The sequence below is a fragment of the Phoenix dactylifera genome, chromosome 12 (assembly GCF_051530095.1).
Source record: "Phoenix dactylifera cultivar Ajwa chromosome 12, Ajwa_hap1_PhDact_Kaust_v1.1, whole genome shotgun sequence".
NCBI classification, from domain to species: Eukaryota; Viridiplantae; Streptophyta; class Magnoliopsida; order Arecales; family Arecaceae; genus Phoenix; species Phoenix dactylifera.
Window position 1 is genome coordinate 16,745,294 of NC_143201.1, and position 134,662 is coordinate 16,879,955.

The 134,662-nt window shown below is 38.0% G+C and overlaps 4 protein-coding genes, 1 long non-coding RNA gene and 2 other non-coding genes across 11 annotated transcripts; 5 read left to right on the forward strand and 2 right to left on the reverse strand.

Moving 5' to 3' along the window:
* The first annotated feature begins 25,867 nt into the window (after window positions 1-25,867).
* On the forward strand, window positions 25,868-70,384 carry LOC103695695 (Zn-dependent exopeptidases superfamily protein). The gene is made up of 21 exons (XM_039118412.3): window positions 25,868-26,260; window positions 26,334-26,419; window positions 32,268-32,369; window positions 37,221-37,327; window positions 37,423-37,523; window positions 42,083-42,170; window positions 43,778-43,866; window positions 48,875-49,014; window positions 49,117-49,279; window positions 49,459-49,594; window positions 51,889-51,985; window positions 57,806-57,935; window positions 59,557-59,616; window positions 62,707-62,825; window positions 64,346-64,470; window positions 65,096-65,320; window positions 66,258-66,418; window positions 69,233-69,396; window positions 69,501-69,583; window positions 69,666-69,751; window positions 70,031-70,384. The coding sequence occupies exons 1-21, from the start codon at window positions 26,048-26,050 to the stop codon at window positions 70,172-70,174; spliced, it is 2,619 nt and encodes an 872-aa protein (XP_038974340.2). The 5' UTR covers window positions 25,868-26,047; the 3' UTR covers window positions 70,175-70,384.
* A 5,120-nt stretch (window positions 70,385-75,504) lies between these two features.
* Window positions 75,505-81,435, forward strand: LOC103695693 (Ribosomal protein L22p/L17e family protein). The gene is made up of 7 exons (XM_008777084.4): window positions 75,505-77,141; window positions 77,226-77,262; window positions 77,627-77,667; window positions 80,270-80,500; window positions 80,585-80,687; window positions 80,759-80,826; window positions 81,212-81,435. Exons 1-7 carry the CDS (start codon window positions 77,139-77,141, stop codon window positions 81,263-81,265), a joined length of 537 nt encoding a protein of 178 aa, XP_008775306.1. The 5' UTR covers window positions 75,505-77,138; the 3' UTR covers window positions 81,266-81,435.
* On the forward strand, window positions 78,467-78,596 carry LOC113461127 (small nucleolar RNA snoR74). The gene has a single exon (XR_003383198.1). It is a non-coding gene; the product is annotated as a small nucleolar RNA snoR74 (small nucleolar RNA).
* LOC113461126 (small nucleolar RNA snoR74) lies at window positions 79,268-79,398 on the forward strand. Its single transcript, XR_003383197.1, has one exon. It is a non-coding gene; the product is annotated as a small nucleolar RNA snoR74 (small nucleolar RNA).
* A 7,205-nt stretch (window positions 81,436-88,640) lies between the features above and the next one.
* Window positions 88,641-98,722, reverse strand: LOC103695692 (UPF0235 protein At5g63440-like). 5 transcript variants are annotated; one of them, XM_008777081.6, is made up of 8 exons: window positions 98,477-98,722; window positions 96,429-96,543; window positions 95,496-95,649; window positions 94,112-94,205; window positions 89,828-89,916; window positions 89,621-89,689; window positions 89,113-89,220; window positions 88,641-89,010 (listed from the first exon to the last, which is right to left on the reverse strand). In XM_008777081.6, exons 1-7 carry the CDS (start codon window positions 98,589-98,591, stop codon window positions 89,161-89,163), a joined length of 696 nt encoding a protein of 231 aa, XP_008775303.1. In that variant the 5' UTR covers window positions 98,592-98,722; the 3' UTR covers window positions 88,641-89,010; window positions 89,113-89,160. The 5 variants fall into 5 exon arrangements, 4 of the variants coding, with proteins under 4 accessions (XP_008775303.1, XP_088564791.1, XP_089782969.1 ...); XM_088708665.2 differs by having other exon boundaries at window positions 96,429-96,529; window positions 98,477-98,697; XM_089926843.1 differs by having other exon boundaries at window positions 96,429-96,573; window positions 98,477-98,617.
* Window positions 98,723-114,657: 15,935 nt separating this feature from the next.
* Window positions 114,658-117,923, forward strand: LOC103708143 (uncharacterized). Its single transcript, XR_016398150.1, has 5 exons — window positions 114,658-116,429; window positions 116,520-116,612; window positions 116,842-116,950; window positions 117,040-117,461; window positions 117,606-117,923. It is a non-coding gene; the product is annotated as an uncharacterized LOC103708143 (long non-coding RNA).
* A 7,096-nt stretch (window positions 117,924-125,019) lies between these two features.
* LOC103698588 (uncharacterized protein At4g15970-like) lies at window positions 125,020-126,506 on the reverse strand. Its single transcript, XM_039118392.3, has 2 exons — window positions 126,150-126,506; window positions 125,020-125,724 (listed from the first exon to the last, which is right to left on the reverse strand). The coding sequence occupies exons 1-2, from the start codon at window positions 126,468-126,470 to the stop codon at window positions 125,209-125,211; spliced, it is 837 nt and encodes a 278-aa protein (XP_038974320.3). The 5' UTR covers window positions 126,471-126,506; the 3' UTR covers window positions 125,020-125,208.
* Window positions 126,507-134,662: the final 8,156 nt, after the last annotated feature.

Below are 134,662 nucleotides of genomic sequence, written 5' to 3' on the forward strand. Positions count from 1 at the left end.
TCAGAACATGGGTGATTTTGCAAGATTTTTACAGCGAAGTGGGATAGTCCCTCAATACACAATGCCAGGAATATCTGAGCAAAATGGTGTTTCTGAAAGGTGTAATCGAATTCTAAAGGATATGGTCAGGAGTATGATGAGTAGAACAAATTTGCCAGAATTCTTATGGGGTGAAGCATTGAAATTTGCCATGTACATTCTGAACAGGGTTCCTAGTAAAGCTGTTGAGAAAACTCCTTTTGAATTGTGGACAGGTCATAAACTCAATTTAGCCCATTTTAGAGTTTGGGGCTGCCCAGCTGAGATTAGGATTTATAATCCTTCTAAAAAGAAATTAGACCCCAAATCCACACCTGGTTTTTTCATTAGGTATCCAGATAGATCAAAAGGCTATAAGTTCTATTGTCCTAATCGTGGCACCAGAATTGTTGAGTCCATTACGGCGAAATTTTTAGAAAATGATGTTGATAATAGTGAGAGCTCTGTGTTAAATAAAATTTTTGCTGAATCGGATCAAGTTGTGGTTCCGATTCCTATTGTACAAGAAAAAGTTATTTCTCAGCCAATTGCAACAGTTAATGAAAAACCTGAGCATCAAGAAAAACTTCACATTCCTCCTCCAACACCAGTAATCATTTTCTGAACCACAAGTTAGGAGATCACAAAGGAAAAGAAGGTCTACCTTGCCTAATGACTATATTGTCTATTTACTGGAGAGTGATTTTAATATTAGGCATAATATTGATCCTATTTCTTTTAATGAAGCATTAACTAGATCTGACTTAGATAAATGGCTGAATGCCATGGAAGATGAAATACTTTCTATGAAGAGAAATAGAGTTTGGAAACTTGTTGAACTTTCACCACATGTTAAGGCCATAGATTGCAAATGGGTTTACAAATCCAAGTTAGACTCAAAAGGAGATGTTGAACGACAAAAGACTAGACTGGTTGCCAAAGGGTTCACTCAGCGAGAGGGCATTGACTATAATGAGACTTTTTCACCGGTTTCATCCAAGGATTCCTTTAGAATTATCATGGCACTTGTAGCACATTATAATTTGGAGCTTCATCAAATGGATGTTAAGATAGCGTTTTAAATGGAGATCTCTATGAAGAAGTTTACATGAGGCAACTTGAAGGTTTTGTCGTAGAGGAAAAGAAAAATTTGGTGTGTAAGTTGAACAAATCCATATATGGGCTCAAGCAAGCATTTCGACAATGGTATTTGAAATTTCATGAAGTTGCGACTTCTCTTGGTTTTGTTTATAATACGGTGCACTATTCCATTTATCTCAAGATCAGTGGGAGAAAATTCATTTTTCTTGTTTTGTATGTGGATGATATTTTACTTGCCAGCAGTGACCTAGGGTTACTTCATGAGACAAAGAAAATGTTATCTGCAAATTTTGAAATGAAAGATCTTGGGGAAGCTTCTTTTGTACTTGGAATTAAGATACAGCATTATAGAGATCATGGCTTATTGGGACTTTCACAGAAGACATACATACGATGCATCCTAGAGAGGTTTAATATGCAAAATTGTGCACCCGGTGATGTACCTATAGTAAAAGGGGATAAGTTTAGCAAAGCCCAGTGTCCAAGAAATGAATTTGAAAGAGAATCTTTGAAGAATATACCCTATGCAAGTGCTGTAGGGAGCCTGATGTAAGCTCAAGTTTTCACTAGACCTCACATAGCCTATGCAGTAAGCGTCCTTAGTAGATTTCAATCGAATTCAGGACAAGAGCATTGGAAAACAGCTAAGAAAGTTATAAGATATTTGAAAAAGACTGAAGGTTATATGCTTACCTTTCAGCGTACAGATCATCTTGAGGTGGTAGGCTACTCAGATTCTAATTTTGCAGAATGTCAAGATGATCTGAAGTTAACTTTAGGTTATGTTTTTATGATGGCTGGTGGTGTTATTTCTTGGAAAAGCATTAAGCAAACTCTAGTGGCTTTCTCCACTATGCAAGGTGAATTTGCGGCATATTGTGGAGCTACGATCCAAACCATTTGGTTAAAGAATTTTATTTCGGGACTGAAAGTTGTTGATTCCATCTTGAGACCAATTACTATCTACTGTGATAATAGTGCAGCGGTGTCCTTTTCAAAGAATAACAAGAGTTCTGGTGGCTCTAAGCATATAGACATCAAGTACTTGGTGGTCAGAGATAAAGTTAAAGAAGGACAGACAAAAAATAGAGCATATAAATACAGAGGCAATGATTGCAGATCCATTGACTAAAGGACTCGTACCGAAAGTCTTTAAGACACATATTGCCAATATGGGCATTGTAGAAACCTTTGATATTTTTGATTAGTGGGAGTTACTATTTATGTAAAAGAACTATGTTTTGGCTTGATCCCTTTTACAGGGTACGTAGGCAACCCATATGCTTCGGGTACAGCCTCTTTCAATAATAATAACATTTATCTTCCTATTTATAATTCTGTATGTTGTGCACAGAAATTATAATTATTTTTGAGCATGCATTTCACATATGTCTTTTATTATGATATCATTTTGATCTCGAGATATCATGCATAAAGACATGATGTGAGTCTCTTTCGAGACATGTGGCTTCTTTTGAAGCATTTATGAGGACTGATATGAATTAGCATACCTTTGATCACATTTTGGTGCTAAGTTTATACTACATAACTACATACTACTACGTTGGTTGGAGGATAGGGATCCATGTCGATAAGGATGTTAGCATTTGTAGCTATGGAGTGGTCTTACATCGATTAAATGGTGTAACGACCTTCATGTTCAATGTTGATGTTCTTATTGGACCGGATCATGTATCCAAGGTGATTATCATTTGAGCTATATATGTGGCCACTTTTGTAGTCTAACCCGAGAGTTGTTTTCAAAACAAAGTTTTTTAAATTAATATGACAATCCGTGTTCGTCCAAGTGGGAGAATGTTAGAATAATTTCAAAATATGGGCTTACACTGATTGCGTATTTTTGTTTTATAAAACGGGTTAGACGTATGGCTCAGAATGGTACTATTGTTTAAGCCCAATATGATGTGTGATCATTTTGTTTATGGGCTTTGTGCACCTTGGATGTATAGGATTGAGTCCTATTTATTGTGGTAATTTTGGTACGTAGGCCAGAAAACCCAATTAGGGTTTTGGAGCCTTTAATGGGAAGGCTCCCTTATATTTCCTATATAAAGGCTAGGTCCCCCTCTCCTCTCCATATGGTTGATAGCTGATATAGAACCAGAGCTCGCGGAAGGATCCGAAATCTCTTAAAACGCGTGATAATCCCAGAAATGCGTAAGGATATGGCTGAAATATGTTTTGATTTGTTTCCTGTTTTGTCATGTTTTAGTTGTTTTGTCCTGTTGTAGTTTGTTTACCAGGTCCTGTTTTAGTCTGGTTACTTAGTTTGTTTATGGTTGCTTCTTTTGTTTTCTTCACCGAGTTGTAGTTCGTTTAGGATGCTGGGAAAGGAGGGTCTATTTAGAGAGGAGAACGTCATGTTGGGAGGAGTTATCTTTGAATCAATAAACCTTGTTTTCGTTTCTGAGTTCTGGGTTGGATTCCAGACCTCTGTTTCCAGCGTTGGCTGAAACAGTTCATTGAACTTTATTCGATCCAGCGTTGGTTGAATCCTTTCTCATTGCTTCCTCTGTGTCAAGTGGTATCAGAGCAAGGAATTGCCTGGTTCGATGCCCAACGGTGGCGAAGGAAGTAATCCCAGTGACGTAGCTCGTGGGCAAGAGGCCATATGGGCAGCGATTGAAGAACAGAGGTGGTTCATGGTGGAGCAACGTTAGCAGATGGCAGAACTCCGTGAGATGTAGAACTCAACAGCAACCACAACTGGAACACCCATGGATTTGGAGTCGGAGGTTTCGCCCGAGGCCACCAGGGAGACAGACATGAGAGGCGAGGTGAGGAGCGGTATGGCCGTTTCCAGCATCGACCTCAATATGAGAACAACAATTCCGAAGAAGAAGAGCTTGGTGAACGGGGCATCAACGGACGACCCAGGAGGTATGATGATTATCGGTTGAAGGCAGACGTTCCAACCTTCAATGGAAACATGCATATTGAGGACTTCCTCGACTGGGTCTTTGAAGTTGAGCGATTCTTTGAGATGATGGACGTACCAAAGGAAAGAATGGTGAAACTGGTAGCCTTCCGACTCAAAAGCGGGGCTGCCGTTTGGTGGGATGCCTTGCAGCGAAATCGACAACGCCAAGGAAAAACGCCGGTTCGTACATGGCGAAAGATGAAGCAGTTGTTGATGGAAAGGTTTTTACCTCCGGACTATGAGCAGTACCTCTTCCAAATATATCAAAATTGCTTCCAAGGAGGAAGATCAGTGGCTGACTACACGGCTGAGTTCTTCCGGTTATCAACACGAAACAACTTGAACGAAACAGAGCCGCAGAAGGTGGCGCGGTACTTGAATGGCTTGAAGCCAAAAATCCGTGAGAAGATAGGCCTGCAGGTCGTTTGGTCGGTAGATGAAGCCCACAACATGGCGTTGAAGGTTGAGATCATGGAACGAACGGGAGGCAAACCGGAGTTCCCACCTAGGAACAGTGCAGAAGGCAGCAGTTCCACCAGGAGGGGCAAAGCACCGTAGTTCATGGCAGACCAACCAGCCGCTCCAGAGGGCGCACGGAACCAGAACATTGGAGGCAGAAAAGAAATGGAAGAAAGGCACCCTGCCGGAGCCAACAGCAAAGAACCGCTCCAGCCATCAAACCCCTACGCCAAGGCTGCTTCGATGAAATGCTATCGGTGTGGCAAGCCCGGTCACCGCTCCAACCAATGCCCGGCGAGGAGGTCAGTGAATCTGGTGGAACCAGAAGAAGAGCCCGTTGGGGAGGATGAAGGAGATGGGCAACTCATCTACGATGGCAGTGCGTACGAGGTGGGAGAAGAGACTCTGGTAGAGCGGATCAACCTGGTGCTGCAGAGGGTTTTGTGCTCCGCCAAACAAGAAGACAGGTCACAACGCCACAACATATTCCAATCTCTCTATACGATCAACAACAAGATTTGCGATCTCATCATCGACAATGGCAGCTGCAACAACTTTGTTGCCAGGAAGCTGGTCGATCACCTGCAACTTCCCACCGAGACCCATCCTGCCCCTTACTCTATAGGGTGGGTCAAGAAGGGCCCTACAGCGAGGGTCACGGAGATCTGCAGAATTCCTCTCTCTATTGGAAAGCATTACAAAGAGGAAATCTCATGCGACGTGATAGACATGGATGCGAGTCATGTCTTACTAGGGAGGCCATGGCAATACGACGTGGATGCAACCTATAAAGCCCGAGATAATGTGTACCTATTTAGTTGGAAGGGGCACAACATTGCAATAGTTCCCACTGCCAGGTCTGATAGAAGCCTCAAACCCGCCAAGTCTGATGGGCAGTCGTTTCTAATGTTGTCCAGAAGTGAGCAAAGTTTTGAAGCCGAAGCCAGGGAATCTCAAGAAATTCATGTCATGGTGGTAAAGGGGCTGATAAGTATCACAGAAAATTCAGAAGACGAGGTTGTACCTAAGAAGGCTCTAAGGCTGCTTGATAAGTATAAGGAGTTAATGGCAGAAGACTTGCCCAATCAGTTGCCACCCCTAAGAGACATACAGCACCAAATAGACTTGATACCGGGGGCGAGCTTGCCTAATCTTCCTCACTACCGTATGAGTCCAAAAGAGGGTGACATTTTGAAACAGAAGGTAGAGGATCTGCTGAGAAAAGGTTTTATTCAGGAAAGTCTAAGTCCTTGTGCTGTTCCAGCATTGCTAACACCGAAGAAGGATGGGAGATGGCGAATGTGTATAGATAGTCGAGCAGTAAACAAGATTACAGTGAGGTACAGGTTTCCCATTCCACGCTTAGATGATATGCTGGACATGTTGTCAGGGGCCAAGGTGTTCTCCAAGATCGACTTAAGGAGCGGATATCATCAAATTAGGATTCGGCCAGGGGACGAGTGGAAAACTGCCTTTAAAACCAAGGAGGGGCTATATGCATGGCTAGTTATGCCTTTTGGGTTGTCCAACGCACCAAGCACCTTCATGCGATTAATGAATCAGGTACTGAAACCCTTCATCGGCCGATTTGTTGTCGTTTATTTCGATGATATTTTGATTTATAGCAAGGATGAATCTGAGCATTTGGGCCACTTGAAGGAAGTCTTGGCAGTTTTGAAGGATAATGTATTGTTCATTAATCTAAAGAAGTGCAGCTTTCTAACCTCTAAATTGTTGTTTTTGGGTTATGTGGTGAGCTCTGATGGTATTCATGTTGACGAAGAAAAGGTGAAGGCCATCCACGAATGGCCTACTCCCAAAACAGTAACAGAAGTACGTAGTTTCCACGGGTTGGCAACTTTCTATAGGAGATTTATTAGAAATTTCAGCACTATTATGGCACCCATTACAGAATGCCTGAAGAAAGGAAAATTTAACTGGGGGGAAGAAGCAGAAAAGAGTTTTTCCTTGATTAAAGAGAAATTATGCAGTGCACCCGTGTTGGCTTTGCCAAGTTTTGATAAGCTCTTTGAGGTAGAGTGTGATGCTTGTGGAGTAGGGGTTGGAGCTGTTATGTCCCAGGATGGAAGGCCCATAGCATTTTTCAGCGAAAAACTAAGTGAAGCCAGGCGGAAGTGGTCCACATATGATCAAGAGTTTTATGCAGTTATGAGAGCCTTGAAACACTGGGAGCATTACTTGGTACAAAGAGAATTATCCTGTATACCGATCACCAAGCATTGAAGTTTTTGACTAGTCAGAAGCATCTGAGCAAAATGCATGTTCGGCGGTCTACATATTTACAGAAATTTTCTTTCATCATTCGGCATAAATCCGGGGCTTCAAATCGAGTGGCAAATGCATTGAGCCGCAGGGCAGCACTGTTGGTGACCATGAGACAAGAGGTGGTTAGATTCGAATGTCTGAAAGAACTATATGAAGAAGATGAAGACTTTAAAGACATATGGGCGACGTGCACAGCGAAGCAGCCTACAGGTGATTTTTATATTCATGAAGGATATTTATTCAAAGGAAATCGCCTATGTATCCCCAGAGTTTCCTTGAGGGAGAAACTTATTGGGACTTGCATGGAGGTGGTCTCAGCGGACATTTAGGAAGAGATAAAACAGTGGCACTTCTGGAAGAACGATACTATTGGCCTCAATTGAAGAGGGACGTGGGAAATTTGGTAAGGAAGTGCTACGTTTGTCAAACAGCAAAGGGGCAAGCACAAAATACAGGTCTTTACACTCCTCTGCCTATCCCTAATGATATTTGGGAGTATTTTTTATGGATTTTGTGTTAGGACTACCGCGAACACAACAAGGGGTCGACTCTGTGTTTGTAGTGGTTGACAGGTTCTCGAAGATGGCACATTTCATTCCCTGCAAGAAGACCTCTGATGCATCCCACATCGCAAGACTATTCTTTCGAGAAGTTGTCCGATTACATGGAGTTCCATTATCTATTACTTCTGATAGAGATTCGAAATTTTTGAGTCATTTTTGGATTACACTCTGGAAAATGTTCGACACCTCTTTAAAATTCAGCAGCACTGCACATCCCCAAACGGACGGCCAGACGGAAGTAGTTAACAGGACACTTGGAAATTTGATTCGCAGCATATATGGTGATAAGCCAAAACAGTGGGATTATGCTTTACCTCAAGCCGAATTTGCATACAATAACACCGTACATAGTGCTACTGGAAGGTCCCCTTTTTCGGTGGTGTATTCGAAACAACCCAGGCATGCTGTTGATTTAGCCTGCTTACCCAGAGATTTGAAACAAAATGTAGCAGCGGAAAACATGGCAAATCAGGTACAATCGGTCCAATCAGAGGTTCGACAACGGTTGGAGGAGACAAACGCAAAATACAAGGCTGCGGCAGACCAACATCGTTGGCATAAGGAGTTCTTCGAAGGGGATATGGTAATGGTGTTTCTGCGTAAAGAGAGGTTCCCCACTAGCACATACAACAAGCTCAAACCAAAGAAATATGGTCCTTACAAAGTGGTGAAGAAAATCAACAACAATGCCTACGTTATTGACCTACCTGATGACATGGGAATCTCAAAAACTTTTAATGTTTCAGATTTATATCCGTACTACTGCCAGGAAGCACCGTTGTATCCGAATATTAACTCGAGGGCGAGTTCCTTACAGGTGGGGAAGACTGATATAGAACCAGAGCTCGCGGAAGGATCCGAAATCTCTTAAAACGCGTGATAATCCCAGAAATGCGTAAGGATATGGCTGAAATCTGTTTTGATTTGTTTCCTGTTTTGTCCTGTTTTAGTTGTTTTATCCTGTTTTAGTTTGTTGACCAGATCCTGTTTTAGTCTGGTTACTTAGTTTGTTTATGGTTGCTTCTTTTGTTTTCTTCACCGAGTTGTAGTTCGTTTAGGATGCTAGGAAAGGAGGGTCTATTTAGAGAGGAGAACGTCATGTTGGGAGGAGTTATCTTTGAATCAATAAACCTTGTTTTCGTTTCTGAGTTCTGGGTTGGATTCCAGACCTCTATTTCCAGCGTTTGCTGAAACAGTTCATTGAACTTTATTCGATCTAGCATTGGCTGAATCCTTGCTCATTGCTTCCTCTGTGTCAATAGTTTGCCCCATTGACAGCTATTTTTTGTGAGGAGCAAGGAAGGAAAGATCCAGCCGTTATTATTTCAGGTGATTGAAGAACGTATTCAATATGTCTTCCGCAGGTATATCTCTCAAACTTGAATACGGTATTATTGTGATTCTAAATCTTAGCATGTTATTATTTTTATAATTAACAGAAAATGCCTTGGTCATCTTAAAAACAACTCGAAAACTGGATGTTCACTGATTTTGCGGACTATAATCACATATATATTTTAATCTTCTTCTTCTTCTTCTGACTATAATCAGATTTACCTCTGCCTATTTGTTTGTTTCCTCATCAAGAACGGAGCAATAAAGGAAGAAGAACAAGGAGAAAACATCAAATCAATCCTTTTCAAGCCCTAATTCTTTCAAGAAAAGAAAGATTCGAGGGCTAACTGTAGAACTATAAACCCTAATCCTTTAGAAAAGCACGAGAATGGAATTGCTCAAAGAACCAAATGTATTCTTCGAAAGAAAAGAAAAGAAAACAAAGGAAAGAAAATTAAAGGAGAAGAATTGATACCTTTTTCCGAAGAAATCACAAACAATCTTGAAACCGGAATGACGAGCTTTTCTTCTTGCTCTTCTTTTATAGGAGAGAGAGCGATGGCGAGAGGTGAGACACGGTAGCCATTTGAAGGGAAGGAGTGCGAAGAAGAGTGGCTAGCGAGAAATGGCACAGCTTGTCAAATGGGCCTCTGTGTGGGCTTGGGCCTTTGAGTTGTATGCAAGACTCATAGCTGGACTTGGTCTTGTAGGCCCATTGATGGAGGGTTTAGTATGTGGAGTGGACCCTGAGGCACAAGTCCATTGGGTGTAGTAGTTCTTAGCAGTTGGAGTCAAAACCCGGTTTAGTTTAGATTTTAGAAGCACGTCTGTCTATATAAACAACACTAAATTAGTGCAACATTTGTTTCTTACTAATTGCTTGCCTCTTTGGTCTATTGGTTTCACAAAGGAAGTGTGCAAGGATAAACAAGGTGCATGTTGAGATATTCTACTAAAGGCATGTTGAGATAAATAGGGTGCATTTATAGATACATAGAATTTTGATCCAACTCTAATCATGTGCATCTCAAAGGCATGATGCATCATAGATGGCTAATGCTTAAACAGAATCAAATGATTTTGACGACTATTAGATGCACAGGAGTTGCATTCAGTCCAACTGGGGAAATAATAAATGGTTGATATTGCTCCAAACAACATCAAGATGACAAACCCTTGAATAAGTGCTTAGGGCTGCAAGAACTAAGTTGAGTCGAGCTTTAAGCTGTTGAGACTATGATTATCGAATCCTAACCCATACTATGATTCAAAGGCCGACTCTGCTGGATCCACAAGAACAAATTTAATGTCAGACGTGAGTTGTACAATAAACTTGTCTGGTATATTATATGAAACAAGTATTTAAGTTCGATCCAAGCTCGCTACGATTTTTTCAAATCTGGCCTCTTTTTTTTTTCCTTGATCGAATGAGCCCGAACAAGCCTTCTACTCAAGCCTAGCTCAGATTCGAATATTTTTTGCAAGTGTACAAATATTTGGGCTCTTAACATAAGGCTCGAGATTGGTTCGTTTTCTTGTACCTGAGCTTGACTAAGCCTATTAGCGAAATGTCCCGAGCAAGTATTGTGAGGTTGAACTCGTGCTGTCCATGCGCAATTCTATGCCTACGTTCACAAAAGGGTCTCAAAGAAAAGATGTATTCTTCAAAGTTCAGGAAAAAAGAATAAATAAGATCACAATCTTAAAATATGTTTGACCAGATAACCATGCATCACCTCGTCAATCCATTTCAATAATGATTACATTCAATTCGCTTCCTAAAGTCAGAGGTCTGTGAGAGCCAGGCATGGATCTCATTCAGACGGAATCATCTTGACAAGAACCAAGTTTTGTTTTCTTCTTAAAACACATTGTTTTATCTTTCCAAGAAGGCTACGTGTGAGGGATAATAAAGAGCCGGTGCACCTTTCTGAACTCCTGGACCAGGCCTTCCTGCCCTTTTTGACAAGATCCTTTGACATATTGAAATGGCTGCAACAAGCATAACGACCTCATCTGAAAAGAGGACCAAATGGGGCAAGAAAAACCCATGCCTCGTTGAGTACTTTTCTCAAATATCAGTTCACTCACAATTGTGTGAAGAAGATTAAAACAAGGAATGAAATGTGACTCCTAACAATCTTTTGGACTTTTTCGATAAGATAAGGAACTGATTTCAAGGCCATCATGCAGCCGATATAGGTGACTCGTGAGTGTGGTGGACTCCTTGTTATAGATAAGATTAAGACAAGGATAGAGAGACAAACAACCGAGTCTTCATAGACATGGCTCCAATCAGTTCTCTCTAAGACTTTATGGACATCTTAGATCACTATAGATTAAGTGATGAATCAAGCAAGCGAAGGAATTTTGTCAACTCCTCTAGAAGTGTCATTGCCTTTGACGGCAGGGAATTGTTGAAATCAAAGTGTTGTTCCCAAGGCTCTAACGACAATGAAGTAGGGTTGATATGAAAATATGGACCTTTTGAATACATTTGCTAGCCAACAAAGAAGATACTTGAATTTTGATGCTAGAACATGTGACTTCTTCTTAAAACATGGCTCCATGAAAATACTGTGGTCTTGGTTGATAAGGCTGTCGATTTAGTCAATATATATTTCTTTGATATGTAAGAAAGTCAGAAGGCATTAATGCAGAACCAAAGCAATCTATGTATTATACGATGGAAATATCAGGCAGCAGCTGCATTAGAAAACTGATATGCAATATGAGTTTTTAGATTCATATTTGTCTCCTCGAACCAAAACATAAACATATACCACTGGCATTCATCACTATAAGAAAATATAAAATATATAAATAAATCTATCTCATCCTATAAGCCTAAGCTTTTAGGACAAGTGATAATTTTAACAATCACCCAATGGCCAATACTCATCTCTAGCTTGAATTTTGCTCACTTTGATCAATTGGTGTAATTGGTGAAGTAAATCGTCCTTAGCTAATAAACAAAGTTTATAAAACTCAAATACAAAATTTTGGTCATTAATTCATTCACTGAATGTAAGTTCGGACATGTAGCATATCTCTCTTGTATGTAATCCGAAGATCAAATCGTAGCATGTATCACGAAATGCTCCGTTACAAACTCATTAGAACCAGGTTAATCTTGTGGACAATGCATTGATTGGATAGTTCTTAGATGATTTGAATATTTTCCACCATTGGTTTGGCCGCTGTTAATTTTTAATTGTTGGCTAGGACATAGAATATAATTAAAATGATACCAGCCGGCAGATTTAGCTTATTCATTTCTTATGTGTGACTAGACATAGTCAGCTAATGTTCATCCAAGCAGTCAAAACTGGAGAACTTTAGATTATTAGGGAAGTGATCAACATCTTTAAAATTGTATACCCTGATAAAGAGGTTACTTAGAGAATGGAATGACCTGGATGGAACTGTCTTACTGTTTTTTCTAGACTCTGTCCAATAACATTCCATGGGATATTGGCAACAATGAATGCAATCCTAGTTGATATATACCTTCTCTATTATAAAAGGACATCATCCATAAATACAGATACAAGAAAATAAAAGCCATGGTCAACATTAGTTAAGTCTATAACCTATGACTATTGAATGGATATACTTGGTTTTGCCTGACTATTGATTCCCACCCATACCAAGGCATGAGTCAATTTCTGAAGGAGCAATGTTTGAACATCAGATTGACTGGACTGTTTGTTCCATTGTTTGGTGTCATCCATTCAGATGGCAGCCATTTTATTGTACCCAGGTTATTTAACTGTGATGGCGTCTACTATTGTTTAGAACGGGTACCGGAGAATAATGGAATTTCTAGCTATACTAGCATAAAAATACTACGTTGTGAGAGAAAATTGAAATTATAAATTGATAGAAAAGCAAGGATTTGGTACTATGTGTTAAGGGGGAAAATGACATTTTTGTTACTCAAGCGCGCGTGCGGACTGTTAATTTGGTGATTTAAGAGGTGAATCATCATAGTATACTGCTACCATCTCTCTCATTGGGATCAACATGCCGGACTTCATTAATATTAACATTTACTTTTGCTACTACTACTTGTCTTCGTAAGTTGAACAATACTTGTTATCTAATTTGAAAGTCTATTGCCAAGTCTTATTTGATGGGACAAGATTTACGAGATATCTTACCAGAGATAGAGATGATGCCAACCAACTGATACTCTTAATGATGAGATAGTCTTCAGGATGAAAGTGGATAGGATAAGGATCGGCATATGCTAGAACAAAATGGCATGGCCGAGCATAAGGATCGGCATATTGTTGAGGCAAGCCTCTCTCTTTTAGTTCACTCTTATGTATCTAACAAGTTATAGGTTGATGCCTTTGCTACGTTTAGTTTTCTCGTAAATAGAATGCCAACTCAAATACTTGATAATGTATCACCTTATGAAATTTTATTATGCAAGCCTGACTATAATATCCTTCATAGCTTTAGCTGTGTATGTTATCCATATCTTCATCCTTTTGCTTCTCACAACCTCTCCTTTTGGATAACTTTATATGTCTTTCTAGGTTATAGTCTGAATCATAAAGATTATAGGGTGTCTTGATCTAAGTACTGGCATATTTTATCTATCTAGATATGTGGTGTTTGGTGAGAGCAGATTTTCATTTGCTACAATGCAAGTTGAGCCATCGGTTGTCAATCCCACATGCCTCTTAGTCTCTTTCTCCTTCCTCCTCCACTGAAACCGAATGTGTTGTACCATCAAAGCTTCATCAGAATGCTTCATGTCTACCTCTCTTATTACTATTGCAAATAATATTTCATTATTCATTCTTCGCATAAACTGTTATACTCTCATTCTTCTTCTTTATGTTGACACTATCATCATCACTGACACCCATGAATTTGCTGTACTTTGTTGTATGTAGGATCTTTATCATCTTTTTGCTATGAAAGACCTTGGTCTGCTCAATTATTTTCTTGATATTGAAGCTGTCCGATCTTGTACAGGCCATTATTTGAGCCAATCTAAATAACTTACTGATCTTCTTCTCACGACAAAAATGGTGGAGCTAAACCATTGAGTTCCCCAGTAACTCTAGGCTCTGAGCTCTCTATTCATGAAGATGATCCCTTGTATAATCCTACTGAATATAAAACTACTGTCGGGGTTTCTCAGTACTTAATTTTCAGAAGACTTGGTATTATATTTATGGTCAACTAAGCTAGCGAATATATACATATATGCCTCAAGTGCAACTCATAGGGGGGCGTTACGCATGGGTTATACTTTTGTTGTGGTTCCACTCAATTAAGAGCCTACTCCTATGACTGGGTTGGTGATCTGGATAATCATTGAGCCCCTAGTTGTTATTATGTGATCTTGGTCTCAACTTAATCTCTTAGAGTGCTATGAAATAGGCTACTATTGTAATGTCCGGGCCCAGAACCTACTAGGCCCAATAAGAAATGGGCCCAGTTAAGGGTTGGGCCCAAATTTCACTGTGGGCAGTGCTGTATAAGGATTGAAAAAAAAAATAAAAATAAAAACGAAGGGATAAGACCGACAGGGAGGGGTGACCCTCACCCCTGCTGACAGCCGCTGCCGGCGCGCCGGAGACAAGGGGGGCGGCGGCCAGTCCCGAGGTATGGAGGAATGGAGAGGGAAGGGACCTCTCAGAGGGGGTCTCATCCTTAAACAGTCCTTTAAGCCTATGCCGGCAACCCCAAAATGACAGACCCCCTAAACACCGAACGAGAGAAAGAGAGAGAGCCCGGAAGCTCCAAGAGGAAGGAGGAACCCCTAAATCGGCAGAGGTGTTGGAGAGGAGGCACCGCAGGTCATCCCCGGAAATGGTAAGCTCCTGTTACCAAAATAAAAATAGAGGAGGGACTCCATGGACCTCAGTTGCAGTCACTGCCGGCTCTCGGTAGGGGGCTGCAGTCGGCCGGAGTCCATTCCCCTTCTTCTTCTTCAGTGGGATAGGGGGTCTCAGTGAAGAAGAAGAAGGGAGGAAAGAAAAGAAAATGAAAGAAAGAAGAAAAAGGAGAGAGGGAAGAGGGGACTCACCCGTGTGTGGCCGCGGGCATCGGCCGCAGGCGCGGCCGTGGGCTCAGCCGCAGGCGCGGCTGTGGACGCCGCGAGCTCGGCCGTGGCACTGCCGACTGTGGCTCGGCCCTCCCAAAACCCCCTTCTTCCTTCACAGGGGAAGAATGGAGAGAGGAAGAGAGAGGGTTTGGGAGTAAGAGAGAGAGAGAATATGGGGTGGTGCCGGAGGGGAAGGACCAAAGAAAAGAAAGAAAGAAAGAAAGAGAGAGGAGGAAGAGGCCGTAGATCCGGCCGGAGGAGAAGAAGAAGACCGGGGAAGCCGAGAGCTCGGCCGCGGGCTCGGCCGGGGATGCCGTGGGGCTTGGCCGCGGACGCCGCCGGTCGTGGCCCGTCCCCCTCCGCTCGCCATCCTCCCCTCCGCTCGCCGTCCTGCCTTCGTCGGAGAAGAGAGGAGGAGATCGGGATGAAAGAAGAAGGGAGGAAGGAAGCTTCGGGAAGGAGAAGAAAAGAAAAAGGAGAAGAGAAGAAAAGGAAAGAAAAAGGAAAAGAAAAAGAAAAAGAAAAAGAAAGAAAAAGAGAAGAAAAAAAAAAGAAAAGAAAAAGAGGGAGAAAGAAAAAGAAAAAAAAAAGAAAGAAAAAAAAAAAAAGAGAGAAGAGCCCCTTAACGGGTCCGGCCTAACGGGACGGATCGGGGTTCGGGTCCGAAACCCGTTAAGCCTAAAAAATTGAAATGGGTTAAGTAAACCCAATTAAACCGGACCCAATCTAGTTGGGTGAACCCGGATGAGGGATTGAGTGAGATCTGAACCCAATTGAACCTGAACCGAGCCCAATTGAATGAAATGGGTTAAATTAAACCCAATTAAGCTGGGAATTAAGCTTAGTGGCCAATCGGAAGGCCAATTAAGACTTAGGAGCCCAGCCAAGACCCCAATACAGAGGAATTAGGCTTGGGCTAAATTTCAGGTAGAAAAGGAAATAATATATTGTTATTATAACATGATTGTAGGTGACTTAGGACTCGTCACCAGGACGCAGGAGACCTAAGAGAAAGGCGAATCACAGTAAGTAATCTGTCTTAATCCTATCGTAGATCTTGTAATACGTTTTATAAGATGAACCAGTGTTTTTTATACAATTTGAATTGTATGCATGATTAGTGAAGAATGTAAGTAACCTGTCCTAATCCTGTTGTGGATCATGTTATGTTATTAATGTTTCCTAAGCATTTATTTTAAGTATATATGTTTCATACATGATATGTTACAATGCATAAGTAACTTTAATGATCCCAGAAGCTATGGCTATGTATGCAACATGATGATACTGATATTATAATCATGCATGTAAGTTTATAAAGTCTTAGCTAGCCCAGAGGCACTATAATGGGCTCAAAGATGCTACTGAGAATGACTGAGCCGCCAGTGGCTGAATAGTAACTGAGCTGCCCCGCCAGTGGCTGAATAGTAACTGAGCTGCCCCGCCAGTGGCTGAATAGTAACTGAGCCTGCCCCGCCAGTGGCTGAATTGGAATTGGGCCTGCCCCGCCAGTGGCTGAATAGTAACTGAGCTGCCCCGCCAGTGGCTGAATAGTAACTGAGCCTGCCCCGCCAGTGGCTGAATTGGAATTGGGCCTGCCCCGCCAGTGGCTGAATAGTAACTGAGCTTGCCCCGCCAGTGGCTGAATAGTAACTGAGCTGGCCCCGCCAGTGGCCGAGTCTGACTTCGCAGTAGCATCCGAGAGTAAAAGGACCACGGCATGCCGGGGGGGCACGGTTTCATATGCATATATTATGAAAATTGTTGTGATTTGCACTACTGCTTTGTTTAAATCGCATACTTATTATGCCATGATGATTATTAGATAAACATGCATGTCAGCTTCTCAAAACCCTGATTTACATGTTTAGTCTACTGGTTGATCCGGTAGGATTATGCAGGATTACTTACTGAGCCGTGTAGCTCATATCCGTTTATTTACTTTTTTCTTTCAGATCCTCACCACTGATAGCTGCCAGAGACACGTTAATTTGGTATTAGCGCTTCTTTCTTTTGGGGTAAAGCAAGTATATACTTTTGTGTATATAAACTACGTAGAAGCTCTGTATTTGGGTACTGACCAGCATGTTGTACTAGATGAATACACATGAAAAGATTTGGTTGGTTTGACTACTCTATTTCCCAGGTATGAGGCTGCGTGCTATTGTGGGCGGTAGTCGGCAATAGCACGGCCGTGTCACGGATCCGGATCCGGGGCGTGACATTCTAGTGGTATCAGAGCAATAGGTTAATCATGAGTAAAAAATTTTCAAATTTTAATAAGGGCAGAGGTAGTTAAATCTCATTTAGTGAAATTCCGTATAATTGGAAAGAAAGAAAAGATTTTATTGGTTGCATCATCGGTCAGTCACGAAAATTGCTTGACATAAATATTTTGATAGACGACAATGAGCAACAAAAAGAAAGAAGTTAAGGCTAATACAAAATCATTCTCGGGGCATGATTGTGACAGGTATGATATCAGAGTTTAAGATTTAAGACTACTAAGGATTTTGGTGTTTTGAATCAGAATGCTAACGAGCCATGCCAAAATAAAAATAAGCTAGTTTGGAGATTTCTCGATGGAGTAATTTGTATTTTGGATTATGATTAAAGTATATTTTGACTGATATTAAGTGGAGTACTAGCTATGGAATATTAAAGTACATGGTGATTATTTGTGTATTAGTATATAGGTGATTTTGGAAGTTTAACTTGATACCGGGTACTGTGGATAATACTTCTAGTTTGAAGTTAATTATTTTGATGGCAAGATAGGGTTCATTCATAAGTTGTTTAAGGCTTGGACAAGGAAAGCTTTTATATTCTTCGAGGTTAAAATCTGTATGACAATTATGCATGAAACTATTGTATAGAAAGAAAATATATCTGAGAATGACATTTAAGAGTTTCTCCTTTGTTTACTTGGAATGTGACATATTAGATCTTTTCAAATTACAATGCAAGATTGGTATTTTGATTGGAAGTCATTTAGTAAATTCTGGGATAATTTCCAATCTTGAAGAATATTTTTGACTCATTTTATATGAATGAAGTTGCTGAAAATGTAAAAATTTATTTAAAGCATTGTTATTTATTTAAGGGGATCTTATGTTGGGATACCCTTTCTTTACTCGTTCATGAAAAGGTAAAAGGAAGTTCTAGCTAAGTAACATACGATCTAGATGGAGGAAAGATTTGAAGTGCAAATACACATGAAGGATTAAATAGTTCTGTTGGTAGGCAAATAGTATGTTGATCAAAAGTTAATTGTGAATTCAAAGGAATTTGATCAGAATGCGCAGCGAAAACATAGTGATCTGAATTATTTATCTAAGTTGGCCAGAAGTATTATTCTTTTGATTCGAAAAGTTTTTGATCTGTTTTCTTGTAATGTAAGATTTTTTTTGGATAAATAAAAGGAGAATGTTCTGATTTCTGGATAGCACTGTGCTATCCTAGATTCTCCAGTTTTATGTCATGCTAAGAAACTTCTTAGCATCTTTTGACATGAATTAATAGATCATCGATTTTGATCTCAGATCTGGAATATGCTGATATAAACCTCCGTCCTCCTAAACTTGAAGCTTGAGTTTCTTTAATTAATATCAACCCTCCATCTGATTGAAAGAAATTGAGGTTGTCAGTAGACTACGAGGAATTTCTATCCAGAGTGGATTAGAGTCGTTTATGATCTAATCTTGTGATAGATCGGTTAATCAAGAGAAGTTGATATTTTGACAAAGAAACTTGATCTTCTTATTCAGAATTAAGATGTTGATTCTCTGAATAATCTGGAGACAGCTATATAATTTCACCAGTGAGTTTTTTCTACTGTGGCAATTCCTGGAAGATTTTGAGCATCTTAAATTTAGTATTAACGGATGGATGGTGCCTTGGTTGGGCTTAGACCTGAAATGTTCCCTACTCCTAGCTATGACATCTTCGATCTACCTATCTAAAAGGGGTTTGAAGTTTTGCTAGGATAAAAGTTGATCATAAAATTGTAGGCAAGGTTAAGAGAAGAAAGAAGATTATAGATTATGAAAAGTATGTGATGCTAATGCTCTCACCTATTTCTATTAACCCGATTACGACCGTTGTGTGGACTTAATCGAGAGCAATTAATTTCTTGGGCCAAGAATCATAGCATTTAAAATCTAAGGCAGGAAGATTAGTCCTCTTTTGAAAGAGATCAAAGAACTCCTACGTGTCATAGATGGAAAGGTTCAAGTTTTGAGGTGCCATGATTTTGCCAAAATCTTATCAGCAAGCATTTTAAGAGGGAGACTAACCGAGAACTAGAGGATGACTCAATGGTTGACTACTTTTGAAAACCAGAACCTAAGGTATGTTTAATTTCGAGGATGAAATTTATTTTAAGGGGGGTAGGATGTAATGTCCGGGCCCAGAACCTACTAGGCCCAATAAGAAATGGGCCCAGTTAAGGGTTGGGCCCAAATTTCACTGTGGGCAGTGCTGTATAAGGATTGAAAAAAAAAAAAATAAAAATGAAGGGATAAGACCGACAGGGAGGGGTGACCCTCACCCCTGCTGACAGCCGCTGCCGGCGCGCCGGAGACAAGGGGGGCGGCGGCCAGTCCCGAGGTATGGAGGAATGGAGAGGGAAGGGACCTCTCAGAGGGGGTCTCATCCTTAAACAGTCCTTTAAGCCTATGCCGGCAACCCCAAAATGACAGACCCCCTAAACACCGAACGAGAGAAAGAGAGAGAGCCCGGAAGCTCCAAGAGGAAGGAGGAACCCCTAAATCGGCAGAGGTGTTGGAGAGGAGGCACCGCAGGTCATCCCCGGAAATGGTAAGCTCCTGTTACCAAAATAAAAATAGAGGAAGGACTCCATGGACCTCAGTTGCAGTCACTGCCGGCTCTCGGTAGGGGGCTGCAGTCGGCCGGAGTCCATTCCCCTTCTTCTTCTTCAGTGGGATAGGGGGTCTCAGTGAAGAAGAAGAAGGGAGGAAAGAAAAGAAAATGAAAGAAAGAAGAAAAAGGAGAGAGGGAAGAGGGGACTCACCCGTGTGTGGCCGCGGGCATCGGCCGCAGGCGCGGCCGTGGGCTCAGCCGCAGGCGCGGCTGTGGACGCCGCGAGCTCGGCCGTGGCACTGCCGACTGTGGCTCGGCCCTCCCAAAACCCCCTTCTTCCTTCACAGGGGAAGAATGGAGAGAGGAAGAGAGAGGGTTTGGGAGTAAGAGAGAGAGAGAATATGGGGTGGTGCCGGAGGGGAAGGACCAAAGAAAAGAAAGAAAGAAAGAAAGAGAGAGGAGGAAGAGGCCGTAGATCCGGCCGGAGGAGAAGAAGAAGACCGGGGAAGCCGAGAGCTCGGCCGCGGGCTCGGCCGGGGATGCCGTGGGGCTTGGCCGCGGACGCCGCCGGTCGTGGCCCGTCCCCCTCCGCTCGCCATCCTCCCCTCCGCTCGCCGTCCTGCCTTCGTCGGAGAAGAGAGGAGGAGATCGGGATGAAAGAAGAAGGGAGGAAGGAAGCTTCGGGAAGGAGAAGAAAAGAAAAAGGAGAAGAGAAGAAAAGGAAAGAAAAAGGAAAAGAAAAAGAAAAAGAAAAAGAAAGAAAAAGAGAAGAAAAAAAAAAGAAAAGAAAAAGAGGGAGAAAGAAAAAGAAAAAAAAAGAAAGAAAAAAAAAAAAAAAGAGAGAAGAGCCCCTTAACGGGTCCGGCCTAACGGGACGGATCGGGGTTCGGGTCCGAAACCCGTTAAGCCTAAAAAATTGAAATGGGTTAAGTAAACCCAATTAAACCGGACCCAATCTAGTTGGGTGAACCCGGATGAGGGATTGAGTGGGATCTGAACCCAATTGAACCTGAACCGAGCCCAATTGAATGAAATGGGTTAAATTAAACCCAATTAAGCTGGGAATTAAGCTTAGTGGCCAATCGGAAGGCCAATTAAGACTTAGGAGCCCAGCCAAGACCCCAATACAGAGGAATTAGGCTTGGGCTAAATTTCAGGTAGAAAAGGAAATAATATATTGTTATTATAACATGATTGTAGGTGACTTAGGACTCGTCACCAGGACGCAGGAGACCTAGGAGAAAGGCGAATCACAGTAAGTAATCTGTCTTAATCCTATCGTAGATCTTGTAATACGTTTTATAAGATGAACCAGTATTTTTTATACAATTTGAATTGTATGCATGATTAGTGAAGAATGTAAGTAACCTGTCCTAATCCTGTTGTGGATCATGTTATGTTATTAATGTTTCCTAAGCATTTATTTTAAGTATATATGTTTCATACATGATATGTTACAATGCATAAGTAACTTTAATGATCCCAGAAGCTATGGCTATGTATGCAACATGATGATACTGATATTATAATCATGCATGTAAGTTTATAAAGTCTTAGCTAGCCCAGAGGCACTATAATGGGCTCAAAGATGCTACTGAGAATGACTGAGCCGCCAGTGGCTGAATAGTAACTGAGCTGCCCCGCCAGTGGCTGAATAGTAACTGAGCTGCCCCGCCAGTGGCTGAATAGTAACTGAGCCTGCCCCGCCAGTGGCTGAATTGGAATTGGGCCTGCCCCGCCAGTGGCTGAATAGTAACTGAGCTGCCCCGCCAGTGGCTGAATAGTAACTGAGCCTGCCCCGCCAGTGGCTGAATTGGAATTGGGCCTGCCCCGCCAGTGGCTGAATAGTAACTGAGCTTGCCCCGCCAGTGGCTGAATAGTAACTGAGCTGGCCCCGCCAGTGGCCGAGTCTGACTTCGCAGTAGCATCCGAGAGTAAAAGGACCACGGCATGCCGGGGGGGCACGGTTTCATATGCATATATTATGAAAATTGTTGTGATTTGCACTACTGCTTTGTTTAAATCGCATACTTATTATGCCATGATGATTATTAGATAAACATGCATGTCAGCTTCTCAAAACCCTGATTTACATGTTTAGTCTACTGGTTGATCCGGTAGGATTATGCAGGATTACTTACTGAGCCGTGTAGCTCATATCCGTTTATTTACTTTTTTCTTTCAGATCCTCACCACTGATAGCTGCTAGAGACACGTTAATTTGGTATTAGCGCTTCTTTCTTTTGGGGTAAAGCAAGTATATACTTTTGTGTATATAAACTACGTAGAAGCTCTGTATTTGGGTACTGACCAGCATGTTGTACTAGATGAATACACATGAAAAGATTTGGTTGGTTTGACTACCCTATTTCCCAGGTATGAGGCTGCGTGCTATTGTGGGCGGTAGTCGGCAATAGCACGGCCGTGTCACGGATCCGGATCCGGGGCGTGACAACTATCGCTTGGTCTAGTACTGAATTTGAATATTGCTCCTTGGCTAGCTTAATTGTCACAAACTTCTGTTGTTGAAGGATCTTGATATCTTCCTCTTTTCATGACCGACTCTTTATTGTGACAATCTTAGTGTTATATCTCTTGCTTCTAAGTTGAAGTGGACTATGACTTTGCCTGTGAGCGAGTTATATGTGGTAATATCCAGATTCGCTTGGTTTGTATAGTTGATCAATTGGCCGATATATTTACCAAAAGTCTCACCACAACACAGTTCATTCAACTTCGATCTAAGCTCAATATTACTTATGTGCTATTTTGCTCGAGGGAGTGTGATAGCATATTACACTTTAACACCACCAAATCTACTTCACCAACCACATATGCTAATCCCATTGAGATTTACACCTATTTTAAATGAAATAAATAATGATATATTTTTTTTATATATGAGGAAGGAAATAAATAATAGCGTACAAGGAAACAAATCATGACATTTATTTTCTTATGATGAAGGAAACAAATAATGATATACAAGAAAATAAATGATGGCATATACTTCTTTATGATGTTGTATATTTGACCAATCTCTATAGTTATTGCATATCATTGTCATATCATTGTAACTGTGCCTATAATTGTGTAACCAATCTCTTGTAAAACTTTCATATAATGTACATGTCTCATTTTGTTTAGTGTGGTGCCTTTGACATATCACATTATTTTCATTCTCTTTTATTAAATTCTTTAATTGGTTTTCAATTATTATATATTTAATTTTTATTAATTATAAATTTTATATCCACTTCTTATTTGATGGTTATTTTATATTTAATTCCAAACAAATATATTCCAGTTGCACTCAAACAAAAATCAAAGTTTTAAAGTGCCCTTGCTTGGGATGGTGTCTTGGCTCTCCTTATTTGGTAAAGGGCAAATCTAATATATATATATTAAAATAAAGACTCTGTCTTGGTAGAGTTCTCCAGTCACCACGTATATAGATGCTATTTAGCTCTTCATCCACCACATATATAAATGATGGGGATTGATAACCTACTTTCTGTTATGGAAGATTATCAATCTACCCATTTTTTTATTGGACAAAAATACCCTTACTTTTTATAACTTTTAAAGGTATTTTATGTCTTTTTACAATCCCACTTTAACTCACCCTCTCAACCCCCCAATTAATACTCTATCTCTTATATATATATATATATATATATATACATATATATATATATATATAAACATACATACAAACATACATACATGCATGCATGCATGCATACATACATACATATATATGTATGTATATATATATACATGTATATATATAGATGTATGTATATATATAGATAGATATATGTATGTATATATACATTTGTGTGTGTATGTGTGTGTGTATATATATATGCATACATATTCATACCTACATATATATATATATATATATATACATATATATATATATGTATATATAGACACACACACACACATACATACATACATACATACATACATACATACATATACATACCTATATATATATGCATATACATATATACATATATATATATATGCATGCATACATACATACATATACACACACACACACACACACACACATATATATGTATGTATATATATATACACACATACATATACGTGTGTCTATATATATATGTATGTATATACATACATATATATATACACATACATATACGTGTGTGGATATATATGTATGTATATACATACATACATACATACATATACATATATATATATCCCGGAGAGAGAGAGAGAGAGTATTACTTAAGGGGTTTAAAGGATGAGTTAATGTGGGATTATAAAAAGACATAAAATACTTTTAAGAGTTATAAAAAGTAAGGATATTTTTTGTCTCCAGAAAAATGGGTAGATTGATAACTTACCATAACAGAGAGTAAGTTATCAATCCCCATAAATGATATCTAATTCTACATGCAAACGTTTCTCGAGTAGAGAGCAGTTTTATAGACTAAGTTATTTCGAAGCATAAGAGACGTGAGACACTATGGATCGGTTTCGTGATTGTTGTTGTAATTTATCAAACTGATCTAGAAAACATAGCCTTCACGAGACGATAAGAGATAGAGATGTGTCGCGGGTGAGTGATTGGGTTAAGTGGTGCCCTACTCAAATCTAAAGCTCATCAAAATCAGATAAAGGGGTTCACACTCAAAAAACCAAACATAGTGTTCTAGATCAGTTTGGCGGAGTGCGCCCGGGCGCAAGTGGTGGAGATCAGTTATGCTACCTCATCACATGGATTTTTGACAGCTCAGAATATTTGAAGTTCTCATTTTGTTTAGGTAGCACCCCGCACGGTGTTCTTCACCTAGGAGCCTCCAATCCCGAGCTTCCTTAAGGTCAATTTTGATAGGTTTGTTTCGGACGGAGGCACGAGGGGAGATACGAGTTTTGTCATCAGAGATCTGAACTTCAGGGTGGTAGCAGCTGACGGTTGTTAGTTATTCGATATTTCGGTCTCTGGTATAGAGCTGAGGGCTGCCTAGGCGGGCCTTCGTCATGCGCGACGAATGTTACAGGCTAGCTCAATCATACTGGAGGGTAACTTGGCCACAGTGATCCGTTGGATCCAGAGAGTCTGAGGGGTGGTGGCATGGATCACCTCTTGCGTCGAGACATCTGGATGATGGTGAGAGATGAAGTGACTTTCCAGGCCAAGCATACATTTAGAGAGGTTAATGGGGTTGCAGATTGGATGGTTGCGCCAGCCATTTCGAGAGAACCATATAGGCCGGAGAGGGAGAGTTGCATCGGGCACTCTGTGATTTTTTGTTTCTGATTTTATTGGATATATTTGTACTCATAATATATGACATATCTATTTTAACCCGAAAAAAAAAAAAACCAAACACCCACCAACGCTCGTCTGTTCTCTCCTCCCACTCCCACCCATGTTTCTCGTTTTCTTCCCTTGAACTTGAGACAGTTGCATAGCCAAAATATAACGGTAAGCTCTCTGGGCCTTTCCTTTCCCGATCTTCCTTAATGCCCTAATTTTTTTTGCTAGGACCTCTTCCTTTCCTTTCCCGATCTTTCTTAATGCCCTCTCTCTAGCAATTTGCGGATAGGTAGTTGATATCTGGGCATCGTACGGGTGGAGGCTCTGCTTGCACATAGGGGAGCAGCGGTTACTACAATTAACCAAAAACCTATGTAAAAGAAATCTTGGAGGGATACTTTAGGAATAGAGATAGCTTCTGCTTTTTTCTATACTACAGTCAAATAGACTTACAATCATAGTTCCGTGACCGTAGCAAAACTTCATAAAACTAATATTAGCTTATAATCTACGCCACATATAAAATATTTTTTACTATTTAAATTTATAGAGAGAATATATATATATATATATATATATATATATATATTATATAGGTAAATAAAATAAAATATTTTTTTAAAAAAAAAGTATGGAATCCGCCTCTGACTTGTCGGATGGTGGTGGCGGCGTAGGTCACGTCGTCCGCCGCGTTTGACCCTAAAAACCAATCTAAAGAATCTCCACTTACAAACCACCGGTTCCTACGCGCAAATGGCGCAATCGCACTCCCCCCATCCTTCCGACCGACCACGTCGCACGTAGAAACTCCAATGCGCTCAAAAACACTCTTCCCACATCCCCCAGTTTGATTAGACTTACCCAGGTAATTAACAAAGCCCGATAAAGCGACGCCCATTTTACTTGAATGCACGCTACTTTTGTCCTATGCTCCTAAAAGTTAACATAAATCGACAAAATTCCAAAGAGACCCGTTAGTCCCACCGACCTAGAGAGTAAAGACCCCAGGAGGGCAAGGGAGACGGAAAGAGAGAAGCAAAGGAAGGAAGCCCCCTCCCGGTTCTCTTTTCTCCCCGTCGTGCCTCTCTCGTTATTTCCTAGGTTTCTTTCTTCCCCTCTCAGAGATCTTGGTCGTGAGAGAGAAGGGGATGGCGTCGTGGCTGAGCTCTGGAGACGCGAAGGCGTTCAAGTGCCTTCTCGCCCTCGCCCTTGTGTACGGTGCCATGTCCTACCTCGCCTACACCGTCCTTCACACACGGCACGTCCGCCCTCTCGGATCCGACGCGCCGCCCGACCGTTTCTCCGAAGCTAGAGCCATAGAACACATCCGCCACCTCACCGTCGACATCGACGGCCGCCAGGTGATTCTCGCGTGCCGTTGTTTTTCGATCATTGGTGCGGGGATTTGGGGTTACGATGTGTTTTCGATCTCAGGAAGGACGGCCGGGACTGGAAGAGGCGGCGAAGTATATAAGAGGGCAGCTGGAGGCGTTGGCGGATCGGGCGGGGCCGAATTATCGGTAAGCAGGACTGGATTTGGTGTGGTTAGAGTTGGATTGGATTGTCTTGATATGAAAGTTTGCCAATTTTCGTGTTTTTGATCCTGTTTTGACTGTTTTGATGATCTGGTTAGTGCTTGGTAAATAAACCTTTTGCTACATTGATTGCTATTTTAGTTTAAGCAATCAAAAAAGGCCCAACCTTGAATCAACATCCATTTCCTTTTTTAATGATAATGATTTGTCACGCCCGACCCACCAGCACGAGCCAGAAATATGGCGAACAGCCACACCTCCATAGGGTTTGACCCCACTCCACAGGATGTGCCAGGCCTGCCTTCTGATTTCCATTAATGTATTTTACACAACAAAGGATTAGGCAGTGGCAATATTAGAGCATCTACACCTTCAACATAATAATTCAAAAATAAAATAGCATCCATTTAAAATGGTTCAATAATACTATTACAAAAATCTTGAAGATTCGTACATCATGTCTTTCTCAGAACATTTATTTAAATGAAAAATAGAAAATGGCTCAACCCTAATCCAATGTTGCTCAGCCCACAAACCCCGTCCGATTTATTCCTCAGCATCTGAAGAAAATATGAAGCGAAAAGTAAGCTATGGCTTGGTAAGTAAGCTTTACCTCTTGGATCATGCATATAATGTACAAGAAATGCTAATTTACATACAATATGATTAACAATTAAAATTGAAAGCAATCTTACTAAATTCAGGTTGAACTTTCAGAAAAAAACATGCTTATTAACATAATAACTTAATTTTCAAAATATTTAATGCATCTGAGCAAGAAAATCTCCTTTTATGAATTTTCAGTTAAAGGTATTTGAAAATCTGTCATCTCTTAGTCTTTGTAACTATGCCTACAATCAGCCTTGTGATAAGATCCAAAAGAGACTAACTCCTGAATATAAAACATGTGATCAGCATGCGCTAGTGATTAGCTACTGGCTAGGCCCAAAAAAAAAATAGCTTGAGTCACACAAAACATGCCAACGATCAATTTTAACTGGCTAGATCTGAAAGAAATTAGTTTCTGAACATATATAACCAACAATCAGTCCCATTGGCTAGGCTCGAATTGTAGTCAGATTAAAGAGTAAACGTAATATCCATTCCAAACTAATTTTTTAATCATATAAAAGTCCATGAATTTTACAAATATGATTTGACAACTTATTTCATATAATTTAATCATATCCAATCAAATCAAGACGTATTTTGATCCATCATAATTCAGTTTCATGCCCAACCAAAGTCTTTCATGCTTGATCCATAATTTTAAAATTTGTTTTTATGCAAACATAAGATTTATTTTAGATATAAATATAAATATGTATAAATAATTTTTCATATTTTCAATTTCAAATATTTAGGCTAATTTTCAAAATGTGGGTATAAAACTAAGCAATATAAATTTTAAATTAGACCATATGGCATGCATGATAAAATTACTAGGGGTAGAGGTACTTACCGATCTAAGTTAGCAAAACTTGAAAACTACTCTCAATACACACACACACACACGACCAAAAAGGAATATATCAAAAACGTTAGGCTTTCCTTCACAATTGTAAATCCATCTCTATAATTCAAAAATCCCACTAGGGTTGTGAGACCTTCTTAGGGCTTAACAACTTAAGATCCCTTGCCGTAAGAGGGTTGGTAGCTCTAGATCTTCCCAATTACAACTTTAGAACTGGAATTTAGGCACCCCAGCCTAGCCTAGCATCCAGAGACTCATCTATCCATAGGGCCAAAACTTAAACTAGGGATTATAATTTAATATAAATATGAGAAAATTCATTAGTGGTTACCTTGGATGTGTGGCTTGGCCCCTAAGCTGGATGCTCTACTGAAATCGAAGACCTCGATCAGAGAACAGACACTATGAACCTTCAATCAAGAGCGAGAAGATAGAAATAGAAGAGAGAGAAGCAGAATGAGGTGCCTATATCCCACTGGATTAGAGAGAAATTTTTATGAGGAAGAGAAAATTTTTTCTATTTGAGGGGAGAGAGAGGAAGAGAGAGAAAGTGAGCAAGCGAGTGAGATTGAGAGAGAGTGGGGAGTCTAGGTGCTCTGAGAGGTTAGTGAGAGATGGAGGAGAATCGGGGAGAGAGACAGAGTGAAGAGTCAAGAGAGAGGAAGAGAAGGAGAGAGGAGTGACCTCTGTGCTGTCCTCTATGGGGAAACAATGGATGAAGGGGGTGAGGGTTTTGGCCCTTCGCAGAGTAGGGAGAGGGAGAGAGAGTTCTCACCAGGGTCCTTGGTCTAATGGGATGGTAGCCAGTCTCCGTGAGGTGGTGGAGGTGATGAGTACGGCCACAAGGAGAAAAACAGAGTAGAGAGAAGAGAACAGGAGATTAGGCATAAAAACAGGGGAAGGCAAAGGACTTTGGGGTGCCAGTTGGACAGCGGTGCTCGGTGATGAAGGCTTAGCAGCCATGGAAAAGAAGGAAGGGAGGGGTTGATGTGGTAGGGGTCCAATGGCAATGGCAAAGGTTTGGCGACAAGCAGCGGTGGCGGCAGTTGGAAGATAAGAAGTGAAAAGGAGAGAACGGGGTTGAACAGGGGATTCATTGGATGGGCTCGATGTTGGGTCGAGCCTCAGCTCACTCATCGGCTGCTAAGCTCCAACGTTGACTTAGAGGGATGAAGAAAGAGCAAGGTCTAGCCAAAGGAGATTGGTGGTTTCCAGCTTTAAGGTTGGGGATGAGCTTGGTGACAGGAGAAAGTGGTATAATCTAGTGATAAGGAGAGCAGGGGACCACTCACCACATTCATAGTCGCGAGCGCTATTGCGGCGACACTCGGGGAGAGAGAGAGAAAGATAGGATCAGGGTTGGGAGGGGTGATGGTGGCAAAGTAGGGGAAGAGAATAATAAAAAGAGGCTCAGATGTCGTTTTTTGCATGTTTCCACTGTTTCTATGATCACTTGCAATCCTGGTGATAGGTTTGAGCTGCCCAACACCTGGGTGGCAGTTCTGCATCAGCAGCCTTAGCCATTCTGCACCAACCTCAATCCTGGCAGAGGATCAAGATCACAATCCTTTCATTCCTTTGTGTTCAACTCAAAATCATCGACACCAAGTTGGTCTAGTTGGATTGGCTCGCACATGATCATTTTCTCTTTGGCTCTCCGCTGATTGTTTGAGGCTGTAAGATTTTGTGCACACAAGTATAGATGATAGTGAATTTATAAATTATTCAATTAACAAGAGAAAGTTGAACAGTTGGAATGAAGTCAAAGATAGACTAATGATGGCTATTGTAGATGTCGGCACTGCTTATACAAAATCTAGACTTCTAACTTCTAGTTCTACTATTTTATACATGTTACACCATAACTTACAAATTATAATAATGGCTGGTTTACAATTAATGACATCAAGACTAACCCCAATTCAGTAGCTGATGAAGAATTGATGTTCAGATATAACGCTGTGCTACCTATAACAATTCTAAACCCTCATAAGTAGTAAGTTCGAAAGATTGACTGATTTCAGCAACATTGTTTGTGAAATCTATATAACACAAGTGCCTGTGACCTGTGGACATAATGCTACTCTTAATGGCTTCAACCCCTTGCTTGACTTCTAATAATCTGTTGATAAACTATTGATTGTCATGGATTTATGCTACATTTATTTGCCATGAGATACAAATGCTGTAGCCTTTCTATCTCAGTCCTGATTTGATTGCTGGCATCAAGCCAATGGTTGGACCACTGTCCGTTGTCTTGGTAGTCATTAAAGAAAATAAAAGTACATTTAAATTCTAGTCTATCATTTTTACTGAAAAAGATATTTTAGAAGCATTATGATTTTATTCAATTGCACCTCATTAATCTATTTTTAGGAGAATAAACCAGCAGTATAGAAACCAATAAATTCCATACGAACTCCATAACAAGGATTGAAATACCATCTATTTTGCCCCGCTTGTGCGTCTGTCTCTGCCACCCATGCGCTGACATTGTGCATACTATTTTGTGCCAATCTGTGCCAATTCACATGCCCAACCATGTGCCAAGGATTATGGTAAAGAAAAGGCACAAAATGGCACGAACCCTTATGGGCTGGCATCGTCAGGCACGCACAACACAAAGGTTGCACAGCCTTGTAGATTCTTGTACCTTGTTGGTGCAGTATATATCATATGGAATGGATCAACTTCATATAGTATCTTGATTCATGATCCATATGGTAGCTGATGCATTAAAACATGCAAGAACAGCAGCTTGTTCTTTGCTTGGAAACCTTTGAATCTAAGAGTTAGAAGTTCAGAAATTTGTCATAGGGAAAAACTTGATGTATTGCAGCCTTGTTGCTGCTTTGGAGATAAACATTTTGTACAGTCAAGATAAAATAGTCATAAGAAGCAGGCTACTAATTTAAGCAGCGGCTTCACTCTTAAAAAATGGTGAAGAATTCCCGCTAATGCCTCTTAAGGTGTTAATTAGGTGATTGACATAGCTTAATCCATCCGAAATTTGAGTTTAGGACTAGACTAGCATAATAAAAAGGTCCAATCAAGGAGAGACGCAACACAATTTGCTCTTGAATTTGTGCAGGTACATAAATTGACTTTTGTAGTCATTTGCTTATTCAGGGATTAAGTTTGACTGGTGACCTCTTTGTTTGAGTGCATTTTGTAGCTTTGATTGTCGAACCTGCCTTTACCACATGTACATTTTATTAAACTTTTAGTAATAGTATTTTAACACATCTCTTTATCACATCATGTGCCGATTGCACATCATTGAATCATGTCTTGCCACATCTGGATTCCCTAGCTATAGGAAAAGACAACTTGAAGTGATTGTAGTGATAGCAAGAGATCTCCTTTTAACCAATTATGCAGATTTAGACTAGAGATAGTGGACATTTAGTTAAAAAGTTGAAAACTTTTATAATTATCGCAAAAGAGTAGAATGTGTTTGGTGTGGCTTCAAAAAGGAGGTCCTTTTACCAGTTTCAAATGGAAAAAAAAAGTTTTTCTTTACAAAAAATAAACAACTAACCATGTCATATTAGAAGTGTTGCAGATTAAGAAAAGTGAGAAAAGTGGCTTCTTGGGGAATTTCTAAAGCTAGTTCCATTTAATGCTTATTTGAAGTTGCTACCCTTTCTTGTGAATATGACAAAGTCACCCCATATAAGGGAAAACTTCCCTCCTCTTATCGTTTCCACTATTTCATTGTTCGCTATACCTTCTACCTGAACTTAACCTGATTTAATTCCAACCCAAACCTAATATTTATTGGTGGGATGTTAGTTCTAAACTTAACTACAAGCCTCAACCAACTTTCACATCTGGTCTAGAAAAATGCAACAGAACTGCACAAAAACAACAATAACAAAAAATCTATTTAAAAGGTTCACAAAGTTATTGATTAGAACTATATATTTTGGGGATTGATTAGAACCATATAATTTGGTAGTGACTGAATCTGACCCTAGCTGGATAGGAACTCACCCTGATGAAAACTTACTGAGTTAAGTTTTTAGTCAAATACTAAAAGCAAATTCATTTTAGGGCAGGTTGGATAGAGACATAGTCTGATCCACTTGCATCGGTACATCCACCCACTGCACTCATACATAAACCAAACATCTGAAGAAGAGCTTCTTTCATAATAATTTCTTTCCAAGTGCTTGGAAGAAGCTTTTAGAGATCTGGAGAAAAAGCCAAAGATGCCTTACGACCTTCCAAAAAGTAGTGAAACCATGCATGGTTTTCTTGACCACTTAAGTTTCAAAGATCTTAATACTTTTTAGTTTGTTCGTATTTTTCTATTTGAGTTTTTAATGCATTAGCAAATTATATCTTTTGTTGCAGAGTAGAGATCGAGGAAACACTTGTTAGCGGTTCTTTCAACATGATATTTTTGCGGCATAGCATATCATGTGCCTATAGGAGTCATAAGAATGTTCTTATGAGGTATGTTGTATGCAAATAGCTTAAAGTAAGAAACATGACACAATTCATGATTAATTGTTCTTTATAAATACTTTAGGCATCCAAGACATATTGAGGATGAATCTGTTATTGTACTTTCATGAGGGCTTTGTGCTATTACCAACTACTTGCATATGTTGTATGTTAGGAGATTTTTGTAATGTTAAGGATCATTAGATGGAACAACATTCATGAGAATTGAATCGTATGTTGTCAGAAATAAAATATGAACATTATGATGTCTTACTTTTGAACTATATGGTTGATCATCCACTGTTTTAATGCATATATACAAATATGATAAACTTTCATTTAATGAAACTCATTGTATATGTTTCATGATATAATTTATTGCATTTTTATCCATTTAATTTGACTAATTTACTTAACTACTCTTTTTGTTTAAAAAGAAAATTGATTGTCATCATCACATTGTTTCTATCTCTTGTTACTAAAGTTAGGCAGACATCATGAGACCATCAGTGTTGAACGACGTTGTCTCTTAAACTGTGTATGAATGCCTTTATTGGTCAGTCTACCCAAAATCGAGAACCTTATCGTTCACATCTGCCAATAACCATGTTGTATTTGATAAGTTAATTTGGGTTTTGGTTGGTTTTTTGTTGTCTTCCCATATCTATCCTTCTGTTGAAGAATGCATCTTTCGGCTATCTATGAATAGTTTCAGTGTCATTTTCTAATAATACTCAAGAAACTGGAATACCATAGTTTTTGCCTCTTGTCTAATGGTTTCTTTTGCCCACGTACAACTTCAAGTTGTTTCTTAGACTTCGATTAAAGCTTATTTAGGTGCCATCAACTTTTTCTCCTAACTGAACATTGAGGGCTTTTAAATGACATGCGTGCTTAAGTAATATCTAAAGGGAGAACATATGACAAAAGCTGAAACAATGCAATGATTTTACAAGTACAGAAACATAATCTGCATATCTTGACAATAAAAAAAATCAGGTGACTAGCAAAATGTTAATGTTATAACAAAATAAAATCACATTGTGATCTTTGTAATCACGGTATGTGGCATTCGGCTTAAGTTCTAGTAGAGAATTTCTTCAACCATAGTAAACAACAAGATCTAACTTCGTTTCTTCTTTCTTGGATCTAAAGTAGAAAACTGTTATTGCGGTTGGTCAACTAAAGGGACGATACAAGATCATATACAATCATATAAATTTGAACACTACGAACACGCCCAAACTGTAATAGAGATTATAGACTGAGATAAAAAGAAAAGCAAGTATGGAAGATCGAAAGAAGAAGGAAAAGTATAGTAGATTATAACCTTGGAAGAGGAACTATGAGGATGTGCCTCTACCAATTGCTGGGCCACTTATCTTACAAAAAATTAGGAATTTTGGAGAAGCATTATGAGTTCTGTTGTAGCCAAGGAAGGAAGCTCGATGGGATGATAGGAAGAAAACTGCATAATGAGATGTTTTATAAAATATTTTAGGGGTGATTATTTTCTTTTCCCTTTTTATTTTGAAGTAATGTGCAAGCATATAGCTCGAGTCTGGTCATAAGGTACTTGATTGTTAATTTACTCAAAATTAGAAAAATTGTTACCAAATAGAACTACAAAAAATCTGATGGATTGAACGACATACAACTAAACCTTGAAGGGGTAAAGATAAAGTTGAAATAAATGAAGACCAACTTTAAGACCAACAAAAAAGTCGTGCCCAATCATCATTGGCTCTCTTGGTATTCTAAAAGCCAATCTTTCATTTTGAAACACAATGGGGACACACACTACCAAGGGACCTAATTGGAATACTTGATTACCTAACTTGCTCAATATTGGAGTACAAAACTAGGGTTTCCTGACATAGGTTTCCATAATTTGATCTCCAAAAAAGTGCTCGATAGTCTCAGTTTTGATCATTTGATAGATAAGCACACCATGCTCTAATATTTGGGGAAAGAAAGGAAATGAAAGTTAAGGCACTTCTAACGTTACACAAATCATGTATGATTGTATATTTTTTTACATCCCAATTCATCTTCATTAGATTAATTAACTTGATGTTTTGTTGTGAGAAAAGTTATCAATTAGTGGAATCTCCCCCCTCTCAATTTTTATATAAGAGTTATTTAATAGAAATTGTAGGCCAGGTGCTAGGTAGTTTACATGCTTGAGGCTAACTAACAAATCTTTCACTGTGCATATTTGGGTATAGTCCACCTTTGGTTGGCGCTAAAATTGGAAACGGGCCATGCTAGGCCATGCCACCCCTTTGCCCGAACTTGGCCCGATTTCTTTTTTTTTTTTGGGGGGGGGGGGGGGGTGGGATGCGGGCTCTTGGGCTTGGCCTGAGCACAAAAAATTTGCTTAGAGTCTGACCTTAGCCTGGCCTAAATCCTAAAATGCTCTAACTCAATGATGAGTTGCTCCTTGAGTGATTGCTTAAGGGAGCTGATTATGGAGAAGAGATGGGTTATCTGCAGCAGTCGTAGATATGGAGGTGCCAAGATCAATGATTGAAGGAGGAGATGGAGAGGAAGCGCCCCTCCTCAACATTAGTGGTGACCAAAGGGAGGAGGAGGTGTTGAGATGGGAAGGAGAGTTGTACGAGTGATACCGGTAACTAGGGGGAGGTGTTGGATCGATAGAGAGGGGATGGGTTATTGATGAGGAACTCCACATCACCAATGACAGGGGAGGAGAGGCCTACATGTTAAGATCGAGGGAGGAGGGAATGGGAGGAGGGTCAGTGAGGTGGTGCTCCTTAACCTTGGCAAAGGTGAGGGGTTGAAGAATTTGATGGTGTTAGAGGTGGAACCCCTGAGTTGGAGTTGAGAGAGGAAGGAAAGGCTAGAGAGGAGAGGTGGAGGGGGGAAATGTTTGGGAGATGGGAGGTTAAAGGGATCGGATTAGGGTTTCTAAATTTTAAAAGAGTGAATTTAACCGATCTGTTAGGATGAATGGTTAGGATTGAATTAAAAAAACAATCACCATATGAATCTTGTATAAATATATAATAGAATTGTAAACAAAATATAATTTGTTCTCCAGATGGGGCTCGTGCTAGGCCAAGGCGAGGCCCGGACTTGGCTTGAAACTTAAATGGGCCCTAGGTTTTAGGCCTAAGCTCGATTTACACATCCATATGCTAGGCCCAAAGCCCAGCCCGAAGCTAGCCTGCTTGACTGTTTGTGGATTAGTCATGCCCATTTCTAACCCTAATTGGCACCAAATTAATTTAATGATAACTTATGAGTAGGAAATGCGGCATATCATGAAATCTAAAATATAGTATTGCTACCCACCTTAATGATTATTGCTTAGGCTCTCGAAGACTATGAAGCAAGTTGAAGGGTACTTTGGATGAGGATGGAACAAGGTTAAGTTTGATTTAGGGAACTGTATTTATTTTTGTGGAAAAAAGTTTTGGGCAAGCCACATTGGAAAATAATTAGCAACTGGGTCAACTTTATTTAGAGACAATCGTAAGGGAAATCGTGATTGAGGGGAAATTATTAATTCTCTAAGATAAGTTAGGGAAAAGGTGATTGATTATGAGCTATGTTTAAGAACAGGAGCTAGTTCAATGTACTTAATGTAACATTTTGAGAAATATAGTAAGGGTGTCGCAACTAGTGTTTGAACTATGGACGGCAATTGGGTTGGGTTAGATACGAATCGGGTTGGATGGGGTCAAATCAAATATTTGTTAACATAAATCCAACCCATTTATTAAATGAATCAAGAATCCAAACCCAAATTAAACCTTTTTATTAAATATGTAACCTGATTGGACCTGCATAACCTGTTTTCACTAATGGGTCTGATCATGTTATAAACGGGTTAAGTAGATTTGGTCACAATGCAATCCAACTATCAAATGGGTCAAAATGGGTTAAACAGTCTGGACACTAAACCTGAATGTGACATTTAGTAAAAGTGTTAGATTCACGGACCTGTTAGATCCATGGACCTGTTTATGACTCGGACCCCTATTTCGAGCCTTGGACCTCTCTCAAGTAGAGAGGGATGCTAACTAGCTGAACTAAGGCTGGATTGTGTACTTCATGTGTATATTTGTGTGTAATCTATGAATTCCCGATATAGTGACTTTGTATGACTTTCTCTTTTATGATTGTGTGAAAAGGAAAAAAATCTCTGGGAAAAAGTTAAGGTATAGAGGAGAGTGAATGGAAGATATAACTCTGCAATAGGGAGTGAGTACGTTAGGTTTTATGATGGATGATTCCTAAAGGCAGGGATTGATGGAGTTAAAACTATAATTTAGGCCATAGTTATCTCTAACAAATAACAAGATAATTAGAATTAATTTGCTGAATCTGCACTAACTACTAACCAAACTAGCTAGGATCCAAATAACCATAAAATTTTCATGATTGAACTAATGAAATTGAATGTGAAGCAAAACATAATATTTAGCATCTAGGCTTTTAGTTTTCTTGTGGTAGTGAAAGAAAATTAATAGCCGAAGATAGCTTTAAATTAATCCCAAAGCAATTTCATTGGTGATTATATAGACTTAAATGAACTAAATCTAACCTAGATGTACAAATACTTTGTGTTTTTAATCCCTTTGGCAGTTAGTAATTTGTGATTGTTTCTTATAGTCTTCTAATCAAGGTTCGTTGTCTCGATACTAGACTCCGTTCCGGTATTATCCTATTATAGTATCGATACGTGGTGCGGTACGAGACGGCGAGACATACTAAGTACTGATATGGTACAAGACTGCATACTGATTCAGTATCGGACCAGTATCGGTACTGACTGGTATGGCAAACCTTGCTCCTAATAATGGTTTCTAATAAAATCCAATTGAATTACAGGGTTTCATCAAATTTTTCAAATGACCTTGATCCATCTGTTTTAGTGAATGGACATTTTGATAGTCCACTTGGGTCTCCTGGTGCAGGCGATTGTGGTTCTTGTGTTGGTGAGTGCAGTTACAATGATACGAGCACATGATTATATACCTTAAGCAACATTTTGTACTTTCTCTCCTAACACTTGTCTTTCAAACTTCCCCAGCATCAATGCTTGAAGTAGCACGACTTATTATTGATTCTAACTGGATTCCACCTCGACCCATAATCTTTCTTTTCAATGGTGCGGAAGAACTCTTTCTTTTGGTAAGGTTTTTCAAATTTAGTTTGTGCATGAATTCTTTGCTCTCTCTGCATGTGTAGTTTCAATGACCATGCTATATTTGTTACATAGTTGATACTGAGTGATTAGTCATTCTTAAATTTTCTTGTGCTTTGTCTAAAATCTTTTTCTATTGGTGGTGCATCCTAACTAGTACGCTTGGAGCTCTTCAAGATAGGAGCTTGTCCAGGCAATCTACCTTTTTACAGATCTTCAGTTGCACTATAAGTGCAACTGCATTATAAGTGTGACGATTGTCTGCCAAACTGGACCGAACAGCCCGATCGGGCCCAGACTGAGCCGACCTGGTGGGGGATTTGGTCGGTTAGCCTATTGTGTTCGGAATCTATGGAGAATCGGGTTGGTTAGCCTAGTATATTCGGGATCGGTCCTGAACCGGCCAGAACCAATCCTGAACTCGCCGGAATCGGTCAGAACCGGACGGTTCTGTGCGAAATCGGTGTGAACCGGATAGTTCACACCAAGTCGGGCTGGTTCGAAACCGGCCCTCTTGCTTTTTCATAATGAAGCATTGGGAAAGTTTGAGGTTTCTCAGGCCTTCCCGACGTTCATTTCGGGGTTAGTGGAATCGTTCCGAACCGGGCAGTTCCGGCCGTTCTGAGCTGTATTGGCGGCTTATCGTCGCCCTCTCCTTTTCGGTACAGGCTCAGCACGACATGGTGCGGGCCTGCACTGACTCTTGCAGCTGGAGAACAGATACGGTGCTCGGTACTGGTTCCACTTCCCTAGTTCATTTTGTTTAGAACTTCTCCCCCTTCCCCCCACTGCGAAAATCACACCGTTTCAGCATGATTGAAAGAAGATCCAAGTCTAAATAAGGTGTGCTTCATGTTTTTTATATTATTTTCTTTTTTTTTGAGCTTCAAAAAATAGCTCGAAATTTGCAAAATAAGAAGAAATCATGCCAACATTTTTGATTTTGACTTAATTTTATGATATGGTGTAGAACTATGGATGATCTATACGATGACGTAAAAATTTTTAATTTTCAGATTTTATATAATTTTTAAAAACTAAAAATATATTTTTGGATTAAAAAATAAAAAAATATAAAAATAAAAAAAAATAAAAAATATAAAATCAGAAGCATATTTAGGGGCATGCAAGCTATTCTTCAGCTAAATTTGGTGTCCATTTTATAAAGTTTTGATGTGATCATGCGCATAATGGCCTAGGCCTAAATTTGAATTTTTTTTTGAGAAATATGTAGCCTTTTATGCATGCCCATGGGTCTAAAATATATGTAGCATTTATTATTGAATTCTACATGAATCTGAGCAGAAACTAATTTTTTATAATATTTATATTTAAAAATTATTTTTAAATTTAAAAATAATTAAAAATATATAATTAATACCGAAAATTATAAAAATTAAGCAGTATGTAATGCATATTTCAGAAGTATTTTTTGTGGTAAAAAATATATTTTCTGAATTTATGGTATTTAAATATATGTTTTAATTTAAAAATTATTAAAAATATATAAATAAATAAATAAAAAATATAAAAAATTAGTATTAGGTATTAAATAAATCAGATGTATTTTTTGAAATAAAATATATTTTTATCATAATAAAATTTTACTATTTTTAAATAATTGATAAATTGATATACTTGATAAACCTGCAGAAATGGAGCCATCAAAGAAAAAGAAACCAAAGCGTGACATTGATTGGGATTATGGGCAAGTGCTCTCGGATCGGCACCATTAAAAGTGCAACAAGTGTAACAAAGAGTTCGCAGGAGGAGGGATAACCAGGTTGAAGTAGCACTTAGCTGGTAGTTATTCCAACGTATCTATGCATTGAAAATGCTTATAAAAGGTTCGACAGCTGAGGAAGAAGCACTTCATTGATTTTATAGCAGTGAAGGAGAGGTTTTTCAAGAAGAAGGCGGAAGTGGACCGCCGAACGGCAGAGCCTTCCTATCACTCTAGAGAGTCAGAGGAGGCGTCTGCTCCAGATGACGAGGAAGCACAGATCCAGGCTTCTATTCAAACGAGCTTGGATGATCAGTGGCAACAGGATGAGATGACCAGGCATAGGGCTCGATTTGGGCTCTATACTACGAGTTAGGTTCTGATTTTACGAGTAGCAAGGCAAATCTAGAGTTCAGAAGGACCTCCTCAGGAAGGCCATCAGCAGAGGTGAGGCCGTGGCCGTATTGCATCTATGTTGGAGGCTTTTGGTAGCAAAAAGAATCCTCCAAGGAGATTCTACTAGGAGCCACCATCCAAACTTTAGATCCAAATGTGTTCCCCAGCAAGAATTCGAAACAGCAGAGGATTAACACAATACTAAAGAAAGATAAGAAGGATATGTGGCGATATATTGGATCCCGGTTCAACTTCAACCATATCTCAGCGAATATGGCAGACAATACGTACTATAGATCTGCCATATTATCCATACAAGCTGTCGGTCTCGATGTAGATCCTTCAAGACTGAAGGATATTTTCAGTGAGTTTTTTAACAATAATGAGGAGCTAGAGAAGTGGATTGCCTCATACAAAAGCAAGTGGTCCACATATGGACTGGCAGTGATGTGTGATGGTTGGACTGATCCTACTAGGTAGAGCATCAACTTCTTGACATATTGTGATATGAAATTTTTTTTCATAAGTCGGTTGATGCTTCCGATTAGGTGCACGACGCCATGTATATCCACAGATTGATGAAAGAGGTGATTGATCATGCAGGAGAAGAGAATGTCGTGTAGGTCATTACTGATAATGGGCTACGATATAAGGCTGGCGGAGAGATCTTTATAGAACGGCGGCCATCTATGTTTTGGACCCCATGTGCTGTACATTGTATCGACTTCATGTTGATGGATATTGTGAAGATTCATACGGTACAATAGATAATGGAGACAGTCCAAACCATCACCAGATATATTTATAACCATACATGAGTTCTATCACTGATGAGAAGATATGCAGGGAGAGAGATCTTTAGACCAGGAGTAACACGGTTTGCTACCAACTACAATGCACTTGATAACCTTCTTTTGAGGAAAGCAGCTCTATGTCAGATGTTTGTCAGTTCCGAGCGGCAGAAAAATAGATTTGCGAGGGCCGACACTGAAGGGAGCACTGTTGAGGACTTGGTGACGAGGTAGATATTTTGGTAGCGGGCCGAGATGATAGTGAAGGCTATCAAACCATTGTACGAAGTGCTACAGGTCATGGACAGTGAGAGGTATCCCCAATTGAGCTTTTTGTATTATATGATGGAGAGGGCAAAGATTCAGATTAAGAAGGCAATTTCGACATATGCCCAGGAGTACATCGACATCATTGAGTGGTGGTGGGTCTACCGGATGGGTAAGAACTTGCATCTAGTAGGTAAGAAAGAACATTGAAAATTAGACTACTTCTATGCTTGTACAATTTTACTAAGACAATAACGAATTCTATCTGCAGCATACTATCTAAACCCGAGGTTTTAGTACACCATACCTGTAATCGATATGGATGATGAACTTCTGGCTGCTTTGCGTAATGCGATTTACAAGATGGAGCCTGATCTAGAAGTCGTGGCCCTCTGCATAATGTGATTTACATTGTATCGACTTAATTGGCCACAAGCTTTGCGTTGATTCATATCATAGTCAACCAGGAGAATTGTTTTTCTAATTCTATCTAGAGCCACAACTAGGTAGTATGAAAATATTCAATGGTTTGGATCATTCAAACGGTCAAGCCGGGTGCTGGTCTTATCATTCTGATCATGAGAGAAGAACTTTAGCTGCTGCAGCTATCCCATTTTTTTGATGGAACAATACCTCTTGTGGAACTTAGAGCTGCTTGCGAGGGCCTTTAATGGCTGTTAGGGTCCTGCATGCTTCTAATGTTTGGATAGTGGGTGATTCTCAAATTGTCATCACTTGGTTAAATGGTTCTGGGGACTGATCATCCTTGCCTATGAAATATTAACCGGTTCAAAGTGACTCTCATCAACTTCCAAGCCTCACAGATATTTCAAGAGGGTGAGTTGGAAGAGGATTTTCTAGCTAGTAAGGCAGGGGCTATGGAGCAGCCAAGTATTTGGAGCCTCTTCCTTCTGCAAGTTTGTCATCCTGCCAATGTTTCTGCTTTAACCTTTCTATGGCTTTAACTGGGGGACTATGGAGCAGCCAGGGATTTGGATGGAAGGACCTCTTCCCTCTGCAAGTTTGTTATCTTGCTCAAGCTGATGCTACTTTTGTAACCTAAGGCTTTACTGGTTTGATCCCTCTCTTGAATTTTAAGACGATGCTGGCTAGAACTTGTTGCTATTCCTCGTGACAACACCCTTTCCTTTCTTGAAAGTGATTGTGGTCAGCTGTGAATATATTTTAGGTACCAATTGGGAACTGATTAGTTGTGCATATTAAGAACCAATTACTAGAGTTTATCTTGTAAATGTTTATTAGGAATGTCAATGTTAATTTAAACACCTGTCTTTAGATTTTTTTTCATGTATATCATCTTTATATTCTTACATTATCTACTGACTGTTTTATGCTTATTATTTTCTAGGGTTCTCATGGCTTTGTCAAGACGCATAAATGGAGCAATATAGTTGGTGCTTTTATAAATATTGAAGCATCTGGAACTGGTGGTCTTGGTAATGAACTCCTTAGTCTTAACTTGCATTATTTTTACATGTTGGCAACATATACTTGCATGCAACGAAACCTGTTTCAGTTAGAGTTTGATCAAATTAAACTACATGCATCTTGACTCTTTTCATAGCTGTCAAACAGCCCTTGTATCCTAGGCGATGGACGCTCGTATATCCTAGGTGATTGCCTGTGCGACAGCCCAAGCGCCTAAGCAGTGCCTAGGCAACTGGATTTTTTTCCATAAACGGGGCGAGCCCTTAGGTTTAGAACCCCCTAACCCGACATGCACATGTTTGGGTAGAGGATAACCCTCAATCCTCTAGCCTCTGGATTAGAGGCATGTGGCTGTACGCTGATTGAGTTGAGAAGAGAATTTCTCTAAGAGAGAGAGAGAGAGAGATAGAGAGAGAGAGAGGGAGGGAAGGAGGCTGACTTACCATGAGGCCTCTCAGATCCTTGCCGATCGCCATTGGTTGGAGCTTGTTGTGGCCGAGAGTTATTGGGTGGTGGGACGACGGTCCAATCCTTAAAAGAATAACATTGGAGGGCGGGAGGGAAGAAAGAGAGGAGAAAAGAAGGGAGAATTGACCTCAATCAATCGTTGATCAGTAGATACATGATTTCGCTGCTCTTGATTTTTGAAGATACATGATTCTGCCTCATAATTTGTAACAAAATAGAAAATGGATGAGCCGAGGAAATGGCCTCATTAATTTGTTGAATATTTGCATCTTAGTTGCCAGAAATCCTTACTGGTCTGTGCTATCCATGACTGTAAACTTCTCTTTCCTTCTTCAAATGAGTGATCTGCAAAGTTGATTTGAGGTTTGATTTTGGGTTGATTTGGGGTAGTTTTTTCATGAATTGGTTTCGAGGGGTCTTGGTAGCAGTTCCTGTCTGTTTGGTATATACCTGCTGGTATGGGCTGGTATACCTAGTATTTTGAATATCGCGCCAATATTACCAATCTATAAAGCACAAATTAGTGACCACTTGCTGATTAGTGTTGAGATGGATTCTTGGAGTTGGATGTGAGAGTCTAATTAACAATGAATAGTTTCATACTGCTGAGTAGGATGATGTAGATGAATTACTATCCACTTTTTTTCTCCCCACTAAAAGAGAATATCTGACTTTAATATGTGAAAGTAAAAAAATGACTAATATTCTACTTTTTTTGCTCTTCGTTGCTACAGAGCATGATGATTCACCTGTCTATAATTCGTGTTTTTAGTCATATGATCAACATGTTACACGTGCTTTTCCAATTCCTACATCCTATTATAGAAGCTTCTATTTTTATTCCTTGACTAACAACTAATCCTTTTTTTCTATTCGGTTATCAGTAAGTTACAACCTCTACATGGTTTGGTTTGTTTGTTTTGAAGTTGAATACACTTATGTTTCATTGAACTCTCTACTTGCCTTTTCCAGTGTCTTTAATACTTGATATGAGCCTGAACATGCAGCTTGTTTGCCATGACAATTTTTTTTCAGTCAAGCCAGCATCATTATGAGTTCTATAAATTATAATAATCACTTTCTATGAAAATGGGTGGATATTTTATTTTGCAATCCTTGCCTCTTTAACTTACCTTTTGATCAACAGATTTGGTTTGTCAATCTGGACCTGGGTCTTGGCCTTCACATGTATATGCTCAATCTGCACAGTATCCAATGGCAAATAGTGCAGCACAGGTTCCTCTTTTTCTCATATCCTTGGTGTCTAACTGCTTTGATACTGTTTCATATGCTTTGGGTTTATTAAGAAATCTATGTATTCTGAAAATTAACAGATACGTTTTGCAGTATGCATCCACTAGTTTTATAACTACTGAGGATTAAGATCTAGCAATAGTCATATGTTTTTGGATGCAGGCACAATTTAATTATGTTGTAATACTGAAAAGAAATTTACAATTTGGTATCTAAGAAACAGTTATACTGACATGGCTATCATTGGAGCTTCCTTTCTCATTTTGTAGTAAAATTAAATTGTGGTGCTCTGTTTTGAACTTGTGCTGTTCAAATGAGATAAGTGGTTTCGATTCAAATAATTTGTGCTGTTCAGAATCTGAAACCATGTTTAAGATCTTTGGAAGGCATTTTATAGGCTTGAGTGCATAAGAATTAAGTTTTAGTGAGAAAAGAGATTGGATTCATTGTTTAAACAAGAAAATCTAATATTTGTCCTCGTTACTTGATCAGTTTTAAGGCTTATAAAGTTAGCTAGGAACTTGTTTCATTGTGTCCTATTATTTTTTATTTTCTTTTTGTTTGTGGCAGATCATTTAATATCTTTGCAATTGCATGGTGAATCCTCTATCTTCACAATGTGATCCTTTTAAGGTTTATTGGAGATGTTTAGGATAGTATTTAATGATGAGCTATTAAAATTTTTCTTGTCATCTTGGTGTTATGTTGTTTTCATTGCCATGCGTATGATTGTGGTGAAAAAATTTTGTAATCCATGGCATTAGGGTAAATGCTAATGACTCTGTTTTGTTAATGATGAAATGCTTGGACTTTAGTCTGATGTACACAATTTTTGGAGACCCAAACTAGTTGACGGGGTAAACCCGGTCGACCCATCATCCCTCATGCTTTGGGTGTTGGATCAGTCTAAAACATGTTTATCCAAAAACCCATCTTGACCATCCATGAGGGGTTCAATTGTCCAAATTGCTCAAATTAGATGGCAATGACTCAAACACGTCATTACCCACTCCACCGATCTTTTAATCTTACATTCTTAGATTCTTACCGTTGTCAGAATTTAGTGTGAGTGTGGGAATGGGTACCAGTGCAAGTGCGGTGAAGCAGATATTTTGGAAATACTTTTACTCAGGAAGCATTTAGGAATTGGGCGCAGGTTCAGGACTCAAGGAAGATTGGGAATCCAGTGCACTGCCCTAGGTAAAAGATTCCAACTATTAAGTTCTCATTCCTTATTAGATCCTATCATATCTAAATGTTGTTGATGTCAGGAAGACTCCAATCATTGACCCCCTCTCTTTTTCTTGCATGCTGGATCATGGAGTTGTCCATGCTTAAGAAAGAAGCAATGTCTGTGGAGGTGGCAATTCATTGGAGGTGGGACTGCCAAGGGTGAGAGGCTAATTTAAGGATAGTGGTGGAGGGTTTGTGTGGTCATATTTGGAGATCTCCAGATGGTGAATCCCCTTCACCTCTTCTTCTAATGATGGCCTGGAGTGGTGTGATTTGATAGATCAAGGTTTGGTTCTTGGATTTGTAGTTTTAAGGAGAGAACCTCTTCTTCTAGTTTGAAGAAATGAGAGATTGATGGTGTATAGGAGGGAGGGCAAGGAGGTTGGGAAGGTGACATGGAGAGAAGAGAGGAGGCTCGAGATTGAAGCGAGAACATCCCAACGTAATACTATACATGTTTTGAAAGTTGCTAAAAAGCTTGGGCATCGGGTTTAAGGGCAGTTGAATGGTGGATCTGTGATCCAACCATGAGAACTAAGTGGTCTTGGTCAACACTTTCAAAACACCAATCATATGTAATGGGAGAGAGTTTACACAGTTAAGATTCTTTTTTAAATACTTCTAGATTTCTACTTGTGAGATTGTGAAAAATTTGAAGTTCTCTGATAATGGATATCAAGTTTTAAAATACTGATTGATACAACTTATGCATGAACTAAGCCTGGCAGTACAAAGGGGCATTAGTTCAGGCAAATATCTCTTGGACTGCACCTGAATTGCTCAAATCCATCTCAGATTGTGCAGTTTAGGGCAGATTGATGTCGCTTGGAATAACCAAAACAACCCCTTTTTGCAATTGTTCTGCACTATTTAAGGTGGAAATTAGGTAAGGTATAAGGGAAGACTGCCTAGGAGATTTGCTTGCAGGAGTGATGCTCGGTTTTTGATTTATGGGGCTGAAAAAGGCACTCTAGGTGAATCTTCTCCCTTCATTTTCTTCCTTATTGATTCAAAAAATCTGAATGAGATTTTCTGTTAAAAAGTGTGTATTTTGTCAAATGAGGATTAAATGTTATTTAATTATTTGAAGGTGGAATTAGATAAGGATAACAGAAGACTGCCTAGGAGATTAGCTTGCAGGAGTGATTCTCGGTTTTTGATTTATGGGGCTGAAAAAGGCACTCTAGGTAAATCTCTTCCTTCTTGATTCAAAAAATCTGAATGAGATTTTCTGTTAAAAACTGTGTATTATGTCAAATGAGGAGTAAATGTTATTTAATCATCAGATTCATCTAATGCATGAAGTTATGAACCCAATATCAAAAGCATTGATTTTTGAGTTGTTGGGTTGGATTCCGAATCCTACTTCCAAAAATCATGTAGGTAGGAAAATAACCCAACAGAGTCTATACTAAGGGTGTATCGACCGTATATGGTTGTACCCATTGATACACTTTGTTGGCATCATCCTTGGTACAACATGTACCTTACCTACTCTCAGTCGGTATGGCCTTACAGCTTGATTATTTAGAACTTTGTAGGTACCTAATTTGATAAAAATGAGTGGAGTTATTATGCTTGTGTCCATATCATAAACTACTACCTGGGCCTTATTCTTCATGGGAATCCCAAAAAGGTTCTTTGGAGCATGATTATAGATTGTTATGCTTGATGCTATTTTCCTAAGAAAAGTTCAACCGTACCCATGGTGGTTATGTTAGCTAGATAAAAAGAATTTTTGGCTTTTTGTGCACCGTCTTAATATTGGACCATCTCTCTCTTCCTTCAATTTATAAATGGACAAAAAGAGGTTTCATCTCATGTGGGAGTGGGCTTGCACTCCCATTAGCATTAGTGAGATGTCATGGTAAAATTTTGACTTTGACTATGTACTTGTGATGGAGGACACTAGGGTTTAGGTCAAAAGTAGGAGTAGATGACAATCTTCAGGATGCCCTTATTTTATTTGTTGATATTTGATAACAAGGTCAATAAAGGTTTCAAGGGACTTAGTGCATAGATGTTTTAGGTTCTGACGAATAGAAGGAAGGGATCAAGGTCTAGGGTTGTTAAGGTTTCAACTAAATCTAAAAGCTTCTAGGGTTCTTATAGGATCAAAGGATGTCATTGGGCTTAAAAATTTCAAAGGTGCAATCAGATTTGCAAATGTAAAGGAAATTTATATGAGTTCAAATCAGACCTTGTGGCAGCAAAGAAAATCCAGTTCAGATCTAGGACTTTTCCTCTTGTTGTTCCAGCTTTAAGAACTTCAAAAATAGCTTAAAAATCACATAAATTATGTTAATCAACGAATACCAAGGTAGCTATTTTTACAATTTTTTATTAAATATCGACACTTAATCCATGCTTCTTACATTTATTCCTTGAAAGGGAACAATGATAGGCCAGGTGGGGTTTTCTGTCACTCGTGCCATGGCTACCGTGAATCCTTCTAAATTAAACAGTGATTAGAGGATATTGGCTCTTCAAATTCATCATTCTTCTTCAAGGTCCTCAAGCTAATTTTTGTGAGGTTTTCTTAGGCCTAGCGTGTAGTGCAAGTAAGGCACTGAATAGGGTGGTCACTGTGGTATCTTATTATTAATGGAGATGGGTGCGGCTTGCTTATATCTGGAGTTTGACTTTCTTGAAGCATTTCAAGAACGGCAGCTCAAATGGCTAGAGGTAAAATGTATGTGTTAGCCCCGCCCTTCTTCTTCTTGATAACCAGTACTTGTGACTCCCCCCTTCTCTCACTTCTCTAATACCTTGTAATATATCCGCCTTGACTCCCACTGCTTCTTTGCTTGCTTGCATGGGCAGACAGGTGACAAGTCCATTTATGGACCGGATATCCCCCCGAGGGGGCAGGGGGGTAACGTCCATCTAATCTGGAAGTAGGTGTTTGAGCTTTTTAGGCGGGGCGTATTTCCTTTGGCTATATAATCGTGTGGTTTCTGGAAATTTCTACAAATGCACGGCGAGCCCATGCAAAGGCTTTGGTTAAGATATGCCAAATTCATCTTATGAATTTGGCTCTCTTCTTTGCCTTGTGCACTTCACTCCTAAATAAAAATCCTTCTTTCTTATTGCATCTGGTGGATTGTGTTCATAAATGTTACTTTTATTGATAATAAATATGAAACTAAAGGTCTAGTTCAGGAAGCTCTTGTATCTTGGTTTAAATAGACTGCCTGATTATATCATGGTTGGAGCAGGTCAGAAACATCCAACTAAGGCTTGCAGCAAACTGGAACCCTTTTTCTCTTGCTTTGAAGTAAACTTTACGTAGAGGAGCTAATTTATTTATCTGTACATCATTAATCCTCCACTTATCATTTGATTCGATTGCTGGTGGAATTAATGTAGTATGTTGTTTTCCAGCATCTTCACTGTCCAAACAATTCTGTGTGCTGTGACATTTACTTACATGTTTTCATGATGATGTTGCTGTATGAAAGATGTGGTAGCGGCTGAAAAACCTATTTTTTTCATAATGTTGGCTGGTGTGGCATGATTGTCCCATCCTTAGGCTGATGGAGATACTGACTTTTGTAGTTTGTCATACCTAAATGGAAGAGTTCAATGGAGAGAGAGATTTTTCCTAGATGATGTTTTAACTGTTAAGGGAATTACTTGTGTCTATATGTTTTTGGCATGATATTTTTGTGTTGTTTCAATATATGCATCTTTCTTAAGTTCATACATTTCTGTCCTCTACAGCATTAATCTAGTGATTGAATCTCTGCTTATACAGGATGCATTTGGCATTATCCCTGGCGATACAGATTATAGAATGTTTGCTGAAGATTATGGCGATATTCCAGGACTGGATATTATCTTTGTCCTTGGTGGTTATTTCTATCACACCTCTTACGATACATTGGAAAGACTATTGTATGCATTAAAGATACTATTTAGATTATGCCATTTCATGAACAACTTAGAACTTGTAGTGCAGTATGGTTTTTTTAATTTTTAAAAATATTTGCACACCAGACCTGGAAGCATCCAAGCACGTGGTGAGAATTTGTTCAGCCTCATTGAGGCATTTGCAAGTTCTTCAATGGTGTTGAATGCCAATGAAAGAACTTTAAAAGTTGCAGAAAATGGAGCCAAGACTGATCGGGCTGTCTTTTTCGATTATTTGTCTTGGTTTATGGTGAGATTTTGTTTTTTAGATTGAGGCATTTTCACATATTGTTCTCCGATCAGCTGCATGATTGGTTACTACTGTAATTCATGCTACCACGTAAATATCATGGCAAGAGATGAAGTAACTTGATTAAGTTGCAAAATTAAATAACAGATCATGCTGCTTCCTTTTTTTATGTGTTTCAGATATTTTATTCCAGAAAGGTATCCATGGTACTTCATGGTCTGCCATTAGTCATATTCCTTCTGATGCCATTATTTCTGCGGCTTCCAGATTCTGCAATGCACTGTTGGTTTGCAACCTTCTCTGACTTCTTAAAAGGTATGCCATTGTGTTGAACTTCATGAAGATAAATTCTCAGGGCTTTTGATGTTTATACATTAGAATGCAGCATTTTCTCACTGCATCCCTTCATGCGCACTCGCAAGAAATTTAACCTGAATATCTCTCTGCTTATTTCCAGATTTTTATTTCTGTAGATGTTTGGTGCTCCTTATATTGTCTTGTGGCCATATAAGGGATATGGATAGGTTGTTTTATGTTCAATTGACTTGAAGGCTCATGAGATAGCATAACTTCACTTACTTTCCATCATATGGGATGCTTTGACTATATTTAAACACTAGGAATTCTAACCTTGAACCAATATGGTTGTGATATTTGTCATCTTCTCTCCTTTTAGTTTTTCAATTTCCCGCAATTTCCTGACTTTAATATACTTTTGTACTTTCCATAGTTAACATAGGGACCGACTTTATAACAGTGTGTGCACTGTTTGATATTGCCAAGCTGGTGTCTCATTAATAAAGCAAATGAAGAGATATCAATTGGATTGACAATTTCACAACTTCAGGTTAGGATGTCAGCTTGTGTTAAAGTTGTTGCAAGGATTGAAAAGCTGGTGCCGGTACCTATGCCGGGCACTGGCTAGCATTGCTGAACTAGCAAGCTGGCACATATTGTGGTATGACCAATTTTGGCTGGGATGGATGGTTCTTTTCTTTTTCTTACCTTGATTTTTTAAGCTCATTTTTCATGGAGGTAGGTTATTTTTGATGCATTAAAATGTTATCTTAATCTTGTACATAGCCTCCATTAATTGAAAATGGATGCATATGTGTTAACATAAACATAAGATAAATGTTGATGTCTGAGGGCCTTGCACAACCTTGTTCGTTGATTGTAGTGCCGTCTCCATCGCTACCTAATACTATATTCAATTTTCTATCCTAACGTTTTTTCTTTTGCTTAATTTCTATTTTTCAGAAAAATCTCACCCAATTGATTTTCTTGTCCCCTCAAGTTAATCGGGCACATAGTTTGACAGTATGACATGGTGCACCCAATTTAGTGTTAATGTCTTTATCTGCACATCTATCTTATAAAGGCTATTTACATGGTCAATGATTTGGCTTGTTGTAATGAAGAGATAAATTTTTTGTTGACTCACAACCCCATGTCTTCAACTACTGACCTCTTCAGCGAAGTATATATTATAATGATGTGCTGACAAGATTTGTAAAAGTATAAGTTCATAGCCATAATGTCTCATTCCTATCATTAACGATGAGCTCTTCTGCTGCTCAAATTAAATTCTTCTCAAAGGGCAATTTTATATTTTATATGGAAGACTAGGCTCATTTACCATTTATGATTTTTACCTCTACTTATTATATTTATCTAATTACATGGTAGCAGTTTTCTTTAAACTTATATGTCCTACTTATGTTTATCTTTAATTTTGTTGATGTTTGAATTCTCGCGATATGCCTGTAAGACATTAGGTAAGCTCCCTTAGATCTGCAAGAAAAGACATAAACCAGAAAAAGATCTTATTTTGTAAGGACTTGTCACTATGACATGTAGGTGCAACCCTGTTTTGTTTCCTGCCTTTAAAAATGTATTGTTGCTGCTATATGATTTACCAATTTAACTCCAGTTTGGTGATTTAGAATATTGTAATTTGCTATTTTTATCTAGTTAATTTCCATCTACAAGTACTTTAGAGTTAATTTATTGTTTCTTGGCATAATGTGATAGAATACCAAAATTTCAGTTTATGAGTCAAGCAAATGCATTGACAATAAGTGCAACTGGAAGATTCTTTTATATATCTTACTGTTTCCAACAATTTGTGGCGACAATTTATGTTCTGTGCAATAATTGCTGCATGTTTAAACGACATCTTTCTATGGACATCATTTCGAAGATTAGGTACATATATCTGGCAAGAGGATAAAGCAAAAAATAAGTAAATCAAACTTACATGTCAGTCTGCTCTACCGCCTGAATTATTTTTTCTTTTATTTTTTAAAACTTTTATTTGAGTTTTTTGTTGGTGGGCAAATATTTCACCATTACACGTCATACTTTTTTGTTTTCTTGATGATTTTATCTGAAACCATGGATTTTCCTAATAATGTTTTTTGAATAATCAATACTCTCTAGTCTCTATAGTGTGCATTTTTCCCCCTTGTGTTATTAGGGTTCTTCATTTCGTGGTCTGATGTCTGTTATATCATATTTTGATTTAAGAATTTGCCAGATCTATTTGGGCACTGATTGATCTTGTCTTGAGCGGATATGAGATATGTATTTTTTCTTTTTGGGTGCAGGAATGTTGTTTCATGCTATTGGTGTTGTTCTTGCGATCATTTTTCCAGTTGGATTTGCAGTACTAAGATTACTTTTCTCAAGCCATGCGATGAGTTGGTATAGATTTATCTTTTCTCACATGTCATGCTACATATGCTAATGCTTTCAAAATTATTTCATAATCTACTGGCTTAATAAACTTATGCGGTAGATCCGCATATATTACATATCAACCATTTTTGATCTTGGATGCTACACTACTGGTTGACGTTGAACTGCAATGGTGGTTATTCTGCTGTAGGGAATCAAACATGCAGAATTTGGAACTATGGGCTTGATTATGCAGTCAAAATTAAGGGATAACATGATTGGCTGAAATGAAAAGAATGAATGTTGCCAATACAAAAACTTATGGGATGTATTTGAGAGGGGAGAGACTTATGACAATAATGAGAATTGTCAAGTGTTTGTCCAAGGATCTCTAACTTAACACTGTTAGTCAAGTATCCTGATGATTATTCAGTTCTCTATGAATCGTAAGCTCTTTCAAAATCCTAATAACATTATCTTTGCCAACATCACCAATTGGTGGCACTAAGAAAATTCTGGTAGCATGATCCGATATACTATTTGTGCTTTTGGCTATCCTTTCTCATTCTATTGTCACTCTGTCACAATGTCAGTGGAACCATCCTGAACCGCCCAGTTTGGGGGCGTACCAAACCATATCGAAGGCGGACCGGGATAGTTCCAGCCATGGTATGCTGTACCGGTCGGTACTGGTCGATACCGAGCGTACCATACCTGTACCGATGGGTACCGGTATCGGTACGCCAATATCGGTACGCCTGGCGTACTGCATACCGTACCGTACCGACACTCGGTACGCTTATACTAGTGCGACACTGGTACGGGGTTCGGTACCGGTACGGTGAACCTTGGTTCCGGCCTTCACATCGAGAAACCGACGAGGAAGAGAGGGAGAAGGAAAGAGAGGAAAATAGAGAGAGAAGGGGGGAAGGAGGGAGAGGGAGGAAGGGAGGGAGAGAGAGGGGGAAGGTCGGCGGAGAGTTGCGGAGGGCGCCGTCTTCACTTAATTTCTTCGAAATGAAAAAAGGGCCCTCCTCCAGAACCCCTGTTTTGAACAAAATAGGGGAACCAGAGGGCGGAGCACTTCCTCTGCACCTCTGTGCTGCTCTCTGGCCGTCTGCCACCCTCCTCCGGTCGTCCGCCACCCTCCCTCTCTCTCCCTCTCTTCCTCCCTATTCGTCTCCCTCCCTTCCCCCTCTCTCTCTTTTCCTTTCTCCTGTTCTCCCTCTTCCCCACCTTCTTTGTTGTGTTGATGCAGGCCTGGCACAGAATGACATGGGGTGTGCTGTATCGTGCAGCTTGGCAATTGGTACGGGCTCTAGTACGAGCACTGCGATCTTTGCTCTAGCATCTTCAACTAACATGGAAGCTTAGCCCCTCAAATACTTTTGGTGCTTATGTGCTTTCAATTAGGCTCTCTTTTCATAAGAGGTGTTCTGTTCTGGATCATCTGATATACATAAAGCTACTAGCAAGACCTGAATTTTCCATCAATCAAAAGCATAGTTGGATACTACTTGATTAAGACTCTTGATGGCAAAGTTCGCCATACTGATGCGTACAACCTGTATCGAGCATGTCGTACTATATCAGATTGAGATTTGGTACAAGGATGTACCGAGTCTCAATATGCTGAACTGACCCCTATTTTGGGCATACTGACACTACATCAGCATGTTTCTAGTACGGGGTCCAATACTGAGATTGCGAATCTTGCTTGATAGTATTATAGCCTCTTCATCAGAGCTGTTGGAATTTGAGATAATATACAATGCTACAGGTTAATCATGTTGTAAAGAGGAGATAAGGCTCCTTGGGCCCCCATACATGTTTTGGAGTGAATGAAGCTGAGTTTGTTTAGGCCTAACTGACATTTTCATGGTCGGCTTTTTGAATTTGTTTATTGGATTATAAGGTTTAATATTAACATACTGAAAATAATCATATGTATCTTTCATAAAGAGCGAAAATCATACATTCTTTAGAATGAGGGTTGCGAGTAAATGATAGCAAAAACAATGATTATGAAACATTGATGGAGATCAGGCATCATTCCATGATGTATCAGAGGCCTATAGGTGTTAGGAATTTACTAGATCTAATTTTAGTTGTCCAATTTGTATTTCCTTTTATTTCTGATTATTTTTAGTTTGTAGTGGATCATTTAGAATCAATGACTGAGATTGAAAGATCTCATATTTTATTTGATAGCTTTATAAGCCAAGTTACTGTAGTGGTCTTCTCACAGCAATGTTCAGACTACGGAACTCTGAACATTAACCACACACTGCCTCTTAATCTAGGCCTTTCCATATTTTCTCGATTTGCTTCTTTCCCGAGCTCGGCTACTTTCTTTTTCCGGTCTTTTCTTCATCGAACCAGCGATTTTAGAAGAATCTTGTTATGGTTGTCTATCTCTTGAAATAAGGGAGTTAGATAGTTGGAAATTGCCCTCATTCTCACAAAAGTTTTGAGACATTTTAAAGAAGTTGCTGAGATGATATATGATACTTCCAATCAAGGGACACCATAGTGTATTAAATCGGGCGGTATGCGACTTATTATACTGTACTAGTTCAGTACCGGTACATGGTACGGGGGGTGTACTGACGCTCAGTACGTTGAACCGGTCGCCGTACCGAGCATAATGACATAATAACAGGATGGCACCAGTATGGGGTCCGGTACCAAGACGGCATACCTTGCTTCCAATAATAGCTATTTCTTTCATGGATTTGTAAATGAAATTATGAATAGAACATTTATTTAAAAATAATATTTATTACTATACGAAGAGAGATATATCATCTATTTTTTCAAAGAATACTCAAATGTCTAAGTTGATGTCAGGACTTAACTGTTGAAACAAATTATGCCAAGGGCATTGCACTCCCTCATGTATACTATTTTGATGGTGCTTTTGCTGATGATTCTATCGGTTGGTGTTGTTCCTCCAGCTTGCCTCTTTGTTGCAACTCTGTATAGTGTCTTGATCAGCTCCTTGATGAGGCATCTAAAATTGTCCTGGTCTTAAAATTTTGCAATAATCAACGTGGTTTAAAAGTGATTTATGATTTTGTCTGGATTCCAGTTGTAAGCTGTTGAATGAAAATTAGATATCACAAAGCTTAATTGTCTATGTAATTTTTATTGTCGGTAGGGTTCATGTGTCTGTACTCTGTAGGATGTAAAATATAGAGTAGGATTATATCCATTCTTTGGAACTTGAAGCAACTAGTGTTGAGGTTTGGAAACTTTGTTTTAATGCCACATTGAATTGAACGTTGGACCAAAACATTTTCCTAATTTCAGTAGCTTCAGTAGATTCAAAAGGGTTTCAGTGGTTGCAATATAAAACTTATTAAATACCTAAGAGTGAAAGAAAGAAGGCAAAAATTCAGAAAAGAACCTCAAAAGAAATACAAGTTAAAAAATATCGGACTTCGGATATAGAAAACTATGTTCAGGGTATGGTTCGATTGATTCATTGTGAAATTGTTTTAAGGTTTATTACGTTAATTAAAAATCATGATCTAACATTTATAAGGTATTTTAGTGAAATATAATGCTTAAGTTGTCTTACAACTGAATCTACCATCCAAGGAATAATCTGAATTGAAATTGTAAAAGTAGCCAAAGGATAGCTGGGAACAATGATAATGACAATGAAGATACAAATCATGAAGATTTTAAGTATCATTTCTTATTCTTATAGTAATGTGGATAAACAAGGGATCAAGTACCAATAAGGCCTTTCTTAGACCAAAAATGTGTATAAATGTACACATACATATTAGTTTAAGGAATCTTTTTTTTTATTTATCAAATGTTTATGTTCAAGTTGAATAAAAGTTTAAAATCTTATTTTACTTGATTTCTATGGATGATTGTTATTTCTTATCATGTACTTTAAAATTTAATGGTAAGTGCTAGTTTATCCCTCTTGTGTTTAATCTGGATTTCTTCTATGAAGTGGTGGAACTAACTGATCCAACTTTGGTTTTTCTCTTACTGCAATTTGGTAAATTGGGACTTGCCTTCTAATTTTTCACCATCTACTACTTCACCAACTTATAGGGTGAACATATGAATAGATGTTGATGATATCATTGTCATTTCTTAAGTAAGTTGTTTAGAATTCTTGCTAGTTGACTTTGTCCTTATTGATGTTGGATACATAGTCATGCTTTGGAGCTTTACTAAGCTAACAAACATTTCTCACAGGCATGATGCTGGGTTCTTTGCTCTCTCTAGATTCTATTTTTGATCTTCATCTTTTCCTTTCATTTTTTATTAAGATCCTCAAACTTTTCCTGTTCACTTATGGCTATGAGGACATGCAGTACTAAGTACTACTAACTACTAGGGCTTATCTTGAAACATTACCTGCATATGCTGAAAGTTCACAACATGCCAATAAGTAGATTGAATGGCCTTGTACAGATGAAAAGTGTAGAGGGTGTTGCTCAAGAGAAAAGAAAAATGTGGTAAGGCTAATAGTGTAAACCAAGGTATGCCATATTGTACTGAATCAGACGGTACAGGGCGGACCATACTGTACCATATTGGTACACGGTATGGAAGACGTACCGACACTCAGTACGCTGAACCGGTTCCGAACTGGGCGTACCGATGTAGTAACAAGGTGGCATTGGTATAGGATCTGGTACTGAGATGGCATACCTTAGAGTAAACATCTTAAATTCTTCCCCTTCCATTGATTTAGGATACTTTGTGGTTGGAAAATGAAGTTAATATCTAAGTGAAACCATTCTAGCACAAACCTATAACATTACTTGATGTTCCCACATGAATGAGATGCTGAGATATGCCACTTGTTAAAGGTGCAAAATAACAACTAATGGATTTGTAGACATGGTTGGGCATGATTTCGTTTGAAAAGCCCAAGTTGTTCGCACCTCTTTTAGAAGGGTAGTGCACATGCATAAGAAGGTTGTCATAGAAACTTGGTTTAAATTTTTGTTGTTTTCTAGTTGAATTATTGCTTACCAGTGATGTTTGAAAATTAATTCTTTTAATTATTGGAAATCTCAAATTCATCTCTCAAGGAACAAAAATATAAATACTCACAAGAAAAGAGAACTACAAATTCAAAATTGTAGCCATTGAGCCTTGATTATTTTTTGTATATTAAGAATCCTCCTTTGCTCATAGGTTCTTAGAAGGGTCTAGCCTTTTGCAGGCATGCATTTTGTAGATTTCTTCTCACAAATTTTTATTTTTTGCTATGTTCGACTGGAATAGTTAGGGCAAAGTGCATTAGTATCTGATTATTCTAGTTTGTCCTTTCTTCTGCTTGTTTTGTTTTTAGCTTTTTGCTTTGAACCTAAGAAGCCTCTTCTGCGTAACCTTGTAATAAGTTCCATTCATGCTGCTGTTTGTTTTCAAGACACTGGTATAATTTTTTCCACATGGAATTCATCTTGCATTCTGTTATAGCAGTGACAATTATGATGATATTCTACTGACAGTGCACTTCTGTTATGCTTGAGGTCTTTCATGAACATTTACAATGGATTTTTTTTTTCATAATTTGTCATTGAAAAAAAAATCCAGTCAGTGTAAAAAATAATAAAAAATGATTTTTTAAAATGTCTTTATTATAGGAAATGGAAATGTGCAATTTATGATTTTTAAAACTTTAATACATTTAAGTTTGTATGCATTGTCTCTTAAAATCTGCTCGATTATTTTCTTTCTTTTGCTGATGGGTATTCATGTGTTCTTGTTATTCTAGTTATCCAGGCATTCAGATTATTAGTTTCGAACCTTGTTTTCCTGCTGTTCTTTTTGTTGGGCTTATGAAGATATTTTGGATAAATGCAGGTTTGCTCACCCATTTTTGGCATTCTTGATGTTTGTCCCAAGCGCACTTGTTGGTTTATTACTTCCAATGACTATTTGGGGATTCTTCCCAATCTCTCAAGATACATCACGTCTCCAAGTGTCAAAAGATGTATCTTTCAATCCTTACTGGGAAAGGCTAATATTATGCTATAATGTTTTATGCACTCTTGTAGATTTAAGCATCGAATGCATGAGTCTTCAGCCCTTGATTAGTTCAAACTTACATTTTGTGGAGTGTTTTCACTGATCAAGCTAACTTTTTGTAAGCTGGCTTCCATCAGCGCGCTACCATCTGTTGCATCTAATCATATATTTGAGTCATGCCCTACTAAATGTATTATTCATGTGAGTTTAGTTTTCATGGTTGGTCAGTTGAACTCCAGAGGCTTTGATAACTTGAAACATTTTAGATGCAGATTTATTGCTATTAGTTGCTGTTAGTCTTTAATCTATTCTGATATTAGATTGTAAACATAAAAGTTACATGAGTTAAATGGCTACCTTGAATCTTGATCATTGATGTATAAGTAGTCTTTGCATATCTTTCAACGTTGGAGGGTAGACTGTACAATATTATTCTAAAATCGAACTTGATGGAATATAAAAAGATTCTAAATCTGATTTTAGAGTAATATTAAATAGTTTATTAAATGGAGATCAAAGATTCATGTGCTGGTGCCAGTGTGACACATGATTTGCTCTGCCATGTTGGCAAACACTTGTTGAGCCATGATGAAATGAAAAACTGAAAAAGGACTTATCATCTTTCAACTAAAATGGATTTTTGAAAAGAATAATTTATAGATATCATCATTACTACTCTGGGATCGATTGGGGCACAGCACAAAACTTCAAACCTTGCTTCATTCCTTGATATGGACGAACTCACCATTAGTATTGTCACAATTACTGATTGAATGTTGTCTAACTTGGTAATGTTCTTTTTTTTTTTTTTTGTTTGGATTTAACTGAGCTTAATCTCCAATCCTGTAAAAAAAATGACAAGGTGAATCCTTAGGGACTTATCATCTTTCAACTAAAATGGATTTTTGAAAAGAATAATTTATAGATATCATCATTACTACTCTGGGATCGATTGGGGCACAGCACAAAACTTCAAACCTTGCTTCATTCCTTGATATGGACAAACTCACCATTAGTATTGTCACAATTACTGATTGAATGTCGTCTAACTTGGTAATGTTCTTTTTTTTTTTTGTTTGGATTTAACTGAGCTTAATCTCCAATCCTGTAAAAAAAATGACAAGGTGAATCCTTAGTTGATCTCCATTCCTGTAACAACAATAGCATAGTGAATCCTAGCTAACCTGAATCATACAATAAATATCACTGCCGTATGGCCTTATATGCAGTAGTGGAGTTATCAAGATGATCTTTTCTACTTCTTTTGCACACTAAACTACAGAAAGAAAGACATCTACATTCACAAAGGTACATGTTGGTTTATAAGGAGATCGAGGATTCAGAAACTAATTGTCAGATTACACTTTGTATTATCCTGATATTCTTTATTCGGCATAACGTTTTACTTCATTTGTTTTCAGATATTTTAACTATGTGCCAAACTGCGTGTTATCTACTTGCTTGCTTGTATGGCTATGACTTTGGCAATTTTGTTGTCTTATTATCTTTAAATATGTTATAGCTAAAGAAATTCATGATCGGTAATCTTTATAAATCTGATTGATTTGTTATTTTAAACTTTGTAGGCTTTAGCTGATGAGGCACGCTTTTGGGGAGCTTTTGGACTGTATGCTGTAATAACTGTCGTAAGTAGATCTGATGCTTTTGGTTTCTTTTCCATTAAGTCAGTCCGGCATTGTCTCGTATGCAGTTTCTTCTTAATGACAGTAATATTGACAAAGTTGATTAATGTAAGGTCCCTATTTTTGTTTATAAATGCCAGAAAAACCTACAATGATCAATATTTTTCATAGTATGAGGTCAGACCACTTAAAAGTGTAAGGTACCGGTGATTCGTACCGGTCCGGGCCGCCACCGGTACGCCGACCGGTATTGGTACGGCGGATCTTGATCTAAGTATTGCATTTTTAAATATTTTGTCATAGATGCAAATTTATATAATTGGCACATAATTTTGTAATTTCAAGTTGAATTTTTCATAGAGAGTGGTTTGGACTAGAGTAGTTAAGTATAATGGAGAAGCTGAACTGCATGTTTACACTTTACACACACATATGCAAGTAGATAGATAGAATCATGGAATGCCGTACCGGCCCGTACCGGCCGGTACGGGCCGGTACGTACCGGTCCGTACCGGCCGGTACGGGCCGGTACGTACCGGTCCGTACCGGCCGGTACGGGCCGGTACGTACCGGTCCGGTCCTAGACCGGTACTGGAACGGATAAAAAACCGGTATTTTCCGGTTTTTTATCCGAACCGGCCGGTACGGGTGCGTACCGGCCGGTTCGGGCCCGTACCGGCCGGTTCGGAGGCCGGTTCGCACCGGTACGATTTTTTTTTTTTTTTTTTAGAACCACAGCGCCGCCCGCTGTGGTTTTTGAAACCACCGGTACCGGCCGGTACGGACCGGACCGGTACCGTACCGGTCCGGCCGGCCACCGGTACGCCGACCGGTACCGGTACGGCGGACCTTGGATAGAATAATGAGCCATCCAAATTGGATATGCGCATTGTTGATCATGATTTTAACAAAAAATGTATGTTTTGAAGGGTTTTTCTAACTTATGTATATAAATAGAAAATGTATAAATTTAATCATGACCCAGACCACTTAAAAGTGTGTGGACCAATATGCTTCGGAGGTTTCTAACTTTTGCATCAAGTTAGTGCAAAAAATGGACGGTCTATGCTAGTGTGCTAAAATATGTGATAGGGGATATGACTTGAAAATCTACACCATTGATTTATACACCTTAAAACACAAAGTTAATAATTTTTGATTATTAGATCATAGCAAAATACTGTATCATGCCATTAAAGCTGTGCACTGATTTGAGGTTAGAGACCACTAAAATGTATGACCTTTCTTGGGTCTCTAGGCATTTTTATTAGTGCGAGGATGATCAATGGTGTGAATGTCCAATTTGATGGCACATTATTGGTTTTGAATCATAGAACCTTTTATCAAAGATTTAGCATTTAGTCTGTAATTTATTCGTACTTGTTATTGTTCACTTTCCTTCCGTTAGGATTGATGCCTTAATTTTGTCAATTCCAAAACAGCTATTGGCTTTTTAAGATGATCATTAGAACACTGTCAATCATGACCTATTGCATCTACCATACCTTAAAAGGGAAAAATCATGAGAAGAACATCATTTTTATGATGCATCAAATGGGCACAATATTAGCATAATACTATCATCTTAAAATGGATTACAACACATATTCTGAATTCATGCCATTAAGAATGATATGCATATCTTAAAACATATATGAAGATAATTCCAATGGCTTGGGTGCTTCCAAACTATAGATCATATGGAAACATTTTATAGAGGCATTAAAACTATTTATTTTTTGGACTACTTGGTGAGTGGTAAACAACCTCAGAAACTTTATCAATATCTGATTTCTATGAAGTCTAGATGTTCTTGATCATGATCAATGATATATTGTAGATTCTTAATTTGAAACACCTATATTTGTGTACATAGGTATGTATATGTTTTTATGTATATCTGCATGCATATGTGTGTATATACTGTTTAAAAAGGAAACACTTTTGAAACTGGACTCTTATATCTCTTGTAACAAAGGGTTGTATGTTGTTGATTGATTTGTATATATATATATATACCTGTTAGCTTATTAGTTTGGGTCTCATGAGAAACTTTATATGGAAGTAAATGTTAGATTTTTTGATAAAAATTATAATGGTTTGATAATAAATCATGGGCTATTGAAATCGGAGATCCACATTGTTGATTTTGATCTAAACAAAGTTTGTTGTACCGGTCGGTACCGTACCATACCGATACCGAACTGGTACACAGTCTCGTACAGCACCGACACTAGGTATGTCTCGTCGTCTCATATTATACCATGTACCGACACTGTAATAGGATGGTATCGGTACATGATCATGTACCGAGATGACGAACCTTAGATCTAAACAATATAAAATGCCTAGAAACCAAAAGTCATAAGTTTTGGTGGTCTCTTACCAATGAATTGAGTTGATGCAAAATGAACAGCACAAATTATAAATTGTGCTGTTATTTAGAATACAACATAGGGTATATAAATTGGAAATCCATACAATTGGTTGTAATCTATGCATTCTAAAACATGTGGAAATATGTTTTCATATTTAGATTATAGCAAAATATTGTACCATGCTATTAAATTCATCCAATTTTGTAACCACTTGATGCATAAGTTAGGGCCCTCCAAAACAGTTCACCCTTTGGTTGTAGGCATTTTGGTGTTGTATATCATACTTAATGGTAGATCACCATTTTGAATGGTTCATTATCTGATTCTTTAACCTTAATAACTTTACCAAAAATTTAGTGTTCATTTTGAATTTATGCTTTGCCGAATCGGGGTGAACTGCCCGGTTCACCCCATATTGAATCGGTACCAACTAGTATGGGTTTTGGTGGCAGTTCGGCTAATCTTGATAGATAGGAATGTGGGGGGGAATTTTGTAATTGTAAGCAAACTCTCGAGGAGCTCAGGCCTTGTTCAAGCTATATCTAGCTCTGTTATTCCCTTATGCAGTTTGTGTTTTCCTAAGATTAGCTTATTATTTATTTAATTTGGTGTATGATATGATTATTGCAATATGGTGTCCAAGTTCATTTTCAGTTTATTATTAACTCATTCCGCATTCAGATAATGTAATACTGATACATTTATTTTTGAGCAGGCTTATCTACTGGCTGGGTTGAATGGAGGATTCTTGACATATTTTATATCAATATCTATGCTTCTTGCATGGTTCTCCTTTTATATAGTAAGCAGGCACTGTGGTCATCAATCACTCAAGTATGTCCACTTCATGCTAATTCTGGCTTCTAGTTGATGACCTTGTTGAGGCATGCATATATTTTATCTGAGAATTCAGCTTTTCTCCCTATATCTGGTGGAGAGCCTGCAAAATTTAAGGAACCTTTTAATTTGCACTGCTGATTTCATATGAAAATAATGAGAGTAAATATTTGATGTAGAACCATGAGCATTTTGAAACAGTTTCTGGCATTGAGAAAAAAAAAAGAATTTTGCACATCACACTCAAAGACCAATTTTCTTTCTTTAGTTGGAGTTAGCATATTATGATTACTAATTTTACTACATTCTAAGTTCCATTCCATCTTCTTTAACCTATACAGAACAACAAATTTCTTCTATCAGGTCAGGAAAACAGATGGTGTTATTGTTGATTTTTTGTTTATGGAACAATGATCTACATCCATTTTCAGTGTCAGACAATGTTGGAAGGAATGTAGAAGCAACTTGCTTTTAACCTACACATATTTGTGCTTGTTGAAAGTTAGATATCAGCAATTATTATGCCAACTATTCTAGATACTTTCTTTGCATTTTTCTGATCCTAACTTGTCATTATGAAGTGGTATATATGTTCTGTTTAATTTATATGATGATCCATATTGAGCTCTTATGCTTATGATTGTTCACGTTATAATACTAAATAGCATATGGATACTTTCTTTGCATACTTTCTGATTCTAATTTGATATTACTAAGGGCCTGTTTGGGTAATCCAGTAGGATTGGGCTGGATTTCTTGTTGCATTCGTGGATTAGGTAATCCATTTGGGCTTGGCCCATATCAACCCAGCATCCCCCCAGCTTGAATCCTGCGGAAGGAAAATAGACTTTTTGTCTTCCTGCTGTCCAGGGATGCGGGCCTGATAGTGTTGGCTAGACTGCGGGCTGGGACTTGGGCTGCTGACTGACCTAAGTCCTGCTGGAATATACTGCAGTAATACTCAAACAGCCCCTAAATGGTACATATAGTCTGTTCAATTTATTTGATGTTACATATTGATATCATTTGTTTAAGATAGTTCCCTTTGTAATACTAAAATAGCATGGTGCACGATATATTTTAATATAACTAGTTTCTACACTATGCTTAGCCAGTTTACAACATATACTTGGGACATAATAGAAGATACACAGACACCATTTCTATGCTTAGCCAAGCTACTATTCTGCTCTTCCTTCTTGAACTTTCAATCACATTACAGGACCCTCTCATTAGCTGGTCTCGCTATGGCCTAAGCTGGAGGATTTCTATACGCGAGGAATATCAAAACCCAGTAGCTTCCAAGCATACTTCCAACTATTTTTTGCTCTCATTTATTCATGGATGCAAATCTTTAAATTTGAAATCTTCTTGAGAGTTGTGCAGTTATGCTTATAGTTAGCACTTCTTCAAGTCTTGTTGCTTTGTTGTAAACATCTGGTTTCCCTTTTCAGAAGGAGAAGTATATATACATGTTTTATTTCCCAGATTTATATGCTAATGACAAAAGTTTACAGGTCTTTAGCTGGATTTGTGGTCCCACTAATTCCATGCCTCACATATGATGTCTATTATGGTGGGTTTCTAGTCCAATTCTTGGTTGAGAAGATGGGTATGATGGGATCTCTTCCACAGCCTTATGGTTAGTTTTCAATGTTCCCCCTCTTTCAAGTGAACTTTAATTCTGTTTTTATAAGGTGGTTGTTATTATTACACATCTGTGGGATACTTTGGCATGTATTCGATGATGTTTTCATAATGATGTTGCAGTCATGATACTGCTCTGCAACCCCATTATTTGTCAATGTCTCCCACAGCCAGCATAAATAGACAGTCTGCTACTCTCTCTATAGTGGCATCTTTATCGAGGAAAGGCTTAATAAGATAGAAGTAAGAGTTTATAAGTGACGGCAACATCAGCTTTCTTCTCATAGTGTCACTTTTATTGAACAGCTCAGAGCTATTTTATAGGGTGACAGTTGTGCATGCTGGACCAAACTGTTATTAAATTTGTTACTGCTACGTTGAGAATCAACAGGATCATCCTTATACTTTATGCTGATGTTGCTTATAAGATTGGGTTCTACTAGAGTCTTGTTATAATTTGGTGATTGCCAAACATTACCATAATTGTGGCCAATAAGCCTATGTGATCTATTTAGGTGTTTTTGTGCCCATCATCCATTAGACCTGGCTACCATTTGTAAATAAAATAAATAATAAAAAGTTGCAATCTTAGATGAATCATACAAATGTTCCCTTTGCAGGATATTTTGTGCCGGATGTTATTGTTGCAGGAGCTATCGGACTTGTGACTGGATGGTGTGTGGGTCCTTTAGTACCTGTTGTTGGTCGTTGGTTGGCCAGGTCATCCATATTAAAGTGCTTGATGCAAGTTACTGTGATCGCTTTAGCTCTGTCGTCTCAGTTCTTTCCATACAGTACTGATGCACCAAAAAGGGTCGTGTTTCAGCACACATTTATAACTGCTGGTATGCTATGTTAAAAAGAAAATAATCATTTTTGTAAGTCCTATGCTTTTGTAACCTTGGTTAGTAAGCTTTTCCTAGGTGCTTTGGTACATGGAACAGCTTTGCAAATGCATTTAGTATTTTATGGTCTTTGACCTCTGCAATTTTAGTCTTTTAAGTTCATTTCTATTATTCTAATTTCTAGATTCATCATAAATTAACTTGAATATTTTGTTTTTGTTGGTGCTGTTTAATGTTGAATTATTATGCTATTCAATGTCCACTAAAATTAGTTTGAGATAAGGAATTAAACTCATTTCTTCACATCCAGATCTCAAGTATAGATACTTGCATGTTGTTTTCATTAAAGTAAAAGTTTATTATGTACTTACCGTGTTTTGAATTCATTAAATGTGCTGGTACCTGTAACTGATTTGGTCTGCCTACAGCTAATGTGTATATTGTCTTGGTTTCGAAAGTTTTGTTATCTGTGTTATTACAAACTTCTTTTTAAACATCATGTGTTCATTATTTGTGTGATGTCACAAATTTCCATCTTTCCAATTTCTTGCTTCAAATATGCAAGCTTGTTAAAAGTATTCTGGCTGGTGAAATTGCAGCCATTTTCTTCTTCTTCCTCTTTGGCAACATTGCAAATCCTGGAAAGGGCTATTGCTTGATAAACATTTATTGTGCATGGTATCTTATTGCTACACTAAGTACGAATAAATAAAGTAAAATCTGTAGAAGAATGTTTTTTCTTATTCTTGAGATGCAGTTTTTCTAGAAATTTTAACATATGAAATTGCTGTGATATTCAACAGTTTAATTGCTAGTTTGTTTGATTTTGCAAACTATTTTTGGTCCTATAATGCCTATGTTTCTTTATGAATCTAAACATGGATGGTTCTGCCTCTCTATGTAATTCTTAAACATTTTCTTTTGGTGGATTTAACAGATGCAAATAAAATTGTAGACTCAAGCTATGAATTTTCTGTAGTTGATGCAAATTCATTGGCTTTTCTTTTCAAGTATGCACCTGAAGCTGCAAAAATGCTACATATTAGTTCAGAAATGTCTTTGGAAGAGGGTTATCATTCTGACAGTAGCTCTTGGGTGGTAAGTAAATTATTGATTTTTGTTGATTTGCTTAGGAGTGATGTCTTCGGTAATTTTCCATGTATATCTTCTATGAGAGCACATCCAGCTTCCAGCATTAACCCTGTGTTCCCGATACTCAGGCATCTGCTTCTTTATTGTTCTTAACATTTAGACAGTTAATAAATGATCCAAATTATCCAAAATGGTTGGGGTATAATTCCTGGGATCTGCAGTTTTTTTTATGACAATAAAATAAATAATATACTTGAGCTTAGATATGACACATTTGTATGAAAATATCTTCATCATTGATGTTCATTGCTTTCACAGGTATCATTCTGTATACTTTTGAAAGGAATGACACAATGGTGATGTTTGATGATTAGTACACAGCATGTAGATATGTAAAATGTGAGGGAAACCTTGTTTTCATCATTGACTATTTGAAACTGCACTCTTGTGTTAATTTGAATTTAGGAATCTCTAGGATGATCCCACTATTTCTTGGGTTTCAAGGTAGTGTTTTCTCTTCGAATCTACTTCATCACAGCAGGAGGAGGCATATGTCCATCTGAGGCTTGCATCATAGAATGATCCCACTACTTCATAGAGTTCCAGAAAACCTTTTGCTTCACAATTTTACTGGTCTGCCCTCACCTTGGGGGTGACTGCACAACGGTATCTACTTGACCATCTCTCAACCAAGGGCTATGAATATCATTGCATTGTAAGGCAGTTTCGGGTGCATTGCACGTTTTCTATGGTTTACTGGCACTTCTTCAACCCTTAACTAGAGTTCTGGTCTTCATTAAGGTTATTACTACCAAAATTTTGCAAATGTTATTTTCATCTTGCAAGCATGCTAATCACTTCGAATACAACACAAGATGTGGTATTTTGCTCTTAAGTAAAGCATCGCAAAAATTGATTGGCTTTATTGCCTTCTCTTAAACTCAGGCCTTTCTTTCACCATTGCTTCTCTTAGAGTGCAATTTAAATAGCCAATAATTCATTATTCTCTTAACAGAAAAGATACGTCTGAACTTTGAATATACTGCAAATTGTCTTGGGTTTTATAAGGTTATTTTTAGGTGAATTCTTTCAAAATAAAATATGTCATGGAAAATATTTTGCATGGTTTTCACCAAAAATGCATATGATGAACGAGCTAATTTGTCTGAGTCAATGTTTTGTCATTTTATGATTTTCTTAAATTTAACATATCTTTTGTATCTAATTTCTACTACTTGCTTGGAAAGATGTGACTTACAGCAAGTCACCAAATTGACTTACTGAGTAATTAAATTTAGATTGCATTTCAAGTCCGAGTCACGAGCGTTCCAACCTTGAGCCTGTTAACCATTCAGACAGCTTTCTGGAGGTATGGCTTGCCTTAAGGCCCTACAGAAGGCCCAGATATGTTGTTTCGCGATGGAGAAGCTAGAGCTTATCCCGAAATTTGAACCACTAAGATTGGAGAGCTTTTATCTTCCCATTTGACTTTTCTGAAGCAATGGGATGTCCACATGATCATCACAACCAGCGTATCACCATTAAAAACCTTAGCGACTCATCGCTACTCATTGCAGTGGGGTAGCCTCTTGCTCCATCTCTTTTTGTATAATTATTGACTTACATCACATATTTAAGTTTCTTTACAGGTAGCTCATAAATAAAGTTTTGGGTTAGTCCACGCTCTTTATTATAGGAAGCTTGCTCCATTGGGACCCTGAGTTTTCCTAGGGAAAATTTGCCCAAGAATTTGCTGCAACCCAACTGTTAGCCCAAATTGTATACTTCCTTATGCTACTATATGGTAGTTCTAAGTTATAACGTACGATAAATATTCGATTTTAATTTTTATGCTATGCCTGCGAACAAATCAAATCTGAGATGTGGAATGGGTGAGATTATTCTAAAATCCTTAGGGTATATTTTTGGGTGCATCTTTGTATGAACTGGTCTAAATCCAGGTCCACACTAGTTTATAATTCAACTCAATGCTAGTTCACAAATGTACTTGCATCACACTCCAGTTTTTCTAGATATTTATTGACATATTCTATTGACACATTTGTTTCCTCTGTGTTTCCAGCCTTTTAATCCCATGGGCTTCTTTGAGAAGGCTTAGAGCTTTAGACCACGGCACCCTTGAAATATCAAAAACAAAATAAGTAACTGTATGGTGCATAACTGTATGTGGTGATACTGTGTATGTCATGACATCAAATTGCATCTTACATTCATTCAACACCTGGCTATGCTCTACACATGCAGACACTCTCTCCCACAAATGAAAAAAGAAAAGAAAATAAAAGAAAAGGAAAAAAGAAAACACTTTTTCATTGCAAAATTTTGACAATCCATACACTAGATGGATTCTCCAACATGTCACTTATCTGCCCTATCAGTCCAGTGAAAAACTGACTTGCTGCATGCAGTCATGCAGAAAAAGTTTCATATGGGATCTGGTGACTGTTTCATAATTCTTTTCTGTTTTAATGAATAAGCCTCAAAACTTCTTGCATCTATTTTTCTATCCCTTCACGGGGAAATGTCATTGCCCTAAACTGTTTATCATTGCATGTTCTAAGTTGATAATCTGCCATACTCGTGGCTGAACTAGCTGCAGGATTTTGTGTTATTTGATTACCAAGTGTGCATTATTTTTTTCATCAATATTTGTAAACTGCAGGAACCTGGTGCTGATTTGTTGTTTCAGGTGTCTATAAATTGTATAAATAGTGATGCTCTTGGAGTAGAAATGCTACTTTAGTTTTTAATCGTCTTACAATGCTTAATGATTTTGCTTCCCCTCCCCCTCCTATTCAGGCACTATTCCCAGTATCTTTCTTGTTCTCTGGAAGCTTGAAGTTCCCTGCACAAGCTGATGATGTTTCAAAGCATTACAGACACATGCCTCACTTATCTCTTCGTGAGCCAGTTTCAGTTTCTGCAACTGGGCTTCGCAGAGTGCATCTTGAACTCTATTTAGGGTGATGATGGACACGATTTTTAACCATCTTTAGCTTCATATGTTCTCATTCCTATGGAAAACTTCAATTTTTCTCATGGAATTTCCTTTTCCTGACTGCTGCAGCTCATTAGAGGAGATTTGGGTTACGGTCCTTAACATTACTGGTCCGTTGTCAAATTGGTCCTTCGCTGATAATAGGCTTCCAGGTGAAATGCGATGATTTTTATCTGCTTTTCCATCTTTTTTCTTCTTCACTACAATCATTATCTTGTGATTTTTTTTTCGCAGCTCCTGAAACAATCAGTGGTGGGCCACCATCATATATTTGTAGACTTAGTGGAAGAAGCCACGAGAATTGGACATTCTATTTGGAGGTAGAGTTCTTAATCTGCACCATTCATTTCATAGTATTTAAATTAATCCTCGTTGCTGCGGTACATATGAGAAAGAGGAGTTTTTGCTCACTGATGATGCTTAGTTATCTGAGTTGGGTATTGTGATGAGGGCACTGCACCTCACTCTTTTCCTTCTGTGCTGCCCGCACTGCTTTGTTTCTGGCTGATTGCCCTTCACATTCTAGGCTGTGTATGCTGGTATTTATGTTCGACATTTTCTGAAATGGATTTGACTTATATTGGCTATGCACTCAACAGGCAAACAGTTCTGAGACTCTGAGAGTTGATGTTGCGGTGCTCGACCAGCATCTTCTCCACAATACAGAGAAATTGAAAAACCTTTTCCCAAGTTGGGTAGATGTGACTGCTTTCACCACCTTCCTGTCAAGCTATTCTTTTTAAGGTCATATTTTGTTTTCTTAGCAAATGTATTCTTGGTCTGAATAATTAATTGTTGTGCATTAATCAGACCACAATAAATCGTTCTAATTTTTGAGTCTTTTTCCCATCCTCATTGATGGGCACGTGAATGGTGATGATTTGTAAATGTCACATAACTAACTATAGGTACATGTATTTCATTCTTTGAAAACATATATGTTAAAACACCAAGAGGCTGGGTTCTGGTGGTGGTGGAGTTCTTTGAGATGGCACCACTTCAGCATCGCTGCATCTGGGATCCAATTTAATAGTTTTCTAACTGATATAAAGAATTATTTTATCAGTAAAAAATCAGAAGGCTAGGGTTAATCATGTTCCTGTGTAATATATTATATATACTATTGTCTCAGATACATGACAGAAGGGTAAGGAGTTCTGTATTGTGTGATTTTTTTTCCCAGGGAGAGAGAGGGAGAGAGAGGGAACCTAACAGGGACTTCTATAATTACGTTGTAAAATTTAAGGCACCAAGTGAATGATATTTGTGTGTCACCTCCAATTTCAAATGTTTGTTAATGTTATGAATGTTACGAATGATATTAATTATTTGAACTAAGGAAACCATAGAACCGTCCACAAATTAGCAAACTTAGGTCTCGAAGCCTCATGTGTCTACGATATATCAAAATTTGAATGATAGCCATCTCCAATTTTGGCCTGCCCCAACTTAACTTTGCTTCACTAACTAGTAATATATATAATATACCAAAAGAGAGAAAAATTGGGCTAAACTTTGGGACATTTGAGTGAACCTCTATTTAGATTCAATCATGTCTTTATTGGATGATGGATGTTCAACATCGATGATTCAAACTGTTGATTGTCATCTATTATTTTTCAACTGCTTATACATAAAAAAATATATGATTTAGAAACTTATAACTTAAATATTAGATATTCAAAAAAATATGTATTGTTTTTAGATTGTCTAATTTTGTTAACTATTTGATGTATAGGTTAGGAGTCTTTAAATCATATAAATAGTTTTTAGTGTGTAAGCAATTTAGAGATGATAAATTATATTCATTAGCGTGGATCATAGATCTGGGATTTCTCATCGTCGTCTATACCATCACTTTTCTTTTGTCTCCTGTTGTTAATCGTAGCATATAAGAATTCCGATATGTTCTAGACAGTGGCTTTTGATGATTTAAGTGGTCTATGTCATGGATGATGACAGTCCATGGCCTCTCAGAAAAGTTTTCATACCATAAAGCTAATGACCAAGGACCTGCAACCAAGGCATGACTCGCGACCTAAGGTGATCTGCATGCCCAAGGAAAATAGCAAAGGGAGTTCATGAAAACGATAGCAAATTAGGCTATAGCCTAGAGTTGCGCCCTTCATCTAAAAGAGCACTTTGTATTCTGAAGTGTGTAGATAAAGGTAAGGTGCTTTTTTTTTTTTGAAGTAAAAGGAGGAAGTAAGGTGCTTTGGCTGTTTGGGAGAAGATTAATGAAGAGAAACACTTGGTTGAGGCAAGCAATAGATTTGATTAGCTACATATCTTTGATGGACCCTGAATTTGACATATCTCTCTGTGTGAATGTGCATGCATGCATGCATATGCGCACATTCATGCGCAACTATTTATCGTTTATTGCAGACTTGATGAGTATCCGATCGTTCTTACTATTATAAAATGTAATGAAGCCCATAATATATGTTATCACCTTAACATCTACCTCAAGCAAAGAAATCAAGCATGAAGAATGAGTTTTTTATAATTTACATTGTTCACTAAATAAATATTTTGTAGATTCAATATTTCTGATACTTGGAAAATATTTGTATGCAACAGCAAAAATAATTAGTTATTAATCAACAATGATTTGTGTAGTAATTTTGCTACTTGACTATTATAAACCTTTTTTTTTTGTAATAGAAAAGAGCAGCTATTATGGTCATCAAGGTATGTTTTTTCAAATAAATATTATGGCTTGGAATCCCCTCTTCCTCCATTCATGGAGGGTGCGGCGGCTTGGAGCCAGCAGTAAAGCTAGCGAAGATGGACCCAAAGCAGGAGCTTGTTGAAGCTCGCTCTGAAACCCATGGGCTAGGTAGACTTAAGGGACCAACCTCTCCCGAAACAACGGTTCTTGTTTTTCCTGAACCAAGGCCTCCCGGCCTTTCTCACAATCCTGGTGATTTGGAAGAATCCTTTTTCCCATGGAGTGGAAAAGAAGTATGGGGCAACATCATTCAATGAAGCAAACACACCCACTTTGAAACGAAGGAAGTTGTTATATATATATATATATATATATATATATATATATATATATATATATATATATATATATATTTGTTTGCTCCTCATTTCTTTTTTGCAGTGATTTTTATTTATTAATAAAGGTGGCTTGATTTACCCTTCTTTCAAAAAAGAATGGTTTCTATAAAAAAAAGATATTGCTTGAAGCGGTCATGCTTGGGAGCACTCCCTGTTAGCGGCTTGCAGGCTTCGGAGCAAACTCTCCTTCCCTTATGGTCGGTCGAGTTGGTTACAGGGGTAAAAGTAAGTTATTGTTTCATTCGGCCTTTAGGTCCTCATTTCACTGGTTATATTTAGTATCAAAAGATTATCAAAAAAGTTGATTATATCGCATTTTATATGCTGACTTTTATCGTATAATGATCTCCGAACATGTACCACCTAATATAGAAGCTATCTTGAGAATCCTAATACCATTAATCTACGGCACTGTTGGATTAGGATTTTATCGTTGAATTTGTTCCACACTAGGTCTAGGCCATAGACTAGCCAAGATAGTGGAGTATTAGATCAGGACAATGTGAACTTGACATCCCAAAAGCTCTTGTAACTTGGGAAAGACTCCAGACCCGCGGGTTTCCTCAATCAGTGGTGCGTACAAGAAAGTGGGGATCTGTTGGTTCAGGTAAGAGTCAGTTTCTGTACTGTAGGGATAGTTGGAACAAATCCCACCAATAAAGATGAACCAATGGGCTTTTGTGAGCCCAAGCTGACCGACCGATACTGGCTCCATAGGGTATAGACTTAGGTATGGATATAAGGTTTCCAAAGTTTTGATGAATTTTCCATTGGGATCAGGAGATGGGATGGTTTCCCCTCCCCCGAACCCCCTCCCCTTCCTTAGGTTATGGAACCCGCACCTCTTTCTCGGTACCGATGTCTTGGCCCTCGGTACCTGAGGTTCGGGAACTTGAGAGATATCAGGTGAGGGGATGGTTTCCCTTCCTTGCCTTAAGGACCGGACGGACCCAATCGTTCGTCCTTCTCGCAAGCCATCCATTCTTTTTGAAAAAAAAAACTGGTCTTGCTCACCAAGTGTCAGGAGGACTTCCTTTCCTTTCCCTCCCATTGCCTTTCTTTAGGCTGAAAGGTCCTATAATGCACTTACAATTGTTGGATCAAGGGCTGGATCGGCTCACACGCCACCACCAACTCAATTAGAAACAAGATTTCATCATTCAATACACTAACCAAATCAAGAAATCGATTCAGCTCAGCCGGGGCCTTACTCTCTTCCATCAAGAGAATAGCTCTATCCCTCAATCACCCTATATGGGATGAAAGACGTAGTTCCATCCTCTCTTCTCTGTTGGTTGAGAAGCTCCACACCCTTCTCCTTTTTTGGTAGGAGAACCATTTGCAAGGGAAGAGCCAGCAAGAGCAGCCCAGAGATGAGAGGAAGAGGCTCAGTATCCACTGGTTTCAGTAGTAGGAGTTGCCCATTATTCACCAAAGTCGTCAAAGAGGGAATCCTCTCACTTTTCATTGGACAAAGAGGCTAGGTATAGGTCTCGTGATCGGCTAGAACAGCCACCAGGGCTTGATGAGTCAAGAGCAGTAGAAAAACTTTTAGAAAGGTGACAATCGTCTGCAAGGCAGGATCCATATTCTATGGGGGAACTCGCATGGACAGGAAAGCGCTTCTTTTTTTTTTCTTTTTTTTTTTTTGCTGTGCCGGGTTCTTCATCATACAATGCATGTACGAATACACCGAATAAAATAAAAAAATACTAGCTCACGAAGTGCCTGTGGAAGCTCTCCCTCCCCTGACCAGAGGGTGTACCTAGAGTGGTGGGCTGCGTAGGCAGCCACCCAATCGGCCACCCCATTGGCTTCTTTGAATACATGCTTGGCTTGGAAGGCCAGCCAATCCCTCATCATCATCCCAATGTCCCGGATCAGGGGGTGGTCCGTGCTCTCATCCCTCGCACCCCCCTCCCCCCCGGGAACTGGTCTGCAACATCAGCCGCGAATGTTGAAGACCAGCCCAGGCAGTTCGCAACTCTACCCCCAGATCCGATGTGTCAAACAATTGGCAGCTACCCGCTGCCACCACCCTGGAGTGCGGGCCCTGTATAACAAAGCCCGCACCACCCTACGTACCTCCATCCAGCACCGATCCGTCGAAGTTGACCTTGAGAAAGTTCGGGGGTGGAGCCTCCTAGGTGAAAAATACCGTCTGAGGAGCTGCCTGAGCAGAAAGGGAACCCTAGGTGTCCTAAGCTATCAAAGGTCTTTCTTTGTCAAGGTGCTGTTGTTAGTAAAGCAAGTCATTTTTGCTCGGTACTTGGTTGATCAAAATCAATTCCAGAAACCTTAATTTTATAGTAAAGGGAAAAGTCTTTACTAGTAGACGGATAGCGCGCCCCTATATCTATATTGTGTAAGCCTTTTCTTCGCAGCTTGCGCACCCCTACTCTTTTCTTAAACTTGCCCCTGTACTGAAAAGCCATAGCACACGAGTACGCACGCCTATCACATTTTTCAGCTTGACTTGATGAGCAAAGTAGTCTTTCGAATCTTCTTAGCCTTTAGAACTAGGCGTTAATATCCTTTTGCACCTTCTTCTTTCAGACTTCAATGTTGTGAACTAACTTCTTGCCTTCCTAACTCTAGCACTAGCTGCACCATCTGAGCTATATATATATATATATATATTGGTAACTCACTTTATCTTATTTCTAGCCATTTTATTATTATTGTTATTATTTGTACAATGATGCCTCACACAATATCTGCAGGAATACCACCAATAAAATTAGAAAAGAGAAGCTGGCAGGAGAAGAAGGGACAAATACTTGGTTCTCCCAAAGAAAACTTCTAGAATGATTAGACGCAAAGGAGGTCATCCAGTTGGCCCGCACTATTCGTCTTTAAGTAAAATGGGTGTCCCGAAAAGAACCACACCCTCTCGCTAGTCTTCGAGTGTCGTGGAGCAATAACTACTCACCCACATTGCTATGCCGATTTCAAACCCATTCGATCACCGTAGTCGAGTCTCCTTCAAGGTGAATATAGAGTGCACTCAGAGTATGTCTCGCACAGGAGATATCCTTCCACGTAGCTCCATGCTCAGCTCCAATGAACCAATTCTCATTTCTGCTATCCTCCTAGGAGGCATGATTTAAAAGCCCCAAGTCAATGCATAGATCACTGCATAGATCACTGAGAGAAGGGTCTATCTTGTAGCCATCTTTTTCGACGTGGATGGCATTGCTTAGGTCCGGTAATAAAGGTGGGAGCCGGTCGTGAATGGTGATAGGAGCCGATCTCCGGTGGTGAGAGTACGAAGCCACCGTCTAAAGAAAAGATTGAAGTCAGCTTCTAATGAAGAGAGATGCGAACCTAATATGGTATGGTGGTCGGAGGTAATTCTCCGGTGATGGATTGTTGAGGCCAGTATGTGTCGCTCCCCAAAGGGAGTGCATCATGTCATGCATTCGCCCAGGTGCATAAAGAATTTCTCTTATCTTAATTATTGCTCTTGATACATGCACATGCTTCATGTATGCTGATGCTAATGAGCTAGTGGCATACTCTTGATATTAGACTGGGGCTTTTGATAATTGATACCATAGCAAAGTTGTTTCTTGGAACCATTGACATAGCAATCTATTTAGAATTGTCATGGAAATCTCAAGCGAGAAACAGAGCATGGCCTTTTTACCTTTAGTTTGATCGACCGATCACAACCATAAACTCACATCCTTGATTAAACAATGATGAGTGGCACTGTCTTATGTGCATTGTGCTAAATACTTCGAGCAGAAGGATGAGAAGCCCTCTCATACATGCATTACATGTGCCTAATGCTAGTATGTTTTAATAAAACTCTTAAACAACCAAACAAGAACTATGATTTATATCGATTTGGGTCAAATTGAGGATATAGAAAATATCCTGGCAAAGCTCATAGGTTGACCTATCTTAGACTAACAAATCTAACTACGGATTAACGCCTATCTTGGTTGTCATGCTATTTTGTCTAGCAACTAGAGGTTCTAGACTTCTACATTGGGTGCCTTGGATGTTGTATTGAAACTATTGGGATATAGATAATTCTAATGCTGGTGGATCTCTCTCTCTCTCTCTCTCTCTCTCTCTCTTAAAAGAAAGGGTTGGCAATGCTTAACCATTTATTCCATTAAACTTATTTCGACTCGTTGAAGATTGTATTAGATCATTTAATAAAATGATCAGTATATGAATTTTTGACCTATTCATTATATATGGCGCATTTGGGATAATAGATTTTTGATCTATTCCAATCCGATTTGATTGCCACCCCTACTGAAAAGAATAACCGGTCCGGGGTAACCAGAGTCCAACCCAGAACCCAAAATTTCTTCGTTCGGGTTTGAGTAGGTCCAGCCCAGTTAGCTAATGTCCTCCCTACCGGGACATGTTAATGGCGAGACAGCCCATCTAATAGCAACAAATAATTAAGGCGTTGCAAGAGCGCGGCGTCACAGAAGGCGATGCAACAGGTGCCTCCAACGCGAGAAGCTGGCTTAAAGAGTATTTAGGGTTAGGGTTTCACTTCCTACCTATATAAAGCCGCCTCATTTGAGACCGCCTTCTCCTCTGTCGCAGAGCGAGAGCAAAGAGGAGAGGGAAGCGGCGAGCGGTCTTTCCCCCGATCCCTCTGTAGCCATGGTATAATCGCCCCTGTCTCTCTTTCTCGTTGGCTGCTTTTGATGCCCTAATCCTTTCTTATGTTGATGTTTCTCTTGTAATCAGGTGAAGTATTCGAGAGAACCCAACAACCCTACCAAGTGTAATCTTTCTCGATCATCTTTATCCCGATTTGGGGGCATTTTATGTGGGTAGAATTTTAGTTTTGGTTTGTTCACCAGATGTCCGCCGATCTGGTCTTCTTGTAACTCCGAATATTGGGTTTGTTTTTGTGTGTTCAGCATTTCTAAATTTTTTTGACAAAAGCTTGTTGACTTAAGGGGGTCTTGCTTATTTTGATGGACCTGGCTTATTAAAGTTCTAGTTTTGAACATTTTTATTGGTTATTCTTCTCCACTTCATTTTTTTTTTCATCTCCTGTTGTAAAGATCTGATGCTTTGGGTCAGATGGTCTTGTGATTGTTCGCTATTTGATCTTTGACTTGTGGCTCTTTTTTTTTCCTCAGCTGCCAAGGCCATGGGCCGGGACTTGAGGGTTCACTTCAAGGTGCGCTGCGGTCTATAACTTCTTTTTTACTTTCAAAAGTGATGTCTATTCTGAGTGTAATTCATGTCTCGGTTGATTCCAATATGTTCCAGTTGCTGGTCTGGTTCGTGTACACCGGTTTGTCTGTAGGCTTGCTGGAATTTTACTGCTTTTTCTACTAACATTTCACAGATTATGAATCAAATTTAGCCAGGGCAGTAGATGTCTTGAGAAGACATGATTTTGCACTTGATTGAATTGAAAAGGGTTCTCTATGTGGTTCTTCCTTTCTGTTCTTTTTTTTTTTGGAACCCTTCTGATGTTGCCGAGGTCATGGGCTGAATCAAATAGTATGTTGCCCATGTTTATGAGTGTTTTTTTTTCCATCTTGTCTTGGGCGTCTGTCTTTTTGTTTCTGGGTCTCCGTCTGCTGCAGGTAACATGACCCAATTTTGTGCTAGATCCTTCTGTTTAACAAAGTATTCTCTGTGCGAATATGCACCTTTCTTAGGAACATAGAATCAAGAAATTGTTGACCTTTCGATATACATGAATACCAAGTTAAATATTCCCTTCCTAATCTTACCTTGATTTTATTATAACACCCAAGTTATTGATGAAAATGTTGTACTGACACGCTACTATTTGCAACTTGATATGTATGAATGCACCCACCTAATAATATGCTCCTCTGTTTGCAACTTGATATGTATGAATGCACCTACCTAATAATATGCTCCTCTGATTTGTGATGTGTTTTGTTACCCTTAGATGAGTAGAAAGTGATGCACAGTAAGCTAGACTTGTGTTACCTAAAGAAAAAAAAGCAGGGTCTATTTCCTTCATAAATAGGCCTCCTGTAAACTTTAGGGAAATGATATACAATGTTATTGGGTGAACCTTTGTAGATTTTGTTTGTGACAAAAGGTTCAGTAAACAATGGAACATCGATGGTAATCTTTGCACCATTCTTCTGATGGCTGTTTTTTCTATTTTTGTAGTGTCATTTGTTTGTGCATGTAGTGGCCTGGCTACATTCAGCATGTCATTGATAGACACTATATGGTTCCATGATGTTACCATTACATGAAATCCCTTAGATTACATCTTCAATGTGTAGTTTATTTGATGGTGTGATATTATATAACTGTAGGCTAAGCCTGACTGTATTTGCTTTCTGAATCATTTCTTCAGTAATGGATTATACTGCCCTAAATCTTTTGCTCCACCTTCAGCAATGACTACTTTTCATTAGAATTAGTATTCCAATGATAAAAAAGGCCACTAATCTTGGTAAATTGTTTTGTCAGCATTATATTGTATTCTTTGTTACTGATTGTATGTATATCAATTGACTTTCTCCTGCATACCTAAAGTCATAGATGCATTATTATGCATTTCCACATATGACTAGACATGCATGCAATTAAGATTAACTAACAAATTTTGTGTTTGTAGGTTTGCCAACCTTTCCAATGTAACATGCACTATTTCCTATTAGTTTTTATTAGACCAAGTGCGAAGGCCATGCTTCTTTATCTATGAAGTCATTAAATTTGGTTGATTAGTATGAGATGAGTATAATTTGATGTTCACTAAGCTAGACTTCTATGACCTAAAGATAAAAGCAGGGGCCTGGTTTCCTTGTAGTCAGGCCTCTCGTAAACTTTAGGAAAATCATGTGCATTGTTATTGGGTGAACCTTTGTAGACTTTGTCTATGACAAAAGGTTCAGTAAACAATGAAACATAATAATTTTCATTTTAGAAGTTGGTATTCAGACTGCCGTAAGGGTTTTTTCGTGGTTGTACCTGAACGTAGGATCAAGTATTGCCTTTGAAGTTGGGAGTTTCAAGAAATCTGGCTGGCTACCTTTCGTTAATGGATGCTGGGTCAATGAAGCTGTGCACAAATGTTGTGTGAAGTTGTGTCACTGTTGTTGGTTGAACCTATGGTTTCGCCATGAGCTTAGTGGTTCCATTAGAATTGTTCATTTGGGAGCATCCTGTAAATCATTATGCCATGTGCTCTGCTTTTGTTATTTCTTTTTACCAGAAATGCAGTTTCCAAAGGTGTCTTAAATTACCTTTAGACTTATCTTATTACACCCAATGTTTTCTAATTTATGAATGACTGATCATTTCTTTAAATTATCTCCTTAGCAGGTTAACGGTTGTGCTTGTTATATGATATTCTGGGTTAATTATGTTGATTCTCATCTGGCTAGCTAATATTTATGCCTAGCATTTTTTTTATAATATTTTTTGGATGGTCCCTATTAGCGTCAGGAAGTTGCATCATTCTATTTTTGGCATCATTAATGTATTTTGGTAATAGGATCCTTAGATTTAAATTGGGACTTGTTATTACCCTATATAGATCTTTGTCTATGGACAAATATGCCAAAATGTTCTAAATTTCATTTGTTTTATTACTGATGCACAAACCACCGTCAACCATGAATAACCTATCAATGTGGTGGTACAATCACATCATGATGAAGCTTTTATTGTTATACTTTGACTCGTGCTCTGACTTGTCCTTTTATTATTGTATATTCAAGTTATGTAGAATTTCAAGTATGCTGAATGTCCATGCTCAAATGTTGTATCATCATAAACAGAATACCCGTGAGACAGCTCATGCAATGAGGAAGCTGCCTTTGGCAAAGGCTAAGAGGTACCTTGAAGATGTGATTGCTCACAAACAGGCTATTCCCTTCCGGAGGTTTTGCAGAGGTGTAGGGCGTACGGCCCAAGCTAAAGGCCGCCATGCCAATGGACAGGGGCGTTGGCCTGTGAAATCTTGCAGATTCATTTTGGATCTGCTTAAAAATGCTGAAAGCAATGCTGAAGTAAGGGCACCTATAAATAATTCTTCTGATTGATTACCAAGCATCATTCTCTCTTAAATGCTTCTGGCTGCCTTTCTTTTTCAGGTTAAAGGTTTGGATGTCGATGCGCTCTACATATCTCACGTCCAGGTGAACCAAGCCCAAAAGCAGAGGCGCCGGACCTACCGTGCTCATGGGCGGATTAACCGTGAGTTCCTTTCCTGATCTGAATTAACCTGCGAAGCTTTTCTAAAACTAATTAATCATGTGCTATGGCAGCTTATATGTCCTCTCCATGTCACATAGAGCTGATCTTGTCAGAGAAGGAAGAGCCTGTCAAAAAGGAGGTAATTATGTTGACTTATATGATATAAAAATATATTATGTTGAAAAGCTAAAGGATGCGTTCCTGTTGGTGTGCTAACCTGCAAAACATGACAATGATTTATATCTTGGTAATTTATAGTATGTTCATGTTTGCCTTTTGGTTTGTATTATGACCGGATCTGAATATCCATGAAACCGTCTGTGGATGCATTTCCTTTAGTTATTCCTTTAGTTATGATAATTTAAATTAAAATAGTTAGATGAATTAAGATTCATTGCATTACGGACAATCCAAAAGTATTAGAGATGTGCTTGGCAGTTTAGTCTGTTCTTTGTTACCCTAAATGTGAGGAACGTGGTTTTTCATGTTTATCAGACTGATCAAATTTCTATTCTATGTTGCAGCCTGAGACTCAGATTGCCCCCAGGAAGCCCAAGAAAGCGGCTCTGCAGGCTTAGTTGACATGATGTAGGTTGTTTTGACTTGTTTCCGAACATATTTTTGGTGGAATTTACTTGCACTATTTGTTATTCCCGTTTTATTGTCAATGTGGATTTTTGTAAGGATATTACCTCTATTAAAACTCTTAAAGGATAAATCCAGTTAGTAGGTACTTTGCAGAATGTCACATCAGTTTTTGACTCTAGATCATTGAATCTTCCTATTCTGAGATTAGAATTGTTGTTTCACTAGAGCTTCCTCAGGTGTTATTGTCAATGTAATGGTGTACTCGTAGAAATTGTGGAGAGGACTGGAGTATTTCAGAGGTGTTTTGGATGTAATGGTTAGAGCTGATCATGGGTCGGGCCACAGATCTAAATTCTTTAATTGGCCTTTGGGGTGGGCTCTTGTATAATTCATTGTTTTCTGTGCCCTGACGCATAATCAGCTTTACTTCTGGTCAAAGTTATGGTCAGCAAGATGTTGCTTCGCCTGATTGATGTATCAGCAACAAATGCGCGTCTTGTCAATTTGCTATCGGTATTGTGTGGTTGATGCAAATCATGATTTTTTATTATCCATGGTTGGGTTATTCCATCCATTGATTAGTTGTGGCTTTGAGCCTGGCGTCGTACTATAATTTAGTAAGGGATATCGAGGGAATGGAAAGGTATATTAACGTGTCACGGAGAAAGAATAGGTGAAGTAGGTGCAACTGTAAATGGTCGGGTGGAATTGTGACCAGATCCAATCCCAATCCGATTTAGACTTGACATGATCCATTTTTGGAGAATTGTGGAGGGGTTAATAATTGGGCTAGATTTGGAATCCTTGCTTTGTCTGACTTCTGTATTTTTAACTCGGCTGGAAGTGGGCCGGGCTGGGCCACACCCCACCTAAGCAAGGTCTGAAATTATTTTCTGGGCTTCCTGCCGGGCCTAGGCCTGAACAGTTTTACAGAAACTTGGCCCGAGCCCAATTGGGCCAGCCCGATTGGATTAAAGTCTGCCAGGCCTGATCACGAGCCTGGCCCGAGCCCCTTTGGTTCCCATAAAGCATTTAATTTAACATCAAAAAATAAATTTTGTCTTATTTACATGTGATCAACCTATTGGTTCATGGCATACTTTTTTGAATTTTGGGAACAATTTGCAACAAGCTTTCAACATGCTGTCAACCCTCTATAATTTGTACAAAATGCTTGAAAATAAAATTGCTTTATGCCACTGCTCCATGGGAGAGTGGGAGTAGAGAAGAACTCTTGTTTTAAAAAAGAAATAGCTAGTGGATTTTAATAACTTGAAAAGGAAAGATAAACTACATGATGTTATCTAAAAGGAAAAAAAGAAAAAATAGCTTCAAATATGACATGCAGCTTCCAATATGACGTGCATATAAGAATCATTTATTTATCAGGTCTCTGTTACATTATCAAGCAATGATCAATATAAGAAAATAAGTAGCAAGCAAGCAAATATAAATCAACTTAATCAATAAACATACAATACCACATTGTCTGATGGCTTCTTCATATCGATTTAGCCTAATTAAGCACACAGCCATGTTAAGATGGCATGGATTTTTCAAGAACATAATAACATTTTTATCCACAACAAACGTCGGAAATACTATAAGCTAGTAGAAATGCAATAACTAAACAAAATATTTTTCAGCAAATAGTTTCTTCCATCTTCATTCATCCATTGTCGTGAATACCTATATTTTAAATAAAGTAATAACTAGAACATGAACAACATTAAATATGAAAACTTGTAACTTAATATAGAAAAAAAATAAAGATTATTACTAAATACCCATGTTCCATGTTCATTGCTTTGCCCACTCCAGGGTGTCGTCATCTACATTCAACGTTACAGAACTCGAGCAATTTGCAACTGTTAACACACAAATCAATCATAAATGTTTAAATTATAAGTGCAATAAGCAAATAAAAAATATTACATAAATTTAAAAGATTTATATACCTTCTCATATTGTTTACGAAGCCAATCTTGGGTACAAACTAAGGCTTCTACAGTAGATGGGCTCAAAGAGCTTCGATACTGATCCACAACTCTACCACCAGTGCTGAATGCCGACTCAGATGAAACAGTGGAGACTGGAATAGCTAGAACATCTTGAGCCATTCTTGATAGTATAGGATAGACTGCTGTATTGCTCTTCCACCAAGCCAAGATATCAAACTCCTTATTCTCTAAATCAGAAAGCACATCATCATCCAAAAAACTATTTAGCTCGGATCTCTTTAGATGTTTTGAAGAACATTGACTTCTAAACTAAGTAAAATCCATACTAAATTTTTTTTGGAAGAAACTGAACTTATATCATCTTGTCCACCAAAATTAGATGTTCGCTCACTTGAACTCATAGTGGGCTGCATTCTTGTTGCATCTACATACTCATTATACAATTTAAAAAGACAAGCACGAATATTATCAATCTTTTTCTTGCACTCCTCCAACTCAAATGCTTTTTGATAACAAAACTCTACAAATATCAACTTTAATCTGGGATCCAAAATAGAAGCAATTACCAACAAATTATTGCACTAAGACCAATATTTGTTAAACTTTTTTAGCATCTCATTTGTTAATTGCTTCACTGTTTCATCAGTATCGATACTTTTATCCATCAACAAAGCCTTAATTTCCTAAACTTCTTTTAGGTATAAATTGGATGTGGGATACTTACAACCAGAAAATACTTTAGTGGAATCAAGAAAGGCTTCTAAGAATTTAAGAATTACAGAAGTCTTTTTCTATTCATCATTGGTGGGGCATACACATGAATGCTCAGTTGCATATCCAATAAGAGTATCTTTATAACCAAGTGCATCATGCAACATTACATAAGTAGAATTCCACCTTGTAGGAACATCCAAAGTGAGTCCTTTTCTAGCAGGAAGTCTCATATGTTGTACAATTTCATTAAATGCTTGCATTCGAGATGAGGATGCAGAGACATATCTAACAATTTCTCTTATACATTCGATAGCTTCATGAATGATTTTCATTCCATCCTGAACCATAATATTTAATATATGTGCACAACATCTAATATGACTGTACTCCCCACTAAACAACATTGCATAACAAAAGTGATCTTGGAGCCTTCTCATTACAGCATCATTTGTGGTGCAATTATCCAAAGTAATAGCACATATTTTACAATCCAATTTCCATTCAACAAGACATTTTCTTATAGCATCTTCAATTGCAAAGCTGGTGTAAGGGTATGGGAGTTTCTTGAAACTAATAATTTTCTTATGTAGAATAAAATCAGAATCAATATAATGTGCTGTGAAAGAAATGTAACCAATTTTCTGATTTGATGTCCAAATATCAGTAGTGAAACTAACCCGGAAACTTAGGTTCTTGAATACATCATGCATTTTTTTTTTGCTAAAAACGGGTTTTCATACAATACGTGTACGAATACACCCAATAAAGTCAAAAAATACTAACTCACATAGAGCCAGTGGCAGCTCCCCCTCCCCCACCGAAAGGGTGTATCCTGAATGATGAGCCGCGAAGGCAGCCACCCAATCGGCTGCCCCATTGGCTTCTCTAAATACATGTTTGGCCTGAATGGCCACCCCAACCCCACACATCATCCCTATGTCCCGAACCAAGGGGTGGTCTGTGCCCTCACCCCTCAGCCCCTTCTGAATCCAACTGATAACTGTGGCTGAGTCGCCCTCCAAAACAATCGAGCCAGCCTGTAAAGCCTGCCTCACATATCGAAGACCCGCCCAGGCAGCTCGTAACTCTGCCCCGGGGACCGACGTGCCGAACAACTGACAGCCACCTGCTGCCACCACTTTGGAGTGCGGGTCCCGTATCACAAAGCCCGCACTACCTCGCGCACCACCTCGCGCGCCTCCATCCAGAACCGATACATCATGCAATTTTTTCCTCTCTTCTTGATACAAAGCCATACAATCATATTTTACAGCCTTACGACCCATAATTTTAAATAATAGTTGAAGAGATTTCATAAAATCCAGAAAAACAGTGTGCTCAACAATACGAAATGGAAGCTCAACACATATGATAAATTTTGTAAGAATTTTTCTACTCTCTTCTTGATTGAATTTGAAAGACTTTATTGGATCTTTTGAACTTGGTACTAAGAACAACTAATTAGTCGGATTCTTTTGATACTTCTTGCAAATATTTTCAAGATGGCATTTTAGATGACTCATTCCTCCTTTAGTGCTCCCACTTAAAACTTTTTTACAATATTTGTACTTAGCTATTGATCCTTCAGAATTTTTTCCTCGATAAAGTGATTCCATACCCAAGATCTTTTTCTAGAAGATTTGCCACAATTATTTTCAATAGTATCTTCATTTCTATCATCCTCATCCTTTAAATCTTCAACAATCTCATTTTTCACCCATTTTAGAATGGAACATTAGTAAAAATAATCTTCCCAAATAACAACATAAATATCACAAATTTAACCTATAGTACCAGCATGAAAGTTATTCCAAACCTTTCTATAACTGTGAGATGATATGGAAGCACTTACAAAAGTTTCATTTTACAGAGCATTTTCATTTATGATACTTGTAAAAAATATAAAACAAAGGAATGATATATTCCCATGCAACCATACAAGAAGTGGAAAGAAGAATCCTACAAGAAAAGGGAAGAAAGGTGAGGAGGGGAAGATTATTCGTACCTCAAAACCTTTTCTGCTCTTCACAACTTCACTAAGCGCTCGGCTTCACGACGATAGGGTGGTCGGGGCTCCTCTTCACGACTTCGCCGAGCTTGGACGGTCGACGACTGGTGATCGGTGACGAGCCGACAAGAAGAAGTGGAGAAACCCTAGCTCCACGCCTCCACCGCTCTGCACCTCTATGCCTCTGCAAATCCCAACTAGCATTGGGCAACAACCAATTGGGTTTAAATAATAAAACCCATTCGGCAATCAGCCAATCACCCAGAGCCAAATGGAAATGGGCAAACCGCGATTCAGGCTACTCCTTGGGTTGGAAGTGGGCTCGGGCTTGGGCCGGGCCCAGATCGGGCCAATGAGATACCCGAGCCCGGCCCGAAATAGAAATGGGCTTAATTATTCAGCCCGAGTCCGGCTCGCGGGCGGCCCGACCCAATGGGCTTCGGCTCGGCAAGAGCCCACTTCCAGCCCTAACCCAGTATGACCTGATCGGACCTGGCCTGTATAATTCCCAGGTTTAATCTGAGTCAATAAAAAATAAACCTAAGAATCGAATATCCAATTTTCAAAAACCCTATGTCCATCCAATTGTATTTTCAAATCCTTGAGTGAACTTATTTAAACTAATCCTCGTATTCATCTCAACATCCCCAGCTGCATCCACCTACTTTCACGTAGTTATATCTTAGCTTAGCCGAGAAATATTTATTGTATGTTTTGGTATGTTTTTGATAATATTCTAAGTATGTCATTATTTATTTGCAAAATTATAATTTCCAAACTTGTTCTTTGGAATGATTACTTTATTGAATCAAGTTAAAATAGAGTTTCTGAAAGAAAAGATATATTTAAGTTGGCCTTTTAATCTTAATCGGAACTTATAAAGGGTTCTACATTAATTATCAATTTTTATATTTTTAGTTATAAAATAATAGTTAGATGTTTGATTTGATCGGATTCAAAAATTTGGGGTTAGATTTGAGTCATATTTGATACATGGAACTGTTCAGTTATTTTTTATGTAGCTGACTGGACTTTGACCTAATCTGTTCGATCAATGGATTGGATCCGGGTCTAAAATTATGATCCAAATATGAGACTAGGTCGGCTAGGGATCATGCATGTTCCGCTCTAAACTGATGCAATTTCTTTTCTCACCATCTCAGGTGTGAATTGTTATTGAGCAGGTTTCGACGAATTCCGGGTTTTCCTCTTGACCCGAATCGCATTGCTAAGGCAGCGCAAATTCGCAGCAGCAGATGAACCACTACAGCCCATCCTATCTAGCTAGGAAACAAACATCAAGGGACCATCCCACAAGTCTATTTAGGTTCTTACCAACAATTGTGGATCAAATGTTCTAAGTTTAAGTTATATTTGCATGCATGAGGAGTGATACTTACTGGCACGGACCAATCGTCCCAGCAGAAGCATCTGAAATTTATGATTTTTATGTGGATTCTTTTATAAGTGGATCGGATGAGTTATCCCAAGACTAACTTGAACTCAGATGGATCATCATGGGCTAGACAAACTTGTCAAACCAAGCCGACCTATGTTCAAGGCCTGTCACAATATCTTTCTCAATGGATTTCATTTTACTTATCCTCTCATACCTTTTCAATTCCTACAATATATCATTAACACTGATGCCATAATTTGGTTAGAAAGTTGGATATAGAATCCATATAAAAATAAACAGGGCTACCTTTTCTAAATGGATTGGCATAGGTAGTGGTTTTCTTTTTCTTTTCTTCATAAAAGGTTCATTTCATCATTTTAAAGTCTGTGGTCAGTCCCAGTAGACCCATATTGCAGTGTCTTTTAATTCATATAGGTCATGAGCCCAATCCTTTGATGTCATTTGTAACAATTAAAAATCTAAGAAACTAGCCAGAAAATATTATTTAGATTACTTGATCCTGTATAAATACCTAAAATCTACTTAGTGCATAATTAATGTAGGACTAAACATATCGCATGGTCCGCAGCATTTATATTTTAAATATCTCTAGCAACATTGTAAATGACAAACATTTGTGGTCTCTTCCACCTATAAAATATAAGTATGACAGCCCGTATTGGCATCTACAACAGCAAGTCTTCTAAGGAAGTGAGACAAAACGCACAAGAGATGGCTACCGAAGATGAAGGTCTTTTCAGAGGAAGGGAGACCTAAGTGGAAATATGATTGCACAAGCTCCAATACTCGAGGATGCACAATCCAAAATTCAAACCTAGAATATTTTCCAAGTATAGAGATAAGATCACACTGGGAAAAGCCCCCCAGTTCATGAAGATAGAAGCAATTTCCAAGTAGAGAGATAAGATCACATCGGGAAAAGCCCCCAGTTCATGAAGATGGAAGCAACTGCTCCCAGACGTATTGATCAAATACCATGGTGGTGTTTGCTTTTCCTGACAAATCATGGAAGCAGCTCAAAATAATTAATTAGCACAGGTCCATACCAAGCCTCCTCTTACCGTTCTGGGACATGTCAGTGCCAAACTTCCACTTCAACAACCATACCGGCCCTGCAATTTTCAGCATACATGGAGATAGCCGTTCCATGATAATCTCGTATGTACCCCCAATTCCAGCCTTTTGATGCGCATTAATCCATGATTCATCACATTTAATCTTCTTTTTCCCAGGATTGGGCAGTACCCAGGAAGAGGGAGACATGAAAGCTAAGGAGTAAAGTTTTCATTTTTCACATTAAATACAAGCCAAAGTGAGAGTCTAGGTTACAAATTTTGATATGTGAAAGAGAGAAGCAATCACATTTTTGACTGAAATATAAGAAAACAAGTAGCCCTACCCCCAAGATATGTTCACAAATGGTCTATGATTACAACATTACCATGCATGTCAGTGTCTGGCTATGGGATTAAGCACTGTCAGCAGCCCATCTCAGACTTAATTGATTTAAGATGAATCGGCGGCACAATATGCTTGGTAACGGTAACACTAGCAAATGCAGCTCCAGGTCCTTCCAGAAAAGCTCCATGGTCTATTTAGACCATGCTCCAGCTACCATCTTTAATACTGAGGCTACGGGACAAACAAATTCAAATAATATATAGCCATCTACATATAATCAATCAAGTTATAATTTCAAAGCAATAGTCTACCAATCACACTCGAGTCACAGACCAGATCTGCTGAAACAAAATGGACTCTGCTCCAAAAACATGAACCACATCAAGGCTGCACAGCTTCCAAAAGCTTCTCATACACCTGTCTACAAGACAAATCCTCAACCTGAAACAAGCATCTCGTGCATCAACAGACAAATTTTTTTTTGGCATATTATGTTTCGATCTTCATATCTACTCATTAGACGCAAAAATAGTTTTCAATGGAACAGCTCAAGTGCTAAATCTTGATTACAGCTATACCAGGGTCTAGCAACGTCAACATTTCAATCCAGTAGTATTTCTGGGAGGCAAATGACTCTCCATGAATTTCTGATTAAGATTTTATTATAGAAAGCATATATTCTTCGTTTCCAACACTCACTCCAATTGGATTCTGTTCCACTTCTGACACAGCACACTGAATTTATGGTTTTTCATGCACCTTGCTTAACCATAATTAATTAAAATTTATTTTCCTCTTTCCGGTAATTCAAGCAGTAAATGTTCATGGTAAGTTAACTCACAACTAGAAGTTTTGATTTATTGTTCCATCCTCTCTGAAGGGTCATTTGACTCAGTCTTAAGCCCAGTACCTGTTTCAGAAAACAATTGCATGAGTTGTCTTCAAGTTCATTAACCAGTGTTGATTGTAATATAAAGTCAGTATCATGCAATGACTTCTCCTCCAGGTCCCATGATACTCAAATAACTCAATGGGAAGAACTGCAAACCTTGCCCATAAATTCTAACAATTCGTTGTTAGCTTCTCCTCGAGCAGCTGGAGCAGCTACACTCACTCGAACATCATCAGCATTCACTCCTGATCAAAATTAACAGGAAATATGACACTTCCTATATGATTCATGGTACAACAACAACAGAAAAAAAAAATGCAGTAACGAACAAAATTTTGTAGAGCTTCCTTTTAGTAATCTTGCACCAGCAACAAAGCTCTCCTGAGTTTTCAGCTTGATAAAGGAAAGATCAACAAACCCACATGATAAAACTAAATAAGGTAAATAAACATTAGATAATCTAAGAAGTGTGTTCAAGTCATTGGATGCAGTAATAACATGGCAAACTTTTTTATTGTATAAATGTGAAGTGAATTTCAAATGATGGAGGAAAAATTGATGTTAAAATGACTGGAGGGATACAAATTCCATTAGGAACTTCTAGAGTACACTCCACATTACATGATTGTAAGTCAAGATTTCCATGTGCAGATCTCCAAGTGATAATTAGATACAATAAGTTCTGGCTGTCTTCAATTCTATTTGTACTCATAATTTTGAGTGTCATATATACTTGTGATTTGTACTTCATGGTCCATTAACTTTGAAGTAAGCCACAATCTGTAAAACTAGATCAGACAAGTTTGTTCAGTCAGTGTGGCTTGTTGAATATACAACATTTTTTGAATCCACACAATTGACAGATGTTATTCCCGCATTTCAGGGTGCACAATGCAGTCTGGCTTGTGCCAGTCATGGTTGGAAGACGTCTAGATGGACTTGAGAGAGAAAGGAACTGGGCTGCAGAGGATGCTCTGATAAATACAGATATCTAGAAGGTCTTGTGCTAGCATAGTGTAATCTTGCTTATATATTTGAATAGGAGAAAATTTACAGATGCGTCTATCTTTTATTTGTAGTTAGACTTTAGCTATCAAAATTCTCTTTATGGCAGGCAATGGTGTGAAGCCACCTGAGTTAAAAGAAGGGCATTGCTTCCAGGAACACCCTGTAGGCATTGGTTATTGAAATCACCCTCCCTAGGCAGGTTGATAGCCGCTGGGGGCCATCGCATGCCAGAGCTCACCGTTGTTGGGGCAGAGCTGCGAGCTGCTTGGAAGGGCTTATCCTTTGCGAGGAGGATCCTCGGCGCCGTGTGGGTGCATCTCGAGGAGGACTCTTCTGCGGTGATCGATTAGATCCGAGGTGCGGATAGGTACGGTGATGGTCACCCGCTTATCCTAGAGATCCAGAGATTTGTTCAGGAGATGGGCGATTTTCAGACAGCAAATGTGTATCGGGAGGCAAACAGAACAGCTGACTGGCTCGCTCTATGTCGCTCGGCACTCCGGAAAGTTCCTGTGAACATCTGTAGCTGACATTCCCACTTCTTTGTACTCTTTACTTTCTTTCGATTTGGTTGGATGTACTCAAGCTATAGCTATATGAATTGCCGTTTTCACCAAAAAAAAAAAAATGCCCTCCAGGGTCACAACACCAAGAAAGGGATAATAGTAGTATGCCTCCATCACAGCACCATTTCCAATACATATACATCTCTAGAAATTACTAATATAATACTAATAATATAGACATTATGATAATTTCTTTGTATGTAACTTGTCCTTCCACCATGTTTAGTTGATCATCTGGACCATCACTTCTCTTTTCACCTTCTTCCTTGAGTCCATATCCAACTAATATTGGCATACGTTTACATCAAATGGGTGTTGCCATTATCATATATAATCATGATAAACGTGGATATCAATTTCACTAATCTATATCTATAATTTTACCCTTCAAGAATAAATGAGAGAATATGAGGAATGTGAAGCAAATCTTCGAATATACTCATGCATCATAAATACACAATGTCTGGAATTATAATACCAAATAGACTTGAGCAGATCAGGCCAGGCCCTGCCTGGCCTAATTTGGGTGGGCCAAAGCAGGTACTTCTAGCCCATCAAGCTGGGCCAAGACCAAACTTTACCTAGCCTTGCCCGATGATTATTTTATATATTAATAAAAAAAATATGTTTCTCTTCCTTAGATCTCTATCTATATCCTCCGATCCATTTCCTTTCCTTAGCCCTCTGAGATAAGTCATTCTCCCAGTCCACAACTCTGCATTTCCATCTCTTTTTTCACTAGTTGCCTCACCGTCAATGAAGATTCCTAACTCTTTTTCTTCTCAGTACTACCCCATCCTCTCTCCCCCCTCCCCCCCTCTCTCGTTCCCCTTGGTTCTCTTCTCCCTTGGTACCATGGAAAACACAAACTTGCAACATGACCGCTGCATGTTGGGGCATAGTACTTAACCTTCCTTGTCACATAGCATTGCTAAACCTCTTCTTCTAGACCAGGCATCAACATGACACAATCCAAGTCCTTGGGGATAATCTGATCTAGCCTGGCCAGGTTTTGGCTGCAGAACTTCAGCCCACATTGGGCTGGGCCAAACTTGGGCCAGCAAGTTGTCTCCTGAGTCCTGACATTAAGCTCTAGGGCATGGCCAATGCTAGTCTTCTACCAAGAAACAAGGTAATGGGGATAATGGAGATCATCGTGTAAAAGGGAACCAAGAAAACCACTAACAATAGCATGATAAATATGTAAACTATTGTCCTTGGTCAATCTACCTACTCCTCTACACCTACTAGATAGGCAAGGTTGTCAAAAGCAGAAGGCACCCTTAAGGTGATAGGGCCCTTATATTGCCTGAGGCACTAGGCACCCAAAAGGTGCTTGCCTGAAGAAAACAAGTCACTGATTTAAAAAGTTCGATAAATGCATTAGAAATAAATACTACATCTATTTGAAAACAATACAAGCACTATAAGATTAATCATTCAAGTTTTAACATCAAAAACGATAATAGTCTTGCACATTAGACATTGTGTTTACATCTTTCAAAACATCACATCAAAATATTGCTTCCTATATCATGTTTTAAATAAAAATCAGCAAAAACAAACCACTAGGCAACCTTTAGTAGCTTTAAAATTCAAACATGATAGCAAAATACCACTTCCCAAAACACGTTTGATGTTTCTAAAGAAAATGTAACCCCAAAAAGTAAATCATTGAGCATCCTAGAGTAGCCCTTATTTACAAGAACTCTAATAGATCAAAATAACCTTCAAATTAAATCTAATAAAGCTCTAAGAGAATGGACCAAAAAGGGATAAGGAAAAATACTACTGGACAAATGCCTGTCGCTTTGTCCAGCCACTTGCCTAGATGCCGCCCTAGTAAACTTACGTTGCTTGAGGATTGTTGAGGGACTCAGGGGCTTCCACACCTCGCCTAAGTTCCTAGAGCCCCTTTGACAACATAGTAGACAGGCAAGGTAACAAGCAGAGAGAAGGAACAAGAGCCAGTGTAATAGTGGCGATATTACAATATTATCTATAGTAGGTACCTGATGGATCTATAGAGTCCATTCTAGATGAACTATATCATGTTCACGATAACACTTATTAGTGATATGAAACATCCCAACATGGATTCTTCTAAGAATAAGTATTCTATTCATACAAAGGGATCTAATGCAGCTTGGCTGCTCTTAAATAGTATCTTGCAACAATCCACAGATAATACAAACCATTATTGCAAAACCCAGTATCTATCAAACTTTTTGGAAATATAAACCATAAACATAACCACCAAGTCTCATTAGTTAGGTTGTTTACCCTGACCATAATATGACCTTACCAGAACACTTTCAAGAACATGAGAAGGAATAGTATGATTCCAATCGTATCATCCTTAGCAATAATAATTACAGAAAAAGGGGGAAGGTCAACATCATGAAATAGAAAACATGGTAGTTACCAAGCGTGGTTCTAATTTCAGAAAAAAGATACAGGTTCCAGACTAATGTGGCAAGCTATGAATGCCAACCTAAACAAATAAGAGATTGATATAATTAACTTTCATAACATGATGGAACCATAAGTTCCTTCAAAAGTAAGAAAAATTACATATGCTACAGAAAATATTTGATCAACTGAGGATTAAGTAGGGAAGCAACTTCAACTCTTGAGTATACGATGATGTAGTTTAGAACTATAGAAATAAAACAAAATATAAAAAGTAAAAATAGAATAAGATCAACTTAGCATCCATTATACCATGTGATGCAGCAAGACCCACAAAAATCAGCAGGATTCTGGTCAAAATCAGCTACATTTATCCTTGACCAATGATCATCAATTTCATTTAACCGATTTAACAAGAAAACAATATAAAAAATTATGTGAATGGAAGATTTACTTGTAATTGCTGAACGTTGTGCACGGTCTTCTACTTCAATTGCCACTTGGACAAGGCCACCTACTTGTGATATGCAAGGGGGCACAGGAGCATCCTGCCATGTTATGACTAAGTCCAACGTACTTATCCCAGAAAAAAGTCAAAATATACAAACAAAAGGGAATATGAAAATTATTTAATACTAATGAATTATGTCTGATATTATAAGTTCTTGATATTGTGTTCATACAAAAAAAAAACATAATTTTGAGTGTTATCTGGGAAGAAAAGGCAAATCTGTCACCAGTACTGCAGTTAGGTGGCTTAGGCCAAAGAGTAAGTCAGGTCACCAATAAACATGATGAATTAAATTTGATCATGAGAATCCAAGACAAGGGTTAAGGTATTAATTTCGGAGAAAAAATTTCAGCAAGGGTATTACAGCGATACCTGTTTTTGGTACATACAGCAATACTTTTCAGTTCAAACATTTTCTTATGCAAAGGTGTGAAAAAAAAACTTAGCAAAAGCTCCAAGAATAATTATATATATAAAAAATACCAAACATTGTTAAGGGAAAAAAATCACATTAGGAGAGTCCCAATAAAAAAAAAGATAGGTAAGACCGTAAGACAATGATTTCTAGCAAAGTTTTGATTTGATTAAAAATTTAAAAATTATTTCAAGCATAATACCACAATGCATTCTACTTTAGTAGTTAACATTTAAAAAACACCCGAACAAATGATTGTCCAATTAAAGATAAATAAGGTCATTTTATTATAAAGATAAAATAAGATATTACTATTTTAAGATGAAACTTGTGAAATCACTTCAGATGCATGCAAGACAAGTTGCTTTTGGATTACTGAAGGTAAAATGAAGTAAAACCTCTAGCAAATTTGGGCATACCAAAATCCAAGGATGATTAAGATACAAGCTCCAATCCCCATATCTGCTTTGAATGGCAAGCATGCTCAAAAGAAACAGTAATAGTTAAGAGGTTAAAAGGTATATCCACCTCTTATAGGCGTTCAAGATTTTCTCCTTTTTCTTTAAGCAAAAAGGATTGGTGCACCACATTTTCATTTACATCAGCAGTTCGAATCCACATTAAGCATTTTCACAGGAAACTAAGTAGAATTGAATTAAGCAACTAGACTTGAGGATGGTTAACCAGCAGGCATGCTGTTTTTCATTTGTTGACTCAACAATTCCAGATCTACCAGCTATCTGTCAAGTTACATTTCCAACTAAGCACTAGCCATTAAACCCAAAAGTAATAAGCCAAGGAGGAGAAGTGAGATGCAGCCCACAAAGAGAAGCTCCAGTAGCAAAGCAGCTCACTTACAGGAATCAAAATGGATAAATAGAAATATATGCATGGGTAACCTAATATATGTACCTGTGGGTTTGTTTCTGCTGCAACCGAGCTTAGTGCACCATCAACAACATAAATGAAAGGAGCACCTTCCAAATCCTCTTCTGAACGATAACAAACAAAAAGTTCACAACCTGTGCAAGTCATGCGGAACTGTTTTTCCAGTTTTCCCTCACCGCTGCATGAAAATTATATCTTGCACATGTGAGCTCCAGAACTACTATAATTTATCAAATCTTTACACTCCAATTGTCAAAAGCAACTTAAAGAAAGTTCAGGCTTTCCAATAGGTAGTTAATTTCAACAACGCAATCCTAACCAAAAACTAATAACATATCAAGGCAATGTGGTCCTAAATACAAGCATTACAATGGAAAAATGATCTGACATAGTAATAACATTAAGAATGAATTGATTTGAAATGAATGATATGACGATTCTGGAGGAATGCCAAAAGAAAACAGTGCTACAATTCAATGAAGTGCACCATCAAGCATGCACATGATGCCTCAAATTGGAAGAATCACAATTTGGGGAAGAAACGACACACCATTAGCGTGGTACAAAGTTGAAAGCATACATTTATTGCTAGAGAAAATGGCATACATGACTTTCAACAGTCATGAAGACATTAGGTATAGGATTGTTGTTCACGCTAGAAAGGGAGAAATACAATGTTTGCCCCCTTTGCTACAGGTAAAAGTCTAAGTGTTCTTCAGATTCTACAATTTACTAACAACCGAGTTTTGTAAGCTATTGATTGTCATGCGCCCATGTCAATAAGGATCAGTGCTGCCAATTCTTTAGCCCATTATATAACTGAGACATTTCACATACATAATGGGCTAAGTTCGTCTTTCCAACATCTATTAAATAAGATATGTTATATGTGTAAGTACAGAATAAGACAATTATCAGACATCATAGTTGAATAAGAATAATGTGTAGCTAGGATACCGTTTTAATAGAACTTTTCCTGCCTCTTTAACATTCAATCTTGCAAGATATTTTTTCTTGTCCAGCACATGTGCTCTGTCAGTCTTCCTCTTTGGCATCTTCTGCAATTGGGTATCTTCAGAACAAACACTTCAGAACACATCATCTGCTTACTAATAACACAATTCAATGAAACAATAGAAAAAAAAAAAACAGGGAACCATTTTCTAGTAGGTTTTGAAAGCAGCAAATGGATCAGCTTGAGTATTAGAATTTCACACAATCAACAAGAGCATAGAAAACTATTAGGAAAATAAAGAAGTAAGAGATAAGATAACAAGCAACAGCTACATCAGAAACCCAATAATGAATTTAGTGATAGCTAAATAAATGTACTTTGAAAAAAATCAGTATCTAATTCAATGCTTTAAAACTGAAGAAAAAAGATACCTTCAATGGTCAGACCTAGAGCAAGCATGCATTTCTTATCATGAAAAGAAGGAAATGTTAGTTTTATAGCTTAGACAAGGCACACTATAATGGAATTATGTTGCAATAAGACGTTAGTTCCTATTAAGACCATACTTCCAAAAAAGAAGAGAACTAATTTTGCCCTTTCACAAGAATTTTCATATAGCAGGTTCATCAAAAGAAGATATTTATTCCAAATAATGCTAAAAGGATTTAATTTAAAGTCCATAATCAGAAAAAGCAAGTTAAGGAGCAGATACGAAAAAAGGAATCTTCTTTCAGCTTTGATAAGGTGACAAGGTAAATGGTGGTAAAACAAAACAAAGGAGAAATAGAGAGAATGTAAGATTTTTTTCTGAAAAAAAGAAAGAAATTGTCAGCTAAACGAATTGCAGCCTATGCAGTCCATTAATTTGAAGTATGAAAAATGTTTCTCCAAGCACCATAAAAGACCAGATGCTTCTCTAGAAGGTATTGATTTCTAAACCTCCCATGACACTACTCGTAGTCAAAGACCGACCTCTAAAAGCCTTTTTCTCCCCCATCGAAGGATCATAAGTAAAACAGTGAAAAGTCAAAAAGTCACCTGCTACAATGGAGAGGTATTTCATGCGGAAAAAGTATGAACTAGGTGCTCAAGAGTCTCCTCCTCTAATTGTCAAGAACAAATTTGCCAAACCTAACTTGCTATTTATCTAGATCTCTCCTGAGTCCTGAAAAGTCTTCCTAGGAGGGAAACACAGAAAAAGACTCATATCATGCATGAAAGTAAAAGCAGTACACACAATTCTTCCCACTACACAGTATTCCCGTAAAAGAAATATAACCACGACGTCGAATAATTGTAAACACAAAGTGGATGTTCCACCAGAAACTCAAGGATCTTCATAGTCTTTCTGTAATTTGATTGCAGCAAGCCATGATAGAAGGCAATAGTTCGACTCCTCTACCTACTTGTCTCCAAAACTGAAAATCAATCAAGACATCTACTCCCTTCCTCCTCCTCCTCTCAAAATTCAAACTAGATGAAAAAAAGGAAACATCGTATCAAACTCATTCTATTTACAGATGAGATCAAGCTAGCAACTAATTTCATCATTTCTGCTTCCTTCATGCTCTATCGCACATAAATATGATAAACTAAATCAACAAAGAACTAGGATGAACTGGCCTCCCACCCCAGTTCTTTATATGTTTCCCTTTAAATTACCCACCACTTATATGAAGTCTTCTGAACTCCGGTTCAGATTCATCCTAATAATTCTAATTAATAACTCCTATTGATTGAAGCAGGATTTGTATCATTGTTTATCTCATTATGGATGCAATGCTTTTGAAACACTAATCCCTAGATTATACTCATACTGCATAGATCCAGTGAGAATTAGCACTCTGCTAAACAAAACCAGTCTTAATTTTTGCAACCAATCGAAGAAGGGACTTTCATCTGATCAGACCCACGTGACTTCTAAATCCTAAATCAAGCAATTCCATAAATCAATCGAATAAGAAAGATAAGAGAAGAGATGGACGAATGTGGGGGCTACGAGATTTACAACCCCAGAAAGGATGGAGAGAGAGGAGATTTTGTTACGGACCGGTGATGAGGACGTGGGAGCCGCAGTGCTTGCAGTAGTAGACGAAGAGGTCGGATTCGGGGCCGTCGGGCGCCGCGTCTTCGCTCGAGTACGTGTGCGTCGTCCGCTTCGGCATCCTCTCTCCCTCCCTATATATATCTCTCTCTAGAAGTCATTCCTTGCTTTGAAACGGCGTCGATGTCGTGAGGGAGCACTGAGGAGAGGTCGAGCCGCCGATGGACAATGGGCAAAATGGAACGCAAAAATAATGCGACGGCAAAAAATGGGGTGGTTCTATATACACCCCCCCTATTGCTCAGGACACCCCCCAAAAATTAAAAAAAAAATTAAATACTCTCTACACCCCCCCCCCCCCCCCCCCCAATTTGCTAAGGACACCCCTAAAAAATTAAAAATTCCTAAATTACCCCCCACCCTCCCCACCCCCTCACCTAAATTGCTCTCTACACCCCCCAAACCCCCCCCACCCCGCTCTTCCCCTCCAAAACACCTCGCCAACGCCCAAAACCCCCCCGTTCCCCCTTCTCCCTCTCGTCGCCGGCATTCTCCTGATCTCCGACCACCTCGCCGGCTTCTCCCGGAACCACCTCGCCGGCTTCTCCCGAAATTTTTTTTTTTCACGGTTCGTGCTCCGTTCGGCACTGGATCGCCGAACAAAAGGCTTCTGTTCGGCTGAACAGTGCCGGACAGAAGCCTTCTGTTCGGTACTGTGCAGCCGAACAGATCTGTTCGGTTGAGGGTTGCCGAACAGAAGCCTTTTGTTCGGCGATCCAGTGCCGAACGGAGCACGAACCGTGAAAAAAAAAAAATTTCGAAACAAGGTGGAACACGTACCTTTGCGGCCGATTCTTCGTCCCAAATCACTAGTTGCTTGTCCATGCTTCGAATGGGGCTTAAATCTCCTTCAAAGATCGCCTAAACGATGTAAATGGATCGAGGGGTTTAAGGGGGGTTTGAGGGGTGTTTTTTTTTTTTTCTTTTCAAAACGAAACGGAGGAGGAGGAAGGGGGGTGTATGAGAAAATTTCAAGGGCAATATGGTAATTACACTAAAGGTTAGTTTGGGTATTTTTTTTTTGGTTTTTGGGGGGTGTCCTTAGCAATAGGGGGGTGTATATAGAACCACCCCAAAAAATGTTAGTGGCTTTGTTTTTTTGATTTTTTTAAATAAATACCCACCTTAAAATCTAAATTTAGGTGAATACCCCTTTAAAATTTATAGTTTTTTTATATCTTCACAAAATATTATTTTTTACAAATATTTCTAATATAACGATCCTCCTAGCGGCACCGTTAACTAGGTATTTTAGTGCCTAGACTCTTTTGAGTCCATGTTAGATTCCATCCCATTTTAAAATAGACCAATAAATCCGTATCGGTCAACTAATTCCAAAAACATTGCCATTGGGCACTGGCAGTAAGCTCTGTCCCAAATTGGGAGGTTAATGGATGACATTGCGTCAAATTAGAAAATGCAGGGATGACATTACAGCAATTGGAGATGTAAGGGGATATTTGCAAATCTTGATAAAATGTATAATGGTATTTACTTTTTAGCCAAAAAATAAATAAGGAAAAAGATATCTTAGGTCTCTGTTTGTGGGTGTGGGTGAGATTTAGATGCTACCCATTTAGAACCATTGTGCCAATTCCCCATGTATTGCTCTTAGAATCTGTTGACCCATGTCGAACTAGTGATCAATTTCCATTATGGTTCATCTAATCAGTTTGATCCATAAATGCTACTGGAGCTCCTACGGTCTCATCTCTTCCTTTATGATGATTTCAACTCTCTCCTCTTTCCTCTCCCTCCATCCCTCCCACTCTCTCCCCACACTACTAAAGCAAGGTCTATTTTTTTGTAAATTTCGATTTGAATATTCAAATGGTTTGCTAACTTTCTCCTTCTCCCTCTCTTTCCTCTCTCTCCTTTTTATAGTTTGTCATGTCCCCGACCGGAGTTCACGAGCTGAGGGTCGCGGCAACCGCCGCATATTCATAGAAAACTCTCCTCGCAAGCATGCATGGCATCTCATCACAATATTTTGAATATACACCAAAACTACCATAAATGATAATGTGCAACTTTATTTCAATAACTGACTCAAAATTTTAATGTCTCACAATTCTAACAATATTCTAAGGTAGTACATTAATTTAAATAAACTCGAATATAAGATAATTTGTGCCAAAGTTCTGCTAATCGCTCTCCTATATTGAACCTCGGTCATGATAGTTCTTCGAATCTATAAAAATTGTAAGAAATTGCATAATGAGCTAGGCTGCTCAGTTAGTGATAAATACCTTAACTAGACAATTCATTTAATCATATAAAATATCAATATACAATGAATCAACATAAAGACATAATCAATTCCATTTCAAAATATAAATTCATTAAAATCTATATCATATTCATATACGTAATCATAAATTCGATTGGAAACTAATTATATGCAACTCAACAGCCTTAAACTATAGCCACACTTATATTCTATGGCTAGACCAGAAATAGAACCACACTTTTATCCAATAGAGTGGGCTAGAATATCACACTTATGCTTTGTGGAGTGGGCCAGAATACCACACTTATACTCCGTGGAGTCATCTAACAAAAGCAATGGGTATAAGTAATACTCCTATCAAACAAAATATAGGAATAAATACTAGAATTAGATTGGTGCCTGTCATTATCGCATAAGTAGCTTGTGCATCTTGTTGTGTAAGAGCATAGACCATTCCTTAGGTCCAGGGCTTCTAATTTCCATCCTTATTTTGTTCAACTATCTTGACAAACTAATCCTTATTTCTTTATGGATATAAAGTAATTTTATGATCTATCTTGTTGCATCTAAAGCAGGCATCGGTAATCCAATAGCAATCTTCTTCCGCATTAGCTTTATTACATCTAAAACACTTAATGTCATCCGTTGGCCTAGAATTATCACTTGTCAATCTCTTGTTTGAACTCCCGGTGTTTCTATTACTTTGTCCTTGAGATTCATTGGACCGATTTCTTTTCTTTTGATTTCTTTCTCTCTTCGCATGAGCTTCATTGACTTTTCTTTCAATTATTAACGCTTTGTTTGTCATAGCTACATAAGTAGTCAACTCATAAGGTACCACATATTTTTTTAATTTAAGTCTTCAGTTCCATCTCAAATTTATGTACTTGATCTAGCTCATCCTTGACTAACCTTGGAATAAATTTAGCTAGCCCATAAATTTAGCTTCATATTTTGCAACGGTCATTTTTCTTTTTTGTAGATGAATAAATTTTTGCTTTTTCTGCGTCCTTACACTAAGAGAAAAATACTTATCATAGAATGCTCCTCAGAATCTTTCTTAAGTGGCTCCCTATCTTGTTCATATTTATGTTCCAGCATCCACCACCAGTTGAATACCTCACCTTGGAATATATATGATTCAAAAAGAATCTTTTCATCATCATAGCATCTTGGAATGGCAAATGCTTTCTCCATCTCTGTAAGCCAATTTTTAGCTTTCAAAGGTTCTATAATCCCCTTGAAAGCTGGAGGGGCCAGCTTCTTAAACTCTACTATGTTACTACGCTGCTCCTGCTGCTTCCCTCGTCCTATTTGTTGTTGTGCATGATGCAGTTGCATTTGTTGTTGTGGGGCCAACTGTTGTTGGAGCAACTACTGCTGCATCGGCTGTCCATCGGATAGCAGCAAACCTTTAATAAGCATATCAATTAATTATCAGTTATTAGAATAACTTATGTCATTATCATTACAAACAAATGTTTCAATATTTCTAGTGTCTATCCATCTACATTCATGTTATGTCAGAATCTATAACTTATGATTTATCCACTTATGTTCTAATACCATATTAATTGCCTTGCACCCGTTCCGAGTTCATAAGCTGAGGGTAGCGACACCTACCGCATATTCTTGGAAAACTCTTTCCACAAGCATGCATGGCATCTCATTATGATATCATGAACATTCAACAAAACAACCTTAAATGACAATATGCAACTTTATTTTAATAAATAACTCAAAATTTAAATGACTCACAATATTTTGAGATAGTACATCAATTTAAGTAAACTCCAATTTAAGATAAATTATGCAAAATTTCTGCTAGTCGCTCTCCCATATTGAACCCCAAGCATGCTAGTTCTTTAGATCTGTAATCTTATTAATAAGCTAGACAACCCAGTAAGTAATGAATATCTAAACTAGATAATTAATATAATAATATAAAATATAAAAATAAATTACAATAAATCAGTATAAAAATATAATCAATTTTTTTCAAAACACAAATTCATTAAAATGCATATCTTCTAAATATTCATATTAGAAATCATAAATCTGATTCGAAATAAATCACATTCAACTCAATAGCCTTAATTACACCGTGTAGCCAAGCGAGAAATAGAATTACACTTATACCATATGGAGTGGACCAGAATACCGCACTTATATCCTATAAAATGGGTCAAAATAGCACATTTATATCCTGTGGCAAGGCCAAAATAAAATCAATGAGTTTAATAATAATTAAAGCGCTAATGCATAACCTCCGATTGGCAGGGTCCACAATATATCATAGTCAGGCTGAGAGTTCAAATTTGATTCTTTTTACAAAATAACAGATATATTATAATCTAATCAAAATATGCATATAAGATGTAAGAACAATACATAATTTCACAGTATTCTAAAAAATATTACTCCAATTTACATATCTATTTTTAATTCAAATCACTATCTCATAAAATTAATAAATTACATATAATCTATTATCAATTTATTCGATATAAAAATAATATATACAAATGAAGAATCTAAAAAAGGTAGATTAATACTTACCTTGCATGAATAACGAGCAGACAATCCAACTAATTCTGAAATCCTCCTTCACAACCTATATCTGATATTGCATTATTATTTTATTAAAATTTAATCATGATTAATTTAAGAACAAAAATCATAAGTCCTAATACCTTTATAGGGCTGACTAAGGAGAAGTGCCCGACACTTCAGTCGGTTTGATCAAAGTGAAATTCATATGATTATACTCAAAATAGGGTATGGGTGGTTTAACAGAGATCAGAGGTGACCAATTCTAACAGTGTTTGAGAAGAGCCAAGGTGGGGTTGGTGTGCCATGCCACCGCCGACCATGGATCAGACCCTTCAAAAAGTTGATCCAAAATCACAGAGAGGGGTACCATACTGGATCCAACATCTCTAGAGAGATAGTAGAGAAAGTCCAGTAGAGAGAGAAATAAAAGAGAGAAAGGATGGGTAAGAGAGAGAAAGGAGAAAGAGATAGAGGGGAGAGAAAGAAGAGAGAAAAACTCCTTTCTCCAAAATAGGGGAGAGTTCATCTCTCCCTTTCTCTTTGAATCAATGGTGGCAATGGCTAAGGCGGCTGATCCTGGCGACAGTGGCCAAGGGTGGACCCTCCACCACAGCATCTCTGGTGATGGTCATCAGCCGGCATTGAAAAGAGGAAGAAAAATCAAGAAGAGCAAGGAAAGATCCACATGAACTCGACCTAGATCATGACTGATTCTCCTAATCGATGGCTACATGACCTTGGAGATCTTGGAAGGCGGCAAAGCTCGGCCTATTCCGGTCGTCGATGACGGTGAATAAGAAAAGAAAACAATTGAAATCGTGCACCCTATTTCAGATTGAAAACTCAGCATTTTGCCGGCCCAAATGAAGATGGCAACAAATACAAAACTAGATAAAGAAAGAGAGGAGGCATAGGGCAATTACCTCGGTCCGGCAAGGTGGCCTAATGGCTTATCCAACAAAGATCTAAGGAATAGACTCGAAAGAAGGAACTCAAAATTGGTGGAGATTTTTGGAGAAATAGGTGATGGCTTTCAATGGAGGAGAAGGATCTTAAACAAAAGAAATCCTAGAGTTTTATATGAACTTGGATTGCCCCCAAGAGTCTAGCTTTCTGCCAAAATCGAGAAAGAAAAAAGGCTCCTAATCGAAGTCTTCTTCTTCTTCTCCTGCGTGCAATATCCCTACTAATGGGCCCTGGCCTCTCAAGCTGGGCCATTAGCCTAAAGAGCTGGGCTATTAGACACTCCCTCTTTCTCTCCTGCTCTTCCGCGATCCTATGTTTGAACATCTTGGAATGACATTGGTGCAGACCTGTACCATACCAAATCAGTTATCGACTGATTTTCTTTCGGTATCGGTTCCGCTAATCTTGATTGTGTTTATTGCAAAGTAAGATATTTTTGATAGGTCACGCATAAAGTTTGAATTGTAAGCTAACCATTATTATGTATATATTTCTAAAAATTTTAAGCCCAATGGCAGGCTTGGGCAAAAATTTAAGCTCATTGGTCATGCCAGACCGATCCCGAGCACAACCAATGAGCCTAACTTCTGCAATAGAATCCGGCCGCAGCCCGACCTGCCTCGTGGCTTAATCAGCTGCAAGTCTACATTTTGTTAGGCAATCGCTGTCTCACAATGGGAGAGTAGAAAGCTGCTTTTGTTCCTATTCTTTTTAAACATAGAACAATAGAATGTACCCTAATCCACCATAAATTATCATTGTTGCCATCAAAACATTGAGAGAAAAAGTTCCCTACAGCTAGCAACGGGCATTGAGAACTCTTTGCGGCCGGGACGCACCGCCCTTGCCGGCAATTTCCTCCAAGCATCAAGGATCCAGGCTCTAACAAAAAATTATAGGGTCAGTAGTTATTTATTTATTTATTTATTCGAGAGCTTGATGAGGCTTATGACATTATCTTATGAGATAAAGTATCGTGTGATTAGTTACTCAAATTTTAGATTCCTTCCCATGCAATCCATGACTCGACATTGCCGCATCATCTTCTAATTAATTATTTTATTTGTCTGTGACTCTCTCTCTCTCTCTCTCTCTTCTTTCTTCTTTAAAACAAATGGCGAAGCCCTCAAAGCCTTTTATGTTTCTTTTTTCTCTTTTTCAATAAAATAATGCGAAGTCACAGACACTGCATCTAAAGTCCTCTGCGACAAAACTCAAAACTCATGTCTCCGACCTGAAACCAAAAAAAAAGATAAAACTTGGGTCCCTGTCTTCTGCTAAGTGAAGAGAGATCGCAAAGACACAAAAAAGCATAAAAAAGATAAGAAACACTTGAATGTGACAAAGAGAACTGCATTAAATTCTGCCATACATCATTCAAACTTGGAGGACATTATTTTCATGTTATTGCAAGTTAAAGCCAAGAGCTTATTCTTTTCATCACTCCTAGATCTCCCATGACGTAAGAAGACGTCCATCAGAGAGACTTCGTCACTTTGGTGCAGCTCTTTGAGCATTGAAACAAGCAGGCCCCCATATCAATTCCCTCTGTCATCAAGCATCAAAGAATATATATTATCAGAGATATAGCTGATATAATCTATGATTAATGAACAAGTGGCTCATATAATATAATGTTGATCTCACCTGGATTATCATGTTGGCCACAGGAGGACTTGGCACATGCAAGGCTACACCCGGAGTCAACCTTTGCAGCAGGAGGAGGAACGAGACATTCAAGAGTACACTGGTATTTACAAAACCAAGGGGGATAAGTCTCCCACCTGCAATGGGCGTAACAAGGATCATAGCAATTTGAATGCGTTGATGCCGAGTTTTGCCCAACAAGCAAGGCCAGAATGGCAGCTATTGCGAAGATCGCCTTCACACCCTTGCACTCCATGACTACTAGTATGTGAGAAATCAGAAGGATGAAGCCTTAACTCTGGAAAAAGATCGATGTCTGAAAGCCCTATTTATAGGGGTTTTCTTGGTGGAAGGTGGGGGATGCATCTTCTGAGTATTTATGATTTTACGTAAATATGCTAAGTTTCCTTAAGGGATCCAGACAATTTATAGCTCGGATACTATTTATGGCATGAATCATCAATGAAATTACCACAATGTACTATTTCACATAATACCGGTATGTTATGTTGAGGAAGTAAGTAAACTTAATTCAATGAATGTCTCTTGGGAGGTTCATAAATGTGTGAATGGTCACGTTGAGAGTGGTGGCCCACCATATTAAAAAGTGTCCATATTATATTTAAGAAATATAAATGGTGACGTCCATTCAAAATGGGAGTAAAGATAAAAAAGAGGATTATAAAATCTCATTACCTAGACTAGAGCTGCTCAAGGCTAGGTGGCCCACCAGCCTATCCAGCTCAGATCAAAAGTTAGCGGGCTTGGGCTTTAAAAATAAGCCCATGGGAAAGCCCTAGGCAAAACAACAAACCCCATCAAAAAATTGGGTCGAATTTGAAAAATTTGAAAAACAGCCCGACCTGGCCCGAGATATTATATTCACAAAAGTTATTGCTCCATAAGCCATGTACTAAGCCTAGTAAGCCATTGGGTCACTAAAACAAAGACAGACTTGATCTCCGTCTGCATGTTGAGTTTAAAATAGCCTGGGTCATTGTTGGTTCCACTTCCAAGCAAAAAATTTAAGCCCAATGGTCAAGCTTGGGCATAAATTTAAGCCCATTGGTCATGCCAGGCCGTTCCCGAGTATAGCCAGAGGGCCTAACTTCTGCAATAGAATCCGGCCAGAGCCCAGCCCGCCTCATGGTTTAATCAGCTCTAAGTCTACATTTTGTTATGCAATTGCTCTCACAGTGGGAGAGTAGAAAGCTGCCTTTATTCCTATTCTTTTTAAACATAGAACAATAGAATGTACCCTAAATCAGCATAAATTATTGTTGTTGTCATCAAAACATTGAGAGAAAAAGTTCCCTACAGATAGCAACAGGCATTGAGAACTCTTACGGCCGGGACGCTCCATCCTCGCCGGCAATTTCCTCCAAGCAATTCATTAACAAGCCAGGTTCCAACGGATATTTTTTTTTTTTTTGTTCAAGAGATTGATGAGGCTTATGACATTATCTTATAAGATAAAGTGTCATGTGTTATGAATCCACCGTATTTGGGTGGATGACCACTTAACCTTCACCTCTTGAGTTTTCCCACCTCTTGGGTTTTCCATCTTTTGTAACTCCTAGATGTGCCCCTTATCCCTTGGGGATGTCTACATTCATCCACCTTTTTACCGTCTCTTGTCCTTTAATTGTCTTGTGATTATGACTATTATATCTCTCATTATCACCATTATATCTCCTCATTATAACCCTAGGCCTATAAAAGGGTACCTTGAGGAGGATGAAATATACACAAATGAAAAAAGAAAGAAAGGCATAAGAAAAAAATGAGAAATACTATTAGTTCTTGAAGAACTAATTTCCTACAATTTCTATGTTTTATTTATTTTCTTGTCTCCAATCTCTTTACCTTTTATTTTACAACACGTTATCAGCACGAAGGCTCTACCAATTGTGGAAGTACGCGGTGTTCTTTTCACAAAAAAATATTTTATGTGCCATTCTCCAATCTGTAAGTTTCTTTCTCAAATTAATATTCTCAATATCTAATTTGTGCTTTTCATGATTGACATAGAATGGTCATATTGTTTACTTACAATTTGTATCATGCTTTTATTCTTGAAGAAAGTATAGAACAATATTATTGTTTATATGAATATTACATGATACAAATCCTATAATTCTTGTTTGTAAAGAATGTCGAATCTTACCAAACTTGAATTCGTTGCTCTTGATATTTCTGGCAAGAATTACTTATCTTGGATTCTTGATACTGAGATCCATCTTGATGCGATAAACCTTGAAAATACTATAAAGGAAGAAAATCAAGCGTCCCTGCAGACCGTGCTAAAGCAATGATTTTTCTTCGGCACCATCTTCATGAAGAATTGAAAACTGAGTATCTAACGGTAAAAGATCCCCTTATTTTGTGGAATAATTTAAAGGAGAGATATGAGCACCAAAAGTGCGTAATCCTCCCAAAAGCTCGATATGATTGGATGCACCTGAGGTTGCAAGATTTTAAGAGTGTTAGTGAATATAATTCTGCACTCTTTAAAATCAGCTCACTTTTGAAATTATGTGTGAGAAAGTCACCGATGAGGATATGTTAGAAAAGACATTTACTACTTTTTATGCCTCGAATGTGCTCCTGCAGCAGCAATATCGAGAGAGAAAGTTCACAAAGTATTCTGAACTTATATCTTGTCTTCTAGTGGCTGAGCAAAATAATGAGCTTTTGTTGAAAAATCACCAATCTCGTTCCACTAGTTTCATACCATTTTCTGAAGCGAATGGTACATCATTCTCTGAAGCAAATGATAAATCATTCCAAAAGAATCGTGGACGTGGGAGAGGACGTGGTAGAAAGAACTATCACGGTGGCACCAGAAGTGAAATTACCAAAAGGAGAAATAACAAGTGGGATACACCGTACAAGCGGGATACACCGTACCACCAGAAGCAGGGGCGGCTCAATACATTCTGGGGCCTAAGGCGAATCCAATGAACGGAGCCTCTTTTTTTTAATAATAATTTTTTAATAAATATAAAATACTTAAAAAAATATATAAAAATAGATAGCTATCAAGTACATTATTTCAACAAAGATACATGAATCTAATAAAGATAGACAACAAGCTTTTTTAATTTAATATAATTCTTGAAGGGAAGCACATAAAAGTAATTACTCTAAATGAAGGGCATGAAACTGATTAAATAACTGAGATAATGCTTGGCAATACTGTTTACCGTGAAAAGGTCATCCCATGGCACTTCATGGTCAAGATAAAGAAAAGAATTTGTCCATAAAGGAACCTCTCTATAAGAGAAAGTAGGGTCATTATGGGAAATTCATCCCATCCCACCATCTCCCATTCAAGTAAGTACCCAAGCGGCAACTGCAACATCACAGCACAGCGGCCATTCAACCCCCTCCCTCCTTTTCTAGAAAGCCCCGGTTTTGATTGAGCAGGCGGTCCTCTCTACCACCCAAGAGGGGAGAAGAAACCGAGAGGAGAAAACTAAAAAAATCTCCACCCTCCAAGAAGTCCATCTCCGATCCCCCTATCTTTCTTCCGGATGGCCCAGCTGGATCAGGAGTAATGTGAGGGAAGGAAAACAAGACCAAAACCAAAAAAGAGAAGGGATGAAAGATAAGAGTGGCTTCAGGCGTCTATCAAGCCAACCAAATCCCTCTCTCTCCCTCTCCCTCTCCCCACCCAAAACAAAACTACTGTCCCCAACTTCCCAAATTGCCCCTCTGCAAGCCAGGAAACTCTCCACCTCCCTTCCATCAAGGGGGAAGACTCGTAGCCAGCTCCAGATCCTGTTTTATATGGGGCCTTTGCTTCCTTTTAGTCAGCCTCACGGGGGCCTTCCATTGGACCGGGGACTTAGGCGACCGCCTCGGTTGCCTAGGGCTCGGGCCGGCCTTGACCAGAAGTAGAACCACCGAAAGTGGAATAACTCAAATAAAAGAGAATGCTCTCAGAGTAAAAAAAATTTTGAAGATGTGTATTATAGATGTGGTATGAACGGACATTGGTCGCGTACCTGTCGTACACCTAAGCATTTGGCAGACCTCTACCAAGCCTCTTTGAAAGAAAAAGAAAAAAAAATTGAAACAAATTTTGCTAAACCATCAACACATTTCGAAAACTCTAATGGGGTTGATATTACTCATCTTGATGTTTCTGATTTCTTTGAAGATCATAGTGGCAGAATTGATCATTTGATTGGTGATGGAAGTGTTTCCTTTAATTAGTACATTTTTCTTTATCATGTTGTAAGACTTTATGTTATGTTTTATGTAATAAAATTTTATATATGTTTTGCATGTTTGTAGAGATATGGATCTTACTGATGAATTGAATGGTGATGATGTTTGTCTGGTAGACAGTGCTACAACTCACACAATTCTTACAAATGAAAAGTATTTTCAATGCTTGAAATTAAGCAATGCCAATGTCAATACCATATCGGGTTCATCGAATTTAATTGAAGGTTCTGGAAGAGCATATATTATGTTGTCAAAAGGCACAACATTTTGTATTGACAATGCTCTATTTTCTTTAAAGTCTAGAAGAAATTTATTGAGTTTTAATGATATACGTCGTAATAGTTATCATATTGAAACCACCGATGAAGGCAACAAAGAACTTCTTCTTACTACTCAAATAAATTCGAGCCAGAAGCTCGTTTTGGAAAAGTTGCTTGCTTTCTCATCTGGGTTGTATTATATACCGATGAGAATGATTCAATCAAATGTTGTGATGCACCAAAGGTGCACTGATCCAAAGATATTTATGATTTGGCATGATCGCCTTGGACATCCAGGTTCTATAATGATAAGGAGAATTATTGAGAATTCATTTGGGCATCCATTAAAAAACTAGAAGATTCTTTCACCAAGTGATTATCCATGCTCTGCTTGTTCTCAAGGTAAATTGATTGTTAGGCCATCCCCCTCAAAACTTGTTCTTGAATCTCCTTCATTTTTACAAAGAATTCATGGAGATATTTGTGGGCCTATACATCCTTCATATGGACCATTTAGATATTTCATAATTTTGATTGATGCATCAACTAGATGGTTACATGTTTGTCTTCTTTCTACTAGAAATATTGTATTTGCTAAACTTCTTGCTCAAATAATCAGATTGAGAGCACAATTCCTGATTATCCAATTAAGACAATCCGATTGGATAATGCAGGTGAATTTACATTTCGAGCTTTTAATAGCTATTGCATTTCAATTGGAATTGATATTGAACATCCTGTTGCTCATATACATACTCAAAATGGTTTAGCTGAATCATTTATCAAAAGATTTCAGTTGATTGCTAGACCTTTGCTTATGAAATCAAAATTACCTGTTTCTGCTTGGGGACATACTATATTGCATGCAGCATCATTAGTTCGGGTTAGACCATTTGCTTATCATAAATATTCTCCCTCGCAACTTGCATTTGGTCAACCACCAAATATTGCTCATATTCGCACTTTTGGTTGTGCTGTATATGTTCCAATTGCACCCCCACAACGCACTAATATGGGTCCTCAACGTAGACTTGGTATATATGTTGTTTTTCATTCTCCATCTATTATTAGATATCTTGAGCCCCTTACAGGAGATTTGTTTAAGGCACGTTTTGATGATTGTCATTTTAATGAAACAATCTTTCCATCATTAAGGGAAGAAAAGTTGATGCCTGAAGCACAACATAAAATCATTTGGAATAATTTGCCGTTATCTCAATTTGATCCTCGTACAAATCAATGTAAATTAGAAGTTCAGAGGATTATACACTTGCAAAGTGTTGCAAATCAATTACCGGATGTATTTACTGACACCAGAAGTGTAGTAAAATCTCATATTCCTGCTGTTAATGCTCCAGCAATGATTGAGGTCCCTGAAAGACAACTTGCAATAAAGCAGCGAATAAGTCTGAGGCACGCTTGAAGCGTGGAAGACCTATTGGATCGAAAGATAAGAATCCACGAAAGAAAAAAGTACAAAGAAAAGAAACTGGCGCTCCTGAAGAGGCCATACCCACAAAACAGACCATAAAATTTGGTGCTCCTGAAGAGACCATAACTCCCATTCTACAATCTCCAGAAACACAACCTCCTGAAGAGGAACCTCCTGAAGAGTTATCCCCTGAAGAGGAACATATACATGAAAATAATGAGATCTCAATACATTATATAAGTACAGAAGAAATATGTGATAGAAAAAAAACCATTGCCGACAATATATTTTCATTTAAATTGGCTCTTGACATTACCAGAAGTAATGTTGACATTACCAAAGATAATGAGGAAAGTGAGCCAAAGACCGTCGAAGAATGCCGACGTAGAAATGATTGGCCAAAATGGAAAGAAGCTATTGAGGCTGAATTAAGCTCATTAGCAAAATGAAAAGTTTTTGGACCTGTAGTCCAAACACCTGAAGGTGTAATGCCCGTTGGATATAAGTGGGTATTCGTACGGAAGCGTAATGAAAATAATGAAATTGTGCGATATAAATCATGACTTGTTGCACAAGGTTTCCTGCAGAAACCTGGGTTGATTATGAAGAAACTTATTCCCCCGTTATGGATGCAATTACATTTAGATTTTTGATTAGCTTGGTAATTACAGAAAATTAGATATACGGTTGATGGATGTAGTCACTACATATTTATATGGATCATTGGATCATGATATATACATGAAAATCCCCGAAGGATATAAAATGCCTGAAGCATGTAATTCAAGTACATCCCGAAGCATGTATTCTATCAAGCTTCAAAGATCTTTATATTGGTTGAAGCAATCCGGGCGCATGTGGTATAATCGCCTTAATGAATATTTATTAAAGGAGGGATTTGAGAATAATCCTATATGTCCATGTGTTTTCATTAAGAAGTCAGAATCCAGATTTGCCATTGTTACGGTTTATGTTGATGATCTTAATCTTGTTGAAACTCCTGAAGAGCTCACAAGAACCGCTACTTATTTGAAAAATGAGTTTGAAATGAAAGATCTTGGAAAAACAAAATTTTGTCTCGGTCTGCAACTCGAGCATTTTCCAAATGGAATCTTTGTTCATCAGTCAACATATACAGAAAAAGTTCTGAAGCACTTTTATATGGATAAAGCTCATCCTTTGAGTACCCCAATGGTTGTTCGATTACTTGATGTGAAGAAAGACCCATTTCATCCTCCTGAAGAGGATGAAGAAATTCTTAATCCCGAAGTACCATATTTGAGTGCTATTGGTGCACTAATGTATCTTGCAAATTGCACTCGACCTGATATAGCCTTTGCAGTTAACTTATTAGTAAGATTCAGTTCTACTCCAACCCGAAGACATTGGAATGGGATCATACTACAAAAAAAATACACTTTCAACGACCACTTTCGGCGACTAAATGAATAGTGGTCGCTGCAAATAAGGCTATTTGCGACCAACATTCTTGTTAGTTACTAAATGATTGTCCTACACCGACTAAATGCATATTTGGTTGCGGAAAATCAAAACCAAGTTGGCGGGGTGGAGGTAAAACGTGTGGCGACTAAAGTTTGGTCGCTGAAAATAAGGCTATCTGCGACCAACGTTCTTGTTAGTTACTAAATAATTGTCCTACACCAACTAAATGCATATTTGGTCGCGGAAAAGCAATACCAAGTTGGCACAAGTCCAATATTTCGCGCGGGCTGGAGGTAAAACTTTTTTTTTTTGTTAAACGAAAGGGGTAGGGGGGATGAAGGGACAAACCCACCCCCGTGTAGTAGCCCTCACTGGGCCCCCGCCCCGCTAGGAGAATGTTTGATGCAGGCAGAAATGGCCGTGTGTTGGGCACCCCGACCGATTTTACTCATGCCTTCCCCACCCGTGGGCCCGGCTCAACTACCCCTCTAGGCTCTGGCTCGAGTCCCACGTGTGAGTACGTCACACCTGGCACTACCCCGGCTACTAGCGGTCCAAGAGCGGTCCTATACCTCATGTCCAAGCAATGGCCGAAGCCACATTTTAATCGTCGCCGCAGCGACTCGAACTTGGGACCATGAGGTTAGAATCTCCGCCCAGTACCACTAAGCTATCACCTTGGTGGCGGAGGTAAAACTTTTAGTGACTAAATTTTGGTCCTTAAAGGTTCACCTCCAGCGACTAAAAAAAATTTAGTCCACGAAAACTTTTACGAATGGCGCCTTTTTCCAATGAAAAAATTGAGCAGAAAGTTTGAGTTTTTTAGTGACCAAACTTTTGGTAGTGGAAGATTCCCATAAAACCGAAAGATGTTGTACTAGCCCCTGTAAGATGCTAATTTCTAAGTTCAAAAAAAAATGCTTATTTTCAAACGGTGCTGTTTAACACACTACCAGAAAACAAGCGTATAATGACGGAAAACTAGTGACGGCCCGTTATCAGTCACTATTTCTGACGGAGTAGTGACAGACAGGAATTTGGTCACCGTAGTATGAACTTAGTGACGGATTAGTGATAGACCGATCACAGAATGCGCGGGTAGGATGGACTCTAAAACTTAGTGACCACCGTAGTAACGGGGTATCTGCCACAAAACTGGTAACCAAAATTGCAACCAGACAGTGACAAATTCAGCCGTCACAAAAATTGTAATCCAAGTGTTTATAAATTTTTAAAAGATTAATTTTGGCAGTGACGGATTATTGATAGAAATTTCCGTCACCAAATTTAATTTCTAATTCTAAAAATATTAAAAATATTATTTTTGAGTAATTATAAATAATAAAAAAAAGTAAAATGTGGGAATTCCAAAATGGAACAAAGTGTCCCGCCCCACCCAAATCACAAAACACCATCCCCCCCAAACCCTGCAGCCGCCCCCCTCCCCCAAACCCTGCAGCCGCCCACCACCCCCCATCCCTAACCCCTGCAACCGCCCCTCAACCCGCCCCCCCCCCCCCCAGCGATCCCTAACCCTTGCTCCTCCTCCCCAACCCAAATCCAACAAATCCCTAACCGAAAGGCCGTCCACCCGCCGCTCTACCTTCCAGCCTTCTCTCTCTCGCTGGGAGCCATGGCGACATTCTCGTGGGTGTCCTTTCAGTTCCGCACCGGCTGATGAAACTCCTTTATAAGAGCCCGGAGGTTGAGGTTGTGGCGATGGATTGGATTTTGAGGCACCATGGTGTTGGGCTTGGATCCATTCTATTGCTTCTCTTCTCTAAATGCTCTTCGTGGTTAGCTTTTTTCGAAGCTTTCTATCTATATATCTTCTATTGAAATTCATTCAAGAAACTTCAATTTTTAGGTAGAAGAAAAGGATTAGCAAAAAGAGTTGATCTTGTTCTGAAAATATTGTTATATTTTTTATAACATAAATAAACGTCCTTTTAATATTTTGCATTATTCTTTTATCGACTTTGATTGCTGGCTATCATCATCAAAAAAAAAAACATTGATTAATGATTGCTGGCTCTACAAGTTGCTTGCGCTCTCTGGATTTTGCTATAGCAGTTCTCATTTGATGTAATTGTAATATTTTGTACCATTTTAATATCTAGATTCCCTTTCTACTTAAGATCTCTTTTGATATTTTGATGTAATATTTTGTGCCAGCTCTTATTCTGTTCATTCTTTTGATACTATACGTGAAATTTGGCGATTGCCTTCTTTTGTGGCACTCTGGTCCAGAATCAATAGCTCACCAAATTTGTTAAAGGTATGAGATAGTCTGTTATGGCATAAATAATAAAATAGTAAATTGGACCAGAATTTTCCATGTTCTTCTTGAAATTCTTTTTTTTCCTGGTACTGATGTTCTTCTAGGAGTTTGATGAGAATTTCTTTCACAACCTCTTTTTACATTGTGGAGGCCTACATGATTTTGGTTATTTTGGACAGAGATTCTGTTTCTACATATGTAGGCTTTGTTAAGATGATCTTTCTCATCAAGTTTCTTTAGATGAATTGGTCCTTTTTGTTTTCTTTCATTTGCCGTTTGAATTGATTGAATTTCTGCGCTTCTCTACCTGTGGTACCACTCTATGATTGTTTATTATTTGAGTCTGCATGAATATAACTTTTTTGGAGTTCTAGCTCCATGTATTGACCTTCATGTTGTTATGATTGACTGATTTCCATCTAATGCATACAGGAACAGCTGGAGATTTAATGTATTTTCTTCTCCAAGAACTGGTGCAAATAATGTTGGCTCTAAATATCAGGATTACTTGAACTTATTTGAGGTTCCTTTCACTCTGGAGGGTTCTAGTCGTTCTTTTTGTGGTTTCTAGTTTGAACATCAAGATTATGGGGGCCAACTGTTGTGTGGCTGCTCCAAGGAAGAAACCTTTGTTTTTCTATTACAAGATGAGCGGCAGTCTAGTAGCTCAGCAAGCTGTCCACAGAAAATGCTACAATATTCACAGAAATTAGAGGCACAATATGAAATTGCATTACAAGCATCTTAAGAACGTCTTACATGTGGACCCTTATAGTCATCCATACGAACATGTGACTCAAGAGGATTGACGCCACTTAATTGACGATGTGTGGAAAAGCAAAGAACACAAGGTAACTTACATATTTAGTGCTTCAAAGTTTATAAGTAAAATATTTGATCATAATGTTTTCTTTAGATTTTTAATTTGTATTTTTTTGAAGGTGAGATCAAAAGCTGGCAAAAAGAATAGGAAAAAGCTTGAGTACAATCATTGTTCAGGATCTCGGTCATTTGTTGCAACAATGACTATACCAGTAATATGTTTTTGAGTATGTACTAGCTATATTTTTAGTGAACTGCCTGTGAAACAGTCTATGGGATAGTTTTAGCTATTGTAAAATAAACAATTTGCTGCAAGTAGATTATTTATTCTAGTTTGTTGCAAGTATATTTTTAGAATCCTTTTATGCAAGTAGATCTGACAGTTATTCTAGTTTTCTTATTATGTAGTGGCTATATGCTAATCTAAATTACACTTTGCAGCCGGAGTTTAATGGTTGTGAAAACCTTGAATTTCCAGAATTCTATAAGAAAACTCATACCAAGAAGAGCAAAGAGTGGATTGATCCTATTTGCGTCGTGAAACATATAGGTATCTAAAATCTCAATAATCATTTAAATCAGTTTTTGCTTTTGCAAGGTTATATACATTTAATTATGTTGTTACCTTTGCATTGACAGTCAAAGATGTTGAGTTTGCGCGAAGAATCTTTCCAATCCGGTGTGCAATTAACATTAGAGGAGATGTCTAGGCAGGCACTTGGAAAAAAGAAGAGATACATTCTTGGATTTGGGGTTGGGCCGAAGCGCTCTTCATCTTCTTCCACACCTAGTCGTGTGTCACAAGACCATGTTGGGGAGTTGCAGAAACTTAAAGCTGAGATGGAGGAGATGAAGATGGAGCGTGAGGAGTTGCGGAGACAATTGGAGCAGGAGAGGAGAGAGCGTAAGGAGGAAAGAAAAGAGCGAGAGGAAGAACAGAAGCAAATTGCATATCTTACAAGTTTGGTGACAGAGTTCTTAAAGGAAAAGACTCAAATGCACAAGTCATCTATCCATCATGATGGGGCCATGTATTCAACTGGTAGTACAAATACTTGTTGGTATGTATTCTCATTTATATTACGTAGGTTATTTAGAGATTTTGACCAAATTAAGCGAAATGTCATTGTGAACTTATACTTGAATTTTAGTTTATTATTTTTCACATGTAGTTATTAATTATGTATTCTTTTTTGCTTTCTCAGATACATGGTGGAGTTATGAGCATGTGAAATCTAGTTTTTGGTACATGGATAGCTTTTGTTCAGATGATCATGGTGGAGTTGTCTACAAGCAGAATCCAGTTTTTGATATAAGAATATTTTTGTCTACATGATGGTTGTTTGGATGAATAGCAAGATCAGATATTTTGAGATTTTTAATTTATATTTTGATGTGTTTGGTGATGATTATCACCTTAACATATGGTATGGATGAAACATTGTGATGTATGGTTAATAGGTATGCTTGACTTTAGACTTATAGATAATGATGTTTATAATGAATGATTATGGATTCTCCAACATTGTGTATACTTCTATTTGGATGAGCAAATATATTGTGCAAAATAGATATTGGATAGGCTGTGTTGGTTGTACAGGATTTGGAACGAGCCCAAAAATAAATATTAAGCTTATAATTTGAATTATTAATTAAATACAGGTTAATACTTTCTGCCACCAAAAAATATTTGTTGCCAATGCATTTCAATACATTCTACGACCAAACTATTAGTGGGGGAAGATAGACATTCAGTGATCTTTTTTGGTAGCGGACGACAAACATTCCACGACCAACTATTTGGTCGGTGTTGAAATTAGCGACAATAGATTTGGTCGCTGAAAATTTTCTTCGGCAACCAAACGTTGGTCGTTGTTGGTGTACCTTAGGTGACCACACAATATTGGTCGCTAAAATCTTTCAGTGACTAGGGTTCGACGACGAAGAGTATGCTAATCGTGAAAAGGTTTCGACGACCAAATATGGTTATTCAGCGACTAGAATCTTAGTCGCTGAATATGTATTTTCTTGTAGTGTCAAGCATATACTTCGTTACCTCCGTAGAACAACTGATATAGGATTGTTTTATCCTAACGGATCAAACTCACAGTTGATTGGATATGCAGATGCTGGCTATCTATCTGATCCACACAGGGGTCGATCTCAAACAGAATATTTATTTACTTGTGGAGGTACTGCTATATCATGAAAATCTATGAAGCAAACATTATCTGCTACTTCTTTGAATCACTCGGAGATTATTGCTATCCATGAGGCAAGTCGGGAATGTGTTTGGCTAAGATCAGTAATTCAGCATATTCAAGAAAAATGTGGTTTATCCACAATCAATGATAGCCCAACAATTTTGTATGAAGATAATGCTGCTTGTATCACCCAGATTATAGGAGGCTATATTAAAGGTGACAGAACGAAGCATATTTCACCTAAGTTTTTTTATACTCATGAACTCCAGGAGAAAGGTGATATTGACGTCAAACAGATACGGTCAAGTGAAAATCTGGCAGATTTATTCACCAAGGCATTGCCAACTGCAACATTTAAAAAGATTGTGCATACTATTGGAATGCGACAACTTAAAGACCTTTGATCATGCACTTTCCAGGGGGAGTCAAGGACTTAAAGTTTTGGGCCAGTTGTACTCTTTTTCCTTCGCTAAGGTTTTGTCCCACTGGGTTTACCTTTGCAAGGTTTTAATGAGGCAATCCTAAAGCATTTGGTGGTACGCAAGAATATTGTACTCTTTATCCTTCGTTATTGGTTTTTTTCCCACTGGGTTTTTCCTTGGCAAGGTTTTAACAAAGCATGTTCTTTATGTGTGGTCATCCAAGAGGGAGTGTTATGAATCCACCGTATTTAGGTGGATGACCACTTAACCTTCACCTCTTGAGTTTTCCCACCTCTTGGGTTTTCCATCTTTTGTAACTCCTAGATGTGCCCCTTTATCCCTTGGGGATGTCTACATTTATCCACCTTTTCACCTTCTCTTGTCCTTTAATTGTCTTGTGATTATGACTATTATATCTCCTCATTATCACCATTATATCTTCTCATTATAACCCTAGGCCTATAAAAGGGTACCTTGAGGAGGATGAAATGTACAAAAATGAAAAGAGAAAGAAAGGCATAAGAAATAAATGAGAAATACTATTAGTTCTTAAAGAACTAATTTCCTACAATTTTTGTGTCTGGTTTATTTTCTTGTCTCCAATCTTTTTACTTTTTATTTTACAACATCATGTGATTAGTTACTCTAATTTTAGATTCAAAGTACTTTCAAGTAAAGTGGACTGTTCCAAGCCAGATTCTTCAAATAATTAATTATTCCAATACACTGCCGAACTAATTACTCCATCATTCTCCACGACTCTCTTCCTTAGCATGCAATCCATGACTCGACATTGCCGCATCCTCTTCTAATTAATTATTTTATTTGTTTTTGACTCTCTCTCTCTTCTTCTTTTTTAAAAAGAATGGAAAACCCCTCAAAGCCTTTTATGTTTTTTTTTTCAATAAAATAATGCGAAGTCACTGACACTACATCTAAAGTCCTCTGCGACAAAACTCAACACCCATGTCTCTGACCTGAAACAAAAAAAAACTCGGGTCTCTGTCTTTTGCTAAGTGGAGAGAGATCGCAAAGACACAAAAAAAGCATAAAAAAGATAAGAAACACTTGAATGTAACAAAGAGAACTGAATTAAATTCTGCCATACATCATTCAAACTTGGAGGAAATTCTCGTGTTATTACAAGTTAAAGCCAAGAGCATGTTCTTTTCATCACTCCTAGATCTCCCATGACGTATGAAGACGTCCATCACAGAGACTTCCTCACTTTGGTGCAGCTCTTTGAGCATTGAGACAAGCAGGCCGCCATATCAATTCCCTCTATCATCAAGCATCAAAGAAAATATATTATCAGAGATATAGCTGATGTAATCTATGATTAATGAACAAGTGGCTCATATAATATAATGTTGATCTCACCTGGAATATCATGTTGGCCACAGGAGGACTTGGCACACGCAAGGCTACACCCGGAGTCAACCTTCGCAGCAGAGATAGGAATGAGACAATCAAGAGTGCACTTGTATTTACACAACCAAACTGGATTATCCTGCGACCTGCATTTGGGGTAACATTCATCGTAGCATTTTGAACGCTTTGATGCCGAGCTTTGCCCAACAAGCAAGACCAGAATGGCAGCTGATGCGGGATTTGCACCCCGTCACCAGCACAGTCCCCACCGATCCGAGCAGCAGAAGAGAAAGTGTCCCCCAGAAGGTATTGTCCGCTTTGGGAATCGGGTGAACCGGCCCAGCGGCTGCCGCCATCCCTCACGGTTTTGCCCCGCAAAAGGCGTCTCCTGAGGGAAGGGTGATTGAGCCCCCCATTATATGGCACAGACCTTCCCGCTACACGGTCGATGTAGGACTAAATTCGGGGAACCCCCCGTAACACAGCCCCCCCAGCGGGGATGTCCTGTGCCCGGGTCGGCTCCTTACTGGATAGGCGGAGAGCCGAGGCCCTCCTTCTAGCGCCATCTAATGCGTGATTTGCACCCCGTCACCAGCACAGTCCCCACCGATCCGAGCAGCGGAAGAGAAAGTGTCCCCCAGAAGGTATTGTCCGCTTTGGGAATCGGGTGAACCGGCCCAGCGGCTGCTGCCATCCCTCACGATTTTGCCCCGCAAAAGGCGTCTCCTGAGGGAAGGGTGATTGAGCCCCCCATTATATGGCACAGACCTTCCCGCTACACGGTCGATATGGGACTAAATTCGGAGAACCCCCCGTAATAGCAGCTATTGCCAAGATCGCCTTCACACCCTTGCACTCCATGACTACTAACTAATCTATATGAGAAATCAGAAGGATGAAGCCTTAACTCTGGAAAAGGAAAGATGGCTGAAAGCCCTATTTATAGGGGTTTTCTTGGTGGAGGGTGGGGGAACAATCTTCCGAATATTTATGATTTTTTTTACGTAAATATGCTGAGGTTCCGGATAATTTATAGCTATGGTACTACTTATAGCCTCAATCATCGATCAAATCACTGCAATATACTATTCTAAACAAATGTTGGCATGCCATAGCAGATGAGAGTATCCATTACAGCAATTTGCTGATTTGATTTCGTATAATTTGATTATTTTGCAAAGATATTGTATTTGTTAACGTAGAGGTTGCCATTCAAAACTCAAGAAGATTGATTCGATCTCTATAACTAAGGGAGACCATGCATTATTCCAATTAAGAAAAAACTGGAAATTTTGAAATTTTAACTTAATAAGGATTAAATATGCTCGTTTGCCTTATTAGGCAATTCTTGAATTGATTGTTGGAATATTTTATGGAGAATTGGAATTATGTAATGACAGGAATTAGTGGAACTGAAAAATACTATTCGTCTCATTGGATACTATTTTGTTGGGCTCTCTAGAGGGAGAGTTTGTGATTTACCCAGCTTTGAGGCCTTTTAACTTATCTACAAATTTTTGGGCCTGATCTGCCTGGAGAGGCTGCAAGTCTTGAGCTTGGCTATGGATGGGCAGGACCGGGACAAGGCCTGCTAAAACCCAACTCAGGCCATAAATCTTGGTTAGATGTGTCACTCTTCAATTCAAAAGCCTCACTTTTATGTTTCATAAGATAAACATATGAATATTTAGAAAAAATATCGATAAAACTTAGAAAATACCAATTACCACCAAATGTGGGTCCTTTCGGTTGGTATTAAAAGCTTTCAAGCAATACAGTCAGGACACCATTGAATTTCTTACCAATAACTACAAGCTACAAATGAGATCCTTGATAGCTTTCCTTGTGTTTTTAAGGAAAATGGAGGCCCAATGCCCCACAAAATTTTATGTAAAAAAGAGAAAACTTTTTGGCTTTTTCTTTACTATATAAAATAAGAGTTCTAAATCTAGGCTGTTATCCTAAAAATGCCCTTCCACTTTGTCCTTTCTATACACGAATAAGGAAAATTTTTAAGAACCCCATTGTCGATAAATAAAAAAAAACATCACCTAATTGCACTCATGGTGACAAATAAATAAAAGTTGAATACTCTGGGCTTCCAAAAAATTATGAAAATAAATTCAAAATTCTGGTTAACGAAATGTAACAAAAAGGTCATGCCAAAAAATTATGACAGAAAATAAATAAGAAAAATCAAAAATACTAACTGCAAATAAGAAACAATCTAGTGAAACATTTGCTTTTTAGTGAAATCATGCTAGGTCCTTTCTCTCTATTGTTCTTTCACTGCAAAATTACTAATACAAACTGAAAAAAAGATGCAAAATATTTAATTATGGCATTTGAAAAATGTACAAGAAAATTGAAGATAAATAGGAAATATCTAATTATGTTTATAACTAATATACGGTAAATCTAAAATTTTATAGTTAAACGGGAATTGCATGTTCTTGAGTGCTACTTTTAACACTAATTGTGTATAAGCTAAACATTAAATGGTAGTCAAAGAATGGACTATATGTGAAGTTTGCCGGGGAAAAAAAAAGGAAGCCGATATCGGTTTGCAAGAGAGCCATTGTTTTCTTTTAGCAGCTTTGATAAGGTAAGGTTTACAGGAAGAAAGTTTGCTTCACCATTTGCAACTTCAATTAGCTTTCATCCTTCTCTTTTCTTTTCCTTTTTGCAGGAGCAAGGTGGTCTTTCACTGACAGATGGGAATATATGCTTGGCCTGCATCCTCCAAGTATATGTACTCTTGCCACATTTGCATCATTCTATAAAATCTTGTACTGGTTTTGGAGTTCAATTAGAGATTGTTGCTGCAATTCACTTATAAGTGAATAGGAATATTATTGGAGTTTGATTAGGTTGCAGAACCAAATATGAAATTGAAGATGCACATAGACTATGTAGCTATTTGGTTGCCTGCAGTTCTCTTATAACTTTGTTTGCCAAATGTAGTTGCATTTAGTGTTTTTTTTTTGAAGAAAGCTGCATTTAATGTTGCAATCAAAAATTTGATCACAATTCTTTTTGCAATTTAAGCTTTCAAGTTTAATCAATTCTCTTTAGTTGATCTAAGACTTCATTTTCAAGTTTTACCAAGCTCTGAGGCTACCCATTTATCTGTATCATTGTAAGTCCCCGGAGCCTTTAGAGACCCTCCTATGTGCCTCAGCTTTGAACACATAATCAATGATTTTTCTAAATACATTTCAACTTGCTGCAGCTTTTAATTTTCTTTGCTGGTGGATTCTATGGGATTGGGGTGAGTTTCAAGGCACCCTTGTAGATTTCGGTGATTGGCGGCAATGAACTTGGTAGATTCTGGTGTATCAGTGTCTCCTTCAAGGACGTCCGGTATATTCTGAGCGGTGGCGAGAGCCTTCGATGGCAAGCTAAGCTTTTATTTATGCTTAATCAGCTTTTACTTAGTTATCTTTCTATTTTTTGTTTTCAAAAGGTTAATTATTTTATTTCTTATAGAATTAGCTTAATTTCTACTTATCTCACTTAATGCTTGACTATATCGCTCTAAAACTTGCATTTGGCCTCCCACCTGCATCACATTTGTCCACAGAGAAGTAGATGGAGATAATGCAAATTAGTCCATCATTAGGGTAGAAAAAGCATCTTCCGAGAAGATAGGTGCTATATTAATTTGATTTACAAGTTGCTCGCAAACCTAGAAAAGCTCCTTAAACCTTTATGAAAGGAAGACAGACTATTACAAAGGTTACAAACCAATAAATTGTTATACGCAATTTAGATTTAACAAGGTTCGCAGTCTTGATACCGAATCTTATACCGAAATCATTCTATTATAGTGTCGGTACTGCAGTATGATATGAGATGGTGAGGTATATCGAGTATTGGTATACTTCAAGTCTACGTACCGGTTCGGTATCGGTATGGTACGCTATACTCAGCATGGTATGGTATCGACCAGAATGGTGAATCATGGAATTTAGGATTGAAATCAAGATTGGCAAAATAGAGATAAAATAAATAGATTCTATTTGAGTGAACTGGTGTTTGATGAACTTCGAGTTTCATATCAGACAAATGATGCAAGTCAAGCTGTTGTCAAGCCTTCTGCACAGTAATCAACTGCCACATGCAATGCTACTCTATTGAGCATGCTTGTATCTCGATTTGCACAAATAAAATAAATTGCACCCTTTGATTTAGTTTTTAGTTAAAAACAGCATTATAGTAATTAAAAGTTGGAAATTCATCAATCTGATATTCTACACGCTAAACATAAATTTGAATAAGAAATCTGCAAGGTCTTCACAGAGACACCAAGATTTCCATTTTCCACAGCCTATAAGTACACATATCTATCAAACCCAGGAAAAGAAGTTGCTTCAGACTCCCCTTCCCTAATCAATCCCATTCTCATGGCCACATCAACCTGGACAAGATCAAGAATGTTTTCCTTAGATAATTTGCTCTTTTCCATTTTCCCCCTTCTCTCATGAGAACAAGGATGGGTGGAAGCCCAGCCAAATACTGGAGTGAAGACATGAACAAGCATCAAGACTATGTCTCTTGTATTCATACAAGATACCTTACCAAGTTGGCCAGTTGGTAGCTTTGGTAAATAGTTATCTCAACAAGCAATCAAATGGTATAAAAAGGGTGAGCTTGCAATAATTAGAACACCTTTCTCCTACAAGCTTCTGCTTTTGCTAAATTGACTGAGCTTTTAAAGTCAATAAGGCATGCATGCATCCTGATCAAAGAAGAATTATGCTAACTAGTTGCATTACACATGGAACAAAAAATTACAATCCAATGAAAGACTAGTATTCTGGTGTAGATCTTTGAAGGCTCTCCATATTACATTTATCTGGAATTCCCCAAGAGAATCCTCCCAGTTTTCTCTCCTCTGCGGTTCGAGATGTGTAGTTTTTCCAATCTGCAAGAAGAATTCTGAGGTCGTGGAGCTTGGTATCGATGTCGATGCAACAGTTTGCATGCATCGTGCAAACCTTGTTGAAGTCTTTGCCAGGTTGACAAAAACCACCAAAATAAGCCGTGTCGAGAAATCGAATCCGTTGATTGATGCGGGCGACATTGTCATATTTGATTTTGTTTAGTACTGTTTGTTCACTAAGACCAGGATACAGACTCCTAGCAAAGCACCAGTACTTGTAAAATTCAATTGTTTGGTCACAGGATCTCACATAGACGAATCCATTATTAGGCCAATTGTTTACATCCGAAGGATTCCCATTGAAACCGTCAGTAGAAAACGTAATATCTGCATTGCTAGAGAAGTGTGAGAAAGGATTTCTGAACCACATAACGTCCATATCCTGCAAGCCAGAGTTACTTATGTTAGAAGTAGCCATGCAGGCACAAGAGATTTGCTTCAAAATTTTTGTTATCATTCTTTAAAAATTTGCTTTACAACATATGCACACTCTATGAAACAAGCGTCTAGAATGCATACTATTATCTAAGAATGAAACCCAGTCAACTGCAGCATTGAATACTGCATGCTAATGTCATCGATAATTGTATAATACCATATCAAATTTAAGCATTATAATGAGAAGTATAGAAGGGAATATCAACAACAATTTCAACTGATTTCTGCAGTTATTAGTGTTAATATTTCATATTGAGAATAGCCTGCCTTAGAGTGATGATGACTACCATCTAGGAAAGTAATTGTTGATGATATGAAATTAAGAATCTGGTGCAACGAAGTGGAAGAATTGAGCTAAATTATTCATACCGTGAAAAGAAAATTGTATCCCAGCTCCAGAATAACTCGGAGGAATTCAAGCCGCCTCCACTTCATTCTGAGGTAGTCTTGGCTCGAGTGCCTCTTCTCAGCAGTAAAATCCACAGCTTCTGTGGTGAGAAAATAACAATGAGCGTGCACAGACTTGCATCGTTCAAATGCCTTTGGATCCATGGCTATGATGACCAAATGATTCAGAAGCTGCTCTGTTTGTTCACCAATGTGGAAACTCTCGAGAAAAAGATCAAGGACAGAATTTGGTTTGGCCCATGCTTCATTAAGTGCAGTGAGTATGACCGTCTTATCATTCATTGTAGCATTTCTCAGCACCCTAAGCAAATCTTGATGCTCTCCAGTCAGCTGGAGCAAAAAATAATTCAAACAAGATGAAATTTGAAGAGTTGAAATTTGAAGTATGATGGAAAAATATAAACTTTCAGTCGTCATAGTAACTATGAATTGCTGATGCGGTACTAGGTACAATAAATAAAACTCCAACAAGAAAGGTCCAATTGATAATTTAATCAGTTCCAAGAAGTAATCACAAGAATTATTCTTGGAGCTTTTCTTTTTAGCAATAGTAGTTTAGACTTTTGTGGTCCATTAAAACCAAGTTACTTGTGAATTGCTTTGTATGTATACCTTAATGGAGAATAGTACTGATGAAACAAACTGCAAAATAGCTAGGAGGTCTTGATGCTCTAGTTGGCATACAGTGTATGTATTGAGCAAAGTGTTTTAAGGTGCTTTGGTGCTTTTCCTCTTCACTCAGCATTGGATATCTTACAATAAAATTCTTATAGTTTTACACATTTTTGTTATAGTCAGAGCCTTTTATATTGCAACTAATATAATTTTCACAATCTTGGTTTTATGTTAGTTCTAACTTGTTACCATAGTCATGAGCTACTAGAAAATTGAGTTTTCTGGTGCATGTTTTTGTTTTCCTAATATAAATCACATAATGTTTGAATGTTTTAAGTGAGTTATTAAAACTGGCTTTCTAAATTGTTGGAAAGTTATCACTTGACTTTGAGTTTTTATTATTTGGACAACTCACGGAGGTATCCACCACAAATTAAATTAATTTAATCAAATTAAAATCCTGCAAACGAAGCCTTGATATGACTTAGTATAATTATTCAACCATTTCATTTCTTTTATCAAATTTTTTAACTTTCTTTTTTAACTAAAATAATTCTGGTTCACTTAGATCAGTTTGATGAAGAGGACATTTAAGCCAACTACTATCTGATTACTGTGGATAAAAAAGTAATATCAAGATTGGAAATTATGCAATTCTTATATTCAATAAATTAAATCGCAAATGCAAATTTGAATTAATGGTGTAATTGCATAATAGATAAATTATTTTGGTATTCTAACAGAATTTTTTGAACACCAAAATAGGGTTCAAAAATATTAGAAAGGCTAAACAAAATAAAGCAATCTTGGAAGTAATGGAGCAAGGAGAGCTGCGCAAAGGGCGGAACCAGGATTTTGCCACGGGCCAGGAAAAGTTTTATAGCTTCGCATATTCTTTTAATTTCAAATTAACATAATTATAAAATTAATTTCACTTCTGAAAATATTTAAAAATATTAAAATCAGAAATAAAAAAACAAAAAGCCAAAAACTAGCCAAGATGGAAGCCTCAGAAAATCAGTATTCAATACAAAAAAGACTATTCATCTCCCTGGTTTTAAATCAAGAGAATTTCTTATCGGAGAAAACAGGGATAGGAGTTCCTTTTGTCTAAGAAGATATAGCGTATTATCAATATCGGTGCCATAAAGCACTAATATATTTGATATCTCACAATCAAAACAAATTAACAATTAAGTAATAAGAACAACACGAAATAGAGAAAAAGTATGAAAAAACCAATAACATCAGTTTCAAAAGAAGAAAATATTAAAATAAATAATATGAAATTGAGGCTTACTGGACGCTACTATGTAGGAATAGGAGCAATATCATGGTCAGATTCTTGGACTCCAACTTTGTCCCAATCCAATGTAGAAAGAGATCTTTACAAAGCAAAAAGGATGTGAAAAGATTTAAAATTATTTTTAGAACTTGTTCAATACCTCTTTAGTATAAGTCACCTTTCTTTCAATATTCCAAGCTTGTGCTCCTTCTGTTCTTCCATCTTCGTGCATGGAGAGGTAAGAAAGCATGCACACGACGGCAGCGGCTGCCCCGAGAAGAAAACATAAGAGATGTTGGAGACCATTCACTTTGACCATCTTCGATGCGACGGGAGGCCTTTTTTCAGATGCAGGAGAGAGAGAAAAGGACGAAGACTACATTATGAGATGAGATCTTACACTTGGTTCCTAAAAAAGCAATATCGTTGTCATATGTTTAGATTCCTTAACAAAATCGGCAGGTTATTGTAAGGTCTTTGATTGCTTTCCATGTTTAATAGATTTGGACCTTAAAAGGATTGGATTTATCTTTTGTACCACAAAAAAAAAGAGAGAAGGAATGGACTTACCTTATAGGGATGCACAGATTTTATATGGCAAACGAAGTGAGTTAAGCCCAAAGGCCCGGCCCACCATATTCCCTCACAACTTTCTGTCCAATCTCTCTCTCCCCCTCTCTCGCATTCTCTCTCATATTTCTCTGTCTTCCCCTCTTACTCTCTCTTAATTCTCTTCCTCTCCCACTCTCTTATTCTCTCTCTTATTCCCTCACTATCTCTACGGAGGAAGAAGTAGGAAGGTTAGTGGCTTGATGTTCAATAGCCCTTTCTAGATTATAATGGTCATTATTTTCAATATTGAGATTTCCATAAATTTTAAAAGTTACTCTAAAAATATTAATGCGGCAATAAATTGATACATTTGTGATTTCGGAGATCCCTATTGAGTCTTTGATCTATTAAATTATGTGGATGATTATAATTTTCAAACTTAATTGCATAAGGAAATCTTTTTAATTATATGGATGAAATTCTTGAATTTACTAATATTCAATATATTATGTAAATAATTTCAAATCATAATTGATGCATACTACTTACGTACGTGGACTTGAATCATCAATGTGGATCCGTCATCATTCAATTCAGAAAAGATGTAATTTTATAAAGTTAAAGAGTTACACTATATGTAATTTAATTTATATAGTTACACCAAGTGTAATGTGAACCTTACCCATTTTGACATATAAAATTACTATTTGTAATAGTACATATTATTTTTGTGATTGTACAAGGTATGTGCATGCTTATACAAGGTTACTAATTATATATTGTTCATTTCTTTAAGTTGTACTATGATGTTTCATGCTTGTACTAGGATCCTTGATAATCATATGTGTATTTTTGATATATGTATTGTAACACTTTGTAGTAGTTCACATCTTTTATTTATTCATGCAATGTATGTATATGGTCATACAATGTCCATTGTTATTTGCTGTTAGATTTATTAACTCGTACTATGATATTGGCATATTGCATGCCATATAAAGGTCTTTTATAGTAGTACACGTATCCTCAAGGTCTATGCATAATTAGATTAGTAGTTGTACGTAATTTTCAATTTGATACCCCCTATTTTTGAACTAGAATACAAAAGGCATCAAAGGATATATCTGTGTCAATATAAATATATGTTATTCTATTATAGAATGCAAATATGTAATTTTTCAAAGACATTAACAAGTTTAAAGAAAAAAGGCATTTTAAGCACAACATTAATATTTTGAGTCCAATATTAATCCAGGAGAAAAAAAAACCACTAAAACATGGCAATTATTAATCAAAAATTGCTAGAATTTATTGTTTCATATTATTATTTTTAAAGAGTTAGAAATAACTATAGATATTTTTAAAACTCCAGATGGATCTTCACAAGCACACCAAAAGAAAGCAAGGCTACTTCAGTAAAAAAAGAAAACAATGCTATAGATAGATAAATAAATAAATATATATATATATATACATACATACATACAATGTAGGTATGGACGTACATAAACATACATATACATATAGACATATGTAAGTATGTACGTACGTACATGTATACACGTACATTCATAGAGACATACATACATCTATATATATGTACATACATAGATGCATACGTATATACTTATGAGTGGACATACATAATACATATATCTATGTATGCATATATATATATATATATATATATATATATATATATATATATATATTTATAGACACACACACACACACACACACACACACACACACACACACACACACACACACACACACTTGAATAAAGGCATACGTATACATGCATACTTATTGCCGGAGAGGTTTATAAAATTATAAACCTCAATGGCCCTTCACGATAAAGGCTTTAATAGTCTGTTAGTGTTGTCGCCTCGTAAAGGCCCGCCAGCATCTGCGCGTAATATCTAAAATGCATACGTTATGAAATTAAACTTGATTTTACATTAGTTATCATGTGATTAGTTACTCTAATTTTAGATTCAAAATACTTTAATTCAAGTAACTGGTCTATTCCAATCCCAACTAATTACTCCATCATACTCCACTACTCTCTTCCTTAGCATGCAATCCATGACTCGACCTTGCCGCATCATCTTCTAATTAATTATTTTTTTTGTTTTTGACTCTCTCCCTCTCTCTTCTTTCTTCTTTAAAACAAATGGAGAAGACCTCAAAGCCTTGAATGTAACAAAGAGAACTGCATTAAATTCTGCCATACATCATCCAAACTTGGAGGACATCATTTTCGTGTTATTACAAGTTAAAGCCAAGAGCCTATTCTTGTCATCACTCCTAGATCTCCCATGACGTATGAAGACGTCCATCATAGAGACTTCCTCACTTTGGTGCAGCTCTTTGAGCATTGAGACAAGCAGGCCGCCATATCAATTCCCTCTATCATCAAGCATCAAAGAAAATATATTATCAGAGATATAGCTGATGTAATCTATGATTAATGAACAAGTGGCTCATATAATATAATGTTGATCTCACCTGGACGAATATCATGTTGGCCACAGGAGGACTTGGCACACGCAAGGCTACACCCGGAGTCAACCTTCGCAGCAGAGATAGGAATGAGACATCCAAGAGTGCACTTGTATTTACACAACCAAACTGGATTATCCTGCGACCTGCATTTGGGGTAACATTCATCGTAGCATTTTGAATGCTTTGATGCCGAGCTTTGCCCAACAAGCAAGACCAGAATGGCTGCTATTGCCAAGATCGCCTTCACACCCTTGCACTCCATGAATACTAACTAGTAGTATATGAGAAATCAGAAGGATGAAGCCTTAACTCTGGAAAAAGAAAGATGGCTGAAAGCCCTATTTATAGGGGTTTTCTTGGTGGAGGGTGGGGGAACAATCTTCCGAATATTTATGATTTTTTTTACGTAAATATGCTGAGGATCCAGACAATTTATAGCTAGGGTACTATATATTTATGGCCTCAATCATCGATCAAATCACTGCAATATACTATTCTAAACAAATATTGGCATGCCATGGTAGATGAGAGTATCCATTACAGCAATTTGCTGATTTGGTTTCGTATAATTTGATTATTTTGCAAAGATATTGTATTTGTTAACGTAGAGATTGCCATTCAAAACTCAAGAAGATTGATTCGATCTCTATAACTAAGGGAGACCATGCATTATTCCAATTAAGAAAAAATTGGAAATTTTGAAATTTTAACTTAATAAGGATTAAATATGCTCGTTTGCCCCATTAGGCAATTCTTGAATTGATCGTTGGAATATTGGTATTTACTATAAAGGTCTTTTATAGTAGTACACATTTTCTCAAGGTCTATGCATAATGAGACATAGTAGTTTTGCGTGATTTTCAATTTGATACCCCCTATTTTTGAACTAGAATGCAAAAGACATCGAAGGATATATTTTTATCAATATAAATATATGGTTATTCTTTAATAGAATGGATATATATGTATTTTTCAAAGACTTCAAAAATTTTAAAGAAAAAGCTTTTTTAAGTACAATATTAATCCAAGAGAAGAAAAAACACTAAAACTTGGCAATTATTAATCAAAAATTGCTAGAATTTATAGTTTCATATTATTGTTTTTAAAGAGTTAGAAATAGCTATAGATTTTTTTAAAACATCGAGACTGATGGATCTTCACAGGCAATGCACATCAAAAGAAAACAAAACCATAAATAGATACATATATTCATGCATACAAACACCTGTGCATGGCCAGCTGAGCCGAGCCGAGCACACACATCTGGTCACCAACGCACTAGCCTTAGACATATATCAACGCAAGAGTACTTGCATCCACACATCCAATATGAGATTATTAGAATCAGATTTTAAAACTTTTTGAATCAATTAAAAAAGAAAAGAACTAAAATTTCATTTAAAAAGTTGAATCTTTTTAAAATATGAAATGTAAAATTTTCAACAACGGATATGCATGCAAAAGTCAAGAATAAACATCGCTCAAAGATGGCAGTTCACTACTAGTCATAAACTGACCTTTCAAATTCTCATGATCAGGGATCAAATCACGACAAGAATTTGGTGACTCTAAATTCCTCCCGTTTTGCCTTCTCTGAATCACTAGTCAAGGGCTGATGAACCTTTAGTCATCCCAAAATCCTCTCAGTTGACTGTAATACTCAATGACTTGTTTCTTTATTGCATCTTGAAAATCTGTTTATAAATCTCATATATATGTCCCATATCCTTTCTAATGAATCATCCTTCTTGCAAACTCCAGAAACTACACAGCTGCATTATAATACATGAGGCTACTACATATATCTCGCTCCATAGAATTCCGCGGCAATTTTATAACCTGACTAAACTTGACTATTTCATTTTGCCACCACCAAATCTGACCTACCAATAATCTACCAATCATGGGCTAACAAGTGGTATCAAGGCAAACTTGTTTCATTTGGATTCGAATTCCTGGTTTAATCTGGATATGGAAAGCCGAAAAATTAGTGGTATCAAGAGTCCAACCCCTATGAGACAAAGACTCCTTATCTATAAAAGAGGGCTCAGAGGGCTTCTGGCTGGATCATCTCCGACGACCTTCGAGCTCTTCTTTTTTCCCTTTGTGCAGGTTGTTAAGCATAGATTAGCACCTCTTCATCCATCATTCAGATCCACTAGCGACCCTCCACCCACTAGACCGGGTTGCAGCGACAACACAACCATTGTTTTTGTCATGCCCCCAACCCAAAATTGCGAGTCGGGGGCACGACAACCGCCGCATACTCATAGTGTACTCTCTTTACAAGCATGCAAGCCATCTCAACATGATATCATAAAGCAAATAGTAGAATAAATTTAATAACTAATTTCAAACTTTAATTTAAATAATGAAAATCAAATTTAAGATCTCATAGAACCAACCATATTCAAAAAATCTTATATCAAATTCTAGTCAAATTCATATCTAAATTTAAGATATCAAATTTTACCTTTAGTTACTCTCCCGATTATAACCCCGTGCAATTTTAGTTCTCAGAATCTCTAAAAGTAGTAGAATATGGAAAAATAATAAGCCTGACAGTCTAATAAACAATGAATATTTTAACCGAACTAATCATATAATAATTTAAATAATTATTTACTGAAAATAAATATATAGAATTCATAAATTCAAAACTAAATTTAGATATGCAAAATTATCAAAACATTACATATGCCAAATTCAATTTTTTTTAAAAATTAAATTTTGTTCATAAATCAAAATTATTTCAAAACATAAAGTTCATCTTGTCAATCATGAGCTATGACAATATTTTTTCTATAATAGGGTCATGATACCATATATCTTCTTGTGGTTTGTCGTGCATCATCTTGCGGCAAAGTCCTTCAAAATCGTGTATCTACTTGTGGTATATCACACATCTTCTTGCGACATAACCTTCGGGACTAATCAAGTGCCAACATATTATCCTCCATTGATAGGGTCTTTAACACAGAAAGCCGAGAGTTCAAAACAATCACACAGTTCATATCTCAATTCAATAAAAATACAAAAAATTATGCGATATGGAAATCAATCAAACAAGTTTAATATTTCTGACCATGCATCATCATCATCATAATATTTCAATATAAAACATATTCAATAATAAATATCATTCATTAAATTTATGCATTATGAATAGGATGATTCAAAATTTATTAATACAATAATCTTATACTTTGTCGATAAATCTAGAAAAGGGGTTATATTACTTATCTTACAAGCGAAATCAAATTATAGATCCAATTAATTTTAAGAATTTCTCTCAGAATTTAAGGCTCCGGCGAGCGCTTAACTGAAATCTTTAGTGAGTGCCATGAGCCATAACCATTAGAAGTCAAGAGGAGAAGAAGAAAGAAGCAGCGATAGTCTAGTGGTGGTGATTAGCAAAATCTATTGGTGGTGAGACGAATGAGGTGTGCGGGTCTTTAAATAGCCGATGAAGGCTAGGTTTCCTAGCTTCTGTAAAAAAATAGGATGGAGAAGG

Coding starts and splice junctions, on each gene's coding strand:
- LOC103695695 (XM_039118412.3), top strand. CDS start 26,048: ATGGCGTCGTGGCTGAGCTCTGGAGACGCGAAGGCGTTCAAGTGCCTT. Junction 66,419..69,232: donor CTGACAGTAGCTCTTGGGTG/GTAAGTAAATTA, acceptor CCTCCTATTCAG/GCACTATTCCCAGTATCTTT. Junction 69,397..69,500: donor CATCTTGAACTCTATTTAGG/GTGATGATGGAC, acceptor TGACTGCTGCAG/CTCATTAGAGGAGATTTGGG.
- LOC103695693 (XM_008777084.4), top strand. Junction 80,501..80,584: donor ATGCTGAAAGCAATGCTGAA/GTAAGGGCACCT, acceptor TTTCTTTTTCAG/GTTAAAGGTTTGGATGTCGA. Junction 80,827..81,211: donor AAGAGCCTGTCAAAAAGGAG/GTAATTATGTTG, acceptor TCTATGTTGCAG/CCTGAGACTCAGATTGCCCC.
- LOC103695692 (XM_008777081.6), bottom strand. CDS start 98,591: ATGCCGAAGCGGACGACGCACACGTACTCGAGCGAAGACGCGGCGCCC. Junction 96,544..98,476: donor CTCCCACGTCCTCATCACCG/GTCCGTAACAAA, acceptor TTTGTTCTGAAG/ATACCCAATTGCAGAAGATG. Junction 89,690..89,827: donor TGTTAGAATTTATGGGCAAG/GTTTGCAGTTCT, acceptor TTTCTGAAACAG/GTACTGGGCTTAAGACTGAG.
- LOC103698588 (XM_039118392.3), bottom strand. CDS start 126,470: ATGAATGATAAGACGGTCATACTCACTGCACTTAATGAAGCATGGGCC. Junction 125,725..126,149: donor GATACAATTTTCTTTTCACG/GTATGAATAATT, acceptor TCTGGCTTGCAG/GATATGGACGTTATGTGGTT.